The sequence below is a fragment of the Triticum aestivum genome, chromosome 4A, assembly GCF_018294505.1.
Source record: "Triticum aestivum cultivar Chinese Spring chromosome 4A, IWGSC CS RefSeq v2.1, whole genome shotgun sequence".
Taxonomy (NCBI): domain Eukaryota; kingdom Viridiplantae; phylum Streptophyta; class Magnoliopsida; order Poales; family Poaceae; genus Triticum; species Triticum aestivum.
The window spans coordinates 610,491,113-610,635,291 of record NC_057803.1 but is presented as its reverse complement, the minus strand read 5'-3'; the positions used below and the strand labels follow the sequence as shown (position 1 = coordinate 610,635,291).

Here is a 144,179-nt window from a genome sequence, read left to right as displayed (position 1 = left end):
GTGGAATAGAATGGTGGTTGTGGAGAAGACAAAAAGGAGAAGATAGTCTCACATCAACTAGGCATATCAACGGGCTATGGAGATGCCCATCAATAGATATCAATGTGAGTGAGTAGGGATTGCCATGCAACGGATGCACTAGAGCTATAAGTATATGAAAGCTCAAAAAGAAACTAAGTGGGAGTGCATCCAACTTGCTTGCTCATGAAGACCTAGGGCAATTTGAGGAAGCCCATCATTGGAATATACAAGCCAAGTTCTATAATGAAAGATTCCCACTAGTATATGAAAGTGATAACATGAGAGACTCTCTACTACGAAGATCATGGTGCTACTTGGAAGCACAAGTGTGGTAAAAGGATAGTGTCGGTGTCAAAACCGGCGGATCTCGGGTAGGGGGTCCCGAACTGTGCGTCTAGGCCGGATGGTAATAGGAGGCAGGGGACACAAAGTTTTACCCAGGTTCGGGCCCTCTCGATGGAGGTAAAACCCTATGTCCTGCTTCATTAATATTGATGATATGGGTATTACAAGAGTTGATCTACCATGAGATCAGAGAGGCTAAACCCTAGAAGCTAGCCTATGGTATGATTGTTGATGTGTATGTTGTCCTACGGACTAAAACCCTCCGGTTTATATAGACACCGGAGAGGGTTAGGGTTACATAAAGTCGGTTACAATGGTAGGAGATCTGAACATCCGTGTCGCCTAGCTTGCCTTCCACGCCAAGGAAAGTCCTTTTCGGACACGGGACGGAGTCTTCAATCTTATATCTTCATAGTCCAGGAGTCCGGCGGAAGGTATAGTTCGGCTATCCGAACACCCCCTAATCCAGGACTCCCTCGGTAGCCCCTGAACCAGGCTTCTATGACGACGGGTCCAGCGCGCAAATTGTCTTCGGCATTGCAAGGCGGGTTCCTCCTCCAAGTACTCCGTAGAAGATCTTAAACACAAATATAGTGTCCGGCTCTGCAAAATAAGTTTCCACATGCTGCCATAGAGAGAATAATATTTACACAAATCTAATCTGCCGACGTATTCCGTGGTGCGACGCACCATGGCCGAGCCTTTATCCGAGTCGTTTAATTACCCACCTCAGCATGGTATGCAAGGTGGTTTCCTTGGCATGTCTTGTTAAAGCAGAGATCATGTCCCCTTATTACGGGATTCTCATCAATACGAGCGTGGGTAACCCAACCACTTCTAGGACTCCTAGATCATAGGCAAGTCCAAACGGACACGGGGAGGACGCTTGATATCCACCCTCTTTATAAAGGGACAAAGCTTTTACCTTTTTCCCTCCTGTGCTCAATCGAATCCTTCCCCAGCCTCAAGCTCAATCGCCCAAAGCTCAGGTTAGGTGCTCCGAACCTTCAGTCATGTCCGGATCTAGCCTTCAAGGCCGATGGATGCCCTCCTCCGTCACGGAAGAAGACATTAAAAAGTTGAGGGAGGCCAGGTATCTGACCGCCGAGATGTCGCATCGGCTGCCTCCCCGGGGGCAGGCCGTCCCCTCTCCCAAACCCAACAAGAGCGTCGTGTTTGTCTCCCACTTCCTTTGAGGTCTAGGCTTTGCTCTGGATCCTTTCGTCAGGGGCTTGATGTTTTATTACGGGCTAGATTTCCATGATCTAGCTCCGGACTCCTTCCTGCATATCACGACTTTTGTTGTCGTATGCGAGGCCTTCCTCCGGGATACCCCCCACTTTGGCTTATGGCTCAAGTCCTTTGAAGTAAAGCCGAAGATGATCGAAGGGCAACATGCAGAGTGTGGAGGCGCCTCAATACGCAAGATGACGGGAGCTTCGTGGCCTAAAGGTTCCATCCCAGAGGTGTCTGCATTGTGGCAATAGGAGTGGTTCTACATCACGACTCCTAGAAGTGCCAAGTTGGCGGCCGCCCCCGTTTTTCGCTCGGGCCCTCCACCACGACTGATGTCATGGATCAGCAGAGGACTGAGCTGGGGTCCAGCCAAGGACGGGCCTTTACTGCAGAGCCACATTCGAGATCTCTTCAACGAAGATCTCAGTTTGGTTGCGGTAATACAAGTTATGCTGGTTCGTCAAGTCCAGCCTTGCAAATGTCAGCCCCTTCGCTTGTGGGAGTTCAATCCCGAGGGTCCGCGTGCCATTCAAAATTTTCCCGGCCTGACGCACGAGGATATGTATAAGTTATTCTTCGGACCTCAAGTAGAGTGTCCGGAAATCACCGAGGATGTGGGCCTGAGTAGTAACTGCGCCGCCAAACAGGTAAGGAATCTTCCGGCCGAACATATTATCTTCCCTTTGTTACGAAGTTATTGCTGAGAGTTTGCTTTTTCGACCAGGACTGGCTAACAAAGGCGAAGTTGATTCGGTGTTTGGCCCCCCTCCCTGAGGGTTTGGAGAATCCGGTATTGGAAAAGATGCTCCAGATCGCACCTTGCCCAGATCCCTTGAAGGAACATACTGTGGAGGATAATGCGGGCGGACGCGAGCCCCCAATGCTGCCTATTCTAACCGAGGGAGCGAGCGTCTCTGTGAAGGAAGATGACCGGAAGAGGAAAAGGACTGCGCCCAGGAATTCGGAAGCCGAGCTTCCAAACGGGAGAAGAAATCTTCCACCGGGGGCCCTACCTTGGGGGGCGCTGCTACCGCACAAAGTCCGCGGGGGGATCAATTCTCTCGGGAGTCGTAAGTGACCCGAAAACTTTAATAGTACATATATGCCATCCTTTTCTTCTGAGAAAATAACCACCGCATATATTTGTGCAGTTCGGGCCTTAGCCCCTCTCAGATGAGCTCGTCTTCGGGGGATCTTCTTCCAGAGATGATGGAGAGCGAGACGCCTCCTCGGGACTCCTCCACTCGGGAAGCGGGCGACCCTGAAGTGTCGTCACGGAGGGCCTCTCCGAGTCCGGTGAGGCCAGAAGGTAATCCTATTGATCCCTGAGGCTCCCAGTGTCCGGCTCCCGAAGAGAGCAGACAAAAGAGTCCGGCGCCATCTAGTGTGTGATCGGACGTTCTGAGGGAGTTGGTGGGGCGAGCGGCCATCTCAGATGATCACCGTGTGCTGACGAATATGGTGATGGAGAGGATATCGTCCGCCAAAGGCGGATTGCATGAAGCTTTTATGAGTCTACTAACAGGCTTTGAGGTACGTAAAAGGAATGTGTAATAGTCCTGCACATGCTAGGTGTGCCCTGTGTAGATAGTAGCCCCTGAGACTCTGGTTGTCGTCGGAAAAGATGACGAACGGAGGATCATATTCCCAGGTAATAACCATACTGCCTTTATGTGCAGGAGATGGAAGCTCCGGTGGCCAGCCGGACTAGCCAGTTTGCCCGTTTAGAACGGCAGTTGGATATGGCAGATGCCGACATCGAGCTTGTTAACAAAAGGCTTGACGAGGCACAGGGTAAGTATCCTTGTCTGGTAAACGCCACATAGGAAGAGTATGATGCCAGTGTTTTTAACATGTTATGACTGCAGATGGAGCTGCTACTGTTGAAGCCTTGTGGGCGGAACTTGCTCGAGCCAAGGAACAAGCAAGATTGGGTAATGCAGCTGCTTTGAAGGCGACCGAAGAGTTGCGAGCCGAGAAGGCCACACATGGCGAGAGCCGGGAGAAGATGGCCAATATGGCCGTAGAATTAAAAGCCGCCGTAGACCGTTGTCGGGCTCTTGAAAAGGAAAACCAGGCGAAGGCATCGGACCTTGAGAAGGCTGCTGCAACGGGAAAAGACCTCCGCTCTGCTATGAGGGCAAAGAAGGAGAAGCTGCGGGAAGCTGGGGATAATGTAACCGGGAAGTCCTTTATGCTGTAGAAGAAGTACGGAGATCCATGGTATGCCCCTCTGGATCGGCTGTGGAGTTCGGAGGACGCGTATATGGATTTGGCGGCCAGCGCTGCCGATGTGGCCAACTACTTCCAGAGTCAGACGGACCGTGAAGTAGACCAGCTGTTTTGGAAGCAATTCCTTCCTCCCGAGCGTACACTTTCGTTGATGGACCAATTGGCCGAATGGGCCGAACTAAATAGGTTGTCCGGACTCTCCATGAGGTCTGTTGTGGATCAGCTATGGCCGGGAAGGTCAAAACCGAGAAGCTATTTCAGCTTGGTGCAATAGGTCCTCGATGTGGTGCCGTGCATAAATGCGATGAAGAGGTCGGCGTGCATAGAAGGCGCACGGATGGCCTTTGCCCATGCTAAATCATACTGGGCAGAGATGGATGCTACCACAGTTGTAGCGCAGGATTTGGCCATAGGTCGAAGGGCTGCTGAGCACTACTTTGAGGAAGTTCTTGAGGGTGCTCGTTTGATAGACCCAGTGCTCAAAAAATATTATGTTTGAGTGACATGTAATATCATTGTAAGCGAAATGCTTTTATAAATTTTTATAAGGCTACTTTTATACTTTTGCGTGAAAGTAATGTGATGCCTCCTAGACGGCCGTTTATGTATACATGTGTATAACCTGAAAGATTGCAGTCGTCGGCTTCAACCCCCACGCATATAATGCGGAGGTGTTCGCAGAAACACGCGTTCACACTTAACCCATCATCTTGGTCCTATTAAGGAGGTGATAGCGGAGCGAGCGAGGCCACCGGACTATAATGCTTTAACACTTTCACTTAGCCATAGGAGTTTGACAGTGGGGCTACTAGGTAGCCCCTGGTGGCTCCGCACTCTCCCGATCCCGGGGTGCGTATATGCCTGGCTGGAAAGCGGCCCTTCGTTAAGGCGGAGGAATTCTAACATTCCCATGGGTCATCGAGTGGTTAACCAGTCTCACGCTAGATCATGACAGTCAGTTTTCGACTTTCTCTACTGAGGTGCTCGTCCGGATGAACCAGGGCACAATCGCAGTAGTTCTCCTGGTGCTACCTTAGCCGGTAAAGCGGAACATAAGGCACCAAAACCCAACATTTGACCAAAGACAATGATTTGGAGATGATGCATATATGGCCAAACTCGCGACGCCGAACACTCCCTAAGGTATTCGGTCTTTATGGTATAAACCGGGCCTAAAGAGTGGCCTTTGTAAGAAGCCCCTTGTGTCCAGGTACGTGCATTGTTCTAGTGTGGCCACATGCCAAGACATCAGCATCCTTCTCAACGGTGGATATGTATCAACAAGACACAGTAAAATAGGTTTACGCAAGGTCTTAATCTAAAAAGAATCCTTGGGTCGGGTCCCTGCTGCACGTCTGCGCCTGTGTCTCTATTGTGCCGTATCTTGGACGGGTGTAGCACGATGATCATCTGTAAAAGAGAGGAATTTAGGTAAAAAGGTTGTCGTGCAAAAGGATAGTTTTCTAAAGAAACCATGTATAATTCAAGATAAGAAGAAATCGCCATTCGTCTGCGTGCGTTGAGCCCCTTGTACTTTTGAAAGATAGGGTGTGACCGTTTATTCGATATGAGTAGCGGCGCCGGACTTGATTAGTTGTGTCTAAGGTCTTGACGACCTATTGGATGCTCTTGATGGTCCGGGTGCCTTTAGTGTGCGGCTGCCAAGGCAGCCTCACTCTCTTCGGCGCGCAAAGATCGCTTGATACTTCCGTGCACTAAAATGATGCCACGTGGACCAGGCATCTTGAGTGGTAGGGAGGCATAGTGTGGTATTGCATTAAAGCGAGCGAAAGCTTCGCGTCCGAGTAGTGCTTGATAGCCACTTTGAAACGGAGCGATGTGGAAAGTTAAAAGCTCTCGACGGAAGTTATCGGGGGAGCCGAATATAACTTGTAGTAGGAGGGAGCCCGTACAACGAGCTCTTGGGCGTTGCGTTACTCCTTTAAAGGTAGTATTGCTATGGCGAAATTGTGTTGGGTCTAGCCCCATCCCGCGGATTGTATCCTGGTATATTTGGTTTAGGCTACTGCCGCCATCCATCAAGACTCGTGTGAAGTGGTATCCGCCAATTACTGGGTCTAATACCAAGGCAGCCCATCCTGCGTGCCGGATACTTGAGGAGTAATCGCGATGGTCGAAGGTGATTGGTTCAGACGACCAGTGGCAGGACTTTGCGGGGACAGGCATTTTGGTATATTTTTCTGGGAGTGCCGCGTTGTTTTTTCTCTTGATCATGTGTAACATGTTTACTGTTTTGACTTCGGGTGGAAATTTCTTTTGTTCCCCCTTGTCTTGCGTGGGAGGTTCGTCCTCATCTTCACTTGGTGTATCCTTCCCCTTGTGTATGGCGTTAAGATTGCCGGACTGATTGAAGACCCAACATTCTCTGTGGGTATGATTAGCAGGTTTGCTAGGGGTACTATGGATCTGACATACTTGGTCCAGAATTTTGTTGAGGCTGGACAGTTCATCCCTGGTGCCTTTGGAGGGCGGCTTTTGGTTTGGCCGAGGGACTTTGAATCCGGCATTTACTGCCATGCCCTTCGTGCTGTCTTTTCTATTTCGGCGTTTGTTATTGTTGTTGCGCCGTGATTTCCCATTTCCATCTCTAACTTCAGATGTACTGGGGTCGCTGGTGCTGCATCTGGCTAGCCAGCTGTCCTCACCCGCGCAAAAGCGGGTCATGAGGTTTGTTAATGCGGCCATCGTTCTCGGCTTGTTTTGGCCGAGGTGTCCGGCGAGCCATTCGTCGCGGACGCTGTGCTTGAAAGCCGCTAAGGCTTCGGCGTCGGGACAGTCGATAATCTGGTTCTTTTTAGTAAGAAACCTATTCCAAAGCTTTCGGGCTGACTCTCCGGGCTGTTGAGTTATGTGACTCAGGTCGTCCGCATCCGGAGGTCGGACATAAGTCCCTTGAAAGTTTGCCCGAAAGGCATCTTCGAGCTCTTCCCAACTTCCAATGGAGCTTTCGGGGAGGCCTTTGAGCCAGTGACGAGCTGGCCCTTTGAGTTTGAGAGGTAAGTACTTGATGGCATGGAGATCATCCCCTCAAGCCATGTGTATATGAAGGATATAGTCCTCAATCCAGACCGCAGGGTATGTTGTTCCGTCGTATGCCTCTATGTTACGGGCTTGAATCCCTCTAGAAATTCATGCTCCAGCACCTCATCGATGAAACATAGGGGGTGTGCGGCACCCCTGTAGCTGGGTGTGCCTTGTTGTTCGGATGTTTGTTGTGTTGCATTGTATGCCGGGGCACGCTTGTGTGGTCCATAAATGGATCTTGTTGCACCGTCCTTTGGGTGCGAGCCCTCGCATGGGTCGCGTGTTGTATTGTGAGCGGCGTTGAATGTCTTTCTGTGGTGGTAGAGGGGTCGTATATCCGACCAGGTGGCTGCTTTGATATTTGGTTGTGGGGGGTCTAAGGCCTCCTCATCGAATTCGGGTAGCAGCTTCCGCTTTGGGTAGCTCTTGGAGCGGCGATTGTCGCCGTACCTTGCTACAGTGTTGAGTATTTTGCTCCATCTGAATTGGAGCATGTTTTCCGTGGCCTTGAGCCTCGGCTTCTGCTTTTTGAGGCTCCTTGCAGTGGCAACGAGCCTTTTACGGGCATTCTGCTGCTCCGAGTGCCTGTCCAGCGTTATGTCGTCTAGACCATTATCATTGATAGGATTTGTTTGTTCGGTTTGATTATCCGGATTGCCGTTGTCTGGCAGCGGTTAGCCCTGCTCCAGCGCTGGATCAGTGTGATCGCTATTTCTGTCGAGGCGGGATTTGGGGTGGCGCTTGCGTCGCCGCTTTGACTGCTTTTCGAGGGAACAATCCTTCGGTGCGTCCTTCCGCTCCTCGTCGTCATCTTTGGGTGCATCCACCATGTGTCGGAGTAAATAACCATGGGTAGCCTAGCCGGCTCCCCCTGGCCCTTCTAAAAAATTATGAGCCGATTTGGCCCTCAAGAATCCAAGAGACAGGGCCGCCTTCCCCTTGCCGGCTGTCTCCAGGCCGGCTATCGGAAGGCGGCCCAACTTCAGCCCTCATGAAGAGAAGCCGCGGGAGGGCCGGCTCCAAGAAGCCGGCCGCGAGAAGGCCGACTCCAAGAAGCCGGCTCCCATAAAGCGGTCAAGATCGTACCCTCGAAGTCTGCATCCACATAACGGCGATGTGACGGGGCGTGGCTACAGTGAAGCCTGCCACCCCCGAATCCCGGAGCACGCCTGGCACAGTGCGCCGTACGGGTGGCCATGACCCGTCTGGCGCAGCACTGTTGCCACGTTGACCCTGATGTCATCCACGACGGGCTACCAGTACGGCCCACGGGCGGTGGGCCCCTTCGGGCAGAGAGACACCCGAAGGCGGCCAGACCTCCCCCAGTCAGCCCAAGATAGAGCCGGCTCCCCACAGCCGGCTTGCCACCTCCCTCGAAGAAGATGCCCCATTAAGGAGATAAGACGCGGTGGGGCTATAGTGATCGCCCACCGGGCGGCGACACTGTAGCCACGCCCACTTCGGCGAAGCCCTCGCCACCAAGATTGAGCAACAGTAACCAGCCGCCGACAAGGCCCTGACAGTGGGGCCTGCCTGTCGACCAAGGAGCCGGCAGCTGGCGGGACCCACTAGCCGGCGGGCCCCAGCAGCCAGCGCAGAAGCCGGAGAGCGTAGACACAGACGGCTGGGCCCCGCGCCCAGCCGGATTACCATTGTACCCCAGGGGGGTAGGCCTATATAAACCCCCCGGGGCATCCATGCAAAGAGAGATCGATCCCCCCTAGTCTCAGACACCACATAGGGAGGAGAAGAGAGCAAGTCGTGCCCTTCTTCCTCCTCTCGCCAAAAAGCTCAAGGAGCACCATGTAGCTACTTGTTCATCTAGTGACCATGCGGAGACCCCGCAGAGCAGCAGTAGGGGTGTTATCTCCACGGAGAGCCCCGAAGCTGGGTAAGATTCGCCGGCGTGCATGCCTTCGCCTCATCCCGTTTCCAGGCACCAGCGACGTCTTACTGGCTCCCACAATGATAAGCCACCCGTTGGCATATGTCGCACCTACCACCCGACATTTGGCGCCCACCGTGGGGCCAGGTGCACCGCCGTCCGGAGACCTGTTCTGGACGGGAACCCTCTTCCTTCCCCGCGAGCGTAGCTAGCCCGGCACGCCCGATGGCACTTGCCACGACGTGCTACAAGGTGTCACCAACATCTGTGCGGCGAGCAGCCTCGCCGATCTCCTTGACAAGACTCTCATCTCTGACGAGCTCGCCTCCGACGCGGGCACCGACCACCTCGTCAACCTCCTCGGCCAGCTCCACGTCTCCGACGAGCCTGCCGTGGACTTGGAGTCGGTTGGCTCCACCGATTCGATGCCTGTCGACTCCGACACGGCCTCACTCGACACGTTCCCCACCAACGTCGTGATCTACAATGACCCGCTTCCCCGGGCCGATGGCTGCGATGCTCTCACCACCGAGGTGATGGTCATCGGCCACGGCGGCGCTTCTGACAAGAGCGCCCACGACGCCCCGTCCGCGGCGGTCCACGACTTGTCCATCCCCCTCCCAGCCGATGCCGACGCTGAAGCACTGGAAGCTCGCCGCCTTGCCCTCCTCGCGGAGGGCCGGAAGTTGGTATCCATGAGACGCGTCGCTGAGGCCCACCGACGCGAGGCCGACCGCGCCGCCTTTGGCACGCCGCCCCCAGGCGGGCCTAGCTGGGCTGGCGTTGTCAGACAGCGCGGCGCTATCGTTGCCGATACGCTAGGAGTCGACCTCCCAGTCTACGCTACTCCACTCGAGAACCTGCGCACCGCCCAGGCGGCCGTAGACGAGCTAGATGGACTGGTGGGTGAAGAACTCCCACGCATGACCCGACGCATCCAGCAGCTGATTGATGCAGCCGCGCAGTGGCACGAAGCCGACGCCCGCACAGAAAGCCCTCCCCCGCGCCGAGATCACGACGCGACGTCCCAGACGCCGACTACGGGTAAAACCCGCGTGCGGCGCGAGAAAGAACCGGCTGCCAGCCGAAGCCGAACCCGAATCTCCATCGAGCGAGACGCAGAAGGCCACCCCCGGGCCGTGGAGTGGCGGGGCAACCTGCCTCCGCCCCGGCCCCGTGGAGAGAGATATCCCATTCCACCGCCTGTTGCGCATCCGACTCTCAGCGGCCGGCTAGGTCGCCGCGACGGAGTCGGGAGAATGACGCCCGCCATCGGGTCGACCGCCTGGTGCGATCCCTAGCGCTAGAATAAGAAGACGATGTCCGCCCGCCTTGCTTCGGCCCCCGCATCCGCGACGAGCCTTTCCCCAAAGGGTTCTCTCTCCCAAGAGACACGCCCAAGTACAACGGCTCCGTGAAGCCGGAAGATTGGTTGATCGACTACTCCAGGGCGGTTAGCATAGCCAACGGCAACAGGCGCATTGCCGTGAACTACGTGCCCCTCATGCTGCAGGGCACGGCGTGGACCTGGCTCAACAGCCTCAAGCCATACAGCATCAACAGCTGGCTAGACTTCACAGAAGCCTTCGTCCGCAACTTCACCTGCACCTACAAGCGGGCTCCCAAGCCCAGACAGCTCTCCTTGTGCGTACAAGGCCCCGCCGAGTCCACTCGCGACTACCTCACGCGTTGGGCCGAGCTCCACAACTCTTGCGATGGGGTGCACGAAGTGCAAGCCATAGAATACTTCACTGCCGGGTGCCGAGGAGGCAGCCTCCTCAAGCACAAGCTCCTCTGTGACGAGCCAACTACCCTAGACGAGCTTCTGATCATAGCAGACAAGTACGCCACCGCCGACTCCTCGATGAAGACCGAACTCTGGGTAGACGCGTCCGGAAAGGTACTCAACCCGGCGCTCAAGGCGCCGGCTGGGGACTCCGGCCGATGCCCACACCAGAACAAGAACAAGCGCAAGGGCCCGGTGCCGCCCCCCACCAGTCGGCAGGTGGCCACAGTCGAAGATGAGCAGCCCGAAGCGCGGCCTGCACCCAAGAAGTAGAGGGGCGGCAAGCCGGCTTGGCAGCCGGCCTTCTCCTACGAGCAGACTCTCGACGCCCCGTGCAAGTTCCACAGCGGTGCAAAGCCGTCCAACCACATGACCCGGAAGTGCCACTGGCTCACCCGAATCTCTAAAGGCGAAGGGCTCGCACCGCCTCCGCCTGCCGGTCCGCCGCCTCCGGCTCTGCAGCCGCCGGCCGCTCGACCCGCAGTCAGAGCCGTGCACGACGAGTTCCCCGACGAGCATGTCGCCTATATCATCTTTACAAGTCAGCCCGAAGACTGGCGCAGCAAGCGCCGAGAGAACCAAGAAGTCAGCATGGTTGCTGCCAACCCCGCCAAGCACATGCACTGGTCAGAAAAACCTATCAGTTGGAGCCGGACCGACCACCCAGAGGTGATGCCGTCTCCCGGCACTTATGCGTTGGTTTTGGATGCCACCCTTGCAACGGATAGACGCGCTGCCCGATTCTCCCGCGTACTGATAGACGGCGGGAGCAGCATCAACATCCTGTACCATGATACCATGGAGAAGCTAAATGTCAAGACGAAGCAACTCATGCCTACTCGGACTCTGTTCCATGGCATTGTACCCGGCTGTCCTACGCGCCCATTGGCAAGATCAAGATTGATGTACTTTTTGGGGACAAAGAGCATTTCCGCCGGGAAGCGATCTGGTTTGAAGTGGTGGACCTGGAGAGCCCATACCATGCATTGCTTGGCCGACCTGCCTTGGCCAAGTTCATGGCAGTTCCCCACTATGCATACCTCAAGATGAAGATACCGAGCACCAAAGGCGTCATCACCATAGCCGGCGATTACAAGAAGTCCTCTGAGTGCGCAGCAGCCAGCAGTCGGCTGGCCGAGTCCCTTGTGATTGCCGAAGAAAAGAAGATGTTGGACCGAGTCGTGGCCATGGCCGGCAAGCAGTCGGCCTTGTCCCCCGATCCCAAGGAGCATGATGCTCAAGGATCTTTCCAGCCGGCCAAGGAGACGAAGAAGATACCTCTTGACCCCGAGCACCCAGAGAGGTTTGCCATCATCGGGGCAAACCTAAACAGCAAATAGGAAGGCGAGCTCGCCGATTTCCTCCGTGAGAATTGGGACATCTTTGCATGGTCCCCCAAGGACATGCCGGGCGTTCCGAAGGAATTCGCCGAGCACAAACTACACGTCCGAGAAGACGCAAAGCCAGTCAAACAACCCCTCCGCCGACTGTCGGAGGAGAAACGCAGGATTGTGGGAGAGGAGATAGCCCGGCTTCTGGCAGCCGGCTTCATTATGGAAGTTTTCTTTCCAGAGTGGCTCGCCAACCCGGTCCTCGTGCTAAAGAAGAACAACAAGTGGCGCATGTGTATAGACTACACGAGCCTCAACAAGGCCTGCCCCAAAGATCCCTTTGCCCTGCCAAGGATTGACCAAGTGATAGACTCCACGGCCGGATGCGAGCTGTTGAGTTTCTTGGATGCTTACTCAGGGTATCACCAGATAAAGTTAGATCCGGCAGACCGCCTGAAGACCGCCTTCATCACGCCATTCGGAGCCTTCTGCTACCTGACTATGACATTCGGCTTGAGAAATGCCGGTGCCACTTTTCAGCGTTGCATGCAGAAGTGCCTCCTCAAGCAACTCGGCAGAAATGCCCACGTCTACGTAGACGACATTGTGGTGAAGACGGAGAAGCGCGGCACCTTGCTGGAAGACCTCAAGGAAACATTTGAGAACCTACGCCGGTTCCAAATCAAGCTTAACCCCGAGAAATGCGTGTTCGGAGTGCCAGCCGGCCAGCTCCTAGGCTTCCTGGTCTCCGAACGCGGCATCGAATGCAACCCAGTAAAGATCAAGGCCATTGAGAGAATGGCGATTCCCACCAAACTTCGAGACGTCCAGAAGTTTACCGGATGCTTGGCCTCCCTGAACCGCTTCATCAGCCGGCTCGGAGAGAAAGCTCTTCCCCTCTACCGCCTCATGAAGAAGACCAACCACTTCGAGTGGAATGACCAAGCCGATCAAGCTTTTCATGAGCTGAAGAAGATGCTGGCCACGCCGCCTGTCCTGGCGGCGCCGACTGAGAAAGAGCCCATGCTCCTCTACATTGCCGCAACCAGCCGGGTGGTCAGCACCATCATCGTAGTCCAACGCCCAGAAGAAGGCCGAGCCCAGCCGGTCCAGAGGCCGGTGTACTATTTGAGCGAGGTGCTGTCTACCTCGAAGCAGAACTACCCGCACTGCCAGAAGATGTGCTACGGCGTGTACTTCGCCGCCAAGAAGCTAAAGCCCTACTTCCAAGAGCATCCCATCACGGTTGTATGCACCGCCCTGCTAGCCGAGATCATAGGCAGCCGGGATGCATCCGGCCGGGTGGCGAAATGGGCCATCGAGCTGGCCCCCTATACGATCTTCTACCAGCCTCGCACCGCCATCAAGTCCCAAGCATTGGCCGACTTCCTCGTCGACCGGGCTGAGACCCAGTACCTACCGCCGGCTCCCGACTCCACTCATTGGCGCAAGCACTTCGATGGGTCCAAGATGCGCACCGTCTTGGGAGCCGGCGTCATCCTCACCTCTCCCGAAGGCGACAAGCTCAGATACACGCTGCAAATTCACTTTGCCGCCTCCAACAATGTGTCCGAGTATGAGGCGCTCATACATGGGCTCCGGCTTGCCAAAGAACTCGGCATTCGCCGGATCCTATGTTATGGCGACTCGGACTTGGTGGTCCAGCAATCATCCGGCGACTGGGATGCCAAGGACGCAAATATGGTGAGCTACCGCTTCCTCGTTCAGCAGATCAGTGGGTATTTTGAAGGATGCGAGTTCCTCCACGTACCACGAGCCGACAACGAGCCAGCTGATGCCCTGGCTTGAATAGGCTCCACGCGGCAAGCAATACCAAACGGTGTCGCTCTACAACGCCTCCTCAAGCCGTCTATCAAGCCGTCTCCAGAGTCTGATTCCATCTTCGAAGAACCAAGCAGGTGGCCAGGGGGTATCAGCAAGCGGCTCGGGGACTTCCGTAGTTACGCCCGACCCGGGGACTGCCTCACCCGGCTCGGGGACTGCGGTAGTCATCCCGGAGACTACACCAACACAACAGGCGGCGGCCGACTCCAGCATTTCACCGCCAAGCCCGCCCGCCCTGGTCGCAGTAGCCGTTTTGGCAATAGAAGAGGTTGCAGCTCCGTCATGGGCTCAATCCATCCTCAACTTCCTAATAAACCAAGATCTGCCGGCTGACGAAGTAGAGGCAAGACAAGTCCAACGCCGAGCCGGAGCATACACAATCGTCAACAGAGAACTCGTCAAGCGCAGTGTCACTGGAGTCCTCCAGCGATGCGTTGAGAAAGAGAAGGGCATTGCAATCCTCAGAGACATCCACCAAGGAGAATGCGGCCACCATGCAGCCTCAAGATCACTCGGCGCCAAAGCCTTCCGCCATGGTTTCTTTTGGCCGACTGCTTTGGATGACGCCAAGGAGTTAGTTAAACATTGCAAAGGGTGCCAACTCTTCAGCTCCAAGCAACACATGCCGGCTTCAGTACTCAAGACCATTCCCCTCACTTGGCCCTTCGCCGTTAGGGGACTGGACATGGTAGGCCCATTCAAGACGGCGCGTGGCGGCATGACACATCTGCTTGTCATCATGGACAAATTCACCAAATGGATTGAGGCAAAGCCGATCAAGAAGCTGAATGGGCCGACTGCCGTGACAATTATCGCAGATATAACAACTCGGTACGGCGTGCCACACAGCATCATCACCGACAATGGCACGAATTTCGCCAAGGGAGCCTTGGCACGTTTCTGCGCGACGCAAGGCATCCGGTTGGACCTAGCGTCCGTCGCCCACCCGCAGTCAAACGGCCAGGTCGAGCGAGCCAACGGCCTCATCCTTTCCGGCATCAAGCCCCGACTGATCGTACCACTGGAGCGTTCAGCCGGCTGTTGGCTCGATGAGCTGCCGGCTGTCCTCTGGAGTCTGCGCACTACACCAAACAAGTCAACCGGCTTCACTCCTTTCTTCCTCGTATATGGTGCCGAGGCGGTCATCCCAACTGACACCGAGTTCGACTCGCCTCGGGTAACCATGTACACGGAAGCCGAGGCCAAGGAAGCACGAGAAGACGGTGTCGACCTGCTGGAAGAAGGCCGGCTGTTAGCCCTCAGCCGGTCCGCCATCTATCAGCAGGGCCTGCGCCGCTACCACAGCCGGAAGGTCAAGCCAAGATCCTTCCAAGAGGGCGATCTTGTGCTCCGGCTGATCCAGCGAACAGCCGGCCAGCACAAGCTCTCGGCCCCTTGGGAGGGCCCCTTCGTCATCAGCAGAGCCTTAGGCAACGACTCCTACTACCTGATCGACGCGCAGAAGCCGAAGGCACGAAAGAGAGACGACTCCGGCAAGGAGTCGGAACGACCATGGAACGCCAACCTCCTCCGAAGGTTTTACAGTTGAAATGCAGTATGTATCACGCTAACTTTTGTACTAAGTACGAGACAATAGGCCCCCCGAGGAGAGCTCGGGGACTGCCATCTTTTGTCTATGAATGAAAAGTATCATGCTTATGGCCTTGTCATTGCATTCACTTTTTTCCGTCCGGCACCGGGTTCGACTAGTCGGCCCGGGGACTGGCCGCCTGGAGTTATATTAGAAGTCCTACCCGCAGTCAGACAAGTAGTGTGCCGGCTCCCAAGCCTTCTCTTGCCAAAAGTCGCAGTTCGAAGAACCGGCTGTCCGGCTGGCAAGAGTTAAGGGCAGGAACGGGTGCCCACACGAAAAACGGCTAGGGACTAACGGACTAATATAACAAAAGCCGGTTTTTCTCCCACCGCCGACCGGCTACCAGAGTAGCCGGCCGGCCGGCTTCCATTCACCTCGCTCCAATCTAAGAAAGCTCGAGTACTTGCCTTCCCAGAAGGGGAAGGCGGCAAAGGAAACAACCTAAGGATAAAAAGCATACATGAATGGAAACCAAACACACAATAATATTTACATAAAAGACCTTCAAAAGGCCAGCATTCAATATAGTTCAAATACACCCCCAGTGGGTGGAACTGCGCAAATTTAATAAAGTTGTTCAAAAGGCAACAAGCAGGACAAAACAAGGACGGCAGACTAAGCCAAGGGAGCGACTGGCGAGTCGGGCAGGTCGGTGGAGACGGCAGTGCCGGCTGGAGGAGTGGCCGGCTGGCGAACCTCGGCATGATCACCGCCTCCCGCAGAGGGCGCGCTAGCACGCGCCTCATTGCTGGAGGCACGATTAGGCTGAGGCTGGCTGGCCGCTTCACCGGCCGGCTCAACGTCTTCACCGTCCTCTCCTACGTCGTCTTCGCCTTCATCACTGGAGGCGATCTCCTCTACCGAGTCTTCACCCGCTGCCGGGTCCAGCCCGAACCACTCCTCCGGCTGGGCAACGCCGTCGTCATTGATCTCAGGAGCGAAGACGCTGATGTCAGTACACTCGGCGATCGTCGAAGCGCGCTGAGCGATAGCCGGCCGCACCTCCTCCAACTCTTCGTCGGCCTCCAGCCGCCAGGTGCGCAGCTGGTCCAGGTTCAGCCCCGGATACCAGGCTCGGACGAACTCCAGCGCCCGCCCAGCTCCAAGCCGGGCTGCCGATGCTTCCAGGCCTCGAAGCGGCCAACCGCCACCTCCAGCCAGTCGGCAGTCCGACTCGGGGTGCGGGGAATCGTCTCGCTTGGCCAGAGGGCGTCCAACACCTGCGCCCCGGCGCGCTGGAGGCGGCGGAGCATACGATGAGCCGGCTGCAGCCGCGCTTGGACCGCCAAGAGTTGCTCCTCAAGCGTCCGACTCGCGTCCGACGGCGCGCTTCGCGATGGGCCTCGATGGTTTGGGTAGCAAAGACGGAGTAGCCGGGAAAGTAGTCTGCACAGAGAATAAAAAGTAGCACAAGTCAGAACACAAAACAGGCGGCAAAGGGCATGCAAGGAGCGAGGAAGGCGGCTTACCGTCGATCAAATCCTCAATACGGCCGAAGCCTTCATTCAGCGCATGCCTGGTCTCAGCCCAGCCCGCCACTTCGGTCTCGAACTCGGCCTTCAGGGCGGCTTCATTATCCTGCGCCTTCTTCAGGGCCGCCTTGTGGCTCTCCTCCTGGTCAGCCAGCTTCTTGGCCAGGCGGTCACACTCCAGGACCAAGGCGTCGTACTCGGTTTCCTTGGCGCGAAGGATGGCCTGGGCCCCGCTGAGCTGCTCCCTCAAGTCGGCATTGGCTCCTTCAAGCATGAAGACAAAGGAAAAATTAATAAGGGGAAGTCGTCAAGGAAGATCTGACCCGGCTGCTCAGCAGTCAGCCCGAATCTCGGGGACTACACCCAGTGGGTGTGCTGACGCGCCCCCACAGGAGATGAACGAGACAAACACACACTCCGGCTGCTGGTCAGGTCCACAGTTCTCCGGCCCAGCTCTTGAGCCTGGGAGTTGAAGGCGGCTGCGCGAAGGTTATGATATTCCTGGAAGATTATACAGGAGGCAAGGATAAGTTAAGTTGTCAGAACCTAGTAAGTTCCAAGCCGCCTGCGCAGCAGCCGGCTTGGAACTCGGGGACTACACCCAGTGGGTGCGCTGACGCGCCCCCACGGAAGAAATCGAAAGAGTAAAATAACCAAGGACAGAAGACTCACCCAAATGACGGCCCGCATCGAGAGAAACTCTTGAGTGTATCGCTGCAGCGAGGCGGCCTGAGCTTGAAGCCGGTTCCGGACCTCCTGGGCCGCCGCGTTCAGCTCGCCCGTCCCCCCGCTGGGAGTCCACTCGGACGTGCTGACGCTGGCCGTCTCCAGGGCCTCCACCGTCTGGCTGGCGCCCGCTGCTTGGTGCGGTTCCGGTGCGGAGGCGCCACCCCCTGCGCGCCGGCGCAATGCCGGCTGCACCTCGAGGCCGGACCCTGCCACCGGCTTGCCCCTGGACGGCCGCTCTGGCACCGTAGCTGATTGGCCACTTTGGCCCGCTCCAGTCGGCGCCGTCTGCGACGCCCCCTCCATGAAGATCACGGGGTCCTCCCGCCTCTCCATCACCGGCGGGCCTTCGTCGACCTCCTCCGACGGGGGCACGGGAACGTCGGGGGCCACAACACGGATGGGAACAACGAGCAGCGGAGGCCGGTTGTGCGAGGCCTCCGCCTCCGTCTCCGCGGCTGCCGCCTTCGCCCGGGCCTTGGCCGCCGCGTCGGCCTGGTCCTTCTTCGCCTGGGCGGTCCTTCGCTCCGCCGCCTCCCGCTCCTCCCACGCCTCCCGCACGTTCCGCTCCGTGGCCTCCTTAAGGTCGGCGCAGGGATCCATGCGGCGGGAGCTTGAGGACCCTCCAGTCGGCCCGACTACGGAGCCGCCAGGACCTCGCTCGAGAGAAAGCGGCGCCCTGTCCGGCAAGAAAAGAAACGTTTAGAAGAGTTTCGGACGAAGAAGACAAAAAAATATATACGCAAGACATTCGACGACTTACGCAGAGATCGCCTACGGCTGCTTCACCGCCTTGCAGAAGCGGGCCGCCTTCGCAGCCGCCTCATCCCGCTTGGTCACCGCCATGGAGGCCTTGGATTTTTTCGGCCGGCTGCAGAAGAAGGTCGACGCGGCCCGGCGCTTCTGCGCGCCACCACGGGCAGCCGGCACGGCAGACGAGCCCGCGCCTTGATGATCGGGCGCCGGCTGGCGGTGCGGGGTGACTTCGACCTCGTCGTCATCCGGCCAGTCCTCGAAGCTAGCCCCGAGTCCCGCGCCTCCGGCCTCGTTGCCTTCCCCCACGATGGCGTCTTCCATGGCGGCCGCTCCTAGGTCCGGATCATCGGTGTCGTCCACCGTGCGGTCTTGGAGGAGCTGGCGCTCTACCCCTACGGCCCCGGCTGTCGGCGGGAGAAGAGTGTTCTGCAAACGGCAAACCAATTGATCAAGAGTCGGCTATCATGAGGCCGGCTACAAAAAAGAAGAAAGAACTTACGGCAGGCGGAGGGTTGGCGCGGGAATACGGCTCCTTGCCGTATCGCCAATCCTCGACGAGCTTGCAGTTGGAGATATAATTCACCATGTAAGACACCTCTGCATGAGGCATCTCTCTGGTGCTCAGCCGGCACGGGTCGAAGCGGCCGCTCATTTGGCAGATCATGTGAGGCCGGCCTTGGAGCGGAAGAACCCGGCACTCCACGAAGGCGGCCACCAAGTCAGCTCCGGTCAGGCCCTCCGACTGGATCATCACCCGAAGCCGGGAGACGGCTGCGTTCCCGGCCTGAGACAGCGACCTGGCCCGGTAGCTCCACGAAGGCTGCCTCCCAGCCGGCGGGCCGGCTATGTAATCCGGCACGTTAACGTAGTCGCCTTGCTGGGCGACGTTCTTCGCGTAGAAATAAGACTTCTGCCAAAGCTTCACCGACTGGATCAGCGGAATGGACGGGAACGGATTGTTCTCGCTCGCCCGCCTCATGGCAATGAAGGCTCCACAGGGGGCGGGCACGCCCGCGACGACGGTGTCGAGCTTGCTTTGGAAGAACTCCCCCCAAAGCTCGAGCATGGAGAGAACTCCAAGAAAGCCCTCGCACAGGGTGACGAAGGCCGACAGCAGCATCACCGCGTTGGGCGTGAGGTGATGCGGCTAGAGGTGGTAGAACTCGAGGAAGGCTCGAAGGAATCCGCTCGCCGGGAGGCCGAAGCCGCGCAGGCAGTGCGAGCGGAAGATCACCCGCTCGCCCTCCTCCGGTGCCGGCGAAATCTCCCTCGCCGGCGCTTGACGAACCCGCACGGGGTTCTCGCCGGGCAGACGCCTCGTCTGGCGGAGAAACTCGACGTGGTCCTCATGGACGTTGGAGCCATCCCACGAGCTCGACAGTGCCATGGGAGCGATGCGGCGGGGAGCAAGACGAAGCGATGGCGAAACGGCGCGGCAAAGGATTGCTGCGGCGGGGAGCAAGACGAAGCGACGGCGGAACGGCGCGGCAAAGAGTTGTTGCGGCGAAGAGAAGAAGAAGGAGGGTGAGAAGGGGCGGAGTGAGGGAGAGCGTGCGAGCCTCTGCCGCTCCCCCTCCTCCTCCTACTTATAGACCGTGCGGCGGATCCGAGGAGGCGCGGCGTGGGGGAACGTGGGGATCAACTGCGCCCACTCCCCCACGTCCCGTGATTATTGTGACTTGATGGCAGAATAAAACCGCCGCAGGAAGGCGAGCGGTCCATGTGGGCCGCAGAAGATCCGCGCTCGGACCGAGGCCTGCGAGTGGCGGGCCCGGGCCTGCGGCGGCGTCCCGTCGCACGTGTGCGTTGGCAGGATTTCCTCGCCACATGGCCCGCATTCCCGCCTATGAGAAACGGAGCTTTTCCGAAGACGGCGCGCACGAGCAAAGCCGGCCCCTCGGGATAGGAAGCTGACCTAGCTTCTTGTCCCTTTGTCAGCCTCGAAGCTCGTTCAGCTTCGGGGACTACTGTCGGAGTAAATAACCATGGGTAGCCTAGCCGGATCCCCCTGGCCCTTCTGAAAAATTACGAGCCGATTTGGCCCTCAAGAATCCAAGACACAGGGCCGCCTTCCCCTTGCCGGCTGTCTCTAGGCCAGCTATCGGAAGGCGGCCCAACTTCAGCCCTCATGAAGAGAAGCCGCGGGAGGGCCGGCTCCGAGAAGCCGGCCGCGAGAAGGCCGACTCCAAGAAGCCGGCTCCCATAAAGCGGTCAAGATCGTACCCTCGAAGTCTGCATCCACATAACGGTGATGTGATGGGGCGTGGCTACAGTGAAGCCTGCCTGGCACAGTGCGCCGTACGGGTGGCCATGACCCGTCCGGTGCAGCACTGTTGCCACGTTGACCCTGATGTCATCCACGACGGGCTACCAGTACGGCCCACGGGCGGTGGGCCCCTTCGGGCAGAGAGACACCCAAAGGCGGCCAGACCTTCCCTAGTCGGCCCAAGATAGAGCCGGCTCCCCACAGCCGGCTTGCCACCTCCCTCGAAGAAGACGCCCCATTAAGGAGACAAGACGCGGTGGGGCTACAGTGATCGCCCACCGGGCGGCGGCACTGCAGCCACGCCCACTTCGGCGAAGCCCTCGCCACCAAGATTGAGCAACAGTAACCAGCCGCCGACAAGGCCCTGACAGTGGGGCCTGCCTGTCGACCAAGGAGCCGGCAGCCGGCGGGACCCACTAGCCGGTGGGCCCCAGCAGCTGGCGCAGAAGCCAGAGAGCGTAGACACAGACGGCTGGGCCCCGCGCCCAGCTGGATTACCATTGTACCCCCAGGGGGTAGGCCTATATAAACCCCCTGGGGCATCCATGCAAAGAGAGATCGATCCCCCCTAGTCTCAGACACCACATAGGGAGGAGAAAAGAGCAAGCCATGCCCTTCTTCCTCCTCTCGCCAAACAGCTCAAGGAGCACCGTGTAGCTACTTGTTCATCTAGTGACCATGCGGAGACCCCGCAGAGCAGCAGTAGGGGTGTTATCTCCACGAAGAGCCCCGAAGCTGGGTAAGATTCGCCGGCGTGCATGTCTTCGCCTCATCCCGTTTCCAAGCACCGACGACGTCTTACTGGCTCCCACAATGATAAGCCACCCGTTGCCATATGTCGCACCTACCACCCGACACCATGTATACGTCATATGACGAGGTGGCGTTCCAGGGCTCGATAGGCGCTGGTTCTTCATCGTCTCCTTCATTGGCATCCATACAGTCAATGTCGTCGGAGTTGAAGTCGAGCATGTCGGTTAAATCGTCGACAGTGGCTACCAAGTGGGTGGTGGGTGGTCTTTGAATTTCTTCATCATCCGAATCCCAACCTTGCTGACCGTAGTCCGGCCAGGGCTCTCCCGATAAAGAGAGAGACTTCAGTGACTTCAGGATATCGCCGAAAGGCAAGTGCTGAAAGACGTCTGCGGCCGTGAGCTCCATGATCGGCGCCCAATCGGATTCGATCGGCATGGGCGCGCAGGATTCGGAAGATGGAGAATAATCCGGCTCCATGGAGTCACGAGTCTTGTGGAGTACGGGGCTGGTGTTCGGCTCAACCGCCGTTAGGATCACAGCCCGCGAGGTGGCGTCCAACCGCCCATCCTCGATCGGCGCGGTAGGCTCCAAACTAAGGGTCGGAGCCGATGCGGGTGCGGCCTCCAAGGCGCTGTTCGGCGGCAGAGCTAGATCGTGCTCGTCATGACAGTGCGGCGCTCTCGGCAGTGGTTCGAATCCGTCGAAGAACAAGTCCCCGTGGATGTCGGCCAAGTAGTTTAAACTTTCGAATCTGACTTGACGGCCAGGGGCGTAGCTTTCGATCTGCTCTAGATGGCCAAGTGAATTGGCCCGCAGTGCGAAGCCGCCAAAGACGAATATTTGTCCGGGGAGGAAGGTCTCACCCTGGACTGCATCGCCATTGATGATCGTAGGAGCCATCGGGCCTGACGGTGACGGCACAGAGGAACTCTCAATGAAAGCATCAATGTCGGTGTCAAAACTGGCGGATCTCGGGTAGGGGGTCCCAAACTGTGCATCTAGGCTGGATGGTAACAGGAGGCAGGGGACACGAAGTTTTACCCAGGTTCTGGCCCTCTCGATGGAGGTAAAACCCTACGTCCTGCTTGATTAATATTGATGATATGGGTATTACAAGAGTTGATCTACCACGAGATCAGAGAGGCTAAACCCTAGAAGCTAGCCTATGGTATGATTGTTGATGTGTATGTTGTCCTACGGACTAAAACCCTCCGGTTTATATAGACACCGGAGAGGGTTAGGGTTACATAAAGTCGGTTACAATGGTAGGAGATCTGAACATCCGTGTCGCCTAGCTTGCCTTCCACGCCAAGGAAAGTCCTTTCCGGACACGGGACGGAGTCTTCAATCTGGTATCTTCATAGTCCAGGAGTCCGGCGGAAGGTATAGTTCGGCTATCCGAACACCCCCTAATCTAGGACTCCCTCAGATAGTAACATTGTCCCTTCTCTCTTTTTCTCTCATTTTTTTATTTGGGCCTTTTCTCTTCTTCTTTTTATGGCCTCTTTTTTATTCGGGCTTCTTGGCCTCTTTTATTTATTTTATGTCCGGAGTCTCATCCCGACTTATGGGGGAATCATAGCCTCCATCATTCTTTCCTCACTTGGGACAATGCTCTAAAAATGATGATCATCACACTTTTATTTTTCTTACAACTCAACAATTACAACTCGATACTTAGAACAAAAAATGACTCTATATGAATGCCTCCGGCGGTGTACCGGGATATGCAATATGACAATGATGAATGTGTCATGAACGGAACGGTGGAAAGTTGCATGGCAATATATCTCGGAATGGCTATGGAAATGCCATAATAGGTAGATATGGTTGCTGTTTTGAGGAAGGTATATGGTGGGTGTATGATACCGGCGAAAGGTGAACGGTACTAGAGAGGCTAGCAAAGGTGGAAGGGTGAGAGTGCGTATAATCCATGGACTCAACATTAGTCATAAAGAACTCATATACTTATTGCAAAAATCTAGAAGTTATCAAAGCAAAGTATTACGCGCACGCTCCTAGGGGGATAGATTGGTAGGAAAAGACAATCGCTCGTCCCCGACCGCCACTCATAAGGAAGACAATCAATAAATAAATCATGCTCCGACTTCATCACATAATGGTTCACCATACGTGCATGCTACGGGAATCACAAACTTTAACACAAGTATTCTTTAAATTCACAACTACTCAACTAGCATGACTTTAATATTATCACCTCCATATCTCAAAACAATTATCATGCTTCAATCTTTTCTTAGTATTCAACACACTCAAAAAAAAGTTTCACAAATCTTGAATACCAAGCATATTATTATTAAGCAAATTACCATGCTATTAAGAGACCCTCAAAATAATTTAAGTGAAGCATGAGAGATCAATAGTTTCTTTAAAACGAATCCACCACCGTGCTCTAAAAGATCTAAGTGAAGCACATAGAGCAAAATTATAACGCTCAAAAGATATAAGTGAAGCACATAGAGCAAAACTACATAGCTCGAAATATATGAGTGAAGTACATAGAGCAAAACTACATAGCTCAAAAGATATAAGTGATGCACATAGAGTATTCTATCAAATTTTAATTCATGTATGGCTCTCTCAAAAGGTGTGTACAGCAAGGATGATTGTGGCATACTAAAACACAAAGACAAAAATAATACAAGACGCTCCAAGCAAAACACATATCATGTTGGTGAATAAAAATATAGCTCCAAGTAAATTACCGATGGAAGTGGACAAAAGAAGGGATGCCTTCCGGGGCATCCCCAAGCTTTGACTTTTTGGTGTCCTTGGATTATCTTGGGGGTGCCATGGGCATACCCAAGCTTAGGCTCTTGCCACTCCTTGTTCCATAATCCATCAGAAGAATTCACCCAAAACTTGAAAACTTCACAACACAAAACTTAAAGTAGAAAACTCGTGAGCTCCGTTAGCGAAAGAAAACAAAAGACCACTTGAAGGTACTGTAATGAACTCATTCTTTATTTATATTGGTGTTAAACCTACTGTATTCCAACTTCTCTATGGATTATAAACTATTTTACTAACCATAGATTCATCAAAATAAGCAAACAACACACGAAAAACAGAATCTGTCAAAAACAGAACAGTCTGTAGTAATCTGTAGCTAGCGCAACATATGGAACCCAAAAAATTCTAAAATAAAATTCTGGACGTGAGGAATTTATCTATTAATCATCTGCAAAAATAATTAACTAAATATCACTCTTTAAATAAAAATGGCAGCAGTTCTCATGAGCGCTAAAGTTTCTGTTTTTACAGCAAGTTCAACAAGACTTTCCCCAAGTCTTCCCAACGGTTCTACTTGGAACAAACACTAATTAAACACACAAAAAACACAACCAAAACAGAAGCTAAATAATTTATTTATTACTAAGCAGGAGCAAAAAGCAAGGAATAAAAATAAAATAGGGTTGCCTCCCAACAAGCGCTATCGTTTAACGCCCCTAGCTAGGCATAAAAGTGAGGATAGATCTAGGTATTGCCATCTTTGGTAGGCAATCCATAAGTGGCTCTCATGATAGTTTCATATGGCAATTTTATTTCTTTCTTGGAAAGTGTTCCATGCCCTTTCTCAATGGAAATTGAAATCTAATATTCCCTTCCTTCATATCAATAATCGCACCAACCGTTCTAAGGAAAGGTCTACCAAGAATAATAGGGCAAGAAGGATTGCAATCTATATCATGAACAATGAAATCTACGGGCACATAATTCCTATTTGCAACAATAAGAACATCATCAATCCTTCCCATAGGTTTCTTAATAGTAGAATCCGCAAGATGCAAGTTTAGAGAGCAATCATCAAAATTACGGAAATCTAGCAAATCACATAGAGTCTTGGGAATAGTGGAGACACTAGCACCCAAATCACACAAAGCATAAAACTCATGATCTTTAATTTTAATTTTAATAGTTGGTTCCCACTCATCATAGAGTTTTCTAGGGATAGAAACTTTCAACTCAAGTTTTTCTTCATAAGATTGCATCAAGGCATCAACAATATGTTCGGTGAAGGCTTTCTTTTGACTATAAGCATGTGGAGAATTTAGCACGGATTGCAACAAGGAAATACAATCAATTAAAGAGAAACTTTCATAATTAAATTCCTTGAAACCCAATATAGTGGGTTTAGCAACATCTAGATTTTTATTTCTTTCAATCCCACTTTCATCAATTTCATCATAAAGATCTAAATACTCTGGATTTTTAGAACGCCTTCTAGGTAAAGGAAGATCATATTCAGTTTCATCAAGATTCATATTGCAAAACAAAGATTTAATAGGGGACACATCAATAACTTTTAGATCTTCATCTTGATTTTCATAGGAATTGGAAGAACACGCTTTAATAAAGGCATCTTTGGAAGCACGCATCCTAGTGGTTCTTTCCTTGCACTCATCAATGGAAATTCTCATGGCCTTGAGAGACTCATTGATATCATGCTTAGGAGGAATAGATCTAAGCTTTAAAGAATCAATCTCAAGAGAAATTCTATCAATGTTTCTAGCCAAATCATCAACTTTAAGCAATTTCTCTTCAAGCAAAGCACTAATATTCTTTTGCGAATTCATAAACTCTTTAACACTAATCTCAAATTCAGAGGGCATCTTATTATAATTTCCATAAGAGTTGTTGTAGGAATTCCCATAATTATTAGAAGGATTACTAGGATATGGCCTAGGATTAAAATTCCCTCTATAAGCGTTGTTACCAAAATTATTCCTACCAACAAAATTCACATCCATAGATTCATTGTTATTCTCAATCAAAGTAGACAAAGGCATATCATTAGGATCAGAAGAAACACTCTTAGTAGAAAATAATTTCATAAGTTCATCCATCTTTCACTCAAAACATTGATTTGTTCTATCGCATGCACTTTTCTATTAGAAGATCTTTCAGTATGCCATTGAGAATAATTAACCATAATCTTATCTAGGAGTTTAGTAGCATCTCCTAAAGTGATTTCCATAAAAGTGCCTCCTGCGGCCGAATCTAAAAGATTTCTAGAAGCAAAATTCAATCCAACATAAATTTTTTGTATAATCATCCACAAATTGAAACCATGAGTAGGGCAATTACGTATCATTAATTTCATTCTCTCCCAAGCTTGTGCAACATGTTCATGATCAAGTTGCTTAAAGTTCATAATATCGTTTCTAAGAGAGATGATCTTAGCGGGAGGGAAATACTTAGAGATAAAAGCATCTTTGCACTTGTTCCAAGAATCAATACTATTTTTAGGAAAAGACGAAAACCAAGCTTTAGCACGATCTCTAAGCGAAAAAGGAAATAGCTTCAATTTAACGACATCATTATCGACATCTTTTTTCTTTTGCATATCACATAAATCAACGAAGCTATTTAGATGAGTAGCTGCATCTTCACTAGGAAGGCCGGCGAATTGATCTTTCATAACAAGATTCAACAAAGCAGTATTGATTTCGCAAGATTTAGTATTGGTAAGAGGAGCAATCGAAGTGCTAAGGAAATCATTATTATTGGTATTGGTGAAGTCACACAATTTGGTAGTATCTTGAGCCATCGCGACAAACAAGCAATCTAACACACGAGCAAACAAAAGGCAAGCGGGCAAAAAGAGGCAAATAGAGAGGGAGGATAGAGAGAGAGAGGGCGAATAAAACGGCAAGGGTGAAGTGGGGGAGAGGAAAATGAGAGGCAAATGGCAAATAATGTAATGCGAGAGATAGGGATTGTGATGGGTACTTGGTATGTTGACTTTTTTTGTCGGGAGTCCCCGGCAATGGTGCCAGAAATAGCTCGTTGTCGGGAGTCAAATCTTGACTTGCGCGAACCTCCTCGGCAACGGCGCCAGAAATCCTTCTTGCTACCTCTTGAGCTTGCGTTGGATTTCCCCGAAGAGGAAGGGATGATGCAGCAGAGTAGCGTAAGTATTTCCCTCAGTTTTTGAGAACCGAGGTATCAATCCAGTGGGAGGCCACGCTCAAGTCCCTCGTACCTGCACAAAACGATAGCTACTCGCAACCAACGCGATTAGGGGTTGTCAATCCCTTCACGGTCACTTACGAGAGTGAGATCTGATAGATATAATATTTTTGGTATTTTTGGTATAGAGATGCGAATTAAAAAAGTAAAAGGCAAAGTGAAAAGCAAAGCAAGATTAAAGTGATGGAGATTGATATGATGAGAATAGACCCGGGGGCCATATGTTTCACTAGTGGCTTCTCTCAAGAGCATAAGTATTCTACGGTGGGTGAACAAATTACTGTTGAGCAATTGACAGAATTGAGCATAGTTATGAGAATATCTAGGCATGATCATGTATATAGGCATCACGTCCGTGACAAGTAGACCGAAATGATTCTGCATCACTACTATTGCTCCACTCATCGACCGCTATCCAGCATGCATCTAGAGTATTAAGTTAAAAATAGAGTAACGCCTTAAGCAAGATGACATGATGTAGAGAGATAAATTCATGCAATATGAAATAAACCCCATCTTGTTATCCTCGATGGCAACGATACAATACGTGCCTTGCTGCCCCTTCTATCACAGGCAAAGGACACCGCAAGATCGAACCCAAAGCTAAGCACTTCTCCCATGGCAAGAACTACCAATCTAGTTGTCCAAACCAAACGGATAATTCGAAGAGACTTGCAAAGATAACCAATCATACATAAAAGAATTCAGAGAAGATTCAAATATTATTCATAGATAGACTTGATCATAAACCCACAATTCATCGGTCTCAACAAACACACCGCAAAAAGAAGATTACATCGAATAGATCTCGACAAGAGAGGGGGAGAACTTTGTATTGAGATCCAAAAAGAGAGAAGAAGCCATCTAGCTACTAACTATGGACCCGAAGGTCTGAGGTAAACTACTCACACTTCATCGGAGAGGCTACGATGATGTAGAAGCCCTCCGTGATGACGGCCCTTTCCGGTGGAGCTCCGGAACAGGACCCAAGATGGGATCTCGTGGATACAGAAAGTTGCGGCGGTGGAATTAGGTTTTTGGCTCCTCCTCTGATCGTTTGGGGGTACGTAGGTATATATAGGAGGAAGGAGTACATCGGTGGAGCACCGAGGGGCCCACGAGGTAGGGGGGCGCCCTAGGGGGGCGCGCCCCCCACCCTCATGACCGCCTCTCTAATGCCTTGGCGTAGGTTCCAAGTCTCCTGGATCATTTTCGGTGAGAAAATCACGTTCCCGAAGGTTTCATTCCGTTTGGACTCCGTTTGATATTTCGTTTCTTCGAAACACTGAAATAGGCCAAAAACAGCAATTCTGGGCTGGGCCTCCGGTTAATAGGTTAGTCCGAAAAATAATATAAAAGTGGAAAATAAAGCCCAATATAGTCCAAAACAATAGATAATATAGCATGAAGCAATCAAAAATTATAGATACGTTGGAGACGTATCACTCGGCGACTTTGAGCATGAAACTGCTAGGGAGTACCTCCAAAACTTCATGGTACAGAATAAGGACTGGGAAATTGTCCTCGTGCCTTATCATCCAAAGTAAGTCAGTTTCGGACAACCCTTTTTTACATTTCAATCATTCCTTCTCTCTCATATGGGGAATAATTTGAGGTGTCTTTTCCCCGCAGCAACGGGCGCGTCGTCCTTATCGTTCTTTACCCGCAAGTCTCCCACGCCGTGTATTTTGACCCTTCCAGAGACTACGAGAAAAAAGACTACACCCACATAATGAATATTCTAGATGATGCTCTCCAAGGCTTCAGCATTAGAGGTGGCCACATGCAGATCAGTAAACAAAGGAACAGGAAGATGGGTTTCGCGCATAAAACTAACTTCTCCTGCATCCATGTCCCAAAACCAAGCAAGAAGGATGGATTCTACATCGTCCATCTCATGATTCAGTTCAACATAGATCACCAAAAGCTTCTCATGAGAAGCAGAAATGATGATCATATCCACAAGTGGCTAGAATCTCATGGAGAAGCGGAGTATAAACTTAGAGATGACTTCTTTCGCATCCAAAAGCGACATTGCGACGATCATCATGAAAGAAGTCGTCGATGAGAAGGGGATGTTCCACCACGGCCCTATATTGCGAGCTGACGTCTGAACTCGCATAGGCATGCAACGTCTAGTCCTCACACCGTTCAAGAAGCTAGGGTCCATCCTCGATGATATGGAAGGATGGAACTGCTAGTGATTTATGATGCCGATGATGATGATATGTGTCGGTTGAACTTGTATACTTTTTGTAGCAATGAAACTTTGTGATGTCCACGATCCCTACCGAACTTGCGTAACGCTACTTTGTTAGTTTGCGTACGATGACCTGCGTATCTCTAGTTAATTAATTTGCGTACTGTATGTTGCATCTAGTTGCTAACCCTTTCTTTTTCGGTGTTGCTCTAGTATATTTTGTTGCATATATATGAGTGTACATTGTCGGAGTAAATAGCCATGGGTAGCCTAGCCGGCTTCCCCTGGCCCTTCTGAAAAAGTTACGAGCCCGCCCGGCTCTCAAGAATCCAAGACATGGGGCCGCCTTCCCCTAGCTGGCTGCAACCCAGGCCGGTTTTTGGAAGGCGGTCCGACTTTAGCCCTCATGAGAAGGCCGACTCCAAGAAGCCGGCCATGATAAGGCTGACTCCAAGAAGCCGGCTCCCTATAAAGCGATCAAGACCGTACCCACAAAGTTTGCACCCACCTAACGGCGGTGCGACAGGGCGTGGCTACAGTAAAGCCTGCCACCCCCGAATCCCGGAGCACGCCTGGCATGGTGCACCGTACGGGCTAGGCACGACCCACCTGGCGCGGCACTGTTGCCATGTTGACCCTGGCATCAGCCACGATGGGCCGCCAGCGTGGCCCACAGACGGTGGGCCCCTTTGAGCAGAGAGACGCCCGAAGGCGGCCACGCCTCCAACTAGTCGGCCCAAGACAGAGTCGGCTCCCCACAGCCGGCTTGCCGCCTTCCCCGAAGAGGACGCCCCATTAAAGAGACAAGACGCGGTAAGGCTAGAGCGATCGCCTGACAGGCGGCGGTATTGTAGCCGCACTTACCACGATGAAGCTCACGTCAACAAGATGGAGCCACAGTAACCAGCCGCCGACTAGGCCCTGGACAGTGGGGCCTGCCTATCGACCAAGGGGCCGGCAGCCGGCGGGACCCACTAGTCGGCGGGCCCCAGCAGCCGGCGCAGAAGCCGGCGAGCGCAGTCACAGATGGCTGGGGCCCGTGCCCAGTCGGATTACCATTGTACCCCCGGGGGATAGGCCTATATAAACCCCCCGGAGCACCCATGCAAAGGGTTGGACCCCTTACTAGTCCTAGACACCCCACAAGGAGAAGAAGCAGGCTTGCCGTGCCCTTCTTCCTCCTCCCACCAAACAGCTCAAGGAGCGTTGTATTGCTACTCGATTCATCTAGTGAACATGCGGAGACCCCGCAGAGCAGCAGTAGGGGCGTTATCTCCACGGAGAGCCCCAAAGCTGGGTAAGATCTGCCAGCGTGCATGTCTTCGCCTTATCCCGTTTCCAGGCACCGGCGATGTCTTACTGGCTCCCACAATGATAAGCCACCCGTTGGCATATGTCGCACCTACCACCCGACATACATCCTCTTCACGAACATGCATCTCTAACAGGTACCTAGTTTCTTGATGGCGAGATGGAAGTGCTATGTCGTGTACAAAGGGAAGGTTCCGGGGGTGTACAACGAGTGGCAAGAGTGTCAGGCGCAAGTGAATGGGTTCTCGGCGCCAGCCATAATGGCTTCAAAAGCAGACAAGAAGGAGAAGCTAGTTACTTGAGGTTCACGCTAGCGCGAGAGAGGACTCGTAACCGCCACCTCATGAACTGCATAGTTCCGCTCTCACTCATAGTGATAGCTCTTCTCGCGTATACCTTTGTTTAGATGGATGACGTTGTAGTTGCAAGTATTCGAGACTTGCATGTATCGCTATTTTCAAGATGATGACAAGATATCACTTTGTGTTGGATGATGATTATGATGAGACTATTTGTATGTATATGCTATGATTACATTTGTGGTCTCGCAGACATTTGTATGTGTATCATGATGACATTTGTATGTGCTAAAGATTCTTCTATAAAGCTTGTTCAAATACAAAACAAATATGCCGGAAAAAAAACAAAAAACTACTAAAATTAGTAGTAGCAAGTGGAGAACAGTTAGCAGCAGCGTGGTAGTAGTAGTAGCGCGCACAGGAGAAGCGCGCTATAGCTATTAGCAGTAGTGAGCTTCCATTAAGCGCGCTGCTGCTACACTTGTGTAGCAATAGCGCTGGTGAGCACGCGCTACTGCTACGTGTTAGCTATAGTGCCTTATTAGTAGCGACGGTCCCCGCGCTACTGATACACCTAAAACCCGCACTGCTGCTAGCCTTTTCCCTAGTAGTGAAAGGCTAAATGAAACTCTAGAATCATGAGAATGATATTTAAAATTCTTGGTGAATGTCTGGGTTAGCTTGATATGTTGAATGCACTTATCTGCGGTGAAGGGAGCGAGCTCGGTGTTGGGAACATACTGTTCAAATTCTTCCTTGATACCTGCTCCTATCATGAACTCGTCACATGACCGTAAACACAATTTGGTATCGGCATCCCGCATCGATCTTGCACTTGGATCAACATAAGACTGTCGTATCGAGCTCCCGCTCAATGATGCCTCTAAAGACCTCTACCTCGAAGAACTCTTAAAGAGGTGCATTTTTCTTTGCGAACAATTTTCAAAAAATTTGGGGACACAAAATGATATCAATTAAACTTCACAAGATCAATAACAACTACTCATAGGGATGTCTAGAAGCTATATCAAGCTTTCAAACTACTTAGAACTCAAAGGATTCAACATGCAAGCTCATTTACAACAGCACCAAGAGTAGCTAATTACTCAAAATATAAACCACTAGAACAAAAAACTAATTGGAGCAATGGAGGAGTCACATACCAAGTAGCAATCCCCCAAAACACGAGAGAGGGAGAGAGAGAGAGAGAGAGAGATAGGGTGAATATTTTCTGGAGGTAGGTGACGAAGTGAGCTAACTGGATAAGTGAGGGGGGCCTTGTGGGGCCCACTACCCACCAGGGCGCACCTAGAGGGTGTGGCACGCCCTGGTACCTAGTGGGCATGAGGGGCACCCCCTATGGTGTTTTTGTATCAGAAATTCTTAAATATTCAAAAAAATCGTGTCAAAATTTCACGACATTCTAAGCACTTTTATTTTTGGGCACTTTTTATTGCACTGAAAATTAAGAAAACAAGATAAACATGGCATTTTTTGTATCTAACTAGAAATAACAGAAAACATAAAGTGGGTACATAAGGTTGTGCTCACTAAATTCATCGACCACACGCCTCTCGAAAATAATCCATTAATAAGGTTGATCAAGTCTTATTAACAACCACTTTCGATTAGCATGAACCCCGAAGAACTTTCACAAAACACTAAGTTACCTCAAAGGGAAAATGCATATCCCCAACAATAAGTACTTGATATTTCATTTTGGCAGTAGGAAGAGGGAGTTGAAAACTTCCAATAGTAATTGTCCGAGACTTTTCAATGACGTTAATACCATTCACTAGTAATTTTCAGGTCCATAGTAGTAGATAGATGCCCCCCTGTTCTTGACGACAATGTTCTCTTCATAGATCAATATGATGTAATCCTTTTATGAGGTGTACTTGTTGGGATCCGATGAATTGTGGGTTTATGATCTGATTGTTCCTTAAAAGTAATTGAGTTATTTAAACTTTATTATGTATGATTGTTATAACTATGTAATGATTTCTGATCTATTAGTTATCTTTGTCCAAGTTGATAATTACATCTTCAGTGGAAGTGGTGCATAGTAGTAGGCTCAATCTTGCCGTACCCTCACCTCGTGACAAAAGGGGTAGCGTGGGACGTATTTGTATTGTTGCTACTAAGGATAAAATGACCCGTTTTGATCTTATTGATTGATCTTATTTTGTCTACATTATCTCACCATAGTTAAAGCATTACTTTGTTTGTCATGAACTTAATACCTAGAGAGGCAAGCATAAAAGCGCTCTCGAAGTGGAGTAATAGAAGTAGGCATGAGTAAGTTTAACGGTCTACTTGTCATGGACGAGCTCGCCTTCGATGCGGGCACCGACCACCTCGCCAACCTTCTCGGCCAGCTCCATGTCTCCAGCGAGCCCGCTGCGGACCTGGAGTCGGTTGGCTCCACCGACCCGATGCCTGTCGACTCTGACACGGCCTCCTACGACACATTCCCCACCAAAGTCGCGATCTACAATGACCCGCTTCCTCGAGCCGACGGCTGCGATGCTGTCACCGCCGAAGTGATGATTGTCGGCCACGGCAGCCTGGCCGACGAGGGCGCCCACGACGCCTCGCGCGCGATGGCCCACGACTTGTCCGCTCCCCTCCAGGCTAATGCCGACGACGAAGCACTGGAAGCACGCCGCCTCGCCCTCCTCGCAGAGGGCCAGAGGCTGGCCTCCGTAAGGCGCCTCACTAAGGCCTACCAGCGCGAAGCTGAACGCGCCGCCTTCGGCACGCCAGCCCCGGGTGGGCCAAGCCGGGCCGGCCTTGTCAAGCAACGCGGCACCGTCATCGCCGACACGCTGGGAGTCGACCGCCCGGTCTATGCCACTCCGCTCGAGAACTTGCGTGCCGCCCAGGCGGCTGTAGACGAGTTGGACGGCTTGGAGGCCGAAGACCTCCCCCACATGACCCGGCGCATCCAGCAATTGATTGACGCAGCCGCGCAGCGACACGAAGCCGACGCCCGCGCGGAAAGCCCTCCCCTGCGCCGAGAACACGGCGCGACGTCCCGGACGCCGACTACGAGCAATACCCGCGCGCGACGCGAGAAGGAGCCGGCTGCCAGCCGCAGCCGGACCCAGATCTCCATCGAGCGAGACGCGGACGGTCATCCCCAAGCCATGGAATGGCGGGGAGACCCGCCTCCGCCTCCGCCCCATGGAGAGAGATATCCCGCCTCGCCGCCAGTGGCGCACCCGACTCTCAGCGGCCGGCTAGGCCGCCGCGAAGGAATCGGCGAGAACGACGCCCGCCATCGGATCGACCGCCTGGCGCGATCCCTGGCATTGGAAGAAGAAGACGATGTCGACCCGCCTTGTTTCAGCCCCCGCATCCGCGACGAGCCCTTTCCCAAAGGGTTCTCGCTCCCAAGAGACACGCCCAAGTACAACGGCTCCGTGAAGCCGGAAGATTGGTTGATCGATTACTCCACGGCGGTTAGCATAGCCAACAACAACCGGCGCGTTGCCATGAAGTACGTGCCCCTCATGCTGCAAGGCACGGCACGGACCTGGCTCAATAGCCTCAAGCCGCATAGCATCAACAGCTGGCTAGATTTCACAGAAGCTTTCATCCGCAACTTCACCAGCACCTACAAGCGGGCTCCCAAGCCCAGACAGCTCTCCTTGTGCGTACAAGGCCCCTCCGAGTCCACTCGCGATTACCTCATGCATTGGGCCGAGCTCCGCAACTCCTGTGAAGGGGTGCACGAGGTGCAAGCCATAGAATACTTCACGGCCGGATGCCGAGAAGGCACCCTCCTCAAGCACAAACTCCTCTGTGACGAGCCAGCCACCCTCGACGAGCTTCTGGACATAGCGGACAAGTACGCCACCGCCGACTCCTCGATGAAGACCAAGCTTCGGGTAGACGCGTCCGGAAAGGTACTCAACCCGGTGCCCAAGACGCCGGCTGAGGACTCCGGCCGACTCCCTCACTCGAACAACCACAAGCGGTAGGGCCCCGCGCCGCCTCCCGCTAGTCGGCAGGTGGCAACAGTCGAAGACGCGCCGCCTAAAGAGCGACCGGCGCCCAAGAAGCCCAAGGGCGGCAGGCCGGCTTGGTAGCCCGCTTTCTCCTACGAGCAAACCCTCAATGCCCCTTGCAAGTTCCACAGCAGCGCGAAGCCGTCCAACCACACGACCCGGAAGTGCCATTGGCTCACCCGAATCTCTAAGGGCGAGGGGCTCGTGCCACCTCCGCCTCCGCCGCCTCCGGCCGCTCGGCCCGCAGTCGGAGCCGTGCATGACGAGTTCCCTGACGAGCAAGCAACCTACATCATCTTTACAAGCCAGCCCGAAGACCGGTGCAACAAACGCCAAGAGCGCCAGGAAGTTAGCGTGGTCGCTGCCAGCCCCACCGGACACATGCATTGGTCAGAAAAGCCCATTAGCTGGAGCCGGGCCGACCATCCGGAGGTGATGCCGTCTCCCGGCTCTTATGCTTTGGCCTTGGAAGCCACCCTCGCAACGGACAGACGCGCCGCCCGCTTCTCCCGTGTGTTGATAGACGGCGGGAGCAGCATCAACATCCTGTACCGTGACATCCTGGAAAAGCTAAATGTCAAGACGAAGCAGCTCGTGCCTACTCGGACGGTATTCCATGGCATCGTACCCGGCCTGTCCTGCGCCCCCATTGGCAAGATCAAGATTGATGTGCTTTTTGGAGACAAGGAGCATTTCCGCCGGGAAGGGATTTGGTTTGAAGTGGTGGACCTGGAGAGCCCTTACCATGCATTGCTTGGCCGACCTGCCTTGGCCAAATTCATGGCAGTTCCCCACTATGCATACCTCAAGATGAAGATACCAAGCACCAAAGGCGTCATCACCGTAGTCGGCGATTACAAGAAGTCCTTTGACTGCGCAGCAGCCAGCAGCCGGCTAGCCGAGTCCCTTGTAATAGCCGAAGAGAAGAAGATGTTGGACCGAGTCGTGGCCATAGCCGGCAAACAGTCGGCCGTGTCCCCCGACCCCAATGAGCATGACGGTCAAGGATCTTTCCAGCCGACCAAGGAGACGAAGAAGATACCTCTTGACCCCGAGCATCCAGAGAGGTTTGCCGTCATCGGGGCAAACCTGAACAGCAAATAGGAAGGCGAGCTCGCCGATTTCCTCCGTGAGAATCGGGACATCTTTGCATGGTCCCCCAAGGACATGTCGGGTGTTCCGAGGAAATTCGCCGAGCACAAACTACACGTTCGAGAAGACGCAAAGCCAGTCAGACAACCCCTTCGCCGATTGTCGGAGGAGAAGCGCCGGATTGTAGGGGAGGAGATAGCCCGACTCTTGGCGGCCGGCTTCATCATGGAAGTTTTCTTTCCAGAGTGGCTCGCCAACCCGGTCCTTGTGCTAGAGAAGAACAACAAGTGGCGCATGTGTATAGACTACACAAGCCTCAGCAAGGCCTGCCCCAAAGATCCTTTTGCCCTGCCAAGGATTGACCAAATGATAGACTCCACAGCCGGATGCGAGCTGTTGAGTTTTTTGGATGCTTACTCCGGATATCATCAGATAAAGCTAGACCCGGACGACCGCCTGAAGACCGCCTTCATCACGCCATTTGGAGCCTTCTGCTACCTGACTATGACATTCGGCTTGAGAAATGTCGGTGCCACTTTTCAGCGTTGCATGCAGAAGTGCCTCCTCAAGCAACTCGGCAGAAATGCTCACGTATACGTGGACGGCATCGTGGTGAAGACGGAGAAGCGCGACACCTTGCTGGGAGACCTCAAGGAAACGTTTGAGAACTTACGCCGGTTCCAAATCAAGCTCAACCCCGAGAAATGCGTGTTCGGAGTGCCACCCGGCCAGCTCCTAGGCTTCCTGGTCTCCGAACGCGGCATCGAATGCAACCCGGTGAAGATCAAGGCCATCGAGAGAATGGCGATCCCCACCAAGCTTCGAGACATTCAGAAGTTCACCGGGTGCTTAGCCTCCTTGAACCGCTTCATCAGCCGGCTCGGAGGGAAAGCTCTCCCTCTCTACCGCCTCATGAAGAAGAGCATTCACTTCGAGTGGAACGACCAGGCCGACCAAGCTTTTCACGAGCTGAAGAAAATGCTGGCCACGCCGCCCGTCCTCACGGCGCCGACTGAGAAAGAGCCCATGCTCCTCTACATCGCTGCAACCAGCCGGGTGGTCAGCACCATCATCGTAGTCTAGCGCCCAGAAGAAGGCCGAGCCCAGCCATTCCAGAGGCCGGTGTATTATTTGAGCGAGGTGCTGTCCGCTTCAAAGCAGAACTACCCACACTACCAAAAGATGTGTTATGGCATGTACTTCACCGCCAAGAAGCTGAAGCCCTACTTTCAAGAGCATCCCATCACGGTCGCATGCACTGCCCCGCTAGCCGAGATCATAGGCAGCCGGGATGCATCCGGCCGGGTGGCGAAATGGGCCATCGAGCTGGCCCCGTACACGATCTTCTACCAGCCCCGCACTTCCATCAAGTCCCAAGCACTGGCCGACTTCCTCATCGACTGGGCCAAGACCCAGTACCTGCCGCTGGCTCCCGACTCCACCCATTGGCGCATGCACTTCGACGGGTCCAAGATGCGCACCGGCTTGGGAGCCGGCGTCGTCCTTACCTCTCCGAAAGGCGACAAGCTCAGATACACGCTACAGATCCACTTTGCCGCCTCCAACAATGTGGCCGAGTACGAGGCGCTCATACATGGGCCCCGGCTTGCCAAAGAACTTGGCATTCGCCGGATCCTATGTTATGGCGACTCAGACCTAGTAGTCCAGCAATCATCCGGCGACTGGGACGCCAAGGACGCGAATATGGCGAGCTACCACTTCCTGGTCCAACAACTCAGCGGATAGTTTGAAGGATGCGAGTTCCTCCACGTACCGCGAGCCGACAACGAGCCAGCCGATGCCCTGGCTCGAATAGGCTCCACTCGGCAAGCAATTCCAGCCGGCGTCGCTCTCCAACGCCTCCTCAAGCCGTCTATCAATCCATCTCCAGAGTTCCATTCCATCTTCGTGCCGCCTGACCCTGATGCGGCCGGGTCCGGCTCAAAGAACCGAGTAGGCGACCCCAAGACCCCCGACTTCGGCAGCAGGCTCGGGAACTTCGGCGGCCGGCTCGGGGACTTCGGCAACCGGCTCGGGGACTATGATAGCCGGCCCGGGGACTGCACCAGCACTACAGCCAGCAGCCGACTCCAGCACCTCACCGCCCAGCCCGCCCACCCTGGTGGCAGTAGCCACTTTGGCAGTAGAAGAAGTCGCGGCTCCATCATGGGCTCAGTCCATGCTCAACTTCCTAGTAAACCAAGACCTGCCGGCTGACGAAACAGAAGCAAGACAAGTCCAGCGTCGAGCCGGAGCGTACACAATCGTCAACAGAGAACTACTCAAGCGCAGTGTCACTGGAATCCTCCAACGGTGCGTCGAGCAAGAGAAGGGCATTGCAATCCTCACAGACATTCACCAAGGAGAATGCGGCCACCATGCGGCCTCAAGATCACTTGTCGCCAAAGCCTTCCGCCATGGTTTCTTCTGGCCGACTGCTTTGGATGACGCCAAAGAATTAGTCAAACATTGCAAGGGATGCCAACTCTTCGGCTCCAAGCAACACGTGCCAGCTTCGGCACTCAAAACCATTCCCCTCACTTGGCCCTTTGCCGTTTGGGGACTGGACATGGTGGGCCCATTCAAGACGGCGCGCGGCAGCATGACGCATTTTCTCGTCGCCGTGGACAAATTCACCAAGTGGATTGAGGCAAAGCCGATCAAGAAGCTGAATGGGCCGACTGCTGTGACATTCATTGCAGACATAACAGCATGGTACGGCGTGCCACACAACATCATCACCGGCAATGGCATGAATTTTGCCAAAGGAGCCTTGGCACGTTTCTGCGCAGCCCAAGGTATCCGGCTGGACTTACCATCCGTCGCCCACCCGCAGTCAAACGGCCAGGTCGAGCGAGCCAACGGCCTCATCCTCTCCGGCATCAAGCCCCGACTGGTTGTACCTCTGGAGCGCTCAGCCGGCTATTGGCTTGATGAGCTGCCGGCTATCCTCTGGAGTCTGCGCACTACACCAAACAAGTCAACCGGCTTCACCCCTTTCTTCCTTGTGTATGGTGCCGAGGCGGTCATCCCAACTGACATCGAATTCGACTTGCCTCGAGTAACCATGTACACGGAAGCGGAGGCCAAGGAAGCACGAGAAGACGGCGTCGACCTGCTGGAAGAAAGCCGGCTGTTAGCCCTCAGCCGGTCTGCCATCTACTAGCAGGGTTTGCACCGTTACCACAGCCGGAAGGTCAGGCCAAGATCCTTCCAAGAGGGCGATCTTGTGCTCCGACTGATCCAGCGAACAGCCGGCCAGCACAAGCTCTCAGCCCCTTGGGAGGGCCCCTTCGTCATCAGCAGAGCTCTAGGCAACGACTCCTACTACCTGATCGATGCACAGAAGCCGAAGGCACGCAAGAGAGACGACTCCGGCAAGGAGTCGGAATGGCCATGGAACGCCAACCTCCTTCGAAGATTTTACAGTTGAAAGGCAGTATGTATCACGCTAACTTTTGTATTAAGTACAAGACAATAGGCCCCCCCGAGGAGGGCTCGGGGACTGCCATCCCTTATTTATGAATGAAAAGTATCATGCTTATGACCTTGTCGTATCATTTACTTATTCCGTCCGGCACCGAGTTCGACTAGTCGGCTCGGGGACTGGCCGACTGGAGTTATGTTAGAAGTCCTACCCGCAGTCAAACAAGTAGTGTGCCGGCTCTCAAGCCTTCTCTTGCCAAAAGTCGCAGTTCGAAGAACCGGCTGTCCGGCTGGCAAGAGTTAAAGGTAGGAACGGGTGCCCACACGAAAAACGGCTAGGGACTAACGGACTAATATAACAAAAGCCGGTTTTTCTCACACCGCCGACTGGCTACCAGAGTAGCCGGCCGGCCGGTTTCCATTCACTTCACTTTAATCCAAGAAAGCTCAAGTACTTGCCTCCCCAAAGAGGGAAGGCGGCAAAGGAAAAAGCCTAAGGATAAAAAAGCATACGCGAATGGAAACCAAACATGCACATGATAATATTTACATAAAAAGACCTCCAAGGGTCCAGCATTCAACATAGTTTGGATACACCCCCAGTGGGTGGAACTGCGAAAACTTAACAAAGATTGTTCAAAGACAACAAAGCAGGAAAGATAAAGACGGCAGGTCAAGCTGGCGGAGCGGCCGACGAGCCAGACTGGTTGGCGGAGATGGTCGTGCCGGCTGAAGGAGCGGCCGGCTGACGAACTTTGGCTTGGTCGCCGCCTCCCGCAGAGGGCGCTCTTCCACGCACCTGTTGCTGGCGGCACGGTCGGCCTAAGGTCGGCTGGTTGTTCCACCAGCCGGCTCGACGTCTTCGCCGTCCTCGTCTTCGTCTTCTTCGCCCTCGTCGCTGGAGGCAATCTCCTCTGCCGAGTCCTCGCCCACCGCCGGGTTCAGCCCGAACCACTCCTCCGGCTGAGCAACACCGTCATCATCGATTTCGGGTGCGAAAACTCTGATGTCGATGTAGTAGGCGATCGTCGAAGCTCACTGGGCGATAGCCGGCCTCAATTCCTCCAGCTCCGCGTCGGCCTCCATCCGCCAAGTGCGCAGCTGGTGTAGGCTCAGCCCCGGGTACCAAGCCCGAACGAATTCCAACGCCCGCCCGGCTCCGAGGCAGGCCGCTGACGCTTTCCAAGCCTCGAAGCGACCAATTGCAACTTCCAGCCAGTCGGCAGTTCGGCTTGGGGTGCGGGGGATCGTCTCGCCGGGCCAGAGGGCGGCCAACACTTGCGCCCCGGCACGTTGGAGCCGGCGAAGCATCCGATGAGCCGGCTGCAACCGTGCCTGGATAGCCAGGAGCTGCTCCTCAAGGGTCCAGTTTGCATCCGGTGCAATGTCGGCCCCTGCTTGACGGCGCGCCTCGCGATGGGCCTCAATGCTTTGGGCGGCGAAGGCGGAGTAGCCCGGGAAGTAATCTGCAAGAAACAACAAGCAACAGCTCAAGATAAGTCAAAAAACCCAGGCGGCAAGGGGCAGGAGAAGGGCTAAGAAGGCAACTTACCGTCGATCAAATCCTCGGTCCGGCCAAAGCCTTCGTCCAGGGCTCGCCGGGTCTCAGACCAGCTCGCCGCCTCAGTCTCATACTCCGCCTTCAAGGCGGCTTCACTTTCCTGTGCCGCCTGCAGGGCCGCTTTGTGGCTCTCCTCTTGGTCGGCCAGCTTCTTGGCTAGGCGATCCCGTTCCTGGACCAAGGCGGCGCACTCGGCCTCCTTGGTATGAAGGGCGGCCTTCGCTTCGCCGAGCTCCTTCCTCAAGTCGGCGTTGGCCCCTGAAGACAAAGAAAAAGAAAAACAATAAAGAAAGAGTCGTCAAGAAAGATCCAACCCGACTGCACAGCAGTCGGCCCGAATCTTGGGGACTACACCCAGTGGGTGCGCTAACGCGCCCCCACAGGAGACAGACAAGATTGAGTACTTACTTCGGCTGTCGGCCAGGTCGTCAGTCCTCCGGCTCAGCTCCCGAGCCTGGGAGTTGAAGGCGGCAGCACGAAGGTTGTGATATTCCTGAAGGTTCAGAAAAGAGCAAAGTAAGGTAGCCGTCGAGAAAGATCCGACCCGGCTGCGCAGCAGTCGGCCCGAATCTCGGGGACTACACCCAGTGGGTGCGCTGACGCGCCCCCACGAAAGAAATTAAGAAAGCAAAGCGGCCAAGAATGAAGGACTCACCCGGATAGTGGCTCGCGTTGACAAGAACTCCTGGGTGAACTGTTGCAGCAGGGCGGCCTGAGCTTCCAGCCGGCTCCGAACCCCTTGAGCCGCCACATTCAGCTCGCCAGTTCCCCCGCTGGGAGTCCACTCGGACATGGCAGTACTGGCCGCCTCCAGATCTTCTGCCGACTGGCCTGTGCCCGCGACTCGGCGCAACTCCGGTGGAGCGGCGCCTCCCCCTGCGCGCCGACCCGTCGCCGGCTGCACCTCGAGGCCGGCTCTGTTCTCCGGCTCACCTCTGGTCGGCCCCTCTGGCGCCGCTGACAATTGGCCGCCTTGGCTCGCTCCGGTTGGCGCTGCTGGCGGCGCTCTTCTCGCAAAGGCCACGGGGTCCTTCCCCCTCTCCATCAGCGGCGGGTCTTGAACAATCTCCTCTGCCAAGGGCAATGGGGTGTCAGGGGCTACGGCTCGGAGAGGAATGGCGAGCAGCAGGGGCAGGTTGCGCGAGCTTTCCGCCTCCGTCTTCACGGTAGCCGCCTCCGTCTGGGCCTTGGCTACCGCATCGTCCTGCTCCCTCGCCGCCTGGGCGGCCGCCTTCTCCGCCGCCTCGCGCTCCTCCCGCGCTTCGCGGGCGTTCCACTCTGTGGCCTCCCTGAGATCGGCGTGGGGGTCCACGCGGCGGGAGCTCGAAGACCCTCCGGCCGGCCCCACGACGGAGCCCCCCGGGCCCCACTCAAGGGAAAGCGGCGCCCTGTCCAGCAAGCGAGAAAAAGCAAAGAAGAATATTCGAAGAGAAAGAGAATGATGACAAGCATACGGCAAGGCAATTGAAGACTTACGCCGAGACCGCCTGAGGCTGCTTCACCGCCTTGCGGAAGCGGGCCGCCTTCGCGGCCGCCTCCTCTCGTTTTGTCGCCGCGGTGGAGGGCTTGGACTTCTTCGGCCGACTGCCGAAGAGGCCTAAAGCGGCCCGGCGCTTCTGCGCGCTGCCGACAGCCGGCGCAATAGACGAGCCCGCGCCCTGATGGTCGGCCGCCGGCTGGCGCCACGGGGCGACTTCGGTTTCGAAATCATCCGGCCAGTCCTCAAAGCTCGCGGTGAACCTTGAGCCTCCGGGATTGGCACTGTCCCCCACGACGGCGTCTTCCATGGCGCCCGTCCCCAACTCCGGGTCGTCAACATCATCCACCGTGCGGTCGGGGGCATACTGGCGTTCAATCCCTGCCGCCCCGGCCGCCGGCGCAAGAAGAGGGTTCTGCTCAAAAGAACCGACTGGTCAGAGGCCGGCCGTCATGAAGCCGGCTGATGACAAAAAGAAGATAAAGAGAGAAACTTACCACGGGCGGAGGATTGGCGCGAGAATACGGCACCTTGCCGTATTGCCAGTCCCCGGCGAGCTTGCAGTTGGCGATGTAATTAACCATGAGCGCCACCTCCGCGTGGGGGCATTTCCCATGTGCTCAGCCGGCTTGGTTCGAAGCGGCCGCTCATCTGACACATCATATGGGGCCGGCTTTGGAGAGGGAGAATCCAGCGCTCCACGAAGGCGGCCACCAAGTCGGCCCCGCGCAGGCCTTCCGACTGAATCATCACCCGAAGCCGAGAGATGGCGGCGTTCCCGGCCGGAGACAGTGACCGGGACCGGAAACTCCACGAGGGCTGCCTCCCAGCCGGCGGGCCGGCTACGTAAGCCGGCAGATTGATGTAGTCTCCTTGCTCAGCGACGTTCTTCACGTAGAAGTACGATTTTTGCCAGACCTTCACCGACTGGATTAGGGGGATTGACGGGAACGAATTGTTCTCGCTCGCCCTCCTCATGGAGATGAAGGCTCCGCAGGGGGCGGGCATGCCGGCGACGACCGTGCCGAGCTTGCTCTGGAAGAACTCTCCCCAGAGGTCCAGTGTGGGGAGCAGCCCCAAGAAGCCTTCGTAGAGGGAGACGAAGGCCGACAGCAGCATCACCGCATTGGGCGTAAGGTGATGCGGCTGGAGGTTGTAGAACTCCAAGAAAGAGCGTAGAAACCCGCTCGACGGAAGGCCGAAGCCGCGCATGCAGTGCGAGCGGAAGACGACCCGCTCGCCCTCCTCCGGCGCCGGCGAGATCTCCTTCGCGGGCGCCAGGCGGACCTGTACGCGGTCGGCGCCGGGCAGGCGCCGGGTCTGGCGAAGGAACTCCACGTGGTCTTCATGGACGTTGGAGCCGTCCCACGAGCTTGACAAATCCATGGGAGCGAGGCGGTGTAGAGACGCTACGGCACTGAGACGGGAAGCTACAACGGCAGTGAGAGGAAGAAGACGAGGGTTAGGAGGGGCGGAGCGGGAGGGAGCGTGCGAACCTCTATCGCTCTCCCTCCTCCCCCTACTTATAGGCTCACGTGGCGGAGCCAAGGAGGTGCAGCATGGGGAAGCGTGGGGATCGATTGTGCCCACTCCCCACGTCCCGCGATTATCGAGCCTTAACGGCGAAACAAAACTGCCTCGAGAAGGCGAGCGGCCCCTGTGGGCCACGAAAGATCCGCGCCCAAACCAAGGCTCGCGAGTGGCGGGCCCGGGCCTGCGGCGGCGTTCCGTCGCGCGCGTGCGCTCGCAGGATCTCGTCGTCACGTGGCCGCGGGAGGGCCCGTAGTCGGCACGCGGGTTGCCCCCCCCCCTCCTCTCGCCTACAAGACACGGGGCTCTCTGAAGTCGGCGCACACCCGCTAAGCCGGCTCTTCAGGATGGGAAGCTGACCAAGCTTCTCGTCCCCCTGCTCACCTCGGTGCTCGATCAGCTTCGGGGACTACTGGCGGAGTAAATAGCCATGGGTAGCCTAGCCGGCTTCCCCTGGCCCTTCTAAAAAAGTTACGAGCCCGCCCGGCTCTCAAGAATCCAAGACATGGGGCCGCCTTCCCCTAGCTGGCTGCAACCCAGGCCGGTTTTCGGAAGGCGGTCCGACTTTAGCCCTCATGAGAAGGCCGACTCCAAGAAGCCGGCCATGAGAAGGCCGACTCCAAGAAGCCGGCTCCCTATAAAGCGATCAAGACCGTACCCACAAAGTTTGCACCCACCTAACGGTGGTGCGACGGGGCGTGGCTACAGTAAAGCCTGCCACCCCCAAATCCTAGAGCACGCCTGGCATGGTGCGCCATACGGGCTAGGCACGACCCGCCCGGCGCGGCACTGTTGCCATGTTGACCCTGGCATCAGCCACGACGGGCTGCCAGCGTGGCCCACAGACGGTGGGCCCCTTTGAGCAGAGAGACGCCCGAAGGCGGCCACGCCTTCAACTAGTCGGCCCAAGACAGAGCCGGCTCCCCACATCCGGCTTGCCGCCTTCCTCGAAGAGGACGCCCCATTAAGGAGACAAGACGCGGTAAGGCCACAGCGATCGCCTGACAGGCGGCGGTACTGTAGCCGCGCTTACCACGATGAAGCTCACGTCAACAAGATGGAGCCACAGTAACCAGCCGCCGACCAGGCCCTGGACAGTGGGGCCTCCCTATCGACCAAGGGGCCGGCAGCCGGCGGGACCCACCAGTCGCCGGGCCCCAGCAGCCGGCGCAGAAGCCGGCGAGCGCAGTCACAGACGGCTGGGCCCCGTGCCCAGTCGGATTACCATTGTACCCCTGGGGGGTAGGCCTATATAAACCCCCCGGAGCACCCATGCAAAGGGTTGGACCCCTTACTAGTCCTAGACACCCCACAAGGATAAGAAGCAGGCTTGTCGTGCCCTTCTTCCTCCTCCCACCAAACAGCTCAAGGAGCGTTGTATTGCTACTCGATTCATCTAGTGAACATGCGGAGACCCCGCAGAGCAGCAGTAGGGGCGTTATCTCCACGGAGAGCCCCGAAGCTGGGTAAGATTCACCGGCGTGCATGTCTTTGCCTTATCCCGTTTCCAGGCACCGGCGATGTCTTACTGGCTCCCACAATGATAAGCCACCCATTGGCATATGTCGCACCTACCACCCGACATACATCCTCTTCACGAACATGCATCTCTAACAGGTACCTAGTTTCTTGATGGCGAGATGGAAGTGCTATGTCGTGTACAAAGGGAAGGTTCCGGGGGTGTACAATGAGTGGCAAGAGTGTCAGGCGCAAGTGAATGGGTTCTCGCGCGCCAGCCATAAAGGCTTCAAAAGCAGACAAGAAGGAGAAGCTAGTTACTTGAGGTTCACGCTAGCGCGAGAGAGGACTCGTAACCGCCACCTCATGAACTGCATAGTTCCGCTCTCACTCATAGTGATAGCTCTTCTCGCGTATACCTTTGTTTAGATGGATGACGTTGTAGTTGCAAGTATTCAAGACTTGCATGTATCGCTATTTTTGAGATGATGACAAGATACCACTTTGTGTTGGATGATGATTATGATGAGACTATTTGTATGTATATGCTATGATTACATTTGTGGTCTCGCAGGCATTTGTATGTGTATCATGATGACATTTGTATGTGCTAAAGATTCTTCTACAAAGCTTGTTCAAATACAAAACAAATATGCCGGAAAAAAACAAAAAACTACTAAAATTAGCAGTAGCAAGTGGAGAACAGTTAGCAGCAGCGTGGTAGTAGTAGTAGCGCGCACAGGAGAAGCGCGCTATAGCTATTAGCAGTAGTGAGCTTCCATTAAGCGTGCTACTGCTACACTTGTGTAGCAATAGCGGTGGTGAGCACGCGCTACTGCTACGTGTTAGCTGTAGTGCCTTATTAGTAGCGCCGGTCCCCGCGCTACTGATACACCTAAAACCCGCGCTGCTGCTAGCCTTTTCCCTAGTAGTGAAAGGCTAAATGAAACTCTAGAATCATGAGAATGATATTTAAAATTCTTGGTGAATGTCTGGGTTAGCTTGATATGTTGAATGCACTTATCTGCGGTGAAGGGAGCGAGCTCGGTGTTGGGAACATACTGTTCAAATTCTTCCTTGATACCTGCTCCTATCATGAACTCGTCACATGACCGTAAACACAATTTGGTATTGGCATCACGCATCGATCTTGCACTTGGATCAACATAAGACTATCGTATCGAGCTCCCGCTCAATGATGCCTCTAAGGACCTCTACCTCGAAGAACTCTTAAAGAGGTGCATTTTTCTTTGCGAACAATTTTCAAAAATTTTGGGGACACAAAATGATATCAATTAAACTTCACAAGATCAATAACAACTACTCATATGGATGTCTAGAAGCTATATCAAGCTTTCAAACTACTTAGAACTCAAAGGATTCAACATGCAAGCTCATTTACAACAGCACCAAGAGTAGCTAATTACTCTAAATATAAACCACTAGAAAAAAAAACTAATTGGAGCAATGGAGGAGTCACATACCAAGTAGCAATCCCCCAAAACACGAGAGAGAGAGAGAGAGAGAGCTAGGGTGAATATTTTCTGGAGGTAGGTGACGAAGTGAGCTAACGGGATAAGTGAGGGGGGCCTTGTGGGGCCCACTACCCACCAGGGTGCACGTAGAGGGTGTGGCACGCCCTGGTGCCTAGTGGGCATGAGGGGCACCCCCTATGGTGTTTTTGTATCAGAAATTCTTAAATATTCAAAAAAATCGTGTCAAAATTTCACGACATTCTAAGCACTTTTATTTTTGGGCACTTTTTATTGCACTGAAAATTAAGAAAACAAGATAAACATGGCATTTTTTGTATCTAACTAGAAATAAAAGAAAACATAAAGTGGGTACATAAGGTTGTGCTCACTAAATTCATCGACCACACGCCTCTCGAAAATAATCCATTAATAAGGTTGATCAAGTCTTATTAACAACCACTTTCGATTAGCATGAACCCCGAAGAACTTTCACAAAACACTAAGTTACCTCAAAGGGAATATGCATATCCCCAACAATAAGTACTTGATATTTCATTTTGGCAGTAGGAAGAGGGAGTTGAAAACTTCCAATAGTAATTGTCTGAGACTTTTCAATGACGTTAATACCATTCACTAGTAATTTTCAGGTCCATAGTAGTAGATAGATGCCCCCCCCTGTTCTTGACGACAATGTTCTCTTCATAGATCAATATGATGTAATCCTTTTATGAGGTGTACTTGTTGGGATCCGATGAATTGTGGGTTTATGATATGATTGTTCCTTAAAAGTAATTGAGTTATTTAAACTTTATTATGTATGATTGTTATAACTATGTAATGATTTCTGATCTATTAGTTATCTTTGTCCAAGTTGATAATTACAACTTCAGTGGAAGTGGTGCATAGTAGTAGGCTCAATCTTATCGTACCCTCACCTCGTGACAAAAGGGGTAGCGTGGGACGTATTTGTATTGTTGCTACTAAGGATAAAACGACCCGTTTTGATCTTATTGATTGATCTTATTTTGTCTACATTATCTCACCATAGTTAAAGCATTACTTTGTTTGTCATGAACTTAATACCTAGAGAGGCAAGCATAAAAGCGCTCTTGAAGTGGAGTAATAGAAGTAGGCATCAGTAAGTTTAACGATCTACTTGTCATGGACGTAATGCCTATGTACCTGATCATGCCATGAATAATATTATAACTATGCACTTTTCTATCAATTGCCCAACAGTAACTTGTGTACCCACCGTTTGCTATGTTCTTGAGAGAGATGCCTCTAGTGAAAGTTGTGACCCCAATACGTCTCCAACGTATCTATAATTTTTTATTGTTCCATTCTATTATAGTATCAATCTTGGATGGTTTACATACACTTACAAGCAATTATATATCATTTTTGGGGACTAACCTATTAACTTAGTGGCCAGTGCGAGTTGCTATTTTTTGCCGGTCTTTTTGAGAATATCAGTACCAAACAAAGTCCAAATGCCACGAAACTTTTTGTAGATTTTTTTTCTGGCAACAAGAGACCATGGAAGCTTTAGGAGGGTACAAGAAGATGGGGTAGTGGCCCATGAGGCACCAGGGCATGCCCAGGGGGTGGGGCGAGCCCTGGTGGCTTGTGGGCCCATGTTGCACTGTTTGACCTAACTCCGCCTCTATAAATTCTCTAAAATCGGGAAACCAATAGGGGTGTCTACCAAATAATTTTTTCGGCCTTTCCCGGCACTCTGCTGGAGGGGAACCAATAGAGGGGCTCTACATCATATTGCTCCCCTTACGATGATGCGTGAGTAGTTTACCACAGACCTACCGGTCCATAGTTAGTAGCTAGATGGCTTCTTCTCTCTATTTGATCTTCAATACAATGTTCTCCTTGATGTTCTTGGAGTTCTATCCGATGTAATCACTTTTTGTGGTGTGTTTGTTGGGATCCGATGAATTATGAGTTTATGATCAGATCTATCCATTAATATTATTTGAGTTTTCTCTGAACTCTTTTATGAATGATTGTTATAGCTTCATATTTCTCTCTGATCTATTGATTTGGTTTGGCCAACTAGATTGATTTACCTTGCAAGGGGAGAGGTGCTTTGTAATGGGTTTGATCTTGCGGTATTCAATCACAGTGACACAAGGGGACATGAAACGTATTGTATCGTTGCTATTTGGGTAAAAAAAGGGGGTTTATTCATACCTGACTTTATCTTTTCTACATCATGTCATCTTGCTTAAGGCGTTACTCCACTTTTTATGAACTAAATAACCTAGATGCATGCTGGATAGCGGTCGATGTGTGGAGTAATAGTAGTAGATGCATAATTGTTTCGGTCTACTTGTCTCGGACATGATGCTTATATACATGATCATTGCCTTGGATATCGTCATAATTATTTGCTTTTTCTGTCAATTACCAAACAATAATTTGTTTACCCACCGTATGCTATTTTCAAGAAGCCTCTAGTGAAAACTATGGCCCATGGGTCTATATTTTATCATATATTAAAACCAAAAATACCTTGTTGCGTTCTTACTTTATTTATTTTATTATATATTTTTGTCTGATCTATCTATCGAACACCATACAATTTAATCTTGCTTGTAACCGTCGAGGGATTGACAACCCTTTATTCGCGTTGGGTTGCAAGAATTTGTTGTTTGTGTGCAGGTGCTGCTATCGAGGTGTTGTTTGGTTCTCCTACTAGATTGATAACCTTGGTTCTTAACTAAGGGAAATACTTATCTCTACTGTACTGCATCATCCTCTCTTATTCAGGGAAATCCCAACGCAATCCACAAATATCAGGAAGAATTTCTGGCGCCGTTGCCGGGGAGACATCATCAACATATATCAAGTACCTACACATAAACTTTCATCTCCTTGCATTTATTTTATTTGCCATTTTCCTCTCGTTTTCATCTCCCCCACTTCCCAAAAGTTTTTACAACAAAATAAAAAATATTTTTCGTTTGCCTTTTTTGCATGTTTTCTTGTTCGCTTGCTTGTCCACTTTATCGTTATGGCTAGTTTTTCCCTTGTTACGAGTACCTTTGAAAATGAAGTTCTCAATTTTAAGCAAAGGGGATGGGTGAATTTAAGAGATGTTTGGTATAGGATTTGCGATGCTCATAACAGATCAAAGCGTAAGCAGTCCACTACCGTTCTTCTTCGAAATTTTTATGTGGGTATTACTACTTGGTATAGATTTGTGCTTCATATTATTGATGAAGGGAATTTCTTGAGTAGTCACCCTATGGATTCTATCAATGCTATGGGAAATTTTGTGTGTTCACCACCTATCACTTATTGTTTGAATTCATTGGACTGCTTACCACATGTGTCACATGGTGGTTCACAACCTATCACTATTAATGAAACGGTCTTAACTTTGGAACATGTTATGTAAAGGTTAGGTGCCATTGAGAAGAAAATGCCTATCATAGAACATATTGAAAATTTGGATAAAAATATTCATAACCATGTCACACAATTTGGATTAAAGGTAGGAATTACCCTCAAGATGCTAAAGGAGAAAAAACCAATAATCAATGAGAGGGTAGAACAAAGTCCCGCTAGGGTCAATAAGTTGGAAGAGATTATTAATCACTTTGGTTCCGCGTTTTCTTCTGTTAAGACTATTGAAAAAACTCCTCCTAGCAAGAATTGCAAGTTTATATATGTTCCTAAAGACAAAGTACATAAACCCTATGTTCGGGCTTGACTCATGGCACATAGATATTTCAAAATCCTTTCAATTTAGAATAAGGGCTAAGCAAAGAACACAAATAATATTTTTCAGCCCGATTTTACCTTTTTCATGCACTTATAGTTCAAATTGGAAATATATGCACTGAATGACCAAAAATATGCACTACATGACTATAAAGGAAAATAGAGGGGGATAAATAATGTAGAAAAGAACAGGGCATAAAATGCAAAAAAGGTAAAACAAAAATGAAATGAAACAAAGGAAGGGAATAGAAAAAGGGAGAAATGAGTCTAAGTGCCATGTGGTAGGAACTCGGCAAAGCATGTCTTTGTCGAATGACACGTGGCATGAATTCAACAAACATTTGATTTATCGAGTGTCGTATTTTTGCCTAGTGTTTTCTTCGTGAAACTTGGCAAAGGTCAGGTTCACCTAGTACTGATGAAATGCACTGGGCAGACAACTTGGTACTAGGAAAAATTATATGTTCCGGTGATGTGTGGGCACAAACTCATTATGGAAATATGGACCATGTTGCTAGCTATGAAAACTTAAGACCTGGTGATAACCCACAAGTATAGCGGATCACAACAGTTTTCGAGGGTAGAGTATTCAACCCAAATTTATAGATTTGACATAAGGGGAGCCAAAGAATATTTGAAGGCATTAGCAGCTGAGTTGTCAATTCAACCACACCTGGAGATTAATTATCTGCAGCAAGTAATCAGTAGCACAGTAATATGACAGTTTTGATAGTAGTGACAGCAGCAACGGTAACAGTAACAGTGATAGCAGTAATTTTGTAGCAAGTGTAACAGTGATGATAGCAGTAGTAGCTTAGCATAAACAATATAAGATAAATTCGTAGGCATTGGATCAATGACTTGTTGGATGATATTCATCATGTGACAGTTATAACCTAGGGCGATACGACACTAGCTCCAATTCATCGATATAATGTAGGCATGTATTCCGTAAATAGTCATACGTGCTTTACTAAAAGAACTTGCATGACATCTTTTGTCCTACCCTCCCGTGGCAGCGGGATCCATATTGGAAACTAAGGGATATTAAGGCCTACTTTTAATAGAGAACCAGAACAAAGCATTAACACATAGTGAATACATGAACTCCTCAAACTACGGTCATCACTGGGAGTGGGCCCGGTTGTTGTCACTCTGGGGTTGCCGGATCATAATCGTAGTAGGTGACTATAACTTGCAAGATTGGATCTAAAACATGGATATAATGATGAATTCATAAACGATTTAGATTTGAAATCATGGCACCTGGGCCCAAAGTGACAAGCATTAAGCATGGCAAAGTCATAGCAACATTGTCGGGGGTTGGGTGCGACATATGCCAAAGGATGGCTTATCATGGTGGGGGCGAGTAGAACGTCGCCGGTGCCTGGAAACGGGATAAGGCGAAGGCATGCACGCTGGCGAATCTTACCCAGCTTCGGGGCTCTCCGGGGAGATAATACCCCTACTGCTGCTCTGCACGGTCTCCGCATGATCACTATGGCAAAGTGTGTACACGGTTGCTCCTTGAGCTGTTTCCTGGAGGTAGGAGAAGGGAAGGCTAGCTCTCTCCTCCCTATATGATCTGGTCTAGTGCTAATGGATCCCAACCCTTTGCATGGGTGCCCTGGGGGGTTTATGTAGACCTACCCCCCAGGGGTACAATGGTAATCCGGCTAGGCGCGGGCCCAGCCGTCAGTTTCTCCGGCCTCCGTCTTCTCCGCTGACTACTGGGGCCCGCCGACTACTGGGGCCCGCCGACTGGCCGGCCCCGCCGACTAGTCCGGTATGGCGCCGACAGGCCGTGTCCGCCGCTGGCGGGTCTTGCCGGCTGCTGATTACTGTAGCCGTGCTTCTAATGACGCGGGCTTGGTTAGGGGTTCGTGGCAACAGCAACGCCGCCTGGCGGGCGATCACTATTGCCACTACCCGTCACATATGGTTAATGGCGCGTCGGCCCTGGGGGAGGGGCTGGCCGACTCCCAATGGGTCCGACTGGTGGCACTCTCGCCGTCTTCTGGACTCCCATTGACTGGTGGGACCCGCCGCCCCAGGGTCGTACAGACAAGCCATCGTGGGTACAAGATTCTGCCTACTGGTGCTGATGTCAGGGCTGGCATGGCAACAGTGCTGCACCGGACGGAGATCTCCGCGGGTACAGCGCACTGTGGCCATGCCTGCCTTTGGAAAGGGGTGGGAGTGGGCTTTACTATAGCCACTTCCCGTCCTGTCCCTCTTGATGAGGGCATGGGGTTTGTTGGAGTCGCGGGCCGGCTCCCATGGCCGGCTTCTCTGGAGGTCGCTAGTTAGGAGTCGGCTCATCCTGAAGTCGTCCCCGAGACTCGGCCGCGAGTGGGCAGTCGGTTGCCTTGCCGCCGACTTCTTAGAAGGCGGCTCTTCGTCCGGGGGTCTTGAGGGGCGCAGCCTGCCCCGACGTCTTGAAAGGTTCAGGGACTCGGGTTAGCCTACCCGTGGCCCATTACTCCGACAGTAGTCCCTGAAGCTGATGAGGCACCGCAGACGATCGACCGAGGAGCCTCGGCAGTTTCTCTTTCCGGGTGCCCGAGACATGGATCTTGCTTGACTTCTGCCAGGCCGACTAGAAGGAGTCGGACTCGCTCAACTCTGACTTGTACAATATTTTGGACGCCGCGGCGGGATCCAAGTGGCGTGCTGGCTAAGCTTCCAGGCCGCCGCCCGTTCCGGGCCTGTCACGTGGCAACATGCGGCCGGGCCAGTCTTCCTGCCCATGCGCGTGATGGGACAGGCCCGCAGGCGGGGCCGCCATTATCGCACCTCGGCGCACGAGCGGATCTACTGCGGCCCGAGCGGACGGTTGGGATTCCCGTGAAATTACTGCACGCAGTAACTTTAGCGTGGAAACGTGGGGGTCGTGGGGTCGTGGGCGCAGTAAATCCCATGACCGCCCCTTCGGCTTCTCACCCCATGAGGCTATAAGTAGGGGGAGGAGGGGGGCGCGGCAGAGCACGCGCGCCCCTCCTCCACGCTACTCCTTGCTCTTCTTCTTATTCTTCCTCGCACCACCACGCGCCCAAGCTTTGTCGAACGCTGCGGCGATCCGCTCACGATGAGCTCTTCCTCCGCCGCCGCGCCTCCCTCGGTGCATTCCGGCACCTGGGATGGCTCAGAGGTCCATGATGACCACATCGAGTTCCTCCGCAAGACTCGTCGGCTTCCCGGCGAGGATTACGTGCGGGTACGCCTTGCGCCGAGGGGGGATATCTCTCCAGCGCCGGAAGAGGGCGAGCGGGTTATCTTCCGCTCGCACTGCCTGCGTGGCCTGGGGCTGCCGGTGAGCAGCTTCTTCCGCTCCTTTCTGGAGTTCTACGGCCTCCAGTCGCACCACCTCACGCCCAACACGGTGGTGCTACTGTCCGCCTTCGTTGCCCTGTGCGAAGGCTTCCTCGGAGTCCTCCACACCATCGAGCTCTGGGAGAGTTCTTTTACTCCAAGCTCGGCACCCAGGTCGCAGGCGTGCCGGCTCAGTGCGGCACGTTCATCGCCGTGCGGAGGTCGGGGGCCGACAACCCCTTCCCCACCATCAAGTTGATAAAGTCGGTGAAGATGTGGCAGCGATCGTACTTCTACGTGAAGAGCGTCTTCACGGAGGGCGATTGGGTCAATCTACCGGCTTTCGAAGCCGGCCCGCCAGCTAGGAGGCTGCCCAACTGGTCGTATCGGGCCAAGTCGCTGACGCTTGCGGGAGCCGGCACCGTCACGCAACTCCGAGTGCTGACACAGTCGGAGGGCTTGACTGGCACGGATCTGCTGGCCGCCTTTGTGGCGCGCCGAGTTCTCCCGCTCCAAGGTCGCCCCCACATGAAATGCCAAATGAGCGGGCACCGTGACCCGAGTCGGATGTGCACCAAGGACATGCCTCACGAGGAGGTGGCCTACATGGTGAACTACCTCTCGGACAGCAAGCTCCTGGAGGATTGGTGGTTCAGCAAGGAGCCGTACACTCGCGCCAACCCCCCGCCCATAGTGAGTTGCCTTTTTCCTTCTTTCTTTGAATTGTCTTCTTTCTTGCCGAGTTTGTCTTGTCCGACCTGACCAGTCGGCTTTGGTCAGAATCCCCTCCTCCATCCATCAGGCAGCACCGCGGGGCCGGCCCGCGAGTTCCTCGCCGACCGGGCGGAGAGCAATATCGACGAACCCGATCTGGGGGCGGCGGCTTTGGAAGACGACGCCGAGGGAGGAGGCGGCCCGCGGCTCGGGGCCAGTCTAGAGGACTGGCCTGATGATGAGGAGGAGGTCGCCCCCCGCCACCGGCCAGGAGTCGGTCATCCCGGCGCGGGCTCTTCTGCCGCACCGGGCGCTCTAGGCGGTGGGAAGAAGCGCAGGGCCGTGCCGACCTTGTTCGGCAGTCGGCCGAAGAAACCCAAGAGTTCGGCTGCTGCGACCAACTGGGACGAGGCGGCCGCGAAGGCCTTCTGCTTCCGCAAGGAAGTAAAGAAGCCACCACTGGTCTCCGCGTGAGTATTCCATCTTAACGCCTTTATTCCTTCTTTGCGTCTTTTGTCTGAGTCTTTACTTGCTTCCCATGCTTCAAGGCTCCCCTCACTCTTGAGAGGGTCGTCGCCGCCTCCGTCATGGGGTCGGCGGAGACGTCCTCCACCACTCAGCGGATTGACCCCATCGCCGACCTCCGGGAGGCAATGGAGCGGAACGCGCAGGAGAAACGCGACGAGGAAGAAGCTGCCCGCCGGGAGAAGGCGGAGGCCTCCGCCCTGAAAAAGCTGGAGACGGTCGAGGCCACCGCTGCGGCAAAGCGGCAGCCTAAGGAAGTCGCGCCCCGGCGGACGGCGGTGTTCGTCACCCCACTGAACTCTGCGCCGCCGCCCCCGGAGTTCACGGGGCAGTCAGGGGAAGCCGGTGGCGAGTTCCCGATCGTGGAGAGAGGCGACGGCGACGCCTCCATGTCGGACGCGGTCGTGCCGCCACCGCCGCCCCCGCCGCCGTCTAGGAGCGTGCAAGGCAAATAGCCGGCAGACCCGCCCTTGCCACCGACTGAAGACGAGGCCGTGGCAAGGCTACTCCTTCAAGTCGGCTCGCCAACGCACGCCGTCTTGAGAAGGCGACTTTGGTGCCATGCCCCTTGGAGACCGGCACCGCCAGCTCGACGATTCCAGACGCCGAAGCGACGAGCGCCGCGCCCATTGGGTGGGTGCGAGGAGGCAGCATGGGCCCGCTAAACCAGGCGCTTCTGGATGTCTAGACGAAGCTGCGAGCTGAGAGTGACGCCATCCAAAACTGCACCAAGGCGCACCTGGCATCGCGGGCAGCCATCCGGGTATGCTTTCTCCTTTGACTTTGTTTTCTTGTTCCTCTTTGTGGGGGGGCGCCAGTGCACCCACTAGGTGTAGTCCCCGAGTTTCGGGCCGGCTGCTGAGCAGGCAGCCCGGAACTCCAATTGGTGAGTTCCGGGTACTAACTTTTGTCTAAAATACTTGTTGCAGGACTATCACAACCTCCGTGTCACTGCCTTCAACCGCAACATTGAAGAGCTGGGCAAGCGGACCGCCGACTTGTCGGAGAGCCGGAGTGAGTCCTTTTTCTTCTTTGCGGGGGCGCGCTGGCGCACCCGCGGGCTGTAGTCCCCGAGATTCGGGCCGACTGCTGAGTAGTCGGGCCGGATCTCCCCGGCGGCCTTCTTTGTTGATGACTTAACGCCTTCTTTCTTCTTTCTCTTCAGAGGCCAACACCACTCTTCAACAGCAGCTAAGCGAAGCCAACTCCGCGTTGCGCGCCAAGGGGGAGGAGTGCAGCAAGCTCGCCACAGAGCACGATCTGCTAGCCGCACAATTGGCAGAGCAGAAGGAGCTGCTTAAGAAGACGTAGAAGGAGGCGGAAGAAGCGGAGACCGCCCTCTTGGCCGAGTTCGCAAGCGAGCGCTCCTCCTGGTCTGACAAGGAGGCATTGCTGGCCTCCGGCTTCCATGAGATTGAGGACATCGTTGATGGTGAGTTTCTTTACTTTCTTTCTTTGAGCTGCCGACTGTGGATCGAGCCGACTCCTGATTTTTGACTTGCTTCTTCATTCTTTTCGTCTTGGCAGACTTCTTCCCTGGCCACTCGCAGGCCGCCAACCAAGCCATCGAGGCTGACCGTGAAGGGCGAAGGGCGAAACGCGCAGAGATCGCCGCCGACGCCCCCCGAACCCTTGACGAGCAGATCCTGAGCATCGAGGCACGCCTTCGGATGGCTCACCGGATGCTGCGCCGGCTTCAACGTGTCGGCGCCCAAGCGATCGCTGCCCTGTGGCCAGACATGCAGGCTCCGCGCACCCCCAGTCGGACTGCCAACTGGGTGGAGGTCGCGGCTGGCCGTCTTGACGCCTGGAAAGGTTCCTCGGCCCGGGCTGGAGCGCGCCGAGCCTTGGAATTCGTCAAGGCATGGTATCCGGGGCTGGACCTAAACCGGCTGGCCACACTCCGGTCAGAGGCCCAGCCGGAGCTGGCAGCCGCGGAAGACGCCCTCGTCAAGCGTGCCGCAGCGATTGCCGAGTACACCGACACCAGCATCTTCGTCCCTGAGCGGGCTGAAGACGGCGAGGAGGCACCGCCGGAGTGGTTTGGGATGAACCTAGACTACGGTGAGGACTCGGCGGAGGTGATCGGCTCCAGCGTCGAGGAGGAAGGCGAGGCGGAGGACGGAGGCGAGACGGAGGCACCAGAAGACGGAGTGGACGGCCAGCCTCAGCTCGACCGCGCCTCCAGCAACGAGCCGCCTGCGACCGAGCCGACTGACGCCAGAGGCGATCAAGCCAAGACTGCCTAGCCGGCGGCCCCAATGCCTGACACCGCCGTCTCCTCTGACCCTCCGAATCCGTCTGCCGCTTCCTAGGCTGCGGCCTTATCTTTATTTTATCTGCTTTAGTAGTCTTTGAAGAAGTTGTTAATTCGCACAATTCCACCCGCGGGGTGTATTTTGAACTTCTGGTCGAAGATTCGGCCAAGGGCCTTTGTTATGTAAATATTCATCCGACTTCTATCTTTTCTTACACATTGCCCTTTTGGCTTTTTCCTTTGCCGCCTTCCCTCAATTGCCGTCTTTGTCAGTCGGACAGCCACTCTGCGGACTGCTGCTGGATCAAATTCTTGGTAACTTTGGGAAGGCAAGTACTTAGCCGTTTTCAGAGTTGTTTAATAAGTCGGATAGAAGGCGGCAAGCCGACTCTTTCAAGAGTCGGTTTGCGAAAAAAGGCTGGAGGCCGGCCTTAAGCTATGTTTATGCTTTGAGTCCTTAGCCATTTTTCATGTGGACGCCCATTCTTCCTTACTCCTGCCCACCAAACAGTCGCTCTGCGAGCTACGGCTTCTGGCAGGAGACGGCTTAGACGCCACACACTACTTGTCCGGCTGCAGGAAGCATTTCATAGCGCAGGACGGCAAGTCCCCGGGCCGACTAGTCGAACCCGGTGCCAAGCGGCATAACAAACAGTAATATACTCGAAGGCATATTTCTTATCATATCGATAAAAGAGGGCAGTCCCCGAGCTCTTCTCGGGGGACCCGAAGTCTTGGTACTTTTAATACAAAAGGTAGCGTGATACATACTGTGTTTAACTGTAAAATTTTCGGAGGAGATTTGCATTCCATGGCCGCTCTGTCTCTTTGCCGGAGTCGTCCCTCTTGCGTGCTCGGGGCTTCTTGTGCTGGCCGGTTGTTCACTGGATTAGTCGGAGCACAAGGTCGCCCTCTTGGAAAGATCTCGGCCTGACCTTCCTGTTGTAGTATCTGCGCAGGCTCTGCTAGTAGATGCTGAACCGGCTAAGTGCCAACAGCCGGCCCTCTTCCAGCAGATCGACGCCGTCTTGACGTGCTTCTTCTGCTTCTTCCTCGGTGTACATGGTGACTCGCGGGGAATCGAACTCTATGTCCATTGGGATGACGGCTTCAGCACCGTAGACGAGGAAGAAAGGCGTGAAGCCGGTTGACTTGTTTGGAGTCGTGCGCAGACTCCAGAGGATGGTTGGCAACTCATCGAGCCAGCAGCCAGCCGAGCACTCTAGAGGCTCGACCAGTTAGGGCTTGATGCCGGACAGGATGAGGCCATTTGCTCGCTCCACCTGACCGTTTGACTATGGATGGGCGACGGATGCTAAGTCCAGTCGGATGCCCTGTGTCGCGCAGAAACGGGCCAAGGCGCCTTTGGCAAAATTCGTGCTGTTGTCGGTGATGATGTTGTGTGGTACGCCGTACCGAATTGTGATGTCGGGGATGAAAGTCACGGCAGTCGGACCATTCAGTTTCTTGATTGGCTTCGCTTCTATCCACTTGGTGAACTTGTCCACCGCGACAAGTAAGTGAGTTAAGCCACCTCGTGTCGTCTTGAATGGTCCCACCATGTCTAGGCCCCAAACTACGAAGGGCCAGGCAATGGGGATGGTCTTGAGTGTAGAAGCCGGCTGATGCGGCTTGGAGCGGAACTTCTGGCACCCTTTGCACTTTTGGACCAATTCCTTGGCCTCTTCTAAGGCCGTTGGCCAAAAGGAACCATGTCGGAAGGCTTTGGCGATGATTGCTCTTGAAGCCACATGGTGGCCGCACTCGCCTTGATGGATGTCTTTGAGAATTGCTTGGCCTTACTCTGGCTCTACGCAGCGCTGGTAGACACTAGTGACGCTGCGCTTGACCAGCTCTCTGTTGACTATGGTGTAGGCTGCCGCTCGGTGTTGTACTTGCCGAGCTAAGATCTCATCAGTTGGCAGCTCTTTGCTCACCAGGAATTTGAGGATGGGCTGGGCCCATGAGGGTGCTGCTATTTCTTCGACTGCCAGAACTGTGACCTAGACGAGCGCGGCTGGGCTGGGAGGCGGCGGGCTGGAGTCAGCAACTGCTTGCTGGATTAATGAAGTCCCCGGGCCGACTGGCGCAGCCCTCGGGCCGAGTTCTGGAGTCTTCGGGCTGGCCGCCGCAGTCCCCGGGCCGGGTTCTGCAGTCCCTGGGCCGGCTTCGATTGTGGCAGCTTTGGAACCATCTGTCAAAATCCTCGTACCGTCTGTCGGGGCTCTGGAGTCAGATCCGACTTCTTCGGGAGGAGCCGGCACAAAGATGGAGTCTGATTCTAGTGAAGGCTTGACAGACGGCTTGAGGAGGCGTTGAAGGGCGACGCCGGATGGTATTGCTTGGCGGGTAGAGCCGATTCGTGCCAGGGCGTCTGCTTGGTCGTTGTCGTTTCTTGGCACATGGAGGAACTCGCACCCCTCAAAATATCCACTGAGTTGTTGCACGAGGAAACGGTAACTCGCCATGTTTGCATCTTTGGCGTCCAAGTCGCCAGACGACTGCTGGACCACTAAGTCCGAGTCGCCATAACATAGGATCCGGCGAATGCCAAGTTCTTTGGCAAGCCGGAGCCCGTGAATGAGCGCCTCGTATTCGGCGACGTTGTTGGAGGCGGCAAAGTGGATTTGTAGTGCGTATTTGAGCTTGTCGCCTTTAGGGGAAGTGAGGACAACGCCGGCTCCCAAGCTGGTGCGCATCTTGGAGCCGTCGAAATGCATCCGCCAATTGGTGGAGTCGGGCGCTGGAGGTAGGTATTGGGTCTCGGCCCAGTCGACGAGGAAGTCATCCAGTGCTTGTGACTTGATGGCGGTGTGGGGCTGGTAGCGGATGGTGTAGGGAGCCAGCTCTATGGCCCATTTGGCCACTCGGCTAGAAGCATCTCGGCTTTCGATGATCTCGGCAAGTGGGGCCGTGCAGACCATAGTGATTGGATGCTCTTGAAAGTAAGGCTTCAATTTCTTGGCGGCAAAGTGCACGCCATAGCACATCTTCTGATAGTGGGGGTAGTTCTGCTTGGAGGTCGACAGCACTTCGCTCAGGTAATATACCAGTCTCCGGACAGGTAGTGCCTTACCTTCCTCCTTGCGTTCCACTACAATGATTGTGCTGACTACCCGGCTGGTGGCGGCGATGTACAGGAGCATAGGCTCCTTAGGAGTCGGAGCCGCCAGAACGGGTGGAGTAGTCAACATCTTCTTCAATTGGAGAAAAGCTTCGTCTGCCTTGTGGTTCCACTCGAAAAAAGTGGTCTTCTTCATGAGCTGGTATAAGGGGAGAGCTTTCTCGCCCAGCCGACTGATGAATCGGCTGATGGACACCAAGCAGCCAGTGAACTTTTGTACGTCCAGCAGTCGGCTGGGTACCTCCATCCTCTCAATGGCCTTGATCTTTATAGGGTTGCACTCTATGCCGCGTTCAGAGACCAAGAAACCAAGGAGTTGGCCGGCTGGTACTCCGAAGACGCACTTCTCAGGGTTGAGCTTGATCTGGAATCGGCGCAGATTCTCAAAGGTCTCCTTGAGGTCTTCCAGCAGTGTTCCACGCTTCTCCGTCTTCACCACCACATCGTCCATGTAGACGTGGGCGTTTCTGCCGAGTTGCTTGAGGAGGCACTTCTGCATGCAACGCTGAAAGGTGGCGCCAGCATTCCTCAAGCCGAACGTCATGGTGAGGTAATAGAACACTCCAAACGGTGTGATGAAGGCGGTCTTCAGTCTGTCAGCCGGGTTCAGCTTGATCTGGTGATATCCTGAATATGCATCCAAGAAGCTCAACAGCTCGCATCCGGTTGTGGAGTCTATCACCTGATCAATTCTTGGCAAAGCAAACAGGTCCTTGGGGCAAGCCTTGTTGAGGCTTGTGTAGTCAATACACATTTGCCACTACTTGTTCTTCTTCAGTACCAGGACCGGGTTGGCCAGCCACTCTGGAAAGAATACTTCCATAATGAAGCCGGCTGCTAGGAGTCGGGCTATCTCTTCTCTGACAACTCCTCTCTTTTCTTCTGATAAGCGGCGCAAGGGCTGCCTGACTAGCTTTGCATCAGATCGGACATGTAACTTGTGCTCAGCGAATTCTGTCGGTACACCTGGCATGTCTTTGGGGGACCATGCAAAGATGTCCCGATTCTCACGGAGGAAATCGACGAGCTCGCCTTCCTATTTGCTGTCGAGGTTTGCGCCTATGACAGCGTACCTCTCGGGGTGCTCCCGATCCAAGGGTATCTTCTTTGTCTCTTTGGTCGGCTTGAACAAACCCTCAGCCTCTGACTCCCTAGGGTTAGGCGACACCTCTAGCTGCTTGCCAGCCATCGCCACAACCCGGTAAAAGAGCCGCTTCTCGGCCACGATCACCAGGGACTCGGCCAACCGACTACTCTCAGCCGCACAGGTAGACGACTTCCGGTAGTCGCCGACTACGGTCAGAATCCCCTTGGAACTAGGCATCTTCATCTTGAGGTAGGCATAGTGGGGGACCGCCATGAACTTGGCCAGGGCAGGTCGGCCAAGTAATGCATGGTATGGGCTCTCGAGATCCACCACCTCAAACCAAACTGACTCTCGGCGGAAGTGATCTTTGTCTCCAAAGAGGACGTCCATCAGGATCTTGCCGATTGGTGAGCAGGAAAGGCTAGGAACAATGCCATGGAACATAGTCCGGCTGTTCGGAAGCTGTCTTTGCTTGTTTCCTAACTTCTCCATGGTGTCCTTGTACAGGATGTTGATGTTGCTGCCTCCGTCTATCAGAACTCGCGAGAGACGAGCAGCTCGTCTATCCGTGGCAAAGGTGGCATCCAAGACCAAGGCATAAGAGCCCAAACTCGGGATCACCTCTAGGTGATCAGCTCTGCTCCAGCTGATAGGCTTCTCGGACCAGTGCATGAATTCTGGTGTCTCTGATGCTACTGCATTCACCTCTTGCTGCTGCAGCCGCCTGCTGCATCGATCATCGGCCACGCTAGTAAATATCATGTAGGATTCGTGCTCTTCGGGGTACTCGTCTTGTACTGCGCCGACTGGCCTGACAGCCGGCTACTAGGGCGGAGGCGGAGGCTGCTGCCCAGCAGGCGGGGGAGGCAGGAGGCCGTCTCCTTTGGCGATCCTGGTAAGCCAGTGGCACTTCCGGGTGGTGTGATTCGACGGCTTTGCACCGCTGTGGAATTTGCAAGGACCATCCAGAGTCTGCTCGTATGAGAAAGCCGGCAACCAGTTGGGCTTGCCGCCTTTCTGTCGCTTGGGTGGAGGCTGCCCTTTCGGCTGCTGGTCTTCGACTGTCGCCACCTGCCGGCTGCTGGAAGCCGGCTGTGGGGCCTTGCACTTGTGGTCGCTCTGCTGTTGTCGCCGACTGGCGTCTCCAGCCGGAGTTCTAGGAGCCTGAGGGGCCACTTTGCTAGTCGTGCTAACTTGAATCTCCGCCTTCATGGAGGAGTCAGCCGTGGCATGCTTGTCTGCTATGATCTGCAGCTCGTCAAGGGTTTCTGGCTCATCACAGAGGAGTTTGTGCTTGAGGAGGGTGCCTTCTCTGCACCCGGCGGTGAAGTACTCGATAGCCTGCACCTCGTGCACGCCCTCACAGGAGTTCTGAAGCTCGGCCCAACGCGTGAGGTAGTCGCGAGTCGACTCGTTGGGGCCTTGCACGCACAAGGAAAGCTGACGAGGCTTGGGAGGACGCTTGTACGTGCTTGTGAAGTTGCGGACGAATGCATCGGTGAAATCGACCCAGCTGTTAATGCTGCGGGGCTTCAGGCTGTTCAGCCATGTCCGGGTTGTGCCCTGGAGCATGAGCGGAACGTATTTTACGGCAACACGCTTGTTGTCGTTCACTATGTTGACGGTCGTGGAGTAATCAACCAGCCAGTCCTCTCGCTTCACGGAGCCGGTGTACTTGGGCGTGTCTCTTGGGAGCGTGAACCCTTTGGGAAAGGGCTCATCTTGAATGCGAGGCCCGAAACAAGGCGGACCCAACTCGTCCTCTTCTTCCAGCGCCAGGGATCGGTGAAGTCGGTCGATCCGGTGGCGGGCGTCGTTTTCTCTGACTCCCTCTCGACGGCCAAGGCGGTCGCCGAGAGTCGGATGGTCAACAGGCGGCGGGGAGACTCGCCTTTCCTTGCGAGGAGGAGGAGGCGGACAGTCATCCCGTCGTTCCACTGCTCTCGGGCGGCCGTCTTGGTCGCGCTCAATGGTAATGCGAGTCCGACTATAGCTGACAGCCGGATCCTTGTCTTTCCTTCCTCAGGCGCCGCCAGTCGTCGTCCGAGACATCGCGCCTTGGTCTCACGTGGAGGCGGGGTCGTCGTTTTGTCGCCACGGCGCCTCTGTGCGGCAGCCGGCCTCGTTCTGCACGGCAGCCGCGTCGAGGAGCCGCTGGACTCGCTCCGTCATCAGGCGGCGCTCTTCGCCCTCGAAGTTGTCTAGCTCATCCGCCGCCGCCTGGGCGGCTCGAATGTTATCCGTAGGCGTGGGGTATACAGGGCGATTTGCCCCGAAAAGGTTGGCGATGGCCATGCCGTGCTGCTGGACTGCGCCTAGGCGGCTGGGCCTAGTTGGGGCTGGCAAGCCACCCACAGCGCGATCCATCTCACGCTGGTAGGCTTTTGACAAGCGTCTCATGCTAGCCAGCTTCTTCGTGCCTTGGACGAATTGAAGGCGGCGCGCCTCCAATGTCTCCGCGTCAGCGTCTTCCGGAATGGACGCAGTCAGGTCTTGCAGTGCCGCGCCAAGTGGGTCATGCGCTCCTCCGCCAGGATGCTCCTCATGACCGATGACGAGCACCTCTGTGACGGTGCTTCCGTCGCTTTCCGCGCGAGGGAGTGACTCATCATAGACCACCACGTTGGTGGGGAACGCGTCGAGCGACGTGGTGTCGGAGTCGACCAGCATCGGGTCGGTGGAGCCTAGAGACTCCAAGTCCACTGCAAGCTCGCCGGTGACGTGGAGTTGGTCAAGGAGGCCCGCGAGAAGGCTCTCGGGGCCGCCCACGCCTGCGTCGGATGCAGGCTCGTCGAAGAGGCGAACCTCACCGACAAGATCGGCGAGGCAACTGGCTACGCAGGTGATCTCAGCACCGTGCAGCGCGTCAGCGCAAACTCCGTCTGGCGTGCCGGGCTGGCTGCGCTCGCCAGGGAGGAAAAGGGTTCTCGTCCAGAGCAGGTCTCCGGACGACGGTGCACTAGGCCCCACGGTGGGCGCCAAATGTCGGGGGTTGGGTGCGACATATGTCAAAGGATGGCTTATCATGGTGGGGGCGAGTAGAACGTCGCCGGTGCCTGGAAACGGGATAAGGCGAAGGCATGCACGCCGGCGAATCTTACCCAGCTTCGGTGCTCTCCGGGGAGATAATACCCCTACTGCTGCTCTGCGGGGTCTCCGCATGATCACTATGGCAAAGTGTGTACATGGTTGCTCCTTGAGCTGTTTCCTGGAGGTAGGAGAAGCCAAGGCTAGCTCTCTCCTCGCTATATGATCTGGTCTGGTGCTAATGGATCCCAACCCTTTGTATGAGTGCCCTGGGGGGTTTATATAGGCCTACCCCCAGGGGTACAATGGTAATCCGGCTGGGCGCGGGCCCAGCCGTCAGTTTCTCCGGACTCCGTCTTCTCCGCCGACTGCTGGGGCCCGCCGACTGGTCCGGTACGGCGTCAATAGGCCGTGTCCGCCGCTGGCGGGTCTTGCCAACTGCTGATTACTGTAGCCATGCTTCTAATGACGCGGGCTTGGTCAGGGGGTCGTGGCAACAGCCCTGCTGCCTGGCGAGCGATCACTATTGCCACTCCCTGTCACATCTGGTTAATGGCACGTGGGCCCCGGGGGAGGGGCTGGCCGACTCTCGGGGGTCGACTCTCAACGGGTCCGACTAGTGGCACTCTACCGTCTTCTGGACTCTCGCTGACTGCTGGGACCCGCCGCCCCAGGGTCGTACAGACAAGCCGTCGTGGGTACAGGATTCTGCCTACTGGTGCTGATGTCAGGGCTGGCATGGCAACAGTGCCGCGCCGGACGGAGATCTCCGCGGGTACGGCGTACTGTGGCCATGCCTGCCTTTGGAAAGGGGTGGGAGTGGGCTTTACTGTAGCCACTCCCCGTCCCGTCCCTCTTGATGAGGGCATGGGGTTTGTTGGAGTCACGGGCCGGCCCCCATGGTCGGCTTCTCTGGAGGTCGCTAGTTAGGAGTCGGCTCATCCTGAAGTCGTCCCCGGGACTCGGCCGCGAGTGGGTAGTCGGTTGCCTTGCCACCGACTTCTCAGAAGGCGGCTCTTCATCCAGGGGTCTTGAGGGGCGCAGCCTGCCCCGACGTCTTGAAAGGTTCAGGGACTCGGGTTAGCCTACCCGTGGCCCATTACTCCGACAAACATCAATCTAAGAACATAGTGGATACTAGGGATCAGGCCCTAACAAAACTAACTCGATTACATGATGAATCTCATCCAACTCCTCACCGACCAGCGAGTCTACAAAGGAATTACTCACTCCCGGTGGGGAGCATCATGGAATTGGCGATGGAGAAGGGTTGGTGATGACGAAGAACGAAGATCCCCCTCTCCGGAGCCCCAAACGGACTCCAGATCTGCCCTCCCGAGGAAGAACAAGGCTTGGTGGTGGCTCCGTCTCATGGATTGTGATAATTCTTTCTCCCTGATTGTTTTTCTGAAATAATGTGAATTCATAGTATCAGGGGGTCGTCAGCGTGGCCACCAGGTGAGTACAACCCACCTGGGTGCGCCATGAGAGGGGGCGCGCCCTAGTGGGTTGTGCCCACCCAAGGGCCCCTCTTTGGCGGGTCTTCGCTCCAGTAATTCTTATTATTGATATAAAAAAGCTCGCAAAGTTTCGTTCCATTCTGAGAACTTTTATTTCTGCACAAAAACAACACCATGGTAGTTCTGCTGAAAACATCGTCAGTCCGGGGTTAGTTTCATTCAAATCATGCCAATTAGAGTCCAAAACAAGAGGAAAAGCATGATAAAAAAGTAGATACATTGGAGACATATCAACTCCCCAAAGTTTAAACCTTTGCTTGTCCTCAAGCAATTCAGTTGATAAACGGAAAGTGAGAAAGGAAAACTTTTACGAACCCTTTTGCTCTTGTTTGTATAAATAAGCTTAAACATCACCCATGTTTTCAGCCAGCATTATAACTAACCATGTCAACAATAACATTTTAAAGATTATAATGACTCATATAAATAACACAATCAGCTAGCGAGCAATAATAAGATATCTCAAATAGAAACACATTGTCAAAACAACTATGATATAATATGACAATAGTGGTATCTCGCTAGCCCTTTCTGAGACCGCAAAACATAAATACAGAGTACCTCTAAAGTTCAAGCCGCGACTAAACATTGTAGTTCATGGTAGAAAAGATCCATTCATGATGCACCCAACATTAGCTACACACAATGCATAAATCATGACCGTTGTGCTCTACTCAGTTTCTGGCACTTGTTTATAGAAGGTGATGACACAACATAAAAGTAAATAGATAGTCCCTTCGTAGAGGGAAGCAGTGATTTGCAGAGGTGCTAGAGCTCAATTTTTAAAACGGGGATAAATGATATTTTGAGACATGCACCCTTCTCATCCACTTCACGACCATCAGTTATCAACATCTTCCATGCTAAGCACGCTAGTGGCGGTTCCCAAGCGGTAGAAGTAAAGGTTTTGACTCCATTAGAAGTTTTTGTTAGATTATTTAGGAGATGAACTCTTTTTGTATTTTGCAGTTTGGGACTGGGCATCCCTATTACCACCCATTTTTTCGTGCGATAGCGAGTGAATAAACACTCGACCTGAGAATAACCTACTTAGCACGGAAGATATCAACTACCTCCTTGAAGGAAATATGCCCTAGAGGCAATAATAAAGTTATTATTTATTTCCTTATAATCATGATAAATGTTTATTATTCATGCTAGAATTGTATTAACCGGAAACATAATACATGTGTGAATACATAGACAAACAAAGTGTCACTAGTATGCCTCTACTTGACTAACTCATTAATCAAAGATGGTTATGTTTCCTAACCATAAACAATGAGTTGTTATTTGATTAACGGGATCACATCATTGAGAGAATGATCTGATTGACATGACCCATTCCATTAGCTTAGCACCCGATTGTTTAGTATGTTGCTATTGCTTTCTTCATGACTTATACATGTTCCTATAACTATGAGATTATGCAACTCCCGTTTACCGGAGGAACACTTTGGGTACTACCAAACGTCACAACGTAACTGGGTGATTATAAAGGAGTACTACAGGTGTCTCCAAAGGTACATGTTGGGTTGGCGTATTTCGAGATTAGGTTTTGTCACTCCGATTGTCGGAGAGGTATCTCTGGGCCCTCTCGGTAATGCACATCACTTAAGCCTTGCAAGCATTGCAACTAAATGAGTTAGTTGTGGGATGATGTATTACAGAACGAGTAAAGAGACTTGCCGGTAACGAGATTGAACTAGGTATTGGAATACCGACGATCGAATCTCGGGCAAGTAACATACCGATGACAAAGGGAACAACGTATGTTGTTATGCGGTCTGACCGATAAAGATCTTCATAGAATATGTAGGAGCCAATATGGGCATCCAGGTCCCACTATTGGTTACTGACCGGAGACATGTCTCGGTCATGTCTGCATTGTTCTCGAACCCGTAGGGTCCGCACGCTTAAGGTTACGATGACTGTTTTATTATGAGTTTATGCATTTTGATGTACCAAAGGTTGTTCGGAGTCCCGGATGTGATCACGGACATGACGAGGAGTCTCGAAATGGTTGAGACATAAAGATTGATATATTGGAAGCCTATGTTTGGATACCGGAAGTGTTCCGGGTGAAATCGGGATTTTACCGGAGTACTGGGAGGTTACCGGAACCCCCCCCGGGAGCTAAATGGGCCATGATGGGCCTTAGTGGAGAAGAGAAGAGGCAGCCCTACATGGGCCACGCGCCCCTCCCCTCCCTTGGTCCGAATTGGACAAGGAGAGGGGGCCGGCCCCTCTCTCTCTTTTCCCCCCTCCACAAGTCCTATTCCAACTAGGATTGGGGGGGATCCTACTCCCAGAGGGAGTAGGACTCTCCTGGCGCGCCCTATGTGGCCGGCCAGCCTCCCCCCCTTTGGTCCTTTATATACTGAGGCAGAGGCACCCTAGAGACACACAAGTTGATCCACGTGATCTATTCTATAGCCGTGTGCGGCGCCCCCAGCCACCATAGTCCTCGATAATATTGTAGCGGTGCTTAGGCGAAGCCCTGCAGCAGTAGTACGTCAAGATCGTCACCACGCCGTCGTGCTGACGGAACTTTTCCCCGACACTTTGCTGGATCGGAGTCCGGGGATCGTCATCGAGCTGAACGTGTGCTAGAACTCGGAGGTGTCGTAGTTTCGGTGCTTGATCGGTCGGATCATGAAGACGTACGACTACATCAACCAAACGCTTCCATTGTCGATCTACTAGGTATGTAGATCATACTCCCCCTCTCGTTGCTATGCATCACATGATCTTGCGTGTGCGTAGGAAAATTTTTGAAGTTACTACGTTCCCCAACAGTGGCATCCGAGCCTAGGTTTTATATGTTGATGTTATATGCACGAGTAGAACACAAGTGAGTTGTGGGCGATATAAGTCATACTGCCTACCAGCATGCCATACTTTGGTTCGGCAGTATTGTTGGATGAAGCGGCCCAGACCGACATTACGCGTACGCTTACGCGAGACCGGTTCTCCCGACGTGCTTTGCACAGAGGTGGCTTGTGGGTGACAGTTTCTCCAACTTTAGTTGAACCAAGTGTGGCTACGCCCGGTCTTTGCGAAGGTTAAAACGGAGTCAAATTGACAAACTATCGTTGTGGTTTTGATGCGTAGGTGAGATTGGTTCTTACTTAAGCCCATAGCAGCCACGTAAAACTTGCAACAACAAAGTATAGGACGTCTAACTTGTTTTTGTAGGGCATGTTGTGATGTGATATGGTCAAGACATGATGCTGAATTTTATTGTATGAGATGATCATGTTTTGTAACCGAGTTATCGGCAACCGGCAGGAGCCATATGGTTGTCGCTTTATTGTATGCAATGCAATCGCGATGTAATGCTTTACTTTATCACTAAACGGTAGCGATAGTCGTAGAAGCACAAGCTTGGCGGGACGGCAACGATGCTACGATGGAGATCAAGGTGTCACGCCGGTGACGATGGTGATCACGACGGTGCTTCGGAGATGGAGATCACAAGCACAAGATGATGATGGCCATATCATATCACTTATATTGATTGCATGTGATGTTTATCTTTTATGCATCTTATCTTGCTTTGATTGACGGTAGCATTATAAGATGATCTCTCACTAAATTATCAAGAAGTGTTCTCCCTGAGTATGCACTGTTGCGAAAGTTCTTCGTGCTGAGACACCACGTGATGATCGGGTGTGATAGGTTCTACGTTCAAATACAATGGGTGCAAAACAGTTGCACACGCGGAATACTCAGGTTATACTTGACGAGCCAAGCATATACAGATATGTCCTCGGAACACGGAGACCGAAAGGTCGAGCGTGAATCATATAGTAGATATGATCAACATAATGATGTTCACCAATGAAACTACTCCTGTTGGAAATATGCCCTAGAGGCAATAATAAATTGATTATTATTATATTTCCTTGTTCATGATAATCGTTTATTATCCATGCTAGAATTGTATTGATAGGAAACTCAGATACATGTGTGGATACATAGACAACACCATGTCCCTAGTAAGCCTCTAGTTGACTAGCTCGTTAATCAATAGATGGTTACGGTTTCCTGACCATGGACATTGGATGTCGTTGATAACGGGATCACATCATTAGGAGAATGATGTGATGGACAAGACCCAATCCTAAGCCTAGCACAAGATCATGTAGTTCGTATGCTAAAGCTTTTCTAATGTCAAGTATCATTTCCTTAGACCATGAGATTGTGCAACTCCCGGATACCGTAGGAGTGCTTTGGGTGTGCCAAACGTCACAACGTAACTGGGTGGCTATAAAGGTACACTACGGGTATCTCTGAAAGTGTCTGTTGGGTTGGCACGAATCGAGATTGGGATTTTGTCACTCCGTGTAAACGGAGAGGTATCTCTGGGCCCACTCGGTAGGACATCATCATAATGTGCACAATGTGACCAAGGGGTTGATCACGGGATGATGTGTTATGGAACGAGTAAAGAGACTTGCCGGTAACGAGATTGAACAAGGTATCGGTATACCGACGATCGAATCTCGGGCAAGTACCATACCGCTAGACAAAGGGAATTGTATACGGGATTGATTGAGTCCTTGACATCGTGGTTCATCCGATGAGATCATCGTGGAACATGTGGGAGCCAACATGGGTATCCAGATCCCGCTGTTGGTTATTGACCGGAGAACATCTCGGTCATGACTACATGTCTCCCGAACCCGTAGGGTCTACACACTTAAGGTTCGATGACGCTAGGGTTATAAAGGAAGTTTGTATGTGGTTACCGAATGTTGTTCGGAGTCCCGGATGAGATCCCGGACGTCACGAGGAGTTCCGGAATGGTCCGGAGGTAAAGATTTATATATAGGAAGTCCTGTTTCGGCCATCGGGACAAGTTTCGGGGTCATCGGTATTGTACCGGGACCACCGGAAGGGTCCCGGGGGCCCACCGGGTGGGGCCACCTGCCCCGGGGGCCACATGGGCTGTAGGGGGTGCGCCTTGGCCTACATGGGCCAAGGGCACCAGCCCCTAGAGGCCCATGCGCCAAGATAAAGGAAAAAGGGGAGAGTCCTAAAGGGGGAAGGCACCTCCGAGGTGCCTTGGGGAGGATGGACTCCTCCCCCCTCCTTAGCCGCACCCCTTCCTTGGAGGAGGGGGAAAGGCTGCGCCTCCCCCCTCTCCCCTGCCCCTATATATAGTGGAGGGGAGGGAGGGCATCCATATCTGAGCCCTTGGCGCCTCCCTCCCTCCCGTGACACCTCCTCCTCTCCCGTAGGTGCTTGGCGAAGCCCTGCAAGATTGCCACGCTCCTCCATCACCACCACGCTGTTGTGCTGCTGCTGGATGGAGTCTTCCTCAACCTCTCCCTCTCTCCTTGCTGGATCAAGGCGTGGGAGACATCGTCGAGCTGTACGTGTGTTGAACGCGGAGGTGCCGTCCGTTCGGCACTAGGATCATCGGTGATCTGAATCACGACGAGTACGACTCCATCAACCCCGTTCACTTGAACGCTTCCGCTTAGCGATCTACAAGGGTATGTAGATGCACTCTCCTTCCCCTCGTTGCTAGTCTCTCCATAGATAGATCTTGGTGACACGTAGGAAAATTTTGAATTTCTGCTACGTTCCCCAACAGTGGCATCATGAGCTAGGTCTATTGCGTAGATTCTTTGCACGAGTAGAACGCAAAGTAGTTGTGGGCGTCGATATTGTTCAATATGCTTGCCGTTACTAGTCTTATCTTGATTCGGCGGCATCGTGGGATGAAGCGGCCCGGACCAACCTTACACGTACGCTTACGTGAGACCGGTTCCACCGACAAACATGCACTAGTTGCATAAGGTGGCTGGCGGGTGTCTGTCTCTCCCACTTTAGTCGGATCGGATTCGATGAAAAGGGTCCTTATGAAGGGTAAATAGCAATTGGCATATCACGTTGTGGTTCATGCGTAGGTAAGAAACATTCTTGCTAGAAACCCATAGCAGCCACGTAAAACATGCAAACAACAATTAGAGGACGTCTAACTTGTTTTTGCAGGGTATGCTATGTGATGTGATATGGCCAAAAAGGATGTGATGAATGATATATGTGATGTATGAGATTGATCATGTTCTTGTAATAGGAATCACGACTTGCATGTCGATGAGTATGACAACCGGCAGGAGCCATAGGAGTTGTCTTTATTTATTTGTGACCTGCGTGTCAACTTAAACGTCATGTAATTACTTTACTTTATTGCTAACCGTTAGCCATAGTAGTAGAAGTAATAGTTGGCGAGGCAACTTCATGAAGACACGATGATGGAGATCATGATGATGGAGATCATGATGATGGAGATCATGATGATGGAGATCATGGTGTCATGCCGGTGACGATGATGATCATGGAGCCCCGAAGATGGAGATCAAAAGGAGCAAAGTGATGATGGCCATATCATGTCACTATTTGATTGCATGTGATGTTTATCATGTTTATACATCTTATTTGCTTAGAACGACGGTAGTAAATAAGATGATCCCTTACAACAATTTCAAGAAGTGTTCTCCCCTAACTGTGCACCGTTGCGACAGTTCGCTGTTTCAAAACATCACGTGATGATCGGGTGTTTTATTCAGACGTTCAAATACAACGGGTGTTGACGAGCCTAGCATGTACAGACATGGCCTCGGAACACACGCGAAACACTTAGGGTTAACTTGACGAGCCTAGCATGTACAGACATGGCCTCGGAACACGGAGACCAAAAGGTTGAGCATGAGTCGTATAGAAGATACGATCAACATGAAGATGTTCACCGATGATGACTAGTCCGTCTCACGTGATGATCGGACACGGCCTAGTTTGACTCGGATCATGTAATCACTTAGATGACTAGAGGGATGTCTATCTGAGTGGGAGTTCATAAGATGAACTTAATTATCCTGAACATAGTCAAAAGGTTTTTGCAAATTATGTCGTAGCTCACGCTATAGTTCTACTGTTTAGATATGTTCCTAGAGAAAAATTAGTTGAAAGTTGATAGTAGCAATTATGCGGACTAGGTCCGTAAACTGAGGATTGTCCTCATTGCTTCATAGAAGGCTTATGTCCTTAATGCACCGCTCAGTGTGCTGAACCCCAAACGTCGTTTGTGGATGTTTCGAACATCGAACATACACGTTTTGATAACTACGTGATAGTTCAGTTAAATGGTTTAAGTAGAGGCACCAAAGACGTTTTCGAAATGTCGCGGAACATATGAGATGTTTCGAGGGCTGAAATTGGGATTTCAGGCTCGTGCCCATGTCAAGAGGTATAAGACCTCCGATGACTTTCTTAACCTGCAAACTAAGGAGAAAAGCTCAATTGTTGAGCTTGTGCTCAGATTGTCTGAGTACAACAATCATTTGAATTGAGTGGGAGTTGATCTTCCAGATAAGACAGTGATGGTTCTCCAAAGTCATTGCCACCAAGCTGTTAGAGCTTCGTGATGAACTATAACATATCAGGGATAGATATGATGATCCTTGAGGTATTCGCGATGTTTGACACGGCGAAAGTAGAAATCAAGAAGGAGCATCAATTGTTGATGGTTGGTGAAACCACTAGTTTCAAGAAGGGCAAGGGCAAGAAGGGATACTTCATGAAACGGCAAATCAGCTGCTGCTCTAGTGAAGAAACCCAAGGTAAAACCCAAACCCGAGACTAAGTGCTTCTGTAATAAGGGGAACAACCACTAGAGCAGAATTACCCTAGATACTTGGTAGATAAGAAGGCTGGCAAGGTCGATAGAAGTATATTGGATATACATTGTGTTAATGTGTACTTTGCTAGTACTCCTAGTAGCACCAGGGTATTAGATACCGGTTCGGTTGCTAAGTGTTAGTAACTCGAAATAAAAGCTACGGAATAAAACGGAGACTAGCTAAAGGTGAGCTGACGATACGTGTTGGAAGTGTTTCCAAGTTTGATGTGATCTAACATCGCACGCTCCCTCTACCATCAAGATTAGTATTAAACCTGAATAAGTGCTCTTGCACCTAAATGAATGGTTTATTAAATCTCGATCGTAGTGATACACATGTTCATGCCAAAAGATAGTAATGATAGTACCACCTACTTGTGGCACTGCCACGTAAGTCATATCGGTGTAAAACGCATGAAGAAGCTCCATATTGATGGATCTTTGGGCTCACTCGTTTTTGAAAAGTTTGAGACATGCGAACCATGTCTATTGGTGTATATGCATGAAGAAACTCCATGCAAATGGACCGTTTTGACTCACTTGATTTTGAATCACTTGGGACATGCAAATCATACCACATGGGCAAGATAACTGATAAGCCTCGTTTTCAGTAAGATGGAACAAGATAGCAACTTGTTGGAAGTAACACATTTTGATGTGTGCAGTCCAATGAGTGTTGAGGCATGCAGTGAATATCGTTATGTTCTTACTTCACAGATGATTCGAGTAGATGTTGAGTACATTTACTTGATGAATCATGAGTCTGAATTATTGAAAGGTTCAAGTAATTTCAGTGTGAAGTTGAAAGATCGTCGTGACAAGAGGATAAAAGATCTATGATATGATCATAGAGATGAATATCTGAATTACGAGTTTGGCACAGAATTAAGACATTGTGGAAATAGTTTCACAACTAATACAGCCTGGAACACCATAGTGTGATGGTGTGTCCAAACGTCATAGTTGCACCCTATTGGATATGGTGCATACCATGATGTCTCTTATCGAGTTACCACTATCGTTCATGGGTTAGGCATTAGAGACAACCACATTCACTTTAAATAGGGCACCACATAATTTCGTTGAGACGACACCGTATGAACTATGGTTTGGAGAAACCTAAGTTGCCGTTTCTTGAAAGTTTGGGGCTGCGACGCTTATGTGAAAAGGTTTCAGGTTGATAAGCTCGAACCCAAAGCAGATAAAATGCATCTTCATAGGACACCCAAAAACAGTTGGGTATACCTCCTAATTCAGATCCGAAAGCAATAGGGATTGTTTCTTGAATCGGGTCCTTTTTCGAGGAAAGGTTTCTCTCGAAAGAATTGAGTGGGAGGATGGTGGAGACTTGATGAGGTTATTGAACCGTCACTTCAACAAGTGTGTAGCAGGGCACAGGAAGTTGTTCATGTGGCACGTACACCAACTGAAGTGGAAGCTTATGATAGTGATCATGAAACTTCGGATCGAGTCACTACCAAACCTCGTGGGATGACAAGGATGCGTACTACTTCAGAGTGGTACGTAATCCTGTCTTGGAAGTCATGTTGCTAGACAACAATGAACCTACGAGCTATGGAGAAGCGATGGTGGGCCCGGATTCCGATAAATGGCTCAAGGCCATAAAACCCGAGAGAGGATCCATGTATGAAAACAAAGTGTAGACTTTGGAAGAACTACTTGATGGTCGTAAGGCTGTTACGTACATATGGATTTTGAAAGGAAGACAGACAATGATGGTAAGTGTCACCATTGAGAAAGCTCGACTTGTCGTTAAGATGTTTTTCGACAAGTTCAAGGAGTTTACTACGATGAGACTTTCTCACTCGTAGCGATGCTAAGAGTCTGTTGGAATTATATTAGCAATTACTGCATTATTTATGAAATCTTGCAGATAGGATGTCAAAACATTGTTTCCTCGACGATTTTTGAGGAAAGGTTGTATGTGATACAACCGGAAGGTTTTGTCCATCCTGAAATATGCTAATAAGTATGCAAAGCTCCAGCAGTCCTTCTGAGGACTGGAGTGAGCATCTCGGAGTTGGAATGTATGCTTTGATGATGATCAAAGATTTTGGGTGTATACAAAGTTTATGAGAAACTTGTATTTCCAAAGAAGTGAGTGGGAGCACTATAGAATTTCTGACGAGTATATGTTGTTGACATATTAATGATCAGAAATGACGTAGAATTTCTGGAAAGCATATAGGGTTATTTGGAAAGTGTTTTCAATGGAAAACCTGGATTAAGCTACTTGAACATTGAGCATCAAGATCTATAAGGATAGATCAAAACGCTTAATAGTACTTTCAAATGAGCACATGCCTTGACGTGATCTTGAAGGTGTTCAAGATGGATCAGCCTAAGAAGGAGTTCTTGCCTGAGTTGTAAGGTACGAAGTTAAGACTTAAAGCTCGACCATGGCAGAATAGAGAGAAAGGAACGAAGGTCGTCCCCTATGCTTAAGACATAGGCTCTACAGTATGCTATGATGTGTACCACACCTGAAGTGTGCTTTACCATGAGTCAGTCAAGGGGTACAAGAGTGATCCAAGAATGGATCACAGGACAGCGGTCAAAGTTATCCTTAGTAACTAGTGGACTAAGGAATTTTCTCGATTATGGAGGTGGTAAAAGAGTTCGTCGTAAAGGGTTACGTCGATGCAAGCTTAACACCTATCCGGATAGCTCTGAGTAGAGATACCGGATACGTATAATGGAGCAACAATTTAGAATAGCTCCAAGTAGAACAGTTATTTGGAATAGCTCCAAATAGAACGTGGTAGCTGCATCTAGGAGATGACATAGAGATTTGTAAAGCACACACGGATCTGAAAGGTTCAGACCCGTTGACTATAACCTCTCTCACAAGCATAACATGATCAAACCCAGAACTCATCGAGTGTTAATCACATGGTAAATGTGAACTAGATTATTGACTCTAGTAAACTCTTTGGGTGTTAGTCACATGGGGATGCGACCTTGAGTGTTAATCACATATCGATGTGAACTAGATTATTGACTCTAGTGCAAGTGGGAGACTGTTGGAAATATGCCCTAGAGGCAATAATAAATTGATTATTATTATATTTCCTTGTTCATGATAATCGTTTATTATCCATGCTAGAATTGTATTGATAGGAAACTCAGATACATGTGTGGATACATAGACAACACCATGTCCCTAGTAAGCCTCTAGTTGACTAGCTCGTTAATCAATAGATGGTTACGGTTTCCTGACCATGGACATTGGATGTCGTTGATAACGGGATCACATCATTAGGAGAATGATGTGATGGACAAGACCCAATCCTAAGCCTAGCACAAGATCATGTAGTTCGTATGCTAAAGCTTTTCTAATGTCAAGTATCATTTCCTTAGACCATGAGATTGTGCAACTCCCGGATACCGTAGGAGTGCTTTGGGTGTGCCAAACGTCACAACGTAACTGGGTGGCTATAAAGGTACACTACGGGTATCTCTGAAAGTGTCTGTTGGGTTGGCACGAATCGAGATTGGGATTTTGTCACTCCGTGTAAACGGAGAGGTATCTCTGGGCCCACTCGGTAGGACATCATCATAATGTGCACAATGTGACCAAGGGGTTGATCACGGGATGATGTGTTATGGAACGAGTAAAGAGACTTGCCGGTAACGAGATTGAACAAGGTATCGGTATACCGACGATCGAATCTCGGGCAAGTACCATACCGCTAGACAAAGGGAATTGTATACGGGATTGATTGAGTCCTTGACATCGTGGTTCATCCGATGAGATCATCGTGGAACATGTGGGAGCCAACATGGGTATCCAGATCCCGCTGTTGGTTATTGACCGGAGAACATCTCGGTCATGACTACATGTCTCCCGAACCCGTAGGGTCTACACACTTAAGGTTCGATGACGCTAGGGTTATAAAGGAAGTTTGTATGTGGTTACCGAATGTTGTTCGGAGTCCCGGATGAGATCCCGGACGTCACGAGGAGTTCCGGAATGGTCCGGAGGTAAAGATTTATATATAGGAAGTCCTGTTTCGGCCATCGGGACAAGTTTCGGGGTCATCGGTATTGTACCGGGACCACCGGAAGGGTCCCGGGGGCCCACCGGGTGGGGCCACCTGCCCCGGGGGCCACATGGGCTGTAGGGGGTGCGCCTTGGCCTACATGGGCCAAGGGCACCAGCCCCTAGAGGCCCATGCGCCAAGATAAAGGAAAAAGGGGAGAGTCCTAAAGGGGGAAGGCACCTCCGAGGTGCCTTGGGGAGGATGGACTCCTCCCCCCTCCTTAGCCGCACCCCTTCCTTGGAGGAGGGGGAAAGGCTGCGCCTCCCCCCTCTCCCCTGCCCCTATATATAGTGGAGGGGAGGGAGGGCATCCATATCTGAGCCCTTGGCGCCTCCCTCCCTCCCGTGACACCTCCTCCTCTCCCGTAGGTGCTTGGCGAAGCCCTGCAAGATTGCCACGCTCCTCCATCACCACCACGCCGTTGTGCTGCTGCTGGATGGAGTCTTCCTCAACCTCTCCCTCTCTCCTTGCTGGATCAAGGCGTGGGAGACATCGTCGAGCTGTACGTGTGTTGAACGCGGAGGTGCCGTCCGTTCGGCACTAGGATCATCGGTGATCTGAATCACGACGAGTACGACTCCATCAACCCCGTTCACTTGAACGCTTCCGCTTAGCGATCTACAAGGGTATGTAGATGCACTCTCCTTCCCCTCGTTGCTAGTCTCTCCATAGATAGATCTTGGTGACACGTAGGAAAATTTTGAATTTCTGCTACGTTCCCCAACAACTCCATCTCACGTGATGATCGGACATGGTTTAGTTGATTTGGATCACGTAATCACTTAGAGGATTAGAGGGATGTCTATCTAAGTGGGAGTTCTTTAAGTAAAATTAACTGAATTTAAACTTATCATGAAACTTAGTACCTAATAAGTATCTTGCTTGTTTATGTTTGATTGTAGATAGATGGCTCGTGCTGTTGTTCCGTTGAATTTTAATGCGTTCCTTGAGAAAGCAAAGTTGAAAGATGATGGTAGCAATTACACGGACTAGGTCCGTAACTTGAGGATTATCCTCATTGCTGCACAGAAGAATTACGTCCTGGAAGCACCGCTGGGTGCCAGGCCTGCTGCAGGAGCAACGCCGGATGTTATGAACATCTGGCAGAGCAAAGCTGATGACTACTCGATAGTTCAGTGTGCCATGCTTTACGGCTTAGAATCGGGACTTCAACGACGTTTTGAACGTCATGGAGCATATGAGATGTTCCAGGAGTTGAAGTTAATATTTCAAGCAAATGCCCGGATTGAGAGATATGAAGTCTCCAATAAGTTCTATAGCTGCAAGATGGAAGAGAACAGTTCTGTTAGTGAGCATATACTCAAAATGTCTGGGTATAATAATCACTTGATTCAATTGGGAGTTAATCTTCCAGATGATTGCGTCATTGACAGAATTCTCCAATCACTGCCACCAAGCTACAAGAGCTTCATGGTGAACTATAATATGCAAGGGATGAATAAGACTATTCCCGAGCTCTTCGCGATGCTGAAAGTTGCGGAGGTAGAAATCAAGAAGGAGCATCAAGTGTTGATGGTCAACAAGACCACTAGTTTCAAGAAAAAGGGCAAAGGGAAGAAGAAAGGGAACTTCAAAAAGAACGGCAAGCAAGTTGCTACTCAAGAGAAGAAACCCAAACCTGGACCTAAGCCTGAAACTGAGTGCTTCTACTGCAAGCAGACTGGTCACTGGAAGCGGAACTGCCCCAAGTATTTGGCGGATAAGAAGGACGGCAAGGTGAACAAAGGTATATGTGATATACATGTTATTGATGTGTACCTTACTAATGCTCGCAGTAGCACCTGGGTATTTGATACTAGTTCTGTTGCTAATATTTGCAACTCGAAACGGGGACTACGGATCAAGCGAAGATTGGTTAAGGACGAGGTGACGATGCGCGTGGGAAACGGTTCCAAAGTCGATGTGATCGCAGTCGGCACGCTACCTCTACATTTACCTTCGGGATTAGTATTAGACCTAAATAATTGTTATTTGGTGCCAGCGTTAAGCATGAACATTATATTTGGATCTTGTTTGATGCGAGACGGTTATTCATTTAAATCAGAGAATAATGGTTGTTCTATTTATATGAGTAATATCTTTTATGGTCATGCACCCTTGAAGAGTGGTCTATTCTTGTTGAATCTCGATAGTAGTAACACACATATTCATAATGTTGAAGCCAAAAGATGCAGAGTTGATAATGAGAGTGCAACTTATTTGTGGCACTGCCGTTTAGGTCATATCGGTGTAAAGCGCATGAAGAAACTCCATACTGATGGACTTTTGGAACCACTTGATTATGAATCACTTGGTACTTGCGAACCGTGCCTCATGGGCAAGATGATTAAACGCCGTTCTCCGGTACTATGGAGAGAGCAACAGATTTGTTGGAAATCATACATACAGATGTATGTGGTCCGATGAATATTGAGGCTCATGGCGGATATCGTTATTTTCTCACCTTCACAGATGATTTAAGCAGATATGGGTATATCTACTTAATGAAACATAAGTCTGAAACATTTGAAAAGTTCAAGGAATTTCAGAGTGAAGTTGAAAATCATCGTAACAAGAAAATAAAGTTTCTACGATCTGATCGTGGAGGAGAATATTTGAGTTACGAGTTTGGTGTACATTTGAAAAATTGTGGAATAGTTTCGCAACTCACGCCACCCGGAACACCTCAGCGTAATGGTGTGTTCGAACGTCGTAATCATAGTTTACTGGATATGGTGCGATCTATGATGTCTCTTACTGATTTACCGCTATTGTTTTGGGGATACGCTCTAGAGACGGCCGCATTCACGTTAAATAGGGCACCATCAAAATCCGTTGAGACGATGCCTTATGAACTGTGGTTTGGCAAGAAACCAAAGTTGTCGTTTCTGAAAGTTTGGGGCTGCGAGGCTTATGTGAAAAAGCTTCAACCTGATAAGCTCGAACCCAAATCAGAGAAATGTGTCTTCATAGGATATCCAAAGGAAACTATTGGATACACCTTCTATCACAGATCCAAAGGCAAGACTTTTGTTGCTAAATTCGTAAACTTTCTGGAGAAGGAGTTTCTCTCGAAAGAAGTGAGTGGGAGGAAAGTAGAACTTGACGAGGTAACTGTACCTGCTCCCTTATTGGAAAGTAGTACATCACAGAAAATTGTTTCTATGACACCTACGCTAGTTAGTGAGGAAGGTAATGATGATGATCATGAAACTTCAGAACAAGATACTACTGAACCTCGTAGATCAACCAGAGTAAGATCCGCACCAGAGTGGTATGGTAATCCCATTTGGAAGTCATGCTACTAGATCATGATGAACCTACGAACTATGAAGAAGCGATGGTGAGCCCAGATTCCGCAAAGTGGCTTGAAGCCATGAAATCTGAGATGGGATCCATGTATGAGAACAAAGTATGGACTTTGGTTGACTTGCCTGATGATTGGCAAGCAATTGAGAATAAATGGATCTTCAAGAAGAAGACTGACGCTGACGGTAATATTACTGTCTACAAAGCTCGACTTGTCGCAAAAGGTTTTCGGCAAGTTCAAGGGATTGACTACGATGAGACCTTCTCACCCGTAGCGATTCTTAAGTCTGTCCGAATCATGTTAGCAATTGCCGCATTTTATGATTATGAAATTTGGCAGATGGATATCAAAACTGCATTCCTGAATGGATTTCTGGAAGAAGAGTTGTATATGATGCAACCAGAAGGTTTTGTCGATCCAAAGGGAGCTAACAAAGTGTGCAAGCTCCAGCGATCCATTTATGGACTGGTGCAAGCCTCTCGGAGTTGGAATAAACGTTTTGATAGTGTGATCAAAGCATTTGGTTTTATACAGACTTTTGGAGAAGCCTGTATTTACAAGAAAGTGAGTGGGAGCTCTGTAGCATTTCTGATATTATATGTGGATGACATATTACTAATTGGAAATGATATAGAATTTCTGGATAGCATAATGGGATACTTGAATAAAAGTTTTTCTATGAAAGACCTCGGTGAAGCTGCTTACATATTAGGCATTAAGATCTATAGAGATAGATCAAGACGCTTAATTGGACTTTCACAAACCACATACCTTGACAAAGTTTTGAAGAAATTCAAAATGGATCAAGCAAAGAAAGGGTTCTTGCCTGTGTTACAAGGTGTGAAGTTGAGTAAGACTCAATGCCCGACCACTGCAGAAGATAGAGAGAATATGAAAGATGTTCCCTATGCATCAGCCATAGGATCTATCATGTATGCAATGTTGTGTACCAGACCTGATGTGTGCCTTGCTATAAGTCTAGCAGGGAGGTACCAAAGTAATCCAGGAGTGGATCACTAGACAGCGGTCAAGAACATCCTGAAATACCTGAAAAGGACTAAGGATATGTTTCTCATATATGGAGGTGACAAAGAGCTCATCGTAAAAGGTTACGTTGATGCAAGCTTTGACACTGATCCGGACGATTCTAAATCGCAAACCGGATACGTGTTTACATTAAACGGTGGAGCTGTCAGTTGGTGCAGTTCTAAACAAAGCGTTGTAGCAGGATCTACATGTGAAGCGGAGTACATAGCTTCTTCGGAAGCAGCAAATGAAGGAGTCTGGATGAAGGAGTTCATATCCGATCTAGGTGTCATACCTAGTGCATCGGGTCCAATGAAAATCTTTTGTGACAATACTGGTGCAATTGCCTTGGCAAAGGAATCCAGATTTCACAAGAGAACCAAGCACATCAAGAGACGCTTCAATTCCATCCGGGATCTAGTCCAGGTGGGAGACATAGAGATTTGCAAGATACATACGGATCTGAATGTTGCAGACCCATTGACTAAGCCTCTTCCACGAGCAAAACATGATCAGCACCAAGGCTCCATGGGTGTTAGAATCATTACTATGTAATCTAGATTATTGACTCTAGTGCAAGTGGGAGACTAAAGGAAATATGCCCTAGAGGCAATAATAAAGTTATTATTTATTTCCTTATAATCATGATAAATGTTTATTATTCATGCTAGAATTGTATTAACCGGAAACATAATACATGTGTGAATACATAGACAAACAAAGTGTCACTAGTATGCCTCTACTTGACTAGCTCATTAATCAAAGATGGTTATGTTTCCTAACCATGAACAATGAGTTTTTATTTGATTAACGGGATCACATCATTGAGAGAATGATCTGATTGACATGACCCATTCCATTAGCTTAGCACCCGATCGTTTAGTATGTTGCTATTGCTTTCTTCATGACTTATACATGTTCCTATAACTATGAGATTATGCAACTCCCGTTTACCGGAGGAACACTTTGGGTACTACCAAACGTCACAACGTAACTGGGTGATTATAAAGGAGTACTACAGGTGTCTCCAAAGGTACATGTTGGGTTGGCGTATTTCGAGATTAGGTTTTGTCACTCCGATTGTTGGAGAGGTATCTCTGGGCCCTCTCGGTAATGCACATCACTTAAGCCTTGCAAGCATTGCAACTAAATGAGTTAGTTGCGGGATGATGTATTACAGAACGAGTAAAGAGACTTGCCGGTAACGAGATTCAACTAGGTATTGGAATACCAACGATCGAATCTCAGGCAAGTAACATACCGATGACAAAGGGAAAAACGTATGTTGTTATGCGGTCTGACCGATAAAGATCTTCGTAGAATATGTAGGACCCAATATGGGCATCCAGGTCCCGCTATTGGTTATTGACCGGAGACATGTCTCGGTCATGTCTGCATTGTTCTCGAACCCGTAGGGTCCGCATGCTTAAGGTTACGATGACTGTTTTATTATGAGTTTATGCATTTTGATGTACCGAAGGTTGTTCGGAGTCCCGGATGTGATCACGGACATGACGAGGAGTCTCGAAATGGTCGAGACATAAAGATTAATATATTGGAAGCCTATGTTTGGATACCGGAAGTGTTCCGGGTGAAATTGGGATTTTACCGGAGTACCGGGAGGTTACCGGAACCCCCCCGGGAGCTAAATGGGCCATGATGGGCCTTAGTGGAAAAGAGAAGAGGCAGCCCTACATGGGCCGCGCGCCCCTCCCCTCCCTTGGTCCGAATTGGACCAGGAGAGGGGGCCGGCCCCTCTCTCTCTTTTCCCCCCTCCACAAGTCCTATTCCAACTAGGATTGGGGGGATCCTACTCCCAGAGGGAGTAGGACTCTCCTGGCGCGCCCTATGTGGCCGGCCAGCCTCCCCCCTTTGGTCCTTTATATACTGAGGCAGAGGCACCCTAGAGACACACAAGTTGATCCACGTGATCTATTCTTTAGCCGTGTGCGGCGCCCCCAGCCACCATAGTCCTCGATAATATTGTAGCGGTGCTTAGGCAAAGCCCTGCAGCAGTAGTACGTCAAGATCGTCACCACGCCGTCGTGCTGACGGTACTTTTCCCCGACACTTTGCTGGATCGGAGTCCGGGGATCGTCATCGAGCTGAACGTGTGCTAGAACTCGGAGGTGTCGTAGTTTCAGTGCTTGATCGGTCGGATCGTGAAGACGTACGACTACATCAACCAAACGCTTCCGTTGTCGATCTACTAGGTATGTAGATCATACTCCCCCTCTCGTTGCTATGCATCACATGATCTTGCGTGTGCGTAGGAAAATTTTTAAAATTACTACGTTCCCCAACGCTCCTGTCGTTTCATGAACGATCCAGGCACACAAAACGGATAATTTTTAGAAGTTTTTAGAAGTGGCACATGCAAATTTACTTAGGACGGCAGGGTAATACCGTATATAGGTAGGTATGGTGGACTTATCTGGAATAAGTTTGGGTTCAAGGTTTTTGATGTACAAGCAGAATCCCCACTTAGTACAGGCGAAGGCTAGCAATTAAGATTGGGAAGCGGCCAGCTAGAGAGCAACAACGATCATAACCATGCATTATGCATAAGTAACATTGGACACTAGCATGAGTAGGATATGGACACCATGAACATAAACATTATAGAGGCTATGTTGGTTTTGATACAACTACATGCATGAACATGTATCAAGTCAAGCCGTTCGAACATTCAGAGGAGGATACCATATCATCATACTACATCACAGTCATTTTAATGCTATGTTGATATCCAAGATAAATCATTATCAACTCCGAGCTACTTATGCATGGCATGAGAAACTATAATCTCTAATTGTCATTACAAACATGTTTAATCATAATGGGCTGAATCATGATCACTAGGTTAAACATATTTACACAGACAGGACAAGTTGAGTTCATACCAGTTTCTCTTTGCCACAGCCAGTTCATTGAATGTCGTCATTATTGTCTTTCACTTGCATGACCGAATGATATGAAAATAATAATAGTGCAAGAGTGCCATGGACTAAGCTGCAATCTGCAAATATTTTATTCAACAGGAGAAGACAAGGTAAAATGGGCTCTTTATTAGTTCAACAATTATTCATATGAGAGCCACTCAATATTTTCATTGTGGTCTTCTCCTCGGTACAACTCGAATAAAAGAAAAGAATTTTAAAGAAACATATAAAATATTTTTGAAATTTTTGGTTTTCTTCAACAAGCAAATAGAAAGCAACAACGAGAAAAACTATTTACACACCAAGTCATTCAAAAGATAAAATAATAGATCACATTCATATATGAACCAAGATAATACATAGAGAATTCAGTTGTTGCCACCTTCCAGACCACTCAATTGTTAAGGTGATCTACTAGAGGAGCGTTCAGTTCAGCATCGAAGAATGGCCTTCCTTTTTAGGAACTTGGTTCTTCATGACTCCGTTTAGCAACTACTCGCTTCGTTCCCAAATATAAGTTTTTTTAGAGATTTCAATAAATGACTACATATGAAGCAAAATAAGTGAATTTACACTTTAAAATATATCTACATACATCTATGTTGTATTCCATTTAAAATGTCTAAAAAAACTTATATTTAAGCACGAAGGGAGTAGTATTTTAGCACGGTCTCCTCACGGCAGATCTACGGACTCTTGTTTTCTTTGTGGTCGATTCCAGTATAATGTTTATTAAAAAAGACGAGATAGATTAGAATTTGTTCTGGCTTGTCTTGTACTCCAAATAGATGACTTGTCTTGTACTTCAAGTAGATGATTGTATTGCTATATATATGCTCACGAGGCTCAAGCAATAAAAAAACAATGATTCCACCAAATCTCTCTCCCTTCTAATATGGTATCTATCACAAGTCGATCCTAAACCCTAGCCACCGCCGCTTCCGCACCCGCGAGCCACCCCCGTGGCGGTCGGCCTCCATGACCACCACCGGGGGCCGCGCCATCCGTACCTTGGGTTCGTCCGCCGATCGTGTTGATCGGTTGCCCTAGAGAGTCTTTTTCCCGAGCCTTGCTCCGGAGTTTTCTCTCTCCCGCCGGTCATCTTGATCGCGCGGTTTCTTTTTGGTTTTTCGATCTATTCTTGATCAGTTTGCATCGCCCACCGCCGCCGTCGACCCCGAGCGCCTCTACTCTGACCATGATGCAACCAGCCGGCCTCTCCTCTGACCCGGCAGCCACGCGTGCCGAGGCGGCCCGTCAAGGCCAGCCGCCGTCCGTGCGTCGGTCCGCCCGTCGCCCTGCGCCGGTCGTCACCGCCCTGCTTCGACCGGGACACCTGCATCGCCCCGACCCGGCGGCCTCGCGCCATGCGACGGCCAATCATAGCCGTCGCTCACGCGCCTGCCTGCCCATCGATCTACATCACCCACCTCCGCCGCATCTGCACAGCGGCCCGGCGGTCTACCTCGCCGGCATCGTCCTCGGCTGCGTTGGGACGGCTGTGCCGGTTGCCTTAACTCGGGCACCGCTGCTCCGTTGGTCGCTCGGGCCTCGCTGCCCGTGTGCCGGCGTTGCTTTGGCAGCCCGGGTGCTAGTGTTGACAAGCTAGTCCACACGACGTCCCACGACGTCCGTCGTCGCCGGCTTCATCTCGGACTCCACCACCACCACGCCTCCACCGAGCAGCGTCCCCGACCTCGCGCGCGATCGGCTTGATCACCCGCTCGCCGCCGTGATCCACCTCATCTACGCCGCGCGACTGACCTGGCCCGTCGGTTACGCGCGCCTCCGCAGGTCCCATGAAGATCATCCCCGAGTTCAGCGCGCCTCTCCACCGATCGAGCATCGGGCTGCGCTTCGTCGCCCTGTCGGGCCGCAGCGCCGCCGCCCCGTGGTTCTCCTTGCGGCTGCATCGACTCATGCATCGCCGCTGCGTCGCCCCTTCGGGCCATAGTGTCGCGATACGCGCTCCCCGCTGCCGCCCCGAGGTCGTCCCCGCGGTTGCACCGACTCGCGAACCACCGTTGTGTCGCCCCTTCGGGCCGCAGCGCCGCGGCTCGCGGTCCCCACCGCCGCCCAGAGGTCTTCCCGCCGTCGCCCCGACCCGCCTACTGCCACTGTGTCGCCCCTTCGGGTCGTAGCGTCGCGGCCCGCGGTCCGCTCCGCCGTCACTGCGCGTCGACTTCCCGTGGTATGCGCCGCGCCGTATTCCTTGGCGGGGGAACGCCACCGTCCGCGCCGGTCATCGTCACGCTGTCAGGGATCTTCACCTACTTCGAGCACCGCCGCCGCACTCCTAACCTAGCCGCCGCCGCCGCCGTCAGGCCGCCGCTGCCGCTCTTCTTTGGCTGCCGCCACCGCTGTTGCCTGTCCAACCCCTTCGTCTTCGTCCAGCACCAGCTCATCGCCAACGTCGTTGTCATCTACCCCGACCGCTTCATCTACTCCGACAATCGTGGGCGACATTGGCCCCGCGCCGATTGGCGCTGCAACCGTCGTCAAGTCCTTCTCTGATGGTCTCTCCGACCTCTTCGACATGACGTACAGCTTGTGCAGGTCCCAGTCTACGCATGCCCGGTGCTGGCAACACTGCCGCGTGCCTTCATCCACGACGTGTCCCCGGGCCTGGCAAGCCTGGTGCGGCGCTTTGTCAACTTCGTCTTCGTCCGTCTACGCATGCCCGGTGCTGGCAACACCGGTGCGTGCCTTCATCCATGATGTGTCCCCGGGCTTGGCAAACCCGCCGCGACGCGTCGTCAACCACATCTTCTTCCCGGCGCACCACTACTTCGACACTACCGCGCCCATGCTAACTCGGCGCTCCCTTGCGCCTGCGGCTCCACGGTGACTTTCTCGACACCGGCCACCCCGACTCGACATCGACCACGGCATTCTTCGCACGGCTACCTCGACCACGGCTCCACCACCCACGCTCTCAGCTACATCGACAAACGGCACAAAGGGCTACCGCCTGCTTGAGCAACCTCGTTGGTTTCCACTCCAGCCACGACTCCGCGATGCGTCGACCGTTACGACTGTGGGGGGGTGTCCGTCGGCTGGCTTGCCTTCGGATTCTTCTCCAGTCTCACCGTCTGCGTCGCTACCGTTGTGACTGTGGGGGGATGTTGAGTATAATGTTTATTAGAAAAGACGAGATAGACTAGGATTTGTTCTGGCTTGTCTTGTACTCCAAGTAGATGATTGTACTCCTATATATATGCCCACGAGGCTCAAGCAATACAAAAAACAACGATTCCACCAAATCTCTCTCTCCCTTCTAACAGAGGACACTTTTTTTTCCTGGCGGCGGATCTAAAGAGGGATGCGCATCACGATCAAATAATACACAATTAGAAGAAAAATACAACAGATAATGAAAAAGAAAACCACGTAGCCGTTGAAGGATTCCAGTGCTTATTTCTTGCGCCAAGGAAGGTACCTAGCAGTCGACATTAGGCAGATCTTTAGTTTCCACACCATCTCGGTGAGATCCATGAGGCGGTACAGTGCTTCCATGTCGTGGTCGAGATCCATCGGCGCATGGCTAAGAGGTGGGAGGGCAGGGACCAAGAGGTGGAGAGAAGAGAAGAATAGACTACCATGATGGAGGAGTAGCGGGCAAGGGGGGTCGAGCGTGTAGAGGGGAGCGGCGACCGAAAGGTGGAGGGGCGGCGATGGGGACCGAGAGAGAGAGGCCGCAGTTGTCTCGTTCATATCTGGAGAGAGTGATAAGGGTTAGCAATGAGCGAACTTAAAACCTGCACACTCAATAGTATGTGTTAGCAATGTGACACCTCACATCGCATATGGGTCTTTCGGGCTGAGTGTTTGTCAGCAGTTGCGCCTGCCGCTCTGGGCGCACTAGTCTTTTTGGCCCACCTCTTCCCAAATACACACAATTGGGCATGCGTGTGTGGAAATTGTTTCAGAAATGAGTTTTGGCTGACCGCCTCCAATGAGGGTCTTGTTAGACCTGATCTGTAGTAGTGCCCGCCACTCAAAACAAGAATACCCATGGAATCCCATATTTATATATTTTGCAGACTCGTGAAAGCCATGGCCACCGGTTTTCCTATAAATATAAGTCCTAAAGCACTATTGTAAAACAACAAGTGTAAGCTGCTACTTCCATTCGGGTATGTAAGGCCCCCTCGTATTTTGAATCAAACTTTTATCATGAATTTGACTAATAATATGCGAGTTATATGTAACAAAAATTACAACATTGGAAACTTCCTTCGAGTACGAATCTAATAGTATACTTTTTGTATCATATAGCTTATATTTTGCTACACAAATTCATGGTTAAAGTTTGACCCAAATACGAGGGGTCTTACATAGCCTAACGAAGGGAGTTGTATAACCGTCATAGTAAATCAAGCTACTGCTATGCAAAAATTATAATTGTTTATCAAAAGTTTTGTAGAGGACAAATGTATTGATGTGGCGTACTTTTTTTTTAGAATGAAGGCTCGAGAGAGAGCCCGGTTTTGAATTAACAAAGCCACCAACCGGCCAGGAGTTACATCGGACAGCACCTTACAAGAGGAAAAGAAAAGGACAGCAGATACATGGTGCTACTAGACAACTCACAAACCTCAACAACACCAAACACTACAACATAATGGACAACAAAGTTTGGCTTGATGTCGATGATGTCCCCAGCCGCGGGATGAGCACCATAAGTGGAGCGGAAGCACTAACAAGATGAGACCCATCATAGGCAGGGAGCATGCCCTCATCTGCATCAGGAGTGGTGAGCTGCAACAACCTACCCAAAACCATCTCCGAAGAGGACCCCTGCCCCTCGTCCTGGCTCGAAGGACGCCGTACCGTCGGAAGATGGGGAAGCTCACCCTAGAGCCAGATAAGATGGCAGCCACGAACAACCTTGAGAGATACTCAACCCCGCCCCCAGCTGAGTCGAGCTCGCCTTGGAAGATCCTCGCCCATACACCTAGAGCCACACACGAAGGGATGAAGCTATCAAGATGGAAGGTGCTGAGGAAGGAAGCACAGAACGATAAAATCGGACCACGCGACCGTCGATCCCCCAATCCCCAAATCAGAACGCCCTTGCATCTCTCGAACCACCAGAGCGGCACCTCCAGGAAGGTGACGGCGGAGAGTGCCGCTGCCATCCCATCCAAAAGGATGAGGTTTTCACCCGGGGCGAGAGGGGGGAGAGGGCAACAGAACCTCGACGGAGCCTCCAGGGAGGGGCACGGCAACAGTTGATGTCGTCGCCGTCGTGGCCGGGCCACACCGCCCAAGGATTTCTCCCGGACTGCCGCTACTCCTGCACCCCAAACGCACCAGATCCGGCGACTAGGGACCGCTGTTGACGCTCAAAATTGGCACAGTCATAAAATTAGCATAGGTTATATCAAGAACAATTCAAACTTATGATTGGAAGTCACCTTGGAATGTCTCTCTTCGAGAAGATCAAGATGGATATCAAGATAGTCTAAAACGGAGCTCGGACTCAAAAGTTATGACAAGTTCAGATATGCTCATGTTGACATCAGAGTAAAGAAAGGCATAAAACTCAATCAAGATGGCCTCTGGTGGAATCTGTTTCAACATGAAAGTTGTGCGTCTCGTTGAAACGATTGATTTTGATATAAAAATCGTCTTAATCCGAGTTCGTATGCAACCTGTGGAGGCAAAACAAGGTCAGAAACAAAAGTTGCAGAGTCATTTCGGACCGACCGAGTTGATTTGATCGGTGAGACCGAGTTTGTCCGAAAATTTACCAGAGAGTTGGCAATGTTGACTCGGTAGGACCGAAGCAAACTAATCGGTAAGACCGAGATTGATCCAGAAAGTTACAGAAAGTTGACCACGTTCACTCGGTGGGACCGAAGCAAACCAATCGGTGAGACCGAGATTGATCCGGAAATTGCCAAAGATTCCTATCCGAGTTAGCTTAGGGTTTTTGATGTTTTGGACGGAATTTTTAGTCCTTTTCTTGTACGGGAAGTCCAGCCGCCTCTTATATATGTTGGGGGTGACGGCCGATTGAAACAACACACAATCGAACAAATCTATCTACATCTTTTACCTTTACTTTTCCTTCTCCCTTGTTCTTCTTCTTCCTCGTTCTTCGTTCGTTCTTCGTGTTGAAGGGCAGCGATCCTCGAGGCTCTAGGGGCGGGCGAACCGACCTAGGGCAGCCCATGGCCGCCGCACGTCCAGACGGGGTCCCTCCCGGGCGCGTGGGGTTTCGGGTCCTCAAAAGCGCCTGCCAGATTGTCTTGCGTACCGCGCTTCCGGCAGGCCTCCTTCGACGTGAGCTGCGGTGCATCACCCCCGGCGTCGAGGGTACACGGTGACGTGTTCGTGTGCGAACAACCGCCAAGGACCAGCAACGCCGGGGTGGAAGGAGCTATGAGAGGGGGAGGGAAAGACCTGCAGATCTGGCGCCGTCCGCCAGGGGGAAGACCGCGTGGCGTACTACATCTAACATGCTTTGACACTATGCATTCTAAAGTTAATTAATCGATTGGCATCAATCACTCTATTCAATTAACAGGCGGGATGGTTATAAGAACGCGGTGGGTTTGGATGAAGATGTGAAGACACTTGAGAAAATGCTGCTTCATAAAGATCAACCTCAGCAAATGTTTATCTCCATACTTGGGGAGAGTGGTGTCAGAAAGAAAACACTGTTATGTACTATCATCGGACATACTGATGCGATTTATGAGTTTGAAATTGTAGTTTGGTTCAACATGCCGGCAGATTACACCACAGAAGATCTCCTCCAAGAAATCTACGATAGAGCATGTGAAAGTGCACCACAACATCATCTGAATGAAGGCATTAATATCGCTGATAAGCTCCGACACCTCCTGAAGAAAAAGAGGTATTTGGTGATTATCGAGGGTACACGGTGACGTGTTCGTGTGCGAACACACTTTTTGGCGACTCCGCTGGGGACCAAACTTTGAACGGTCTCCGGCCCGTTCTTGCTATGAAGAGATCGTCATCTAGGGTTTGCAATCTACAAAGGTAATATGAATACACAATTCACATATGTAGATGCAAATAATGCGTATGTTGTTGCTAGATCATCTAATGAGCATAATGTATCGGCTAGCCCTATATTTATCAATCATGCATCTAATTATGTGCAAGGGCCGATGCAACAAAATCTCCATGATTCTATTTCATATAATTCTAGCAACATGCAACATATGTATCCCAACTCTCATGCATCGGCAACCCCACAAATCCATATGCTGATGAACAACATGATGGGTTCGGTTAATCGATTTGTAACACCTGATGTTAAAATTTCCAATAGCATAGAAGAGAGTGTTTCACCTTTTTATTCATCGGCAACTAATTTGCAGTATGTGAATCCAAACGTGCCGGTGGATAGGGGAATTGGCCATGTTGCTACTAGTTATTTGGCCAATTACCCTCAAACATCATATGCTACACCTAATGCTACTAATTTTTTGGCACCATACACAACTGTTGATGTCCATAATTCGGCTCCGCACCTTCATGGTCATGGCCGAATAAGTGAAACTTCTGCAGGAGCACAAATGCCTTCACCTACTACCGTGGCATATCATGTACCCCCTACACAATTACAGAATTTCGGCAACATCTCATTGCCGAAAGAGTCTAAAAGCATCGGGGGGCAACCATATCCAGACTGGGTGGTTGAGAACAAGCTTACATTCTCTTGGGATTTGTGCAACTCCATTCGACAGGAACTAATAGAAGGAGGGAAGCCTCATGATTTTGCTGCAGTAAAAGCTAGAGTTGTGCAAATGATGCAGTCGCCCAGTGTTGTACCATCTAGTGTACCCCCTAAACAATTGCAAAGTTTCGGCACCTCATTGCCGGAAAAGTCTGAAAGTATTGGGGGGCAATTTCATGAGGAGTGGATGGAAATTGAGATGAAAAGGTTCAAAGCTCGCCAAGCTGAGATGTGGGCTAAAATTAGACAAGAGCGAGAAGCCTTGCAAATTCAAAAAGATAAAGATATTGATTCGGGTAACAAAGAAAATCCAGTTATTGAAAAAGCCGAATCAAGTAGTATATATTCTGAGTCCATCAAATCCAAAGAAGCAAGCATTATTGAGAAAGGGCATGGCAAGCGTAGGAAAACAGCGGTGCTTGATTTTTCTGAAGTTAGCGGAACCTACTTCCTGCCCTATGAGTTTCGTGCCGTAGAAATTGACAAGCCTCTAGGACAAGAGCAAGTAGCTGAACAAAGTTTGGCTGACAAGGATCTTCAAAGTAATGTTGCATGGAATCAAGAAAAAGATGATGATAAGGCGTTGGGGAGCCATCCAAAGATAGATCAAGATATTGTTCAAGTCACACCACCATCATGCTCTCCCAACAAATTTTAAAAAGTATGCCTAGCAAGTAATTTTCCTATTTCCAGATTTGGTCGCAACTTCATAGTTGATGCATCTATTAGAAAAATCCTCATAAGTAATTTTGAAAGACCAATGAAGAAGGGTTATTTACTTGTTAGCAACAAAATTGTTATTGAGCATATCGGTCAACCCATTGTGCCATTCAGAAAGACCGATAGCGAAAAATTATTGCAGCCAAGGCTTTCCCCGTTGCTTTATCTAAAGCTCATATCTAATTGGGTAGCTTTGCTTATTTCTTACTTGGCTTACACTTGGTCTCAATTGAGACATGTATGTTTTAACTATTTTTGTTTCAGAAATTTAAAGCCAAGGTTAAAATCTTTTGAGCAAACCGATGCCAGTATAGTTTCTTATCCAAAGACATCGGAGGTAGAGTGAAAAACACAATGCATAGCCGAATGGGGTGATGCAAAATCTGAATCATTCATTTGCTTAACTCCAAAGCCGTTCTCACAACAAGATCGGCTAGAGAATAAAAAATTTACCTTCAGTTCAAGCATGTGTGATCAAATATTTGATTTATTGTTGAGAAATAATTATATTAGAATTCTTGACCACCATGTTGAGCCATCTGTCCAGGGACGAATGTATTGTAAGTTGCATGATTCATCCAAGCATAATTTTGAGGATTGCAAGATGTTCCGTCAAATAGTTAAATCGGCCATTGATAAAGGACGATTAAAATTTGTTGAGACACCAACAGATGATGGGTCTATTCGAATTGGTCCTGATGGCAAAAGGTTTTTGCATCGGCTGCTTCAAGCCGATCCATTTAAAGAGAAGGTAAAAACTACAGGTGATGGGATTGAGCTTTCAAGTAATCAAGTTGTTGAAGAGCATAATGAACATAATCTTGAGGGCGAGAATTCCATCGAAACTACAATGAAGACGCCAAAGACTGGGGGGCACCAAGCAAATCCAATGATCGACGAAAGCAAATCAAAAGAAAACAAAGGCCGAAATAAGCACAAGTATAAGAGATCAAAAATCGCCTTTGCTGAACTATTGGATAAATATCAAAAGAAGTGTGATGAGAAGAATGCTTGTCGGCCCAATCCTGGAAAGAAATCAAGATCACCCCCAAGGCGCAAATATGAGGATTGGTATTGGCAAAGTGAGAATTTTAATGCAACATATTCATATCCTTATTTTAAGCCACCAATACCAATGTCGTGGATGCCTCCCTATGCTCATATAGATCCATATCCATCATGGGACAGGTATGATACAAGGGCACATTCTCCATCTTATTTTAGATCATCTCACCAATATTATGCAACTTCGAGAAGATCAACATTTGAACAATCACATGTTAAAGACCGCTTCAGTCATAAGAAATTGGTCTAGAGCTCAAGGAAGAAGAAAGAGGTGGTCAAGCAAGTTTACCGTGTTAAAAGATATGGTCGTAAGAGTGCAACTTCAGATTTGATCTCAAATGAAAAAGAGCCAATTAATGTGTTGACATTGGCTACTAAAGACAATGAGACAAAGCAACCAATTATTGAGAGTCGAAGTGTCAAATCTACAGAAAATAAGTTGAGAGTGCACAAGGCCAAAAAGGAATTGCCATTGGTCAAAACAGAATCACAGCTGAGATGCCCACTCGTCTTATCCTATTGGCAAAAGAGGGAACTACAAAAACTTAGTGCACATGAACTTGAAGAAAGGAACATGGCATGGGTTCCCAAAGGAAGTGTTCAAAATAAGAATTATGTGAAAGCATCCATTACACGACGTGCGGCAAAGATGAAGAAGGAAAAGAGTGAAAACTATGAAGGACCAAGCCGAAGGTTTCAACATCTTCGTTCCACACATTATCCATATTCTTCAACTATGTCATTGATGCCTATGTCATGGAATTCGTCATCAGGTATGATTGGTTACCCTCAATGGACTTATTATAATCCATGGATGCAATATAATTTCTTACATCATGAAAGGGTATTGCCAAATCACTATACATTTGATTAGCTACAAGTTTGTTGCTGATCCAAAGGGCCGAAATACTTGATTTGTCATTTCATTTGTTTATTTCGGCTATATGTGCTTTGAATGAAGTTTACATAGTAATGGATGATATATACTTACCGTCCTAAGAAGATGCAGAATGGACGATGGAGTGTTTACATCGTCCTTAGAACCAACATGCTACAAGTTATTTTTCGGCACGCTAGCTATGCCGAAAAACAGGGGGGCATGTGTTGACGCTCAAAATTGGCACAGTCATAAAATTAGCATAGGTTATATCAAGAACAATTCAAACTTATAATTGGAAGTCACCTTGGAATGTCTCTCTTCGAGAAGATCAAGATGGATATCAAGATAGTCTAAAACGGAGCTCAGACTCAAAAGTTATGACAAGTTCAGATATGCTCATGTTGACACCAGAGTAAAGAAAGGCATAAAACTCAATCAAGATGGCCTCTGGTGGAATCTGTTTCAACATGAAAGTTGTGCGTCTCGTCGAAACGATTGATTTTGATATAAAAATCGTCTTAATCCGAGTTCGTATGCAACCTGTGGAGGCAAAACAAGGTCAGAAACAAAAGCTGCAGAGTCATTTCAGACCGACCGAGTTGATTTGATCGGTGAGACCGAGTTTGTCCGAAAATTTACCAGAGAGTTGGCAATGTTGACTCGGTAGGACCGAAGCAAACTAATCGGTAAGACCGAGATTGATCCAGAAAGTTACAGAAAGTTGACCACGTTCACTCGGTGGGACCGAAGCAAACCAATCGGTGAGACCGAGATTGATCCGGAAATTGCCAAAGATTCCTATCCGAGTTAGCTTAGGGTTTTTGATGTTTTGGACGGAATTTTTAGTCCTTTTCTTGTACGGGAAGTCCAGCCGCCTCTTATATATGTTGGGGGTGACGGCCGATTGAAACAACACACAATCGAACAAATCTATCTACATCTTTTACCTTTACTTTTCCTTCTCCATTGTTCTTCTTCTTCCTCGTTCTTCGTTCGTTCTTCGTGTTGAAGGGCAGCGATCCTCGAGGCTCTAGGGGCGGGCGAACCGACCTAGGGCAGCCCATGGCCGCCGCACGTCCAGACGGGTCCCTCCCGGGCGCGTGGGATTTCGGGTCCTCAAAAGCGCCTGCCAGATTGTCTTGCGTACCGCGCTTCCGGCAGGCCTCCTTTGACGTGAGCTGCGGTGCATCACCCCCGGCGTCGAGGGTACACGGTGATGTGTTCGTGTGCGAACAACCGCCAAGGACCAGCAACGCCGGGGTGGAAGGAGCTATGAGAGGGGGAGGGAAAGACCTGCAGATCTGGCGCCGTCCGCCAGGGGGAAGACCGCGTGGCGTACTACATCTAACATGCTTTGACACTATGCATTCTAAAGTTAATTAATCGATTGGCATCAATCACTCTATTCAATTAACAGGCGGGATGGTTATAAGAATGCGGTGGGTTTGGATGAAGATGTGAAGACACTTGAGAAAATGCTGCTTCATAAAGATCAACCTCAGCAAATGTTTATCTCCATACTTGGGGAGAGTGGTGTCAGAAAGAAAACACTGTTATGTACTATCATCGGACATACTGATGCGATTTATGAGTTTGAAATTGTAGTTTGGTTCAACATGCCGGCAGATTACACCACAGAAGATCTCCAAGAAATCTACGATAGAGCATGTGAAAGTGCACCACAACATCATCTGAATGAAGGCATTAATATCGCTGATAAGCTCCGACACCTCCTGAAGAAAAAGAGGTATTTGGTGATTATCAGAGGCATATGCTCCAAAACCATTCTCAACTGTGTGAGGGTGAGCCTACCAGATGACAATAATGGTAGCCGTATTGTGCTCGTGTTGGACACTGAGAGCGAAGAAGTAGCATGGCATGCTAACACCATGAACAAAGATGGCATAAATGGAATCCACATGTTGGGCCGTTTGGATGAAAAAAGAAGTGGGCAATTGTTCTGTTCGAGGGCCTTGAGGAAAGAATTGTCCGATGTGAAGGAAAACAGGGAAATGAGCAAATACAGCAAAATTGTGTATGATATAACTGGGGCTACCCTCTGGCTATAGTGCTCCTGGCTGGACTCCTCCGATCCCAGGGCAGTGGGAAGCAGTGTTGCAACAGCTCAGGCATATACCAGGAATGGAAGAAGCACAAGGTGTTGGAAATATGAGCGATTTACCAAATAATTTTATTAACAGAAATACTAGATAAAGCATGACTAATATAGTAGAGATAAAACAAGTCATGCATTCTAACAGAGAGAAGGTAAATAGGTTCTGCATATATGAACCGTAGCCTATCATATCTAAAGCAGACAGTATAGCAAGTAGCATATATGAAGTAGAACCTATCATGTGTAGGATAAGGACTAGAACAAGATACTGCGGTAGAACCTTTAACAGGAAAGACAAGAACACGTACGGGACAGCAGCAGCAGAAGTGCTGGACTTGGGGTCGGTGTCCTCACCTGCCATGTCGTCGAGGAGGTCATGGACGTCGGGGAAGAAGTCGTCGTCGGGGAAGTAGTCGTCGGCACCGGATCGTCCGTGATGAAGCAGCCAGTAGTCGCGCTGAGCGCTCCCCAAAAACCTTATCACCCTTCTCCCGTACAGGACTCAAAAGGTGCGGTTTCGAAGGCCTACTGTCCCGACCTGCGGTGCACGTCGCAAGACGGGATGGGGAAGAACGTAGCAGCAGAGCAGTGGTCGGAACTTTGTGGCGAGAGGAAGAGGAGCTTCTGTTGTGTCTCTCTGGAGAGGAGCGACCTCTCTTATATAGGCACAGGAGAAGGACGCGAAGAGGCTGCGACGGGAGGTGAAGCAACAAAGGGAGACGAAGCGAACAGGCAGCGGCCGAAGAGGCGCGCCTCGGCTCGGCTCATTCCCGCAACCCGCGGTGCGTCGTGACGAGGCGAGGCGAGGCGAGGCGTGGTGTGGCGTGGCGAGGCGGGCGGCGGAGGAGGAGTGCGCGTGGATGTCCCTCTTGTTCTTATGCTCATACATGTGGGGAAAGAACCTCCCTTATAAAGAGGTCCAACTCCCTCTAAACTAGCAATGTGGGACTAAACTTTTGTTCCACCTCTTGCCTTGCACAAATGGGTTGCGTGGGCCTCTAGGATTTATTAGGAATTTCTGAAACTCCTATTGGGCTAGGCCCAAAATAGACAAAATTCCAGCAATCCCCCACCAGATCTTAGAGGCACACAAAAATTTGCCTTTGGTTCCAAAACACTGTTTTATATACCGGTACTGCAGTGGAGACTGTTAAGTTGAACTTCCACCTAGAACTCTATGCTACACTAGTAAGCAACTTGAACACTGGACTGGGCCTTGAACTGCAAGTTTTCTGCGAATCTAGCTTCACATAAAGCCTTGACCGATACGTGGCTACCGTGGATCTTCCCCGCAGGTGGAGCTTATGCGTCATACTCTGTGACCTTTCATGAGTTTACTAGAGAGAACCCTACTCTCATAGATTGCGACGTTTGACAATCAGACTCATATAGGTGTGTTCTTCAAAAGATGTTCTGCAGGATAACATCTCTGCTTAAATAAGCCACTTAGAACACATTAAGATATACATCAACCTGTCATGCAGATTAGGAGAGTATTGCATCTTCATGGAGTGGTATTATGAATAGTAAGGATACTCTCCTCTTAGTTGACCAACAGCTTGTCTTCCACATCTAATGGATCTCCGATCACAAAGAATAGGTTACCACTGTGAACAACTCATATTGTGGGTCTCATACCCATCTCCCTCGATGCATTATCTATCACATTACGTGATAGACCCTTAGTAAAAGGATCTGCCAGATTTTTAGACGTTTGGATATAATCCAATGCAATAACTCTGGAGTTTTTCATTTTCCTGACAGACTTTAACCTTCTCTGAACGTGTCTTGATGACTTCATGTTATCCTTTGAGCTGCTCACTTTCGTGATCACAGTTTGATTGTCGCAGTTCATAAGGATACCCGGTACAGGTTTCTCAACAACCAATAAGTCATTCAAGAGCCGACGAAGCCAATCTGCTTCGACCGTAGCTGTATCTAGTGTTTTGAGTTCTGCTTCCATTGTTGACCTCGTTAAGATGGTCTGCTTGCAAGACTTCCAAGAAACAGTGCCACCTCCATGAGTGAATACATAACCGCTCGTGGCCTTTATCTCATCAGCATCTGAGATCCAGTTTGAGTCACTATACCCTTCAAGCACCTTTGGATGCCCGGTGTAGTGAACTCCATAATTTGCAGTGCCTTTCAAATAACGCAAAACTCTCTCTAGAGCTTTCCAATGCACATCTCCTGGTTTTGAGACAAACCGACTCAGTTTGCTAACAGCAAAAGAGATGTCAGGTCTTGTAGCACTTGCTAAGTACATAAGCGAGCCAATAATCTGAGAATATTTCAATTGATCTCTAGCAATTCTTCAATTTTTTCGAAGTAATACACTTGCATCATATGGTGTTGGAGAGGGCTTGCAGTCACTATAACCAAAGCGACTCAAGATCTTTTCCACATAGTGAGATTGAAGCAATGTAATCCCACCATCATCGTCTCTCAACAACTTGATGTTCAGAATGACATCAGCCACTCCTAAATCCTTCATCTCAAAACAACGAGATAGGAAATCCTTGACCTCCTTAATAGCATTCAGATTTGTTCCGAAAATCAGTATGTCATCAACATACAAGAACAGGATAACTCCCTCGCCCCCACCATGGCGATAGTACACACATTTGTCAGCTTTGTTCACAACAAAGCCTGCAGCTGTTAAAATTCTATCAAACTTCTCATGCCACTGTTTGGGTGCTTGCTTAAGTCCGTACAAAGACTTCAGCAACTTGCACACTTTCCCTTCCTGACCATCTAGTACAAACCCATCTGATTGTTCCATATAAATTTCCTCGTCCAACTCTCCATTTAGGAAAGCAGTCTTAACATCTATTTGATGAACGAGAAGACCATGTGAGGCGGCTAGTGAAAGTAGAACTCGAATAGTGGTCAGTCGAGCCACAGGTGAGTAAGTATCAAAGAAGTCTTCACCTTCCTTTTGGGTATAACCCTTAGCCACGAGCCGAGCCTTGTACTTTTCAATAGTACCATCAGGCCTAAGCTTCTTCTTGAATACCCATTTGCATCCTATAGGTTTGCACCCATAAGGACGATCAGTTATCTCCCAAGTTTCATTCGCCAAGATGGAATCCATCTCGCTACGAACCGCTTCCTTCCAGTAGTCAGCATCTTCAGATGCATAGGCCTCTGAAATAGAACTGGGAGTGTCATCTATGAGATACACAAGAAAATCATCACCAAAGGACTTTGCAGTCCTCTGTCTCTTGCTCCTAGTAGGAACTTCATTGTTCTCCTCCACAGGACTTTCAAAGTGTTCCATCGAAATGGTAGGTTCGGTAATTGTAACTGGTTCCTGATTCGATGAACTAGGCATCTCCTGATTAGATGAGGTAGCCATATCCTTCATGGGAAAGATATCTTCAAAGAAAGTCGCATCATTCGACTCCATGATCGTACCGACATGCATGTCAGGTACCTCAGATTTTACAACCAAGAATCTATAGCCAATGCTATGAAAAGCATATCCCAGGAAAACACAATCCACAGTCTTTGGTCCAAGCTTCCGCTTCTTTGGAATTGGAGCATTGACTTTCGCCAAACAACCCCATGTTCGTAGATAAGAGAGTTTTAACCTTTTCTTCTCCCATTCCTCGAATGGAGTTATCTCTTTGTTCTTTGTGGGGACTCGGTTCAGGACATGACATGCTGTCAATATCGCCTCCCCCCACCATGCCTTGGAGAGACCCGATGTGTCTAACATGGCGTTAACCAAATCAGTTAGAGTACGGTTCTTTCTTTCGGCCACCCCATTTGACTGAGGTGAGTAGGGAGGCGTCCTCTCATGGATTATACCATGTTCCGCACAAAAAGCATCAAACTCATTGGAAAAATACTCTCCACCACGGTCGGACCTAAGCCTCTTGATTTTTCGATCAAGTTGGTTTTCCACTTCAGCTTTATAGATCTTGAAAAAGTTCAAAGCCTCATCCTTAGATTTCAGAAGATACACACGGCAGTATCTAGTGGAGTCATCAATTAACGTCATGAAATATTTCTTTCCACCTTTTGTCAACACACCATTCATTTCACATAGATCTGAATGTATGAGCTCTAGTGGTGCAAGATTTCTTATTTCCGCAGTCGTGTGAGACTTACGAGGTTGCTTAGCTTGCACACACACTTGACACTTAGATCCCTTGACGGTGGTGAAACTAGGGATTAAGTTCAACTTCGCTAGTCGCGACATGCAACCAAAGTTAACATGACAAAGACGTGAATGCCACACATTGGATTCACTATTGTTGCAAATATGATTAACAACTTTATTGCAAACGTCTGATAAGGATAAACGAAACAAGCCTCCTGACTCATAGCCTTTACCAACAAAGGTTCCATACTTGAATATTACAAATTTATTCGACTCAAAGACAAGCTTGTAGCCATCTCTACACAGAAGAGATCCGCTAACAAGATTTTTATTGACGGAGGGGACATAATGCACGTTCTTCAGCCGCACGATCTTCCCCGAAGTAAACTTCAGATCGACCGTGCCAACACCATGAACAGAAGCACTTGAACCGTTGCCCATCAGCACGGTTGAAGTCCCTGTGGTCTAATAAGACGAAAACATGGAAATATCACCGCATACATGCACATTAGCACCTGTGTCAATCAACCAGTCAGGAGAATGACATACTGAAAGAATAGTGGAAAATATACCATACCTAGCATCCTTCATGTCAGTGTCTCCAATGACAACATTAGCGGTCTTGCCGCCTTTCCCAGGATGACACTTGTCATCGCGATTAGGGCAACTAGGAGCCCAATGATCAGGATCCCCACACACATGACAAGCACCTTTCTTCTTGCCATTCTTCTTCTTGAAGTTCGTGTGTTGCACAGCCTTGTTCTTCCCATCAAACTTTGCTTTTCCATCAAACTTGCCCTTGTTCTTGAACTTGTGGGGCTGGAAGTTCTGCTTCTGTACCACATTGGCACTAGATCCTCCCTCAATACCTCGAGCACGTGTGTCCTTTGCTCTCGCCTTTTCTTCCACATCAAGAGTGTCAATGAGATCCGGGACGGAAAACTCCTGCCTCTTATGCTTCAGCAAGGTAGCAAAGTTCCTCCATGAAGGAGGAAGCTTAGTGATGATACCTCCGGCAACAAACTTGTCCGGTAGCATACAACTGAAGTGCTCAAGTTCTCTAGCAAATGACTGTATCTCATGAGCTTGCTCAACCACGGAGCGCTCTTCAGTCATCCTGTAATCATAGAATTGCTCCATGATGTACAGCTCAGTGCCAGCATCCGAGACCCAAACTTGGCCTCGAGTGCACCCCACATATCTTTTCCATTATCAATTGACGCATAAGCATCAACTATGTTCTCACCAAGAACACTCAAGAGAGCAGCCTTAAACAGAGTATCCATTTTCTGAAAAGCTTGTGCCTGTTGAGCATCAAGCTCTCCTTCAGGTTTGCCGAGAGTGGCGTCATAGCAACTCATGGTTTGAAACCATAAGACTGCTCTCACGCGCCACCTCTTATAGTGGATACCCTCAAACATAGTAGGTCTCATGGAAGCAGCAAAACCACTTGGGGTAAATTGCCTATAATAAGGTTTTTGGATTGTTGGAAATATGAGCAATTTACCAAATGATTTTATCAACAGAAATACTAGATAAAGCATGACTAATATAGTAGAGATAAAACAACTCGTGCGTTCTAACAAAGAGAAGGTAAATAGCTTCTGCATATATGAACCGTAGCCTATCATATCTAAAGCAGACAGTATAGCAAGTAGCATATATGAAGTAGAACCTATCATGTGTAGGACAAGGACTAGAACAAGGAACTACGGTAGAACCTTTAACAGGAAAGACAAGAACACGTACGGGACAGCAGCAGCAGAAGCGTTGGACTTGGGGTCGGTGTCCTCGCCTGCCATGTCGTCGAGGAGGTCGTGGACGTCGGGGAAGAAGTCGTCGTCGGGGAAGTAGTCGTCGGCGACCGGATCGTCCGTGATGAAGCGGCCAGTAGTCGCGCTGAGGGCTCCCCAAAAACCTTATCACCCTTCTCCCGTACAGGACTCAAAAGGTGCGGTTTCGGAGGCCTACTGTCCCGACCTGCGGTGCACGCCGCAAGACGGGATGGGGAAGAACGTAGCAGCAGCGCAGTGGTCGGAACTTTGTGGCGAGAGGAAGAGGAGCTTCTGTTGTGTCTCTCTGGAGAGGAGCGACCTCTCTTATATAGGCACAGGAGAAGGACGCGAAGAAGCGAACAGGCAGCGGCCGAAGAGGCGCGCCGTTCGAATTCAGTGTCCACTACAGAAAACGTTTCAACTCCCACGTGACCTTTCGTATACCCGTCGTTCGTGGCAAAAATTTAGACTGCGGCGCGGCGAGGCGGCGGAGAAGGAGCGCGCGTGGATGTCCCTCTTGTTCTCATGCTCATACATGTGGGGAAAGAATCTCCCTTATAAAGAGGTCCAACTCCCTCTAAACTAGCAATGTGGGGCTAAACTTTTGTTCCACCTCTTGCCTTGCACAAATGAGCTGCGTGGGCTTCTAGGATTTATTAGGAATTTCTGAAACTGCTATTGGGCTAGGCCCAAAATAGACAAAATTCTAGCACAAGATGTCGAGGGAAACAAGATAACTGAATCTGTACTGTCCAAGGGGGTGGGGGGGGGGGGCATATCGAGTGGCAGATGAGCCCTATAACAAAAGCTAAGATCTCCATAAGAACAACCACCATCGAGAGGGTCTTCTGGGCAAGTTTTGAAGACATTCCAAATGACCTCAAGTCTTGCTTCCTCTACTTGGCCGCCATCCCAAAGAATACAACTATATATGCTGATGATGTTGTGAGGATTTGGATGGCTGAGGGTTTCATCAAGCCGCGGCAGGGCAAGACTTTGGAGGAGCTGGGTCACACCTACCTCAAGGAACTGGTGTTGAGATGCCTTGTTCATATTGATAAGATGAACAATGTTGGCATCATTGAGAAGGTCATCGTTCACCGAAGCCTCTATGGGTTCCCCCATTCAGAGGCTCGCGAGGCTGGATTCATGGATGTTCATGGCATGAATGAAATCTTTGTTCCACCATTGGTGCGCCAGTTCTCTTTCACGAGTTTCAAAGGTGGACACACGACATTCACCAACAAGTTCTGTAAGCTGCGTTCCATCATATGCTGGGTCCAGGAGAAAGACCCGAGCAATGACGGCCAAGGAGTGAACCAGAAGCACCGGCAATCCGGCATGATCTCAAGTTTCTTTGTGTGTCCAAGTTCCTTCGTGTAATCTCTGTACATGGATTATGGATTAAGGAACTGCCGAATGAGATTGGTGGCGTGGTACACTTGCGATACCTAAATGTTAGTGGCTGCAATGACCTGAAGAAGCTTCCCTCCAGCATCAAGAGTCTGCTCAACTTGCAGACATTGGACATAACGGGGACTCAAGTCGAGGAGATTCACTCATCCTTCTGGAAGATAAGACGCTGTGTCATGTGTTTGCAGACGAGCTCAGGCTTCCAGCATCCATCAAGGAAGAATTGGACGAGCTGCAGACTCTATGGGGTGTAAAACCTGCCCCAGGAGGAGAATGGGATCAAGGGAATTGCCCACTGCACAAGATGACCAAACTCCGGACACTGGGTCTGCAAGGATTCAAGGAATCTAAACATGGGGGCGCACTTGAGAGTGCTCTCAGGAAGATGAGTCGCCTTCACCACTTGGACTTGATAGGCAATGAGATCCCTTCATGTGTCTTCACGGCACAGAGCCTTCGATACCTTGAGATGGTAGGGCTCCGTGGCACAATCAAATGGCCCGAGGTTGCATCGGATGTTCGCAAGGTCCGGCCGAACCTCGCTCGGCTCGCTCTGCCTTGTCATATTATTACAAGCTTTTGTTCACAGTTCAATCAAATGCTTTGGCGCCTTACAAACAAGAGAAAGAGATGCGGCAACAGCTGCCACTCATGTCTCCAAATATCTTTATTGTGTACATAAAACGATTACTGTAATATTGTATATATAGTGGTGTTCCATATGTACTACTAGTATTTGTTTGGCATCTCTATTCACGCATTGATGTTGCAATCATGATCTGTAATGTCAAACAAAACCAAAAATAGTAAATGCATTTGCATTTGGACCCCGTTTGTTGTACGGTACACACACTTTGTGTGCAGCTCCTCACTGCTGGCCTCCTTTGGTACATAGGGTAAGGAAACTATAGGAATAGAAAAGTCATAGGAAATGAGATGGCATGCATCTCAAATCCTATGAGTAGAAATAGGAAAGGAGATGTCCTTTGTTTATTTTCCATTGAGTCTAGGCTAATGTTTATTTTCCTATAAAATGTGGAGGATAGGAAGATTTCCTCCATAGGAATAGGATTCCATTCCTACAAACCAAAGAGCTCTATAGGAATTTTGCCTATAAAAATCCTACCCTATAAAATCCCTACAAAATTCCTCCAAACCAAAGGAGGCCTGAAGCTCTATGATCCAGGGTGTTGGTGGTAAACTACAGCAGCCCGTTTGCTCAAAGTGTACTCCTGATTTCCTTTTGTTTCAGGTGAAATCTTTTAACACAGATAATTTTAGGGTAGATAATGCAATGCATTGTACGTGAAATAATGTTCAAAAGGCAAATCATCTTCAGAAAAATCATGCCTTCACCCTCCATGAAAGAATATCCTGTAGCACTACATGAAAAAAGGTGGACTAGTCGATAAACGATTCCTTGCTAGTAGAGATCAACCTCATCGCATCGGCAGTGATGATTGCACATTTGCACCTAACGGCGCTACTAACAGCGTGAAAAAAGCGACTGGTTCTTGCTATGCGGACAGCAGCGAAATTCCACCACCTGGGCCTACTTCTCTTATCAGCAAAGAGACCTGCTATTCAGATACCAAGGCCTCCAGCTTCTTGCGGAACTTCGGAATCGCTTCGGCTTTAACGCACATCACCAAGCCCATCTCCTTGTAGTTCTTCAGCTGCATGGGCAGACACAGGATTGTACTTAGCTACATGTTTTAATTTCAAGAGGCAGATAAGTTGCTGATTAAACTTTCAATCTGAGCTCAGCTGTGTGTTACTACGGGCACGCGATAGCTACTTTACAGTTGCAAGGTGCAGAACCAGATGAGAAACCAATATTGTGTTGCTGGATTATTGACAAGTCGGCTAGCAGTGTGGCGGTAGCTAGGTACTAACAAGTGTTATCTCTGAACAAGCTGCAGGGAGAGACATGAAATTTGTGTAATTGTGTTCTCGAAAAAATGCATCTCCCATGGAGTTAGACTGAATATGTTCAGCTCATGTTCAATGAGAGGCCTAACCATATGGCCTACACAAGTGACACGTAGGCCTCGCATCAGTGATCCCACAAACCAGGAGAGATCGAGTACATGCGTGTGAGACTAGACAATCGTACAACAATATACAGGACTAGCACATGCACACGTTAACACATGGGGGCTTGATAGGAAAGGGGCAAACTTGGCTTGTAGGTATAAACAACACCAGATTTCGATAGACTGGTGGTAATGGGAGAACTGAAATAACTTGTTAGAAGGAAAATACGAACAAGAGTTCAGGACAGAACAAAAAGGCAACAAAAGTTCCTACTGCTCAGCATGCTTGTCTACGACTACCGGCATTTCCTTATAACACAATACGAGGTTATGCCTTCCAAAACTAAACAGAAGAAACTAGCAAAGAAACAAATGCACCACGAAGACAAGTAAAACAACCACAGTTGCACACTTGCACGTGGTAAATAAGTATGTACATGTCAAGACATAATAAAGCATCAAAAGATTAGGCACAACTGACCTCCTGCTGAGCTGACTGTTCGGCACGAATTGGGAAAGTGAAAGACCACGAACTAAGCTGGCAAAGAAAGAAAGAAAGATGTGTCAGTACCTGTCACAGAAAAAAAAAACACCCCAGCAGAATGCTTTGATACCTCACGGAAAATTTCGTCCTCCAACTTCGGATAGATAACAGGTTCATCCTCATCTTTGCTGTTCTTTGCTTTCTGCTTTGGAGGAGTTTTTCTCTGCACAAAGTGACAGAGACAAGTTTGTTTGTATGAACAAATAGATTGCCAAAACAATATAGGCTCTTCAATATCAAGGGTACAGTTATACTTGAACCAGACCAACGCATTTGGCTCTACGGATTAACAAAACATGCCACTCTGTACATTCAAGCAAAGCAGGCACTGTCATAAGAAAAAGGAAACATCATGTATATTGAGCTCACCTCCAAGATTCTCACAAGCAACAGGTACTGCTTGAATCGGAAGGAGTCCTGGAGTTCTTGTGTTGGCTTCAGACATGACGGCAAAGGTTTCAAATTCATTAGGCGCATAAAAATGGACAGAACCAAATGTGCTTGACAAACTGATAACCCACCTCATCTTCTGTCGCCCAGGCAACCTCGTCAAAGAGAGAATCATACATCTTAGGGACCATTTCATACGGGAAATTCACAAATCGGCGACAGACCAGCAGGCCGACTGTAGACGCCTTGTCTTCCAGCAGCGACTTGAGCTTCTTCTTGGTGTCCTTGTCGCCGCAAACAGCAAGCAGATACTCCTTAAGATCCTTGATGCAGCGGTTCTCCTGCAAGGCACCAGCAAGGTTTTCAGTCTGAAATCCACCTAAGCATCAACGAATCAGACCACACGAGTCAGTCAATTGTGCATCATACCCCGTATCTTCCCAAATTGAGCACGGTAATGAGACCGAACAGGTCCTCATCGTCGTCGCCCGTGTCGCTCTTGTCACCCCCATTTGCTTCCCCATCCTCATCCTCGTCCTCGGCCATCTTGACAACGGTGCCGACGGTGGTTTGCTCCAGGACGAGGTCGACGAAGCCGGTGAGGTCCCAGGGCTTGGAGTCGAGGTAGGTCTTGAGCAGCAGCCTGACGCCGTGGAAGTCGGTGGGCTTGGGGTCGAAGAAGGCGAAGTCCGCCTGCACTGTCTCCATCTGCAAGCGCCGCCAACAAGAGGAGCAAATCACCAAACTTTGCCGGTGAAACAGTAAATCAACAAGAGGAGGAAAGAGTCAGGCACCTCCTGGGACGCGTCGTCGTCGTCGCTGCTCGAGCACTCCAGGGAGCTGTCGCTGTCGCCGTCGCTGCCCGAGAGCTCCTCGTCGGCGTCGCTGCTGGGGCGCTCCTCCTCGTCGCTGGTGGGCTCGGCCTGCTTCGCGCGCTTGGGCGGTGGCGGCGGCATGTCGGCGGTGTCTGGCGAGCGAACGAGGCGTGAGGGGCGCGTTCGGTAGGAGGGGTCGGGGGGTTGGCAGGACCGCAGGAGCTTACCTTGATGGGGTTTGGCGGCGGGGCCTGCGTTGGTGAGAGGCAGCCTGGAGAAGCCGGAGGCGGGGGAGAAGAGGAGGGAGCGGGCGAAGGGGGAGAAGCCGGCGAACGGGGATGGAGCTGGGCGCTTCCGGCCGGCGGGCATGTCTCGTCGCGGGCGGCGAGGGTGGCGGCGCTGAGGGGAAAGGGGGGGAGAAATAATCGGACTCAGCTCCGCAGCCCTCGCTACCCTCCTTTTTCTTGGAGGCTGGGCCGAGAGGGGAAGACGCTGGGCCCATAATAAGATTGGCAACCAGCGCATCTTGTCTCTGTATTTTCTTTGTCTAACCCAAAAAAAAATATTGTCACGTCTAGGAAAATATATAAATTGCCAATCAAGAAATAATACGTAAACTGCCACATCTATAAAAAATGTATATCAAAAACTGCTAATTGGCAAAGTGAACAAAACCAGTATTTTAACCAAAATGCCATCATATAAAGACCCTACATGGCAAGTTTAAAAATCAATACAAAAAAGGAAGTTGCTGTTGTCAATAAAAATAAAAATTCCATCAAAATAAAAATAAAAAATGCTATGATACAGATACGTATATATAAAATAATAGTTCTAGGATAAATAAGTTTGATATCATTCTCATATTTGCACTTTGCACGAGAGCGGTGGGATAAACAAGAAAAAAGTTTCCCTGGCTGGAGCGATAAATCCGGATAACGTGAGAAACTATCGCGTGGGGAATACGTGTCGAACAGCAGTCAGATCGTTCGGATCTGTCGCTAAATCCAGGTGGTTCGAAAATAAACAAAATCGCTTATTTATATATGAAATAATACTTTTAGGATAAATAAGTTCGAGATATCATTCTCATATTTATGGTACATTTTTCAAAATAAAAAGCAAAGTCAAAGAATCTATTTATATATGCAATAAAAAATAGGATAAAAAAGTTTGATATATAATTATCATTTATGGAACATTATTATATCACAAAACACCGGAATTCATCGTTAGGTGAAAATAATTAAATTTTGAAAATCAATCAAAAAACTATCGTCTCAAGATTCATCATAATTAACATAAACATAACTAGCAAATTAAACCCGCTCTCCAGGGTACCACGACATAGAACCGGGGTATGTTTGCTGTTGGTCGGCCCTCGGTTCGATCGGGACAACAAAGAAAAATTCTAGAAACGCAGAGGTGGACGATCGACTCGTGCCGATTCCTCGGTCCAGCTTCCACAACATTGATGGTTGAGAGATAGCGAGGCCGGCGATGGTGAGCTGGGGCTTGTGACCATGTGCTCACTTAAAGACCATTCGACAGCGTCCTGGTACACAACTCCTTGTACCGAAGAGTTGTCGGTGCTGCTGTCTGAGATCTGTACGAGGCCTCCTGCACTGGATAGGCGAACATGAGCGTGCTTGGGTCGACGGTCACACGCACCTTCGGGGGCATGTCCACCTTAGTCGTGTATGTCTTTGGCGTCCCCGGAGGCGCGGCATTCGTCAGCATCCTCACCACGGAGAACCTCGCTGGTTGTAGCGGGGCCATGATACTCGGTTAGATGACCTTGGACGGGCACGTGGTGGGAAGCTCAGAGCATCTCCACGAGTCATTGCACGAAACGGCCCAAAGTGCGGCCTCACCGAGCGTGAAGCAGACGTGGGCGGCGTACTGCCGCTCATACACGAGCCCAGAGTACATGGCCCTGGACACACGTTGATGTGCCCAGCTCCCATTTTGTACGCATTCAAAGTGGTTAGCTGGTCGTCTTGGATGTGATGCTCGGAGTTGTCGACTATGTCGGCCCTTGTCATGAGCGCGGACCTGCAAATCATAGAATCCAAAAACAATCAGTATGATTGCGGAGGTTTTTTCGATTGCTACCCAGTTCAGTTAGTGGGCAGGCTCCCTAGTCTTCTTACTTAATTGCGCCCGGACTCCAACTCAGATGCAGGCTCTTCAACAGGATGGCTGCGACACTCCCATGAAGGTGTCCCACATGAACCCGAAGTACACAGGACCGTTCTCGACCTGGTATGTTATCCTGCCCAGAATATTAACCCCGGGTGCCAACAAGTCGGACTTCAAGATGGTGGTGAAGTACCAGCTTGGGCCGTGGACGAGAAGAAGGCCACTACGGGGGCTAGAGTAACACCCAGAACGGGGTCGAGGGTGTAGTCGACGACCACCCTGGGGAGCGGCGAAATAAGTAGGCCTATAAATACTTGCCGCACTGAAGAATTGGACGGTTTCCCATGTCCATCAAGCTTCTGGTGTATCCACACACCTCTATGTCCAACATAACGATCGCGGACACGTTACTGCTCCGTCTCATTTCACCGTCGGCCTAACAAATGACAAGACAGCCCGGAACCCATGGTACAACTAACATTTCAAATTTGGGTGTACATAGCACTCGGCAAATTCCGTCTCACATATCGGGCTGCTCCTCTTGATGCATACATATTTTGTACTAAAATTTTATACTTACCATTCTGCAATGTTAAAGACTATAATTTTTCATTACCTATTTGGCATACTTAACAACATAACAAAGTTAAATATTAGTTGTATTATTTATATATTATATATTTGTAATGTAGTATATGATTGAAAAACACTCATGCGAATGTTTTGAATTCAATTTGTACTTTTTAAAAAAATGAATTTCAATTAGTTATTTATACTTCAAATTATCTACTCTCTTCGTTTTTAAATATAAGTCCTTTTAGAGATTTCAATACAGACTACACACGGATGTATATAGACACATTTTAGAGTGTAGTCACTTCATTTTGCTTCGTATGTAGTCTGTATTGAAATCTATATAAATCTTTATATTTAGGAACAGAGGGAATAGTTTATAAGTACATAAACATATGCTTTAACCAATATCGTAATGTGACTATTCTATACGATTAGGAAAACATATCTGTAGAATATTCTAGCGTACAAATTAACTATATGCAAGGGATTCATTCAGATATGCTTGTTTTGGAGCATCCATGTATAAATTTAATCATATATTTACTAAATTATATGGTTTATCCCATGTACCTATATGATCTTTCTTAAACAGAAATAATGGGTGTACAGATGTACACCCACGACTGATCTAGCTCCGTTCATGCTCGGAACACGCACCGGCATCTCGTCTTCTGGATAGTCGTTGTAGAGGAGATCGTGTGTGACCTCTGGTCGAACTGCCGTCAGCCATGCCTATCGACGAGCACTGGCCAAACACCACATCGTCGGCATAGACATCATTACTGACAACCCTGGCCATCAGTGACAGGTCCATGGTGCCGGCTCCCACGATCATAAGCCAAGGCACGTCATTGTGAACAGTCGATTGACATGGGCCTTTGTTGCCGGCGGTAACAACAAGAAGGACGCCAGCCCGCATGGCGGCGAAGGAGGCCACGACTATCATGTCGTGTTCGTACGTCGTAATGGAGGTTCCGCCGAGGGAAGATGGCGTTGACACCATCGTCCACCGCCACAAGGATAGCGGACATCAGTGATTCGTCGGGCCAGTCCCTTTGGACGCACGCCTGGAGACGTGCGCCCATGGAACCATGTTGGATGTGTTGCCATTGGCGAGGCCATTGATGGGACGAAGTTGTCGCTTGTGATGGTCGTCACATCACGTGGGTGTCGTGCCCGTCGGCAGCGTCCAAAGGTGGTCTGAAGGCAAAGAAATTATTGGCTGCGATGAGCTTGTGGAGGGGCTAGCTTAGGATGACTAGGGGACAATGACAAAATACGAACTCTTGAAGGGGTAAAAATCTATCTTTTGTGCAATATATGTAGCTATAGAAAAAATTTCTTTAGAGAATATCACAAGGCTGGGGGCAGTGCCCCCCCCCCCCCCGGCCCTCAACATAGCTCCGTCGTTGCTTCCTGTTGCATTTGATGTCCTTGTCGTAGGAGCCCCTTCATCGCTGTGGCGGCTCAATGTCCTCGAATCCAGCGTCGTCCATCGACGTGAAGAGCATTGGCGATTGATGCCGCCAACAACGACGCCGATTATCATCCCAAGACCGCCAAAGTAGGGCCAGTGATCAGGCGACTCCCCCTTGTGCTGTGGTAGGGGTGTCTGTGTGAGCATCGACATCCATTTCTTGGCCTCCTGCAGGTGGCTCGACAAGGAGTATGTCCCTCCTATCTTTCAGCATGCCCCGGTAGTCATTGCAGTCCTGCTAACATGGTTCTCGCATGCGGCAGCCCACGGCCCCGTTGATAGTGCACCATGGATATGAAGGAAATATGCCCTAGAGGCAATAATAAAGTTATTATTTATTTCCTTATATCATGATAAATGTTTATTATTCATGCTAGAATTGTATTAACCGGAAACATGATACATGTGTGAATACATAGACAAACAGAGTGTCACTAGTATGCCTCTACTTGGCTAGCTCGTTGATCAAAGATGGTTATGTTTCCTAGCCATAGCAAAGAGTTGTCATTTGATTAACGGGATCACATCATTAGGAGAATGATGTGATTGACTTGACCCATTCCGTTAGCTTAGCACTTGATCGTTTAGTTTGTTGTTATTGCTGTCTTCATGACTTATACATGTTCCTATGACTATGAGATTATGCAACTCCCGTTTACCAGAGGAACCCTTTGTGTGCTACCAAACGTCACAACGTAACTGGGTGATTATAAAGGTGCTCTACAGGTGTCTCCGAAGGTACTTGTTTGGTTGGCGTATTTCGAGATTAGGATTTGTCACTCCGATTGTCGGAGAGGTATCTCTGGGCCCACTCGGTAATGCACATCACTTAAGCCTTGCAAGCATTGCAACTAATGAGTTAGTTGTGGGATGATGTATTACAGAACGAGTAAAGATACTTGCCAGTAACGAGATTGAACTAGGTATTGGGATACCGACGATCGAATCTCGGGCAAGTAACACACCAATGACAAAGGGAACAACGTATGTTGTTATGCGGTCTGACCGATAAAGATCTTCGTAGAATATGTGGGAGCCAATATGAGCATCCAGCTTCCACAATTGGTTATTGACCGGAGACGTGTCTCGGTCATGTCTACATAGTTCTTGAACCCGTAGGGTCCACACGCTTAAAGTTTCGATCATGGTTATATTATGAGTTTATGAGTTTTGATGTATCGAAGGTTGTTTGGAGTCCCGGATGTGATCACGGACATGACGAGGAGTCTCGAAATGGTCGAGACATGAAGATTGATATATTGGAAGCCTATATTTGGATATCGGAAGTGTTCCGGGTGAAATCCGGATTTTACCGGAGTACCGAGGGGTTACCGGAACCCCCCGGGGGATTAATGGGCCATAGTGGGCCTTAGTGGAGAAGAGGAGAGGCGGCCAGGGCAGGGCCGCGCGCCCCTCCCCCTAGTCCGAATAGGACAAGGAGAGGGGGCGGTGCCCCCCCCCTTTCCTTCCTCTCTCCCTCCTCTTTCCCCTCCACTCCTAATCCAACAAGGAAAAGGGAGGGAGTCCTACTCCCGATGGGAGTAGGACTCCTCCTGGCGCGCCCCTCCTGGCCGGCCGCACCTCCCCCTTGCTCCTTTATATACGGGGGCAGGGGGCACCCTAGAGACACAACAATTGATCCCTTGGATCTCTTAGCCGTGTGTGGTGCCCCCCTCCACCATAATCCACCTCGGTCATATCGTAGCGGTGCTTAGGCGAAGCCCTGCGTCGGTAGAATATCATCATCGTCACCACGCCGTCGTGCTGACGGAACTCTCCCTCAAAGCTCGGCTGGATCGAAGTTCGAGGGACGTCATCGAGTTGAATGTGTGCAGAACTCGGAGGTGCCGTGCGTTCGGTGCTTGATCGGTAAGATCGTGAAGACGTAGAACTACATCAATCGTGTTGTGCTAATGCTTCCGCTTTCGGTCTACGAGGGTACGTGGACACACTCTCCCCTCTCGGTGCTATGCATCACCATGATCTTGCGTGTGCGTAGGAATTTTTTTGAAATTACTACGTTCCTCAATAGTGGCATCCGAGCCAGGTTTTATGCGTAGATGTCAAATGCACGAGTAGAACACAAGTGAGTTATGGGCGATATAAGTCATACTACTTACCAGCATTGTCACAGCCCTAGAATTGTTTGGAGATAGTTGCATCAGTGAGCATCATGCATCCTGTTAATTTCAAGAAACTTGAAATGAGGAAAGTGAAAGCCTCAGAAATCAATTTAAAAGAAGGGCAAGAACCCTTTAAATTGCATTCATTGTTTCCAAAATGCCTTCATAAATGTTTGTTAATTTTGGCAAGGCTTTGAGACCAAACCAAAAATAGGGAACATTTTTGTGGAATATTTTGGGCACTGAATTAAATCACTATCCTATTTGAATTTGGAAATATACCCAAGTATATATAGGATATATCTCCAAATACCTCTGATATATTTTACGTGCATTTGGATATTTTGCAACATGAAATTATTAGAGGATAATTGACACTGTTTTTGAAACTATTTTGAATTTTAAAAGCAGTGGCAAAGATAAAATAGAAACAAACAGAACAAAAAAACAGAAATAGAGAGAGAGAGAGAGAGAGAGTTACCTGGACTTACCTCTGCAGCCCACCTGGCGGCCCAAGTGGCCGGCCCAGCCCACCACCGCCTCCTTCCCTGTCGTCTTCCTCCTCTGCCAGAAGGACGGGCGCGTGCCCGATGCGCGCGCACCGCAGTGCGGCCACCTCCACCCTGCCTGGCTGCCCCCTCGTTGCTCTGGACCCTCCCCGCGACGCCACGCAACCTCCCCGACCCCCTCGAGCTCTCTCCCGTGCCTCTCCCCTCCTCTGGTCCTCTCTCCCTCTCGCGCCCGAGCACCACCGCCGCCGCCGCCCGCTGTCCCCGTGGCCACCGAGCTCCCCTCGCCTCTCCAAGCAGTCCACGGGCTACGCCTCCATCTCCCGCGTCTCTCCGTCAGCTCGCATGACGCCGGATGCCCTGCCTCGCCCTCTACCCCGCCATCTTCGTCGTCTCTGCCCCGAGATCGCCGGCGGCCGCACGACCTCATCATCCCCTCCCCGAGCTCGCCGAGGCCACCGTAGCAACCGTCGTGAGCTCCTCTCTCTTTCCCCCTAACCCCGCCGCTCCTCTCGCCCTCTAGCTGCGACTCCCACCGTGGCCAAATCCCGCCGCCGCCCGGGCTCGTTGCCGGAGTTGCTCCGGTGACTTTTTGGTCGTGCCAGCATGTCCAAAGGGTTTGTGGGCACGCGTATGTATCGTAGGCATCAAGAACCAGTCGATTTGCACACCGCAGCGACGAATCAGTCGTCACCCGAACTCCGGCCGCCGTCTTTGAGCTCGACGCGGTCGTCTCCGGCTGCCCCAACACCTGCCACCACCACCGTTGGACGCGCTGCTTTGCGGGCGTTCCAACGAGCCCAACCCGCCTCCTCTCGTCGCCGGAATCGCCGGGACGAGCGACGCCGCCGTGCTCCAGTTATCACCGGAGTTAATCCGGTGACGTGGTAGATTAGTTAGGGTTAATGACGTAGTTAGTTAGTACTTAGTGACACTGACAGCCGGGCCCCGCGGCCTAATTAAACTTGGTTTAGTTACTTCTTAGGATTAACTAACCACAGTAGCCCCATGCGTCAGTTTTGACCGTGCTGATGTGGCCGTTGACTGGGCCCACCAGTCAGCGACACAAATGACACTGTGTCACTGAGGTGTGGACCCCACACGTCAGATTTGACCTGGACGGTGCCTGTTGACCTGCTGAGGTCAGCATGACACAATGCTGAGGCAGTAAATGATTTTCTGGATTTTAAATAATTCAGGAAATTCCAAAAAAATTGCCTAAACTTCTCAAAATCATAGAAAATCAACTGTAACTCCAAATGAAATAAATTATATATGAAAAATGATCAGAAAAATCTAATCTATCCATCTGTACCATTTTCATGCATGTTAGAACAACTTATGGCTGCTGTTTAGACCAAATCATATTAAGGGCATTTAAACCTTCACATATGAAGTTGAATTTGAACATAGGGTTCAAACCAACTTCATTTAACCCGTTGCTAGTTGCATTAACTCAAATCACAGCATATTGATATGTCACGATCATGCATCATATTGTGCATTGCATTGATTGTGTTTCCTTCTCTGTTGCCGGTATTTGTCCCCTCTCGATAGACGTGGTTTCGACGATGAGATCGATGACACCAATGAAGAACTATATTATCTTCAGAAGTGCCAGGCAAGCAAAACCCCCTTGTTCATTCCAATACAATCCCACTCTCTCGCTCCTGCTCTCTTTTACTGCATTAGGACAACAACGATTCAACTGTTACATGCTGCGGTAGTTGAACCCCTTTCCTTTGCATGACCTGTCATTGCCACAGTAAATAGATGAAACCCACTAGCATGAGTAGGAGTTGTTTGAGCCCTAGTGTGCCTACTCATTCATGCTTGTTTGTCATGCCTGCTATTGCTTAGAGTTGAGTCAGGTCTGGTTCATCGTGGATGAATTGGAATGTGGTGAACACGTCCTACTGTTGAGAGCTAAGTGTGTGAACACGATTTGGTAAAGGTAGCGGTGAGAGGCCATGTAGGAGTACATGGTGGGTTGTCTCATTGCAGCCGTCCTTAGGAACCGAGTTCTGTGTTTGTGATCCATGAACAGCTACTACCACGCATTGGAATGCTTAAGTGCCCCTCTCGACTTATTAATCAACCTGATCTCTGTCCAGGAGTTGCAACTAGTTTCTGGTGTTTGTAGGTAGTGTTAGTAGTCTACCAAGTGGCACCCGATACAGGTGGGCTTGGGACAGACTAGGCACAGTGGCACGGTGTACCAAGTGGCACCCGAATGGTGGGCTTGGGAACCCTTCTCACATCGTTTGGGGCCGTGAGCGACACCCCGGCCGAATCTCCTTGCGGATGGAACCCGAATAGGCGATAAACCTAGACTAGAGACTTGTTGGTTAGTCAGGTCGTGGATGACTCCCTAGCCCGGCTTCCGCTTGAAGGTTGCCGAGGTACATGACGTGTACAGAGCGATAAGTGGCGAGAGCATGTGTGAAGAAGTACACCCCTGCAGGGTTATCATTATCTATTCGAATAGCCGGATTCCTCAGATATGGAAACTTGGACCCCTTGCATAGTTCATAGACAAGTGAAAGTGGATACTCTAAAACACGCAAGATAAGCGTGAGTGCTATGGATGGCCTTCTCGCAGGGAGACGGGAGCGGATCCATAGTGGTGTATTGATATGGTGAATATGTGGACTCATGTGCGCCACCTCAAAAGAGTTGCTTGCAGTCGTAGTTCAGGATAGCCACCAAGTCAAAGCTGGCTTGCTGCAGTTAAACCCCACCACCCCCTTTGTTGATACCGATGCATATGTAGCTAGTTCTGATGTAAGTCTTGATGGGTACATTTGTACTCGCGTTTGCCTATTTTATGTTTTGCAGAGAGACGTCGGTCTCGCTGGTAGTTCCGTGTGGACTTCGACTTTTAGCTTGATACCTCAGCTACGATCCCGTGTCCTCGGCAGGATCTGGTAGATAGTCAGGCTTCTCAGCCTTTTTCATTTGTAGATGTCTGTACTTAGACATGTTAAGCATCTGCATGTGTTTGACTTGTATGCTCTGAATGTTGGGTCATGAGACCCATGTTTGTAATATCTCGCTCCTCGGAGCCTAATGAATAAATACTTTGAGTCATAGAGTTATGTTGTGATGCCATGTTGTATTTGCACATATCGAGCATATTGTGTGTATGATTGAAAGGCTTGGTATGTGTGGGATCCGACAACCTAGTTGTTTATCCTTGGTAGTCTCTCTTATGGGGAAATGTAGTCTTGTGCTTCCATGAGCCATAGTAGTCCGCTACAGCCCGGTTCACCGGAGTCCTACTAGCCCAGCACTATTGCTCAAGACACTTGACTGGCCGGCATGTGTTTCACTTCGTTCCTGTGTCTGTCCCTTCGGGGAAATGTCACGCGGTGAAATCTGGAGTCCTGCCTAGCCTGCTACAGCCCGGGTTACCGGGTCCTGTTAGCCCAGTGCTACAGCCCGGATTCACACGCTACTGACCGATATGCTCGAAGTTGATTCATGTATGCCTGTCCCCATGGGTTAGTGCCGCTTTGGGTTCACGACTAGCCATGTCGGCCCGGGTTCTCTGTCATATGGATGCTAGCGACACTATCATATACATGAGCCAAAAGGCGCAAACGGTCTCGGGCCATGGTAAGGCGACACCCGTGGGAATACCGTGCGTGAGGCCGCAAAGTGATATGAGGTGTTACCAGCTAGATCGATGTGACTTGGAATCGAGGTCCTGACAGCGTTGGTATCATGCCTGACTGCCTGTAGGATTACCAAGCCAAACCGGTCGAAGTTGAGTCTAGAAATGCTTTAGTTATGTAAGGGAATTGATTGTGGAAGGGAACGTAAGGCTCTCTTTGTACTCCTTATCCTTATGCCCTTCTGCTCTGAGTCAACCTCTTCTTTCCTACGGGGTTAAGAACTAGGCTTCTCTTCTATCTCTCAGGATGACGTCTTACTAAACCGTAGTTGCCTAGGATTGTTGAGTTCAAGCCTCGGTTCAGTTCCTCCTACTTCCATATGTTCATAGCTGGCCTCAGAACCTTGATATTGTGGTGTTGAGTGGTTATGCCACCATTTTCGCAGGATGTCTCAAATCATTTTGAGCATTTACAACCGTTATGTTGTCCGAGTCATCCCAGGTTTCTAAACTATCTGATGCATTTGCAAATTCTTCTTCCCGTTCCCGATGTTCCTTTGGGCCAGATTAACCACACTAATCGATGGGTTGAGGTACTTTATTGCCTCGACATATATGTTGGAGCTATTATAATGACCCGAGGTGTCTTAGATTATCACTTAGTAATCTAGAAATGCTTTGCATCCCCAGTGTGATGATTCTGGCCATTATTCTCGAAAGAATCCCGTGATGCCATTTAGTAGTAGGTATTCTACTCCTGGGTTCTTGACCCAAGATTCACTCTACCTACCTCGTGTTGATAGTGTTGCTCGTACCTTTAGGATATTAGTAACCTTTGTGATAGCCTTCGAGGTCCGTGGTATTTCCTTCTTCCAAATACCATGAACTGCTTATGGCAGAAGTTCTTTTGAACCAAAAGGTCACAACCAGAGTGCTCTTGATGAGTTCTCCATTCTACATTGTGAATTTGCCAGTTCTACCTTTCTGCATGGGTTATCCGGAAGAAATGTTGCGCTTTGCTCGACATACTAATTCATGCGTCCACACCTCAAAAATTATATGTTCATTGAGTTGTACCTCTTTAGTTGTATTCTGACCTCCATCTATCAATTGAGAGTCAAGAGTATGTGTGCATTCGTGTTCATCGATGCCTATTATTCTTGTAGTCCGTCAAGTCGTTCTATTCCGGAATGACTAGGAGAAACAAACTCCAGTACCTCATCCATATCCAGGATTGGGTCAAAGTAGTTGTATTTCGCAGATCGAAATGCCAATCCAGATTTTTCTCTGTTCTACCTCGGAGTATTACCCCCTTTATGTCAGGATTGTCATGAGAATTGCACCAGCTCTCATGAATTTTTGATGCAGTGATACTTCTTGCCATCATTTTTCATTCCTCTGTCCCGTGTTGTCACAAACGGAATACCGACAAGTGAACCGTGATGTGTGAAATCAATACTCCTAGCAACTAGTTGCTTGGTAGTAAATGGACAATATTCTCATTCTTAGCGTGTTGGTTATTGAATCATCATTCTAAGATAGATTGTGCTACCTAGTCCTTATTCCTGGTGAACTTTTCGATCAATGAGTTAGGATTGTGTCAATCCCTTGCTTATTTGATCACATCATCTTGCCTCGAAAGCAAGAATGCTCCCGAGCTTAATAACATATCGGTGGTTCGTGATTTTCTGAATACCCTCCCGGAAGTATCACCGGGTTGTCCCCTGACCGTTATGTTGAGCTCGCGATCAAGTTGGTTTTCTTATAAACCACCCCTTCTTCAAGAATCTGTGTTGGATATCCCTGAGCTAGTTGGTTGAGCTAGACAACAACTTGGAGAGTTGGAAGATGAAAGCTTGTCCCACTTAGTTCATCTCCAAAGGGATATCTTTGTGTTTGTGTGTGTTGAAGATAGGTGATATCTTCATCGATTGATCCTCGTGATCAGTTGATCTATTACCTTGTCAAAACTTTGACTTGAGTATGGGCTATCGTCAAATCAAATCAGAACCAACGATATTCGTAATGTTATCTTACTCGTGGTTGATTCCTCGAGCATACACCATTACATCTTTTGGTCTGACCAATGCTATCACCGTGTTCACATGATGGTGGAAGTCCAGTGATATGGAAATTCTGATGAGTTGTTGTTGAGCCCATCAGCAATATTTTCATCTTATCCATGATTCATGTTGGGCATCTATGTTAGTGTTGGAAAATTTTATAAGCATTATCTTCATGTCCCGTTCATGAAGCATATGTTGGATGAAAGAAGTGACTTCCTCTAATTCATGTGCATTTGATGCAAGTTGCCGCCATGAACTCAAGAAAGTTTGTTTTTGCCTCCTCTGGAACCATCCCAAGTTAGTCATGCACGTGCAAGGTGCTCTATGGTTTGATAGGTTGGCCGCCTCCACACCATATGTGTTCCTAGCACACCAAGCCACTGATTGATTTGTATAAGGAAAAGAAGTTCCTTCTTAAGACCCGGGGCTTATACAAGGACTTCGATACCTCAATGATGGTTCCCAACCTGAACTCGGTAGTGTTTATTATAAGACTACTGTGTGGTCATGCTTGTCTGGGACAGCGTGTTCACATGTTGTAGCAAAACCTGCTCATGTTTTGGAGCTTGCTATGTAGTTCATTCCCTGAGAATCTTGCAACGTCATCTCGTCGATTTGTGTTGCAACCCTTCTTTCCAGGCATGTTGTCTGAAATATCATGTTATCAACCAGATCTGAATCTCAGGTAGATATGATGGTTGGAACATTTCCAACATTAGCATTTTGTTTCCAGCTTGCACGGCCATTGTGCCAGTTTCCCATGGGCTACCATTCTCAATTGCTGAAGAAGGATCATCTTCAGAAGTGGACTTACCATGAGTCCCATCCATTTCTGGTGATAAGCAAAAATCATTCGTTGCGTTGTCTTCAACAAGGTAGTCCACATCACCCATTCGAGTCCGGGTATGCCATTCCTTTGAACTCTGCCAAATGTCTGTTGGTGATTTGTCTTAGGCTGGTGTAGAGAGTTTCAATGATCCCTGTATTGAAAGTAATTCTTTTTGCCACTTAAGGGGATAGATCTACGATTCACCTTCCCCAAGGTGCCCGTTGTGGAATCATGGCAGTTAACTCCTCGCTACGTCGTGATCGAGCGTGGATTTGTTGCCTACTTAGTGGACCTTCGTCATCTGTTACACCCCATCCCCCCGAATGTATGTTTCGTGTCTCAGCTCAAGAGAAGTTTTATATCTCACCCTAAGAGTTGATCTTGAGTTGCCCGATCTTCGAGAAGATCGATTCCGGTACAGTTCCTGTCCGTCGTCATCGTGTTGGATGAAGATCTTGAAAGGAAGGACGCCAAGATCGATCTGAAGCAATGGCTCATGAAGATCATGATAGTTTGTACCCCCTCTGCTTCTTACCTCACGTCTTGAATCTCGGGACGAGATTCTTATTTAGTGGGGGTGAGTTGTCACAGCCCTAGAATTGTTTGGAGATAGTTGCATCAGTGAGCATCATGCATCCTGTTAATTTCAAGAAACTTGAAATGAGGAAAGTGAAAGCCTCAGAAATCAATTTAAAAGAAGGCCAAGAACCCTTTAAATTGCATTCATTGTTTCCAAAATGCCTTCATAAATGTTTGTTAATTTTGGCAAGGCTTTGAGACCAAACCAAAAATAGGGAACATTTTTGTGGAATATTTTGGGCACTGAATTTAAATCACTATCCTATTTGAATTTGGAAATATACCCAAATATATATAGGATATATCTCCAAATACCTCTGATATATTTTATGTGCATTTGGAAAAGTCCATTTTGCAACATGAAATTATTAGAGGATAATTGACACTGTTTTTGAAACTGTTTTGAATTTTAAAAGCAGTGGCAAAGATAAAATAAAAACAAACAGAACAAAAAAACAGAAACAGAGAGAGAGAGAGAGTTACGTGGACTTACCTCTCCAGCCCACCTGGTGGCCCAAGTGGCCGGCCCAGCCCACCACCGCCTCCTTCCCTGGTGTCTTCCTGTTGGAAATATGCCCTAGAGGCAATAATAAATTAAGTTATTATTATTATATTTCATTGTTCATGATAATCGTTTATTATCCATGCTAGAATTGTATTGATAGGAAACTCAGATACATGTGTGGATACATAGACAACACCATGTCCCTAGTAAGCCTCTAGTTGACTAGCTCGTTGATCAATAGATGATTACGGTTTCCTAACCATGGACATTGGATGTCGTTGATAACGGGATCACATCATTAGGAGAATGATGTGATGGACAAGACCCAATCCTAAGCCTAGCACAAAGATCGTGTAGTTCATATGCTAAAGCTTTTCTAATGTCAAGTATCATTTCCTTAGACCATGAGATTGTGCAACTACCGGATACCGTAGAAATGCTTTGGGTGTACCAAACGTCACAACGTAACTGGGTGGCTATAAAGTTTCACTACAGGTATCAATGAAAGTGTCTATTGGGTTGGCACGAATCGAGACTGGGATTTGTCACTCCGTGTAAACGGAGAGGTATCTCTGGGCCCACTCAGTAGGACATCATCATAATGTGCACAATGTGATCAGCGAGTTGATCATGGGATGATGTGTTATAGAACGAGTAAAGAGACTTGCCGGTAACGAGATTGAACAAGGTATCGGGATACCGACGATCGTATCTCGGGCAAGTATCGTACCGATGGACAAAGGGAATTGTATACGGGATTGATTGAATCCTTGACATCGTGGTTCATCCGATGAGATCATCGTGGAGCATGTGGGAGCCAACATGGGTATCCAGATCCCGCTGATGGTTATTGACCGGAGAGTTGTCTCGGCCATGTCTGCATGACTCCCGAGCCCGTAGGGTCTACACACTTAAGGTTCGATGACGCTAGGGTTATAGGGAATAGATATACGTGGTTACTGAATGTTGTTCGGAGTCCCGGATGAGATCCCGGACGTCACGAGGAGTTCCGGAATGGTCCAGAGGTAAAGATTTATATATGGGAAGTCATCATACGGTCACTGGAATAATTCAGGGGGTTACCGGTATTGTACCGGGACCACTGGAGGGGTTCCGGGGGTCCACCAGGAGGGTCCACCTACCCCGGAGGGCCTATGGGTTGTGTGTGGAGAGGGACCAGCCCCTTAGTGGGCCGGGCGCCTTCCCCCCTAGGGCCCATGCGCCTAGGGTTTGGGGGAACCCTAAAGGGGGGCACCCCCCTTGCCTTGGGGGGCAAGGAAACCCCCCTGGCTGCCGCCCCCTCCTCAGATTGGATCTGAGGGGGCTGGCCCCCCTCTCCCTTTCCCCTATATATATGTGGGGGGTAGGAGGGCAGCTGCACCCAAGTTCTGGCGCAGCCCTCCCCCTCTCCCAAGTCCTCCTCTTCTCCCGCGGTGCTTGGCGAAGCCCTGCAGGATTGCCATGCTCCTCCTTGACCACCATGCCGTCGTGCTGCTGCTGGATGGAGTCTTCCTCAACCTCTCCTTCTCCCCTTCCTGGATCAAGGCGCAGGAGACGTCACCGGGCTGCACGTGTGTTGAACACGGAGGCGCCGTGGTTCGGCGCTTAGATCGGAATCAACTGCGATGTGAATCGCTACGAGTACGACTCCTTCATCCGCGTTCTTGCAACGCTTCCGCTTAGCGATCTACAAGGGTATGTAGATGCACTCCCCTTCCCCTCGTTGCTAGATTACTCCATAGATTGATCTTGGTGATGCGTAGAAAATTTTAAATTTCGGCTACGATCCCCAACAGTGGCATCCAGAGCTAGGTCTATGCGTAGTTTCTATGCACGAGTAGAACACAAAGTAGTTGTGGGCGTCGATATTGCCAATTTACTTGCCGTTACTAGTCTTATCTTGATTCGGCGGCATCGTGGGATGAAGCGGCCCGGACCGACCTTACACGTACTCTTACGTGAGACTGGTTCCACCGACTGACATGCACTAGTTGCATAAGGTGGCTAGCGGGTGTCTGTCTCTCCCACTTTAGTCGGATCGGATTCGATGAAAAGGGTCCAAGGGTAAACAGAAATTGGCATATCACGTTGTGGTTTTGGCGTAGGTAAGAAACGTTCTTGCTAGAAACCTATAGCAGCCACGTAAAAACTTGCAACAACAATTAGAGGACGTCTAACTTGTTTTTGCAGCATATGCCTTGTGATGTGATATGGCCAAAAGGATGTGATGAATGATATATGTGATGTATGAGATTGATCATGTTCTTGTAATAGGAATCACGACTTGCATGTCGATGAGTATGACAACCGGCAGGAGCCATAGGAGTTGTCTTAATTTATTTATGACCTGTGTGTCAACATAAACGTCATGTAATTACTTTACTTTATTGCTAAAGCGTTAGCCATAGTAGTAGAAGTAATAGATGACGAGACAACTTCAAGAAGACATGATGATGGAGATCATGATGATGGAGATCATGGTGTCATGCCGGTGACAACGATGATCGTGGAGCCCCGAAGATGGAGATCAAAAGGAGCAAAATGATATTGGCCATATCATGTCACTATTTGATTGCATGTGATGTTTATCATGTTTTACATCTTATTTGCTTAGAATGACGGTAGCTTAAATAAGATGATCCCTCACTAAAATTTCAAGAAAGGTGTTCCCCCTAACTGTGCACCGTTGCGAAGGTTCGTTGTTTCGAAGCACCACGTGATGATCGGGTGTGATAGATTCTAACGTTCGAATACAACGGGTGTTGACGAGCCTAGCATGTACAGACGTGGCCTAGGGACACATGCGAAACACTTAGTTTGACTTGACGAGCCTAGCATGTACAGACATGGCCTCAGAACACGGAAGACCGAAAGGTCGAACATGAGTCGTATAGAAGATACGATCAACATTAGATGTTCACCGTTGATGACTAGTCCGTCTCACGTGATGATCGGACACGGCCTAGTCGATTCAGATCATGTTTCACTTAGATGACTAGAGGGATGTCTATCTGAGTGGGAGTTCATTAAATAATTTGATTAGATGAACTCAATTATCATGAACATAGTCTAAATTGTCTTTGCAAATATGTTGTAGATAAATAGCTCACGTTGTAGCTCCCTGTTTCAATACGTTTCTAGAGAAAGATTAAGTTGAAAGATATTGTAAGCAACGATGCGGACTAGGTCCATAGTCCGAGGAGTGTCCTCACTGCTACACAGAAGGCTTACGTCTTTGATGCACCGCTCGATGTGCAAACCCCTACAACGTCGTCTGTGGATGTTGTGAACACCTGACAGACACATCCTGATGACTACTTGATAGTTTAGTGCACCATACTTTACGGCTTAGAATCGGGATTCCAATGACGTTTTGAACGCCATAGAACATATGAGATGTTCCAAGAGCTGAAATTGGGATTTTAGGCTCATGCCCGTGTTGAGAGGTGTGAGACCTCTGACAAGTTCTTTTGCCAACAAGATGGAGGAGAATAGCTCAGCTAGTGAGCATGTGCTCAGAATGTCTGGGTGCTACAATCACTTAAATCAAGTGGGAGTGAAACTTCTAGATAAGATAGTGATTGATAGAGTTCTCTAGCCACTATCACTAAGCTACTAGATCTTCGTGATGAACTATGACATGCAAGGGATGGAGTTGATCCCGGAGCTGTTCGCGGTGCTTAAGACCGCAAAAGGTAGAAATCAAGAAGGAGCATCAAGTGTTGATGGTTTAACAAGACCACTGGTTTCAAGAAGGGCAAGGGCTAGAAGGGAAACTTCATGGATGGCAAACCAGTTGCCGCTCCAGTGAAGGAACCCAAGGTTGAACCCAAACCCGAGACTAAGTGCTTCTATTGTAAGGGGAACGGTCACTGGTAGCGGAATTACCCCAAATGCATGGTAGATAAGAAGGCTGGCAACTTCAAAGTATATATGTGTTATTAATGTGTACCTCACTAGTACTCCTGGTAGCACCTGGGTATTGGATACCGGTTCAGTTACTATTATTGGTGACTTGAAGCAAAAGCTACGAACTAAACAGAGACTGGCTAAGGGCGAGGTGACGATGTGTGTTGGGAGTGTGTCCAAAGTTGATGAGATCACCATCGCACACTCCATCTGCCTTCGAGATTAGTATTGAACCTAGATAAATGTTATCAGGTGTCTACGTTGAGCATGAATATGATTAGATCATGTTCATTGCAATACGGTTATTCATTTAAGTTAGGGAATAATGGTTATTCTGATTACATGAATAATACCTTTCATGGCCATGCACCCTATGTGAATGGTTCATTGAATCTTGGTCGTGGTAATACACATGTTCACGCCAAAAGATGTAGAGTTAATAATGATAGTACCACTTTCTTGTGGCACTGCCACTTAGGTCATATTGGCGTAAGATGCATGAAGAAACTCCATGTCGATGGATGTTTGGAGTCACTTGATTTTGAATCGCTTGACACATGCGAGCCATGCCTCATGGACATGATGACTAAGACCCCGTTTTCAGGTACAATGAAACGGGCAAGTGACTTGTTGGAAATCATACATGCTGATACGTGTGATCCAATGAGAATTGAAGCGTGCGGTGGATATCGCTATTTTCTCATCTTCACTGACGATTTGAGTAGATATAGGTATATTTACTTAATGAAGCACAAATCTGAAACGTTTGAAAAGTTCAAGCGATTTCAGAGTGAAGTTAAGAACCATCATAACAAGAAGATCAAATTCCTACGATTTGATCGATGAGAATTTCTGAGTTATGAGTTTGGCAATCACTTAAGACATTGTGGAATTGTTTCACAGTTGAAGCCACCTGGAACACCACATGGTAATGGTGTGTTCAGACGTCGTAATCGAACCTTATGAGATATGGTGCGATTTATGATGTCTCTTACCGATCTACCGTTTTCATTTTGAGGATATGCGTTAGAGACAGCTGCATTCACTTTAGATAGGACACCATATAAGTCCGTTGAGACGACGTCGTGTGAACATTGCTTTGGCAAGAAACCAAAGTTGTCGTTTCTTAATGTTTGGGGCTGCGATGCTTAAGGCTTCAGCCGGAGAAGCTCGAACCCAAAGCGGACAAACACATCTTCATAGGATACCCAAAGGTGACAGTTGGGTACACCTTCTATCTCAGATCCGAGGGCAAATTGTTTGTCGCTAAGAACGGGTCCTTTATTGAGAAGGAGTTTCTCTCGAAAGAATTGAGTGGGAGGAAGATAGAACTTGATGAGGTTGTCGAACCTTTACTTCAACCAGAGAGTGATGCAACATAGAAAGATGTTTTCTGTGGAGCCTACGTCTGTTGAATAGGAAGTTAATGATAGTGATCATGAAGCTTCGGATCAAGTTGCTATCGAACCTCGTAGGTCGACAAGGATATGTACTACTCCTGAGTGGTACGTTAATCCTGTCTCAGGTATCATGTTGTTGGACAACAATGAACCTACGAGCTATGGAGAAGCGATGGTGGGCCCGTATTCCGACAAATGGTTAGAAGCCATGAAATCCGAGATAGGATCCATGTATCAGAACAAAGTATGGACTTTGGTGGACTTGCCCGATGATCGGCAAGCCATTGAGATAAATGGATCTTTAAGAAGAAGACGGACGTGGGCGGTAATGTTACTGTCTATGAAGCTCGACTTGTGGGAAAGAGTCTTTTCACAAGTTCAAGGAGTTGACTACGATGAGAATTTCTCACCCATAGCGATGCTTAAGTCCGTCGGAATCATGTTAGCATTAGCTGTATTTTTCGATTATGAAATCTGACAGATGGATGTCAAAAAAAACAAGTTTCCTTACCAGTTTTCGTAAGAAAGAGTTGTATGTGATACAATCAAAGTTTTGTCGATCCTAAGGATGCTATAAGGTATGCTGGCTCCAGCGATCCTTCTATGGACTAGAGCAAGCATCTCGGAGTCAAAATATATGCTTTGATAGAGTGATCAAAGCTTTTAGGTTTATACAATGTTTGCTAGAAACTTGTATTTACAAGAAAGTGAGTGGGAGCACTACAACATTTCTGATAAGTATATGTGGATGACATATTGTAGATCCGAAATAATGTAGAATTTCTGGAAAGCATAAACGGTTGTTTGAAGAGTGTTTTTCAAAGGAAGACCTGGATAAAGCTGCTTACATATTGGGCATCAAGATCTATAGAGATAGATCAAAACGCCTGATGATACTTTCAAAGAACGCACACCTTGACATGTTTTTGAAGGAGTTCAAAATAAATCAGTCAAAGAAGGGGTTCTTACCTGAGTTGTAAGGTGTGAAGTTGAGTAAGACTCAAAGATTGACCACGGCAGAAGAAAGAGGAAGGATGAAGGTCGTCCCCTAAGCTTTTGTCATAGGCTCTATACGGTATGCCATGCTGAGTACCGCACCTGATGTGTACCTTGCCACATGTCTGGCAAGAGGGTACAAAGGTGATCTAGGAGTAGATCGCCAGATAGCAGTCAAAATTATCCTTAGAGGAATAAGGAAATGTTTCTCGGTTATGGAGGTGATAAAGAGTTCGACGTAAAGAGTTACGTCGATGCAAGCTTGACACCTATCCGGATAGATCTGAGTAGAGATACCGGATACGTACAATGGAGCAACAATTTGGAATAGCTCCAAGTGGAACGTGGCAGCAGCATCTACGATATAAAGTTTTGCGAAATACATAGGGATCTGAATATGGCAAGACCCATTGACTACAACCTCTCTCACAAGCATAACATGATCAAACCCAGAACTCATTGAGTGTTAATCACATAGTGATGTGAACTAGATTATTCAGTCTAGTAAACTCTTTGGATGTAGGTCACATGGTGATGTGACCTGTGAGTGTTAATCACATGGCGATATGAACTAGATTATTGACTCTAGTGCAAGTAGGAGACTGTTGGAAATATGCCCTAGAGGCAATAATAAATTAAGTTATTATTATTATATTTCATTGTTCATGATAATCGTTTATTATCCATGCTAGAATTGTATTGATAGGAAACTCAGATACGTGTGTGGATACATAGACAACACCATGTCCCTAGTAAGCCTCTAGTTGACTAGCTCGTTGATCAATAGATGGTTACGGTTTCCTGACCATGGACATTGGGTGTCGTTGATAACGGGATCACATCATTAGGAGAATGATGTGATGGACAAGACCCAATCCTAAGCCTAGCACAAAGATGGTGTAGTTCGTATGCTAAAGCTTTTCTAATGTCAAGTATCATTTCCTTAGACCATGAGATTGTGCAACTCCCGGATACCGTAGGAATGCTTTGGGTGTACCAAACGTCACAACGTAACTGGGTGGCTATAAAGGTTCACTACAGGTATCTCCGAAAGTGTCTGTTGGGTTGGCACGAATCGAGACTGGGATTTGTCAATCCGTGTAATCGGAGCGGTATCTCTGGGCCCACTCGGTAGGACATCATCATAATGTGCACAATGTGATCAAGGAGTTGATCACGGGATGATGTGTTATAGAACGAGTAAAGAGACTTGCCGATAACGAGATTGAACAAGGTATCGGGATACTGACGATCGAATCTCGGGCAAGTATCGTACCGATGGACAAAGGGAATTGTATACGGGATTGATTGAATCCTTGACATCGTGGTTCATCCGGTGAGATCATCGTGGAGCATGTGGGAGCCAACATGGGTATCCAGATCCCGCTGTTGGTTATTGACCGGAGAGTTGTCGCGGCCATGTCTGCATGACTCCAAAGCCCGTAGGGTCTACACACTTAAGGTTCGATGACTCTAGGGTTATAGGGAATAGATATACGTGGTTACCGAATGTTGTTCGGAGTCCCGGATGAGATCCCGGACGTCACGAGGAGTTCCGGAATGGTCCGGAGGTAAAGATTTATATATGGGAAGTCATCATACGGTCACCGGAATAATTCGGGGGGTTACCGGTATTGTACCGGGACCATTGGAGGGGTTCCGGGGGTCCACCGGGAGGGTCCACCTACCCCGGAGGGCCCTATGGGCTGTGTGTGGAGAGGGACCATCCCCTTAGTGGGCTGGGTGCCCCCCTAGGGCCCATGCGCCTAGGGTTTGGGGAACCCTAAAGGGGGGGCGCCCCCCTTGCCTTGGGGGGCAAGGAAACCCCCCTGGCCGCCGCCCCCTCCTCAGATTAGATCTGAGGGGGCCGGCCCCCCTCTCCCTTGCCCCTATATATATGTGGGGGGTAGGAGGGCAGCCGCACCCAAGTTCTGGCGCAGCCCTCCCCCTCTCTCAAGTCCTCCTCTTCTCCCGCGGTGCTTGGCGAAGCCCTGCAGGATTGCCACGCTCCTCCTTCACCACCATGCCGTCGTGCTGCTGCTGGATGGAGTCTTCCCCAACCTCTCCTTCTCCCCTTGCTGGATAAAGGCGTAGGAGACGTCATCGGGCTACACGTGTGTTGAACGCGGAGACGCCGTGGTTCGGCACTTAGATCGGAATCAACCGCGATCTGAATCACTACGAGTACGACTCCTTCTTCCGCGTTCTTGCAACGCTTCCGCTTAGCGATCTACAAGGGTATGTAGATGCACTCCCCTTCCCCTCATTGCTAGATTACTCCATAGATTGATCTTGGTGATGCGTAGAAAATTTTAAATTTCTACTACGATTCCCAACACTTCCTCCTCTGCCAGAAGGACGGGCGCGTGCCCGACACGCGCGCACCGCAGTGCGGCCACCTCCACCCTGCCTGGCTGCCCCCTCGTCGCTCTGGACCCTCCCCGCGACACCATGCAACCTCCCCTGTCACGACCCGAAGGTTCGGAAATAAATGTGACAGTCGCCGTGTCCTTATGAGTTGAAGAACACTCATAAGCACACAAGGCATGAGTAGCATAAATCAGAACAACAGGGCACAAGTAATACTTTAATTCCAGCTTATTCTTTACATAATAGCTTACACCCTCACTTAACCAAATAATAGATAGTAGGCCAAGTGTTCAACCACGTGCATATGCACATGTATTGATAGCACTTCCTCTTATTCTTCACTGACTTTATTTAAGGATTAAACAAAGACTGCTAATTTTGACACCCTGGCCTAGGCGTCGACTTATTCCTCATGCTCCTCTAACTCCTCACCATGCCCACTTCCCGCGCACTCTGTGCATATCAGAGGGAAAATAAAAACAATAGTGAGTATGTTGGGACATACCCAGCAAGAATATAAGAATGCAAGAATTAGTAGGTTGCAAGTTGAATGTGCATAAGGTAAAGATGCTTCAGCCTCCTGTTACCTTACAGGAGCAGGATGGAATTATACCGGCGCAAACCTATAGCAATAATCTCTGCAGAGACATACTAATAACCGTCGTAATCTCCACCAATGGTAATACCTATCTCCGGGAATCACGACGCCGAGTCCCCTACTTGTGTGAGGTATCTTCCATCTCACACTAGTACCGACTTAATTAGCCGCGTACCGTTATTTCAGGTATCGACCGCCCCGGGCTTGATATACCACACTTACCACGATCACGACGGTGTACGTTCTTAGATTATTCAAACATCATCGTTCGATCAATCCGTCAACCATGCACGCATGGTTCTCACAGGCATAATAATTACCAGCTCATCACTTATATTCATATGTAAAAACATTAATGCTAGTAACCAATTAATTTGTTAACATATATTAAAAGTTCAGTTTGAGAGAGAAGACTGATATGCACAGTCTTGCCTTGCAGCGGTTCCTCCTCGGCTAAATCTGAGCTCCAACCTAAGCATGTTACAAACGCCCATCAGCTTATTATTTCATGTGACTTGCAAGTGGCAACATGGACATGAGCAGCTATATGCAGTACCAGTACAGGGATGTAACAAGTCGCTCTATAGTACTTGGCTATGCTAGAGTGAGGCGTGCACATCCCACTTTAACCTCAGTACTGTTCCCAGCTATTAAATTTGAGAAATACAACCACCTGCATGCATGCTAGCTAGCCATGAAGATTATTTCTTTACACAGGAGATGTACGCATGCATGGGTCCTGTAGTACTAGTACTACTCGTTCCCAGTCTTTCTTACCAACTAGTACTAGTTGTTCCTTCTTAAGCCAGCGAATAAATTCATCAGTGTAACAAAGCATGGATCAATAGAATGGAATCAGTCTGATGCAACTTCCAGTATTTTAGAATCTTTTCGTTCATTTACCCATAACACCACATCTTCCGTTAAGCAAGAATATCACCTCAAGTGTGGAAATCGATGGAAAGAAAACAGGAACATGTAGTAGGAGAGGAGAGATGCTACAGCTAGCTACCCTCAAGAATCTTAGATGACTTCATGAGACAAGACGAGGAACAGGGCGTTGGCTAAAGCTAGCAGCCATACCTCCTTGTCCTCAATTTCTCCGCAGCTTCTCCGATCGGTCGCTCGCTCTCCGCTGACTGCTTCCAACTAAAGTGGGGAATTTTCTGGGTGCGGGCGACCAGTACCGCACGGTTGAGAAGCTATTTATAGTGCAAGAGAAGAGGGTTGAAAGGATGACATCTGTCGAGGAAGGGCTACGTGGATGAGACTGATCTAACCCAGGTACCGACTACCCCACGGCTGGCTCACCCTGGTTACTGTGGATGCTTATCTACTCGCTGCTTCCTTAGCATAGATATTTTTTTGGAACACACCGCAGGTATTCTCCCTGCGTAAGTAATCTGCAGGACATTGAACTTATCTACTCTTTTCTCTTCTAGAATAACATTTTAACAGATAAACCCAGATATTTTAGAACCTAGGCAGTGAGATGTTTTGTACACGTAATCTACTAATGTTTGGTAAACTATTTTTTATTTTTATCTTAATAGCTTAACAGTTAATCACAATATAATTATCCAATTAAAATAATTATCATCGCATATTTTTAGGTTATTACATCCCTTCCTCCTTACAAAAATTTCGACCTCGAAATTTGCATACCTTAATCATTGAAAAGGTGCGGAAAGGTTTTTCTTAAGTCGTCTTCCCTTTCCCAGGTGGCCTCATCCTCGCTGTGATTATTCCATTGTACTTTGGCAAATCGAATAGTTTGGCGTCGAGTCTCACGGTCTTTAATATCCAATATCCGAATGGGATATTCTTCGTATGATAGATCCTCTCTCACTTGGGACAGTTCTAGTTCCGCCGGTTGATGTGGCGGTTTTAGGCATTTACGAAGTAAGGACACGTGGAATACATTATGTACTCCAGCGAGAGCCTCTGGTAGCTCTAATTGGTAGGCTACCTCTCCGATCTGTCTGGTCACGGGAAAGGGTCCAATATATCTCGGACTCAACTTCTTTCCCTGTCCAAAACGCTTAACTCCTTTCATTGGAGAGACTTTCAAATATACCAAGTCTCCTGTTTCCAAGTGAAAATCTCTTCTTTTATTGTCAGCATAGCTCTTTTGTCTACTCTGTGCAGTTCGGAGTCGCTCGCGTATAAGCCTTACTTTTTCTTCAGTTTCTTGAATTATATCAGGTCCTAAAAACTTTCTTTCTCCAACCTCATCCCAATAAATCGGCGCTCGACACCTCCTACCATATAAAGCCTCGTAAGGGGCCATTTGAATACTTGATTGATAACTGTTATTGTATGCAAACTCGGCCAAAGGCATATATTCATCCCATGCTCCCTTAAATTCTAAAATACATGACCTGAGCATGTCCTCCACAATTTGATTTACTCGTTCGGTTTGTCCATCGCTTTGCGGATGATATGCAGTACTAAAGTCCAATTTTGTTCCCAATGCCTTGTGTAGACTTATCCAAAACTTTGAGGCAAAACGAGGATCTCTATCTGATGCTATGCGTAAGGGAACACCATGCAATGACACTATTTCTTTAATATATATTCTGGCCAACCTTTCCAAAGAAAAGGTCTTTTTAACAGGTATAAAATGCGCCGACTTTGTTAGTCGATCCACTATTACCCATATGCTATCGTGTCCTGCTGGCGTTCGTGGTAATCCCTGGATAAAATCCATGCTGATCTCCTCCCATTTCCAGAGTGGTACTGACAATGGTTGTAGAAGTCCGGCCGGTTTCTGATGTTCCGCTTTTATGCGCCGGCACACATCACACTCCAAAACAAATTTTGCAATTTCTCTTTTCATATTATTCCACCAAAATGTCCTCTTAATATCCTGATACATTTTAGTGCTCCCAGGGTGCATGGTGTATAGAGACGAGTGGGCTTCATCCAAGATTTGTTTCTTTAATTCCAAATCATTAGGTACACAGATCCTGTCTCTAAAACGTATGGCGCCAGCAGAGTCAATATTAAATTCCGATGGCTTTCCATCACTAATATCTTTCTTTATCTTTAACAAGTCTTGGTCAACCATTTGTTTTTCCATGATCTGCCTTTCTAAGGTTGATGTGACTTGAAGAGTATTTAACATAACTCGATCTCCTGGCACGTGAACCTTTAGTTCCACCCCTAGTCTTTCCAGATCTCTCAATATATGGGGCTCACGTGTGGCCAGGGTAGTCATGTTGCAGTACGCCTTTCGGCTCAGGGCATCTGCCACTATGTTGGCTTTTCCTGGGTGATAGTTAATATTAACATCGTAATCCTTCAGTAATTCTAGCCACCTTCTTTGCCTCATGTTCAACTCTTTTTGTGTGAATATATATTTCAAACTTTTATGATCAGTAAATATCTCACAATGTTCTCCATAAAGATAATGCCTCCAGATTTTTAGAGCAAAAATTACCGCTGCTAGCTCCATATCATGAGTTGGATAATTTTGTTCATATGGTTTTAGCTGGCGAGATGCATAAGCAATAACTTTCCCCCTTTGCATAAGTACGCACCCAAGCCCAATTTTTGAGGCATCACAGTAGATGGTGAATTCTTCCCCACCGACAGGCAAAGCAAGAACTGGGGCTGAGACTAGTCGATTCTTTAATTCTTGAAAGCTTTTCTCACACTCATCTGACCACTCAAACTTAATTCCCTTCTTTGTTAGATGAGTCAAAGGTGCAGCAATTTTTGCAAAGTTCAATATAAATCGGCGGTAGTACCCCGCCAGCCCAAGGAAACTTCGAATGTCAGTTACAGTGGAGGGCCTTTGCCACTCTGCCACCGCTTGAACTTTTGCAGGATCTACTGATATCCCTTCTTCTGAGATTATATGGCCAAGGAAAGGAACTTTATTCATCCAGAAATCACATTTCTTTAACTTGGCATATAATTTATGTTCCCGCAGTGTTTGTAGCACAATTTTTAGATGCATTGAATGCTCTTCCTCCGTCTTTGAATATATAAGAATATCATCAATGAACACAATCACAAATTGATCCAAATAAGGCTTGAAGACTCGATTCATTAAATCCATGAAAGCCGCAGGAGCATTGGTCAAACCGAAGGGCATCACTAGATACTCATAGTGTCCATAGCGGGTGCGAAAAGCGGTCTTGGGGATATCAGTTGGCTTAATCTTTAACTGATGGTAACCAGACTGTAAATCAATCTTTGAGAAAACCTTGGATCCTTGTAGTTGGTCGAACAAATCATCGATCCGCGGAAGAGGGTATTTGTTGCTTATAGTTACCTTGTTTAATTCCCGATAGTCAACGCACAATCTTAAACTTCCATCCTTCTTTTTAACGAATAAAACAGGAGCTCCCCACGGTGAAACACTAGGGCGAATAAATCCCCTATCCTCCAACTCTTTGAGTTGTACTTTTAGCTCCTTAAGTTCCGCAGGTGCCATCCTATAAGGTGCCTTGTAGATTGGTTTGGTTCCCGGGATCAATAAGATAGCAAATTCAATTTCTCGATCCGGTGGTAGTCCCGGCAACTCTCCCGGAAAGACATCAGGAAATTCATTTACCACTGGAATATCCTTGATATTGATTTCCTTCTTGTCTAATTTTGTCATAAGAGTCCGTGACTGGCTCTTTTTATCACCCTGATACACAATCTCTACTTGACCATCAAGTCTGAGTGTAATTTGTTTTTCATAGCAGTCAATAGTGGCTCTATACTCTTGCAACCAGTCCATGCCAAGTATTATGTCAAAATCTTGCATTTCCATTACAATAAGATCCGCCATAAACTTCCATCCCATGATCTCAATGGGACAAGAAGTGCAAATTAAATTCGTACTTCTGCTTCCTATAGGTGTCTCAACATAAATAGACCCTTCTAGCGTACTGCTAGGGATATGATGTTTACTCATGAATTTTGTAGCAACAAATGAATGGGTGGCACCAGAATCAAACAAGATTTTTCCTGGATGAGAGCGTATTAAAAGGTTACCTGTCACCACGTTGTTGGACTCCTCAACATTCTTCTGAGTTAGATTGAATACTCTAGCTTGGTTCCCTCCGTGAGGCTTCTCTCGATTATTTGGACGAAGTCCTTGCGCTCGATTAGCAGTATTAGTCTTGGCATACTGATTTGAGTGATAAGTGGAAGAAGGGCCAGGTAGATATAATGGTTGAGGTGGCTGGGGCAGCGCCATAGGCCTTTGCTGAGCAGGAGTCAGAGGGTTGATGCTTTGTTTATTATTAGGACATTCGTACCGAGTGTGTCCCGGCTTTCCACATGCGTAACACTTCCCCAACGATCTGGACAAATATTTGGTGTATGATTCCCGTTACAGATTGGGCATCTCCTTGGCATACTCCCAAATGAGTTGCCTCTGGTTCGTTCTGGGCGACCACCTGTTCTAAAATTCCCATTATTTTGCCTATTATCATTATTGAATTTAAACTTCTTAGATGGCTGACCAGCATCACCCCTTTCCTCTTGAAATCCCTTTTCCAACAACTGGGCTTTATTCACCACATCTCTAAAAGTATTTAACTCAAAGGCTTCCACACACCGCTTAAGTGGTTGACGTAGACCGCTCTCGAAGCGTCGAGCCTTGGAGCCATCAGTCTGGACGAACTCTGGAGCAAATCTTGCAAGTCTAGAGAATTCAATTTCATATTCTCCTACAGATTTGTTCCCTTGTTTAAGCTCAAGAAACTCCCTTTCTTTGATGCGTTTGATGCTTTCTGGAAAATACTTTTTATAGAATGCCTCTTTGAACAATATCCATGTCAGGGGAGTACCCTCTGGGTAAGACTTTTTGTGAGCGTCCCACCATTCAAAAGCGCTTGATTTTAGCATATAAACTGCATAAATGACTTTCTCTTCGTTGGTGCAGCCCATAGCCTCAAATGCTTTCTCCATAGCGGTGATCCAGTCTTCCGCTTCAAGCGGATTAGCAGTCCCGGAGAATGAGGGCGGCTTGAGTTTTTGAAATTCCCCAACTCCACTCCGGTGGCTATCATTCTTTACAACGCGCTCCAGAATATCCATTTGACGTTGTTGAGTCTCTTGATGTCTGCCCAAAATGTTAGTGAGCAGATTGGCCAGCACACTCTGGTCACCAAGTTCTTGGACCAATAATCCAGCATTTGTATTGCCCGAATTATTTCCATCACGACTCGTACCGTTGCTGCCATTATCAGTCATCTATGATAATGAACTTATCAAATTAGCCACGACAGCATGGAAAAATAAGAATAATCATACAACACATAGCAATTTGCTTGAGAGGTAGCGGGACATGCACCGTAGACAATTAGTAAAGGTCCAGATAAACTAGCACGTGCCTACTAAAAGTAGGTAGTGTAGGCCACGTCCTACAACCCATAACCCATAGCTCACACACATGCATGCATAGTCTAGCTCACACACACGCATGCATAGTCTAGCTCACACACGTACTGTTCACCAATAGTACATGGTGTACTACCATTCCGCTGATTTACTGAAACATCAATTTATTTTGCTTTAATTTCGTCCAGAAAGTTCGTATTCTCAGCACTCATCAGGTCACTTAAGCAAAGTTATACACACATCCTACTGCTATTATGAGGAACAAATTAGTTACCAGCTGTTCTTGTGAAGAGATAGTAATCGGCAAAACAAACATCAACAGAAAGACACTTCTTTAGCTTCACCAGGATCAAACTTCAGTTTTTTTAAGAGAAAACCACATGAGCTACACGGCAACGTAGCAGCATGCTTAGACCATCCCAACACAGAGAACTCAGTCCTTACATTACAAGCACAGCATAACACCATAACTAGAGGCTCCCTCAAACCCAAAGGACAACTAGTGTCATCCTCCACACCTCACGCCATGTCTATCTTGCAGCCCCAAAACCTGAACCACCCACACTCATACCCTGCAAGATTTTATTCTAAAGATACTAAATACTATAGAAAGGACCCCAACGGGACTGCTACGGTGCTGATGCCCATCCACTGCTCACACACTGCCGCTGGAACTTCCGCCACCACCATGCTGCAGTGCAGCCACAGTGTCCCTCAGGCAGCGAATGCGACGATAGAACCTGTGAGTGAGGCGCTCCAGAAAAGCGACCTCACTCTCGCTGGAGCGGACAATGTTCATCAGTTCAGCACAAAGATGCTCGGCCTCCATCAGCTTCTTGCGCAGATCCTCCACCTGATGCTGCAGGTACCCTAGGTGGTAGTAGTTAATATCCCTAATTTCCACATTACGTTCGGCAGCTACGGCGTGGATCACCATCAGGCAGGCTGCCTGCTCCGCCTCAGGGATAGTGGCTCCTGCAGCTTCATAGTACACGTGAGGAACCCTGTCCGCAGGACCAAGGTTAACCTGAACCCCCACAATGTACAATCCCTCAGGAGCAGGCCTCCAACAGACAACTGGTGGAGCAAGTCCGAACAGCGCCACAAACTGCTCCAGAAAATGCTTGGTTGGGATGTCAACAAACTCCATGCCTGGATTGGACAACACATCCATCACATTAGAAAACCAGATAAAGAGAGACAGCATAGCTACTACCCTATCCCAGGACTACTCCATAGCCTTACTATGCAACCTATTCTAGTACGTCCCTCACCATACTCAAACCAACCAGCACTACTTCCTTTACTAGGCCAGGGTTATCTCCTAGTTAGTTTGCTCATAAACACTCTTTACCCTCACTAGCCCTGATTATCTGGTTTATACCTAGTTAATTAAATTTTAAACGAGGCTCTGATGCCACTATTACTGTCACGACTCGAAGGTTCGGAAATAAATGTGACAGTCGCCGTGTCCTTATGAGTTGAAGAACACTCATAAGCACACAAGGCATGAGTAGCATATATCAGAACAACAGGGCACAAGTAATACTTTAATTCCAGCTTATTCTTTACATAATAGCTTACACCCTCACTTAACCAAATAATAGATAGTAGGCCAAGTGTTCAACCACGTGCATATGCACATGTATTGATAGTACTTCCTCTTATTCTTCACTGACTTTATTTAAGGATTAAACAAAGACTGCTAATTTTGACACCCTGGCCTAGGCGTCGACTTATTCCTCATGCTCCTCTAACTCCTCACCATGCCCACTTCCCGCGCACTCTGTGCATATCAGAGGAAAAGGAAAACAATAGTGAGTATGTTGGGACATACTCAGCAAGAATATAAGAATGCAAGAATTAGTAGGTTGCAAGTTGAATGTGCATAAGGTAAAGATGCTTCAGCCTCCTGTTACCTTACAGGAGCAGGATGGAATTATACCGGCGCAAACCTATAGCAATAATCTCTGCAGAGACATACTAATAACCGTCGTAATCTCCACCAATGGTAATACCTATCTCCGGGAATCACGACGCCGAGTCCCCTACTTGTGTGAGGTATCTTCCATCTCACACTAGTACCGACTAAATTAGCCGCGTACCGTTATTTCAGGTATCGACCGCCCCGGGCTTGATATACCACACTTACCACGATCACGACGGTGTACGTTCTTAGATTATTCAAACATCATCGTTCGATCAATCCGTCAACCATGCACGCATGGTTCTCACAGGCATAATAATTACCAGCTCATCACTTATATTCATATGTAAAAACATTAATGCTAGTAACCAATTAATTTGTTAACATATATTAAAAGTTCAGTTTGAGAGAGAAGACTGATATGCACAGTCTTGCCTTGCAGCGGTTCCTCCTCGGCTAAATCTGAGCTCCAACCTAAGCATGTTACAAACGCCCATCAGCTTATTATTTCATGTGACTTGCAAGTGGCAACATGGACATGAGCAGCTATATGCAGTACCAGTACAGGGATGTAACAAGTCGCTCTATAGTACTTGGCTATGCTAGAGTGAGGCGTGCACATCCCACTTTAACCTCAGTACTGTTCCCAGCTATTAAATTTGAGAAATACAACCACCTGCATGCATGCTAGCTAGCCATGAAGATTATTTCTTTACACAGGAGATGTACGCATGCATGGGTCCTGTAGTACTAGTACTACTCGTTCCCAGTCTTTCTTACCAACTAGTACTAGTTGTTCCTTCTTAAGCCAGCGAATAAATTCATCAGTGTAACAAAGCATGGATCAATAGAATGGAATCAGTCTGATGCAACTTCCAGTATTTTAGAATCTTTTCGTTCATTTACCCATAACACCACATCTTCCGTTAAGCAAGAATATCACCTCAAGTGTGGAAATCGATGGAAAGAAAACAGGAACATGTAGTAGGAGAGGAGAGATGCTACAGCTAGCTACCCTCAAGAATCTTAGATGACTTCATGAGACAAGACGAGGAACAGGGCGTTGGCTAAAGCTAGCAGCCATACCTCCTTGTCCTCAATTTCTCCGCAGCTTCTCCGATCGGTCGCTCGCTCTCCGCTGACTGCTTCCAACTAAAGTGGGGAATTTTCTGGGTGCGGGCGATCAGTACCGCATGGTTGAGAAGCTATTTATAGTGCAAGAGAAGAGGGTTGAAAGGATGACATCTGTCGAGGAAGGGCTACGTGGATGAGACTGATCTAACCCAGGTACCGACTACCCCACGGCTGGCTCACCCTGGTTACTGTGGATGCTTATCTACTCGCTGCTTCCTTAGCATAGATATTTTTTTGGAACACACAGCAGGTATTCTCCCTGCGTAAGTAATCTGCAGGACATTGAACTTATCTACTCTTTTCTCTACTAGAATAACATTTTAACAGATAAACCCAGATATTTTAGAACCTAGGCAGTGAGATGTTTTGTACACGTAATCTACTAATGTTTGGTAAACTATTTTTTTATTTTTATCTTAATAGCTTAACAGTTAATCACAATATAATTATCCAATTAAAATAATTATCATCGCATATTTTTAGGTTATTACATCCCCGACCCCCTCGAGCTCTCTCCCGTGCCTCTCCCCTCCTCTGGTCCTCTCTCCCTCTCGCGCCCGAGCACCACTGTCGCCGCCGCCCGCTGTCCCCGTGGCCACCGAGCTCCCCTCGCCTCTCCAAGCTGTCCACGGGCTCCGCCTCCATCTCCCGCGTCTCTCCGTCAGCTCGCACGATGCCGGACGCCCTGCCTCGCCCTCTACCCCGCCATCTTCGTCGTCTCTACCCCGAGATCACCGACGGCCGCACGACCTCATCATCCCCTCCCCGAGCTCATCGAGGCCACCGTAGCAACCGCCGTGAGCTCCTCTCTCTTTCCCCCTAACCCCGCTACTCCTCTCGCCCTCTAGCTGCGACTCCCACCGTGGCCAAATCCCGCCACCGCCCGGGCTCGTTGCCGGAGTTGCTCCGGCGAATTTTTGGTCGCACCAACGTGTCCAAAGGGTTTTTGGGCACGCTAATGCATCGTAGGCATCAAGAACTAGTCGATTTGCACACCGCAGCGACGAATCAGTCGTCACCCGAACTCCGGCCGCCGCCTTTGAGCTCGCCGCGGTCGTCTCCGGTCGCCCCAGCACCTGCCACCACCACCGTTGGACGTGCTGCGTTGTGGGTGTTCCAACGAGCCCAACCCCGCCTCCTCTCGTCGCCGGAATCGCCGGGACGAGCGACGCCGCCGCGCTCCGGTTATTGCCGGAGTTAATCCGGTGACGTGGTAGATTAGTTAGGGTTAATGATGCAGTTAGTTAGTACTTAGTGACACTGACAGCCAGGCCCCGCGGCCTAATTAAACTTGGTTTAGTTACTTATTAGGATTAACTAACCACAGTGGCCCCACTCGTCAGTTTTGACCGTGCTGATGTGGCCGTTGACTGGGCCCACCTGTTAGCGACACAAATGACACTGTGTCACTGAGGTGCGGACCCCACACGTCAGATTTGACCTGGATGGTGCCTGTTGACCTGCTGAGTGAAGGAAATATGCCCTAGAGGCAATAATAAAGTTATTATTTATTTCCTTATAATCATGATAAATGTTTATTATTCATGCTAGAATTGTATTTACCGGAAACATAATACATGTGTGAATACATAGACAAACATAGTGTCACTAGTATGCCTCTACTTGAGTAGCTCGTTAATCAAAGATGGTTATGTTTCCTAACCATGAACAATGAGTTGTTATTTGATTAACGAGGTCACATCATTAGTAGAATGATCTGATTGACATGACCCATTCCATTAGCTTAGCACCCGATCGTTTAGTATGTTGCTATTGCTTTCTTCATGACTTATACATGTTCCTATGACTATGAGATTATGCAACTCCCGTTTGCCGGAGGAACACTTTGGGTACTACCAAACGTCACAACGTAACTGGGTGATTATAAAGGAGTACTACAGGTGTCTCCAATGGTCGATGTTGGGTTGGCGTATTTCGAGATTAGGATTTGTCACTCCGATTGTCGGAGAGGTATCTCTGGGCCCTCTCGGTAATACACATCACATAAGCCTTGCAAGCATTACA

General features: G+C 49.5%; 2 protein-coding genes and 1 pseudogene across 3 annotated transcripts; 1 reads left to right on the top strand and 2 right to left on the bottom strand.

The window, feature by feature from the left end:
• Window positions 1-55,486: 55,486 nt before the first annotated feature.
• LOC123084053 (putative disease resistance RPP13-like protein 2) lies at window positions 55,487-106,524 on the top strand (annotated as a pseudogene).
• Window positions 106,525-106,602: 78 nt separating this feature from the next.
• LOC123087522 (protein BCCIP homolog) lies at window positions 106,603-109,560 on the bottom strand. 2 transcript variants are annotated; one of them, XM_044509553.1, is made up of 8 exons: window positions 109,281-109,560; window positions 109,033-109,205; window positions 108,668-108,946; window positions 108,370-108,579; window positions 108,218-108,283; window positions 107,919-108,011; window positions 107,786-107,842; window positions 106,603-106,944 (listed from the first exon to the last, which is right to left on the bottom strand). In XM_044509553.1, exons 1-8 carry the CDS (start codon window positions 109,420-109,422, stop codon window positions 106,849-106,851), a joined length of 1,116 nt encoding a protein of 371 aa, XP_044365488.1. In that variant the 5' UTR covers window positions 109,423-109,560; the 3' UTR covers window positions 106,603-106,848. The 2 variants fall into 2 exon arrangements, with proteins under 2 accessions (XP_044365488.1, XP_044365487.1); XM_044509552.1 differs by having other exon boundaries at window positions 109,033-109,517.
• Window positions 109,561-139,489: 29,929 nt separating this feature from the next.
• On the bottom strand, window positions 139,490-142,190 carry LOC123082587 (uncharacterized). The gene is made up of 2 exons (XM_044504887.1): window positions 142,107-142,190; window positions 139,490-140,245 (listed from the first exon to the last, which is right to left on the bottom strand). Exon 2 carries the CDS (start codon window positions 140,241-140,243, stop codon window positions 139,749-139,751), a length of 495 nt encoding a protein of 164 aa, XP_044360822.1. The 5' UTR covers window positions 140,244-140,245; window positions 142,107-142,190; the 3' UTR covers window positions 139,490-139,748.
• Window positions 142,191-144,179: the final 1,989 nt, after the last annotated feature.

What these genes read in the sequence shown, in the direction of transcription:
- LOC123087522 (XM_044509552.1), bottom strand. Translation starts at nt 109,422, where the DNA reads ATGCCCGCCGGCCGGAAGCGCCCAGCTCCATCCCCGTTCGCCGGCTTC. An exon ending in CCTGGGCGACAGAAGATGAG is followed by an intron (nt 108,284 to 108,369) that starts GTGGGTTATCAG and finishes TCATGTCTGAAG; the next exon opens with CCAACACAAGAACTCCAGGA. An exon ending in AACAGTCAGCTCAGCAGGAG is followed by an intron (nt 106,945 to 107,785) that starts GTCAGTTGTGCC and finishes CTGCCCATGCAG; the next exon opens with CTGAAGAACTACAAGGAGAT.
- LOC123082587 (XM_044504887.1), bottom strand. Translation starts at nt 140,243, where the DNA reads ATGGAGTTTGTTGACATCCCAACCAAGCATTTTCTGGAGCAGTTTGTG.